This window comes from Crinia signifera, chromosome 1 (genome assembly GCF_055691185.1).
Source record: "Crinia signifera chromosome 1, ASM5569118v1, whole genome shotgun sequence".
Taxonomy (NCBI): domain Eukaryota; kingdom Metazoa; phylum Chordata; class Amphibia; order Anura; family Myobatrachidae; genus Crinia; species Crinia signifera.
Window position 1 is genome coordinate 9,764,967 of NC_139217.1, and position 144,179 is coordinate 9,909,145.

At 47.6% G+C, this 144,179-nt stretch overlaps 1 protein-coding gene and 1 non-coding gene across 3 annotated transcripts; both read right to left on the reverse strand.

Annotated features, from left to right (window-relative positions):
• Nucleotides 1-17,122: 17,122 nt before the first annotated feature.
• LOC146060786 (uncharacterized) lies at nucleotides 17,123-113,951 on the reverse strand. Of its 2 annotated transcripts, none has more exons than XM_083174417.1 (19): nucleotides 113,832-113,951; nucleotides 102,224-102,310; nucleotides 91,181-91,295; nucleotides 90,454-90,615; nucleotides 90,092-90,290; nucleotides 86,562-86,749; nucleotides 86,330-86,481; nucleotides 85,554-85,654; nucleotides 66,517-66,665; nucleotides 40,875-40,996; nucleotides 40,585-40,671; nucleotides 40,370-40,501; nucleotides 39,687-39,797; nucleotides 39,319-39,447; nucleotides 33,890-33,976; nucleotides 25,347-25,484; nucleotides 24,420-24,533; nucleotides 22,023-22,317; nucleotides 17,123-18,128 (listed from the first exon to the last, which is right to left on the reverse strand). In XM_083174417.1, the coding sequence occupies exons 1-19, from the start codon at nucleotides 113,832-113,834 to the stop codon at nucleotides 17,569-17,571; spliced, it is 2,931 nt and encodes a 976-aa protein (XP_083030543.1). In that variant the 5' UTR covers nucleotides 113,835-113,951; the 3' UTR covers nucleotides 17,123-17,568. The 2 variants fall into 2 exon arrangements, with proteins under 2 accessions (XP_083030543.1, XP_083030554.1); XM_083174428.1 differs by lacking the exon at nucleotides 113,832-113,951 and adding an exon at nucleotides 113,715-113,804.
• LOC146045563 (small nucleolar RNA SNORD57) lies at nucleotides 40,747-40,817 on the reverse strand. Its single transcript, XR_014465472.1, has one exon. It is a non-coding gene; the product is annotated as a small nucleolar RNA SNORD57 (small nucleolar RNA).
• Nucleotides 113,952-144,179: the final 30,228 nt, after the last annotated feature.

Here is a 144,179-nt window from a genome sequence, read left to right on the forward strand (position 1 = left end):
CCCCGTCGGAACCGGAAGGGCGGCACCCAAGTAAGCTTGTTTGATGACAGACCTTAGCCAGCGGGCAATGGTCTGCTTCGTAGCAGGCCAACCTCTTTTCTGAAATCCATAGAGGACAAAGAGAGAGTTAGATTTCCTAAGTGCTTTAGTACGGCGCACATAGATACGTAACGCCCGCACTACATCTAGGAATCGCTGATCAGGAGAAGCCTCCGGCCCCCGAAAGGTTGGGACCACTATCTCCTGATTAACGTGAAATTTGGACACCAACTTGGGAAGGTGTGAAGGGACTGTTCGAAGGACCGCCCCTGTCAGGGTGGAAAACCAGAAGAGGAGACTGACAGGACAGAGCCGATAAATCTGAAACTCTCCTGGCCGAAGCAATGGCCAGCAGAAAAACAGTTTTCCATGTAAGCCAAGATAGATCCACTGATCGCAATGGTTCAAAAGGGGGACCCTGTAGAGCCTTAAGAACCAGAGAAAGATCCCATGGAGCAAACGGTGGGACAAACGGAGGTTGGATTCGCAAAACCCCCTGCAAGAAAGTGCGGACGTCCTGCAACAACGCCAGCCTCCTTCGAAATAGAATAGACAATGCCGACACCTGTACCTTTAGTGAGGACAGACGATGTCACGGCTAAAGGGCTGGATGGAGTCGTGTGGTGCACAGGAACTGGAGACGGACCAGGAGGAGTAGGATTGAAACGTGCCGGTTTAATAACGGATTTCATAAATGATAAACTTCACTCAAATACTTCTTTAAGTGACAGTTGGATAACTTAAATAGAGTCCAGCACAATACTAATAACGGGCAGGTAAATCTGGAAACGTATACTTGATGAGCCAGAGTACATAGAGGAAGATCCGGAAAGAGGTTGATTTGATGATAGAAGAAATGGATCCGGATGACTGAAAGATGATGGAATGAATGAGTTGAATGAAGAAGGACAGCGGAAAGCTGAGCAGGGTAATTCTGGGACACAAGCAGGAACAAGCACTAGGTAGGACTTGCAGCATTGGTGTCAGGAGAAAACTTCCTTGTAGAAAGATGCAGGGAGCAAGGCACCAGAGTCAGGAGAGAAAGAGCCAGGATCCAGGAAACAGCTAGGAGTTGTGAATGACTCCAAAGACTCATTGCACTGACACTGAACAGCCTAGGCAGATCCCCTATATCCCCAGGGGGTGGCTGCCATTGGCTGTCAGCGCAGGAAGAGGAGGGAACCTCCACTCTGGGCCAATCTGTCTCCTGCCCTCAACCAAGATGGCGACGCCGGCCTCCCCTGCTGCCATCCCTACCTGGAGCTGCCCCTACTCGCACGCCGCAGCCTGGGACCTGCACACGCTAGCCGGCGGCGGGCGCGGACGGGTGAGTACTGTACCCGCCGCGCTCCGTCGCGGCTACGTGTGACAGTACCCCCCCTTTTCAGGGTGACCCCAGGGCGCCTATGGGCCTTGTGAGGATTTCTCTGAAGAAATTGCTTTATCAGCTTCGGAGCGTGAAGATCAATGGAATCCACCCAAGAGTTCTCTTCGGGACCAAACCCAACCCATTCCACCAGATACTGGGTACGAGATTTGCGACAGCGAGAGTCTATAATGCGTCTTACCTCGAATTCAGCCCCACTCTCGGAGTTAATCTTGGGCGGTTTGGGAATCCTATTTTGATAAGAGTTCAACCTTAAAGGCTTGAGGAGGGACACATGGAAGGAATTCGAAATCCTTAGGGAAGGAGGAAGTTGAAGTCTATAAGCGACCGGATTAATGACTTGGATGATAGGGTATGGCCCAATGAACCGAGGAGCCAGCTTCATAGAGGGCAGACGGAGGCGTATATGGCGGGTAGACAGCCATACCCGGTCTCCGACTTTCAATCGGGGCGCTGCCCTTCTTTTTCTGTCTGCCATCCTCTTGTATCGGGCGGAAGATTTAAGAAGAGCGGTGTGGACCTCTGACCAGATTTTAGCAAAGCGTTGTAATGAAGTGGTTGCTGCAGGAACTTCGGAAGAGGATAATTCTGAGAAATCCGGAGACCGTGGATGTTTGCCGAATACTGTAAAGAAGGGAGTGGTTCCGGAGGAAGAGTGATAGGAGTTGTTATGCATATATTCTGCCCACGGGAGAAGATCCACCCAGTCATCTTGGGAAGACGAGACAAACAGTCGGATAAAGGCCTCCAAGTCTTGATTCACCCGTTCTGTCTGGCCGTTGGTCTGGGGGTGAAAGGCAGTGGAAAACTTGAGTTTGACCTGTACCGCGGCACAGAGAGCTCTCCAGAACTTTGCAACGAACTGTACTCCGCGGTCGGATACAATCTCTTTGGGCAGTCCGTGGAGTTTAAAAATGGTTGAGATAAACAGCTGGGCCAGTACTGGAGCAGAGGGGAGACCTTTTAGTGGGAAAAAATGGACCATTTTAGAGAATCGGTCAACCACTACCCAGATTGCAGTATGACCTTTTGAGGGAGGTAGTTCACAAATGAAGTCCATTGACAGATGGGTCCATGGTTCTGTGGGAATGGTTAGAGGGCGGAGAGGACCAGCGGGAGTTGTTCTGGGCACCTTATGCTGAGCACATCTCACACAAGAGGCGACGAAGTTGGTTACGTCGTGGCGGATGGTTGGCCACCAATAAGAACGTGACAGGAACATCAAGGTCTTTTGTGCTCCTGCGTGCCCTGCAAAGCGGGAAGAATGTGCCCATGTCAATATTTTCTTGCGGAGTTCGGGGGGAACAAACGTTTTACCTGGAGGAGGAGATGGCTGTATGGTTACTTGGGCGAAGACCACCGGATCGAGGATTGGACGAGGAGGTGTCTCTAGGTCAGAAGTCGTCTCAAAGGAGCGGGATAGAGCGTCCGCCTTAGTATTCGTGGTTCCAGGTCGGAATTTAATTTGGAAATCAAAGCGTTCAAAAAACATCGCCCAACGGGCTTGGCGGGCAGTAAGGCACTGAGCCTGTTTAAGAAAGGACAGATTTTTGTGGTCTGAATACACGGTGATCTTATGCCGTGCCCCCTCCAGAAGGTATCGCCACTCCTCTAACGCAGCCTTGACTGCAAGCAACTCCTGTTCCCCGATGGGGTAATTCCTCTCTGCCGGGAGGAATTTTTTGGAGAGGAAGGCACAAGGGTGTAATTCTTGATCCTCACCTTTTTGTGACAAGATGGCCCCGATCCCTTCCGAGGATGCGTCCACCTCGAGAATGAAGGGCCTGTCGAGGTCTGGTTGGAGGAGGATTGGTGCCGTCACGAATGCTCTTTTTAACTGCTGGAAGGCAGAGGATGCTTCGGGCGACCATCGGCTTGGATCAGCTCCTTTGCAAGTGAGAGCAGTGAGGGGAGCAGCGATAGTAGAGAAGTTCCGGATAAATCGCCGGTAATAGTTTGAGAACCCTAGGAATCTCTGAATTCCTTTGAGCGTTGTGGGGACTGCCCAGTCTTGGATGGCTCTCACCTTCTCTGGGTCCATCTCTATCCCAGTGGCGGAGAGAATGTGACCCAAGAATGGAATGGACGTGACCTCAAAAACGCACTTCTCCAACTTACAGAACAGTTGATTTTGGCGAAGACGTCGTAGGACTTCGGACACTGTCTGTCTGTGAAGTTGAAGATTTGGAGAGAAGATGAGTATATCGTCTAGATAGACTACGATGGAGTGGTACAGCAAGTCCCGAAAGATATCATTTACAAACTGTTGGAAGACGGCGGGGGCGTTGCAAAGGCCGAAGGGCATCACCAGGTATTCATAGTGACCGTCGCGCGTATTAAAAGCCGTCTTCCACTCGTCACCTGGACGGATCCGGATCAAATTGTAGGCCCCTCGCAGGTCCAATTTAGTAAAGATTGCCGCCCCTCTGATCTTGTCGAATAGTTCTGCGATAAGGGGTAAGGGATAGCGGTTTTTAATGGTGATGTCGTTCAGACCCCTATAGTCGATACATGGCCGAAGACCGCCATCCTTCTTTTTCACAAAGAAAAACCCGGCCCCGGCCGGAGAAGTAGATGGTCGAATGAAACCTTTGTTTAAGTTCTCTTGAATGTATGAGGACATGGCCTCAGTCTCGGGTAGCGACAGAGGATAGATGCGGCCACGAGGAGGGAATTTCCCGGCCACCAGTTCTATCGGGCAGTCCCAAGGACGGTGAGGAGGCAGGGTGTCTGCACCTCCTTTACTGAAGACATCTGTAAATGAACGGTATGGTGCGGGTATAGGCAAGGGTGGAGCTGAAGAGGATGAAGGACAGTTATCCTCATGTTGTGGATGGGTCTGGTAGACCGGAAGGATCTGAGGAATGCAGGTAGACTGGCAATCTGTTCCCCAGGCCTTGACCTCCATATTGGTCCAATCGATGTGTGGGTTATGTTTAGAGAGCCAGGGAAGGCCCAGGACCATTGGATGTGAGGACTGTGGAAGAATGAAGAATTCGAGGGTCTCTTGATGTAGAGCTCCTATGAGCAGTGTCACCGGGGTGGTCTGATGGGTGATTTGTCCACTACGAATTCGACTCCCATCCACTGCAGTGAGGACCAGCGAATGATCCAGGGGTTGCACCGGCAAGGCATGTTGGGTGACAAAAGAAGACGAAAGGAAATTTCCCGCTGCCCCAGAGTCCAATAGGGCCTGAACTCTTTTTCTCCCTTGGGGACACACAAGGGTAACCGGAATGGTGGAATCAGAAGAAGAGGGAGATGGAAGCAAGACTCCTAATCGGACCTCCCTCGTGGAGATTAGGAGCGGTCGTTTCCCGGCCGCAGCGGGCAGGAAGCCAACAGGTGAGCTGAGGAGCCACAGTACATGCACAGATTCTCTCGCCGTCTTCGGGACTTCTCTTCGAGAGAAAGACGAGAGCGGTTGATTTGCATGGGCTCATCTGTTGACACCGCAGGAGGCGGGGTTGGTCTGGAAGCGGGTGCGACATTGGAAGGGAATCGAGGGCGAAGGCGATCAGAGCGATTCCTCTCAAGTTGGCGTTCTTGGAGTCGCAGATCGACCTTGTTACATAATGAAATGAGTTCAGCCAGGGTGGAAGGAGAATCGCGAGTTGCTAACTCGTCCTTGATGCGGCCGGCTAGGCCGTTCCAGAAGGCAGAGACGAGAGCCTCTTCGTTCCATCTGAGTTCGGAAGCCAGGGTTTGAAATTGCACAACATATTGTCCCACTGGGCGACTGCCCTGACGAATTCTTAGGATCTCCGTGGCTGCGGAGGACACTCTGCCAGGCTCGTCGAATATGCGACGGAAGGAAGCCACAAATTCTTCATAGTTGTTGAGGATGGGATCCGCACGCTCCCAGAGGGGGGACACCCACTCCAGGGCTGGGCCCGCCAGTAGGGACACGATGTAAGCCACTCGAGTCTTCGGAGAGGGGAAATTGGAAGGCTGGAGGGTAAAATGGACGTCACATTGATTCAGGAATCCTCGACACCCCCTTGGGGACCCGTCATATTTACTGGGGGTTGACAGCTGCAGATGGTGAGGAGCAGCTGGCCCCGGAGAAGCAGCAGAGGCCGAAGCTCCGGATGTAGGTGCTGCCGAAACTGAGGGAGCCGCCTGAGGTGGTGACAAGGTCTGGAGGAATTGAGCCACTTGACGCTGGGTAGCCTCTACTTGTTCCAAGCGAGCCATGATGCCTTGAAGAACATCCGTCATGGAGGCCTGTGCTTCACCCGATTCCATCGGGTCAGTGCAAACTGTCACGGCTAAAGGGCTGGATGGAGTCGTGTGGTGCACAGGAACTGGAGACGGACCAGGAGGAGTAGGATTGAAACGTGCCGGTTTAATAACGGATTTCATAAATGATAAACTTCACTCAAATACTTCTTTAAGTGACAGTTGGATAACTTAAATAGAGTCCAGCACAATACTAATAACGGGCAGGTAAATCTGGAAACGTATACTTGATGAGCCAGAGTACATAGAGGAAGATCCGGAAAGAGGTTGATTTGATGATAGAAGAAATGGATCCGGATGACTGAAAGATGATGGAATGAATGAGTTGAATGAAGAAGGACAGCGGAAAGCTGAGCAGGGTAATTCTGGGACACAAGCAGGAACAAGCACTAGGTAGGACTTGCAGCATTGGTGTCAGGAGAAAACTTCCTTGTAGAAAGATGCAGGGAGCAAGGCACCAGAGTCAGGAGAGAAAGAGCCAGGATCCAGGAAACAGCTAGGAGTTGTGAATGACTCCAAAGACTCATTGCACTGACACTGAACAGCCTAGGCAGATCCCCTATATCCCCAGGGGGTGGCTGCCATTGGCTGTCAGCGCAGGAAGAGGAGGGAACCTCCACTCTGGGCCAATCTGTCTCCTGCCCTCAACCAAGATGGCGACGCCGGCCTCCCCTGCTGCCATCCCTACCTGGAGCTGCCCCTACTCGCACGCCGCAGCCTGGGACCTGCACACGCTAGCCGGCGGCGGGCGCGGACGGGTGAGTACTGTACCCGCCGCGCTCCGTCGCGGCTACGTGTGACAGACGAAGGCTGGCCTCTAAACCCTTTTGCAGAAAGGACAGAATTCGAGACAACCGATAGGTTTTTGGATTAAACTGGCGTGAGCTACACCAGGAGAAGTAAGCTCGCCAAATGCGATGATAAGCACCGGCCGAAGAAGGCCTACGAGCTCTGAGCATAGTCAAAATCACCTGTGAATTAAAGCCTTTAGCTTTTAACAAGGCGGTCTCAACAGCCACCCCGTTAAAGACAGACGCTGCAGATCGGGATGGAGGCACGGCCCTTGCGAGAGCAGATCCGGCCACAGAGGTAGCCGGATTGGAGGGGCCACTGACAGGGCCTGCAGATCTGAGAACCAGATCCTCCGAGGCCAATGAGGGGCCACCAAGATCATCGTGCCCCCTTCTGCCTTCAATTTGCGAAGAACTCGGAGAAGGAGTGAAAATGGGGGAAAGGCATACATGAGAGTGAACGGCCACTGGGCTGACAGAGCGTCTACCATGCAAGCGTTCGGATCTCGAGACCTGGAACCGTACAGGGTGACCTGGTGATTGTGGCGTGAGGCCATCAGATCCACTTCCGGACTGCCCCACCGGTCTACCAACATCTGAAACGCTTTCGGATGTAGGGTCCATTCCGCCTCCCAATTGAGGAGTCCCGGGATGAAGATTGCCGATAATGCCGGGATCTTGTTCTCCGCCCAATGGAAGATACAAGAGGCCTCCGCCATAGCTGCTCGACTCCGATTGCCACCCTGGTGGTTGATATAAGCCACCGTTGTCCCATTGTCCGACTATACCTGCACCGGGTGACCTTGAAGCCAAGGCTCTGCCTGGCGGAGAGCCAGTAAGACAGCCCTTAGTTCGAGAGTGTTGATGGATAGCAAGGATTCCTGTGGAGTCCAAAGCCCCTGAAAGGATTTCTGACATGTGACTGCTCCCCAACCACGAAGACTGGCATCCGTGGTGAGGAGAGTCCACTTTTGGATCCAAAAGGCCTCCCTTCCATGAGGTTCTGATCTAGAAGCCACCATGATAGGGAACTCCGAGCTGCCGGTGATAAGACAACCAGGTGTGACCGTATGTTGGAGTATGACCCGACCATTTCCTAATGCAGCCCACACACGCGCCGATGCCGGCGGTGCGATGCTGTACGATGGGGTGCGCGCTCCCGCGGCACCTCATCGTACAGTACAAAAAGTATGTGCTGCACATACTTTTTGTACCTGCTTTTTCTAGCACAGCATCGCATCGCATGCACATCGTATGCACAAGGCATACGATGCGATGCTGTGTGTGCTAGTTAAGCCCACAATGCACGCTGAAATAGGTGCGTGTGTGGGCTGCATTAGAATTTCCCGTTGTAATGGGCGAGAGTGGAACTGTGCGTACTCTGCCATGTCGAAGGTCGAGACTATGGAGCCCAGCACCCTCATGCAGGCATGGATTGAGACACACCTGAGCGAGAGAAGATGTTGAACCCGGGACTGTAGGGCCTTGCGGCGTATCTCCGGCAAGTAAATCTGCTGATTTACTGTGTCCAACAGGGCCCCTAGGTGAATCATGGATTGAGTAGGGACTATGGATGACTTTGGCCAATTGATTATCCAGCCGTGGCGTTCCAGGACCGCCACGACCTTGGTCAAGTGTGCCTGGAGAACCTGGGGCGACTGAGCCAGGATCAACAGATCGTCCAGGTATGGGAGAATCCGAACACCCTGGTGGCGAAGAGCACTGCACATCACTGCCATGACCTTCGTAAACACGCGGGGAGCTGTAGCCAGGCCGAAAGGTAGTGCCTGAAATTGAAAGTGACGGTCCTGCAGCGCAAACCTGAGGAACCGCCAGTGTTCTTGTTTGATGGGTACATGCAGATACGCATCTTGTATGTCGAGGGATGCCATGTAGTCCCCTGGTTGCAACGCCAGCACAATGGACCGCAAGGTCTCCATCTTGAACTTTGGGACCCGGAGGAATTTGTTTAGTCTCTTTAGATTTAAAATGGGACGGAAGGTCCCATTGGGCTTCCGCACCAAGAAAAGACTGGCATAGAAACCTGTGCCTTGTTGCGACACTGGAACGGGGGCAATGACACCTGCTGACAGTAGTTTTTGTATGGCCTGTTCCAGGGCTACGCGCTTTTCCAAGTCCTTGGGAGAACTTGTTGAAAAGAACGAGCTTGGTGGTCGACGGCGAAAGGTTATAGAATAGCCTTTGAAGACTACGTCTCGAACCCAAGCATCTGTCGTGGACTCCAGCCACATGTGCGAAAACTGAAGCAGGCGACCCCCCACCCTGGGATCCCCCAGGTGGAGCGCCGGCCCATCATGCCGAGGGCTTAACCTCGGGTTTATGTTCAGCACGTCTTGTGGGCCAGGGACGTTTTCCCCTGGCCCTAGAGGGCTTTGCGGGTTGGGCCTGAGTCTTTGTGAATGACTGTCCCCTACCCCTGCCCTGGAAACGAAAGGACTGGAACGCCGGTCCAAGACGTGGAGCAGGAGTGGATGGCAGGAAAGCCGCCTTTGAGGCAGCCACCGTGGCCACGATTTTGTCTAGCTCTGATCCAAACAATAGAGAACCCGCAAAGGGTAATGCCTCTAGAGTTTGTTTGGACTCAGAATCCGCTTTCCAAGAGCGAAGCCACAGAGATCGTCGTGCCGCCACTGCCGAGGCAGATGCTCTTGAAGTAAGAGTGGCTGCATCTAATGCAGCCTCTCCCAAATATAGTGCAGCCTGATGCATGATGTCAAGAATAGGAAACATGTCATCTACACTATCTCCCTCAGTAATAATATTAGTGAGGAGAGAAATCCATTTGACCATGGCCTTCGCCACCCAGGCAGATGCCAGGGTAGGTCGTGCAACCGCCCCAGTTGTTGTAAAACTCAGCTTAAGAAAGTTCTCCAACTTTCTGTCAGCGGCATCTTTAAGAGAGGCGGTTGGAATGGGTAAAGTATTGGAACGCACAATCTTAGCAATATGTGCATCCACTTTGGGAGGAGTCTCCCAGCGAACTCTATCCTCTGGAGGGAGCGGGTACAGGGAATTAAACCGCTTAGGGAGCGGAAACTTCCTATTTGGTAACACCCAGGCCTCCCCAAGGACATCCTCTAGCTCAGAAGAGTTAGGGAACACTGCCCGCGTCTGCTTGTGACGTTTAAAAGATGGGCCCACAGACTGTACGGGTTCAGAGACCTGTAAATGTAACACATCTCTAACCGCAATTACCAGGGCTTCTACATCGACTCTTGCTGTTATGTCGCCTCTAGAGGTGTCATCAGCATCTGCGTCGACTGTGTCATCAACCAGCTGATACTCCTCCTCATCAGTATCATCTGCATCAGTATCCTGATGGGTGAGGGTAGAAGGAATCTCCCCACCCCGGGGCTTACGGGATTTACCCTTTAAAGAGGCACGGATGCCCTGAACTGAGTCTGCCAAAGCAGGCGCCCATGTTGGCTCCTCGGGGGGGGGGGGGGGGGGGGGGGCACATGGCCGAGACACGGATGGTCCCGGCTGCAGGGATGGTGCAGCAGAGAGCTTGTCTATTAACTGCGACATGACCTGGGTAAGCTGGGCCCAAGCAGGTTCCCGCGAGGGATCTGCCACAGGGGGCTGCGCATGTATTTTTATACATTGTAGGCATAACCCCTATACAAGCTGGGGTACGCCCGCTCTGCAACGCGTGCAGGACACCAATATAGGGGCCCATGTGTCGTCACCGCTTTCCTCTGACATTGTACAAGAGGCAGCTGACTAACATTTAACACAATATACTTTCTGACCGGCAGTGATAGTGTTAAGACAATATGAGACACAGCACACAAACAGAGCATACAATGCAAAATAAAAAACCTGGCACTGAGCTCCGCAAAGCACAAAGGCCGGCAGGAGCATAAATTACTGTAATCTGGTATCCTTGAAGGAGAGGTACAGGGGGGATTTGCCCAGATGGCCCGGCCGTGAAGAGATGGAACTCCAGACTGGCAGAGAGCTCTCTGTGTCCTTCCAACACGTGCAGCAGGCAGGCAGGAAGAGATCAGGGCTGGAAACCCCGTGGGTACATCCTAGCTCCTGTCTCCGGGGGAGGGGCTGTGAGAGGAGAGGCTCCCTCCCCCTACTAGCAAATGGCCACCGGGATTAAATGACTCATGTGGCGCCGGTAAAATGGCGGGGATCCGGCGCTTGCCGGGCGGCCCCGCGTACCGACGCCACTGCCCACACTCAACAGTCTCCCTGGTGGTCCAGCGGGACAGAGCGCTCGACACTACAAGAGGCGGCGGTTCTGCCGCTTGCTAGTGCAGCTCGGCAATCCCCCTCACCGGGCTGCTCAGCCGCAATTTAGACATGCGCGCGCGCTCCCAGCGGGGAGCGCGGTACCTGTAAGCAGTGCTCACCGCTGTCATCCCGGCTGTGCTCTCCAGTGCTTTAGAGCCAGCCGAACACCTCCGCTTGTGGAAACCACGTGGGTGGTGTTGGGCTGCCGGGTCCCGGGTGATGGAGCGCAGTGCAGGGGTCTAACAGACCCCCGGCGCTGCTGCTCTGTCACTGACTCCGATCAGTGTAAAAATAAGAATAATAATAAAAAAAAATTAAAAGTTTTATGCTGCTATTCTAGCAGCACCTTTCTAATGCGTGTTGGCTCCTGCCAGCACGATAAAAACTGACTAGCCTGGGAGGCGGGGTATAGGATGAGAGAGCCATGGGGCTGTCTCTGAGCAGCCCAGAAGTTTAACCTTTCTGGTGCTGGATTGGTCGTGACGTCACTCCTAGACCCAATGTTATCCTTGGGGCCCCTGACGTCTACCGCTGAAGAAATAGTGTTATATTTGTCCCTGACCCTCTTTTCCCCCTTTTCCCTCTCCCCTGTCTTTCCCCTTTGCCCCTCCCTTCTTCTTACTCTTCCTAATTCCTGTCTGCACCCTCCCTCATGGTTTCTTTTTTATTTGTTCTAGTTTTAATATGGAAAAAAAGAGAATGGTATATTCCTTGTATCTAATGTGACTATACTGTGTATTGATTCTCTTAGAAAATAAAGAATTAAAAAAAAAAATTGCCTCCGGTGAAGCACTGAAGGGTGTTGGTGTACAGGACCCAAGGTCCATCTGGGCTGCGTTCCAGCGTTTCCCCTGCTGCAGCACCGGTTGGCAAACCAGTAGAAATGAATGGTAGTCACTTTGGTCATCTAATGCTGCTTTCCCACTGCAGACCCGTTTTAAGTTACAGGTAATCTTAAACGGTATTTAGCATTCCCACTGCAGCAGATTACAGTTTTAAATGCCATTTAAGTACCATTCCCATTGCAGGTAAAACGTTTTTACAGCACAAATAAGTGCCTGTGACTTTAATGGGCTTTTCAGGGATAAAAAGGTGCACACCCACAGTTGTTTTTACATAATAAAAGGTGGGGGAGGGGCCAGTGGTGCGTACAAATCCGTAGCCGTCGACATTTGTGCTATGTGTCGGCTCAATTTAACCCATGGTGGACAGTAATATATACATTGCTGGCCAGTGCCAGCTATGTATATATTACTGCCTAATAACTAAATCATTGGTGCCTGCAATATATAGATTGCTGGCATGTGCCAGCAATCTATATATTACTGGCTTATGATTGTCATTGGTGCCCAGTGGTTCCAGAAATATATAGATTGCTGGCATGTGCCAGCAATCTATATATTACTGGCTTAGGATTGTCATTGGTGCCCAGTGGTTCCAGAAATATATAGATTGCTGGCATGTGCCAGCAATCTATATATTACTGGTTTAGGATTGTCATTGGTGCCCAGTGGTTCCAGAAATATATAGATTGCTGGCATGTGCCAGCAATCTATATATTACTGGTTTAGGATTGTCATTGGTGCCCAGTGGTTCCGGAATTACAAAATAAAACATTGGTGGCCAGTGCTGCTCCGTGTGGAGCAGGACGGAGGGAGGCGGGGCATGTGGCCGGACCAGCGTCGCTAACGGCATCCAGCCGCAGCAGCAGCCAGCCGGACACAGCGGGGCAGCGTGGACAAGTGAGTATAACAGGAGGGGGCAGCGGGGCGTACCGCCGGGCTGAAAGTGGTTAACCTTTCAGCCCGGCAGCGTACACACACGGAGATGATGGCTGAAAAAATCAGCCATCATCTCTACCGTTTAAGATGCATTCCCATTGCCTCTTAAACGGTAGATTACCGTGTAAAACTCTGCTTTGGAAACGGGTTGGAATACAGTTTAACTTTAAACGGTATTTCAACTCTGGCGCTTTCCCACTGCAGCCTTAAACGGTATTTTGCCCTCAAAAATCGGCAATATACCGTTTTAAGGCTGCAGTGGGAAAGGGGCATTAGTTACTTGCTCCACCCTATGGCCTTTCCCCTGGACCCAAAGATCTTAATTTTTCCTCTCTTATAAACTCTCTGTAGTAATGTGGGTTCTATTGGGTGGCGCAGGAGCAGAGGTTACCCGGACTGTAAGGACACCACCCACATTATATTATAATAATATCTCTTAGGCATAGGCATAACTGTCTATTGATTTATTATTCATTTAACATACATTACCTGATCTCTGATATTGGTGATATATTGCCAACTCTTTCCCTCCCCCTTCCCCGACAGAGATGTGGGGACTATATTCATGTATTTATGTATAAAATAAGGGGTTAAATATGAGAGTAATCACCAATATTTTATATACTTTTTCCTTTCTCTTTGGTCCAGTCCCGTTCTCTATTAATATATACCGCTGAGAAATTAGCGAGTAGAGCCTTTAATACTGTATATACGCTGCTTGCACATGGATTAATGTATCAACTATCAATATGATTATTCAATATGCACTGTAGAAAATAATTGGCAATAATGGTAATCCAGTATCATAGTAATTATTATTCCGTGACAATAAGACAGGAAGTGTTTGTTCGTTATCTATAAAGCTAGCTTTCAGGCAATGTATAGATTTTGTTTGATGTGAGCCAATAGCCAAGTATAAAATAGACAAAACATATATCATACATTTTCTTATATCCATATTTATGTCTATACTTTTGGGTTCTGTTTTACGGGTATATAATGAGAACTTTATGACAAACATCGGGACAATCACGATACTTCCTCTTTAAAACAATGAAGTAATAAAGTCCGCCAAGGCTATATTGCGATCATGTGATCTGTATGAACTATGTCATGTGAAACGCACAGACCCTGTGAAGGGATGACAACAAGGCTGGGGCCTGGAACGGAACTGTGAGGAAGTGCAAATCAGACCATGTGTCTGCAAAAGCCACCCCAAGTGGGAACCCAGCGGCTTCTTAATGGGAGCTGACAGACAGCAGATCTAACCTGATCTTTGCGAAAGCCGCTGAGATACGCATGTGGGGAAACACGTCCGATCATTACTATTTCCTGCCCACTGAAACGACTGCCGGCCGGCATTGCTGTAACCGATCCCTCCACGTATGGCAACTGGACGCATGCTGACCAGAGGGAACACCAAAACAGGTGCCCAGTGGATATTGGAGGAATCCAGTTTATTAAGAGCACAAGGGGCACTCCAGCCTGCGAGTTATTGGAGGAGACCATGCACCCCTGGGAGTGGTCAATATTCCTCCTCTGTGTTACATGAATAGTAACAAACTAACACTATCTTTAACGCTGGACTTTGCCACTAATTTACTACTAACACCATCAATGCTGGATACTCCTATTGATTAGTATTAGGCTTTATTGAACTAAACCACTGCAAGCACAATAGTAATGGCAGCATTAACATCTGCATAATACTTCTAACAAAGAGCAACTAACCCTTCATATGGACAGATGCAGATATTAGGATCATTACAGTTGTATCTATTTGTATGTATGTCTAATTATATGCAGCACTCCCAGCGCCGTCTAAACCTTTGTATCAGGTAATCTGTGCTTCCTTGGGAATGAGTAAATCCCGTGTAGAGAGCAGCTGCAGTAACCGCCCTTCAGCGCTTAGAAGAATTCTTTCATTCTTTCTTTGGTAGAAATCTTAATCTGACTCTTCATGAAAGACAATGGGGGGTATTCAAATCTTTGGCTTTGGGTATTTTTTTCCCCGCTTTCAGATGGGCGGCATAGACGTTGTTGATACAAACGGTCAGGTGCGCTATTCTTTTTTTTTTTTTTTACTTTGGTTGTCTTGTAGTATTATCATGCCCTTTTCCCATTCTTTATACCCTAACTTGAGCAATCAGGTTCTGTCACAAGCCTCCCGGATCTGCTGCCTCTCACTGGCGCTTTGCAGTCCCCGGACTCTGGCAGCAGCAGGGAGTCCGGCCAGTGGGAAAGGAGGGGCCAGCAGTGTGTCAGTGAGTTCAGCCAATCTCTGCTGTGCCCGCCTCCTCTGCAAGTGCATACTGTGCAGCAGCGTGCTGGGGGGGGGGGGGGTTGTGGCAGTGGTGCGGTCCCCCATTAGTGTCAGCGAAATGTGTGTGTCCCCCATCAGTAGTGGTGGTCCGGGTACTTCAGCTCATGCCTGGGATGTCCTCGATAGGAGGAACCCCTTTATTTTGTGGGGTCCGCACCTCTCTAAGAACTCCCGGCCTGGGCTGACTTATGCTTTGGCCATGGGACCCTGTCAAGTCCCCTGGCTGTTTACACCCCCTGCTAGTGGAGCCTGGTGCTGGTCCCTAAAATGCGGTGGACCTCACTCATTTTGTCCCCTGTATTTTGGGAACCAAGGCCAGCTCAAGAGCCCGGTGCTGGTCCTTAAAATATGGGGGACCCCCACTCATTTTATTCCTGTTAAAATGCAATGTGTGGACACAAGAAGCTGCAGGATATGATTATTAGATCAACCTTTTAATGTTGACATTCATTGGGTTGACCATTGAAGGTCAACACCTGAAATGTACTCTATAATCAAGGGGGATGTGTGCCTATACTCCATTGGTGGGCAGGATCTGTGCCTATACTCTATGGGGGATGTGTGCCTATACTCTATTGGTGGGCAGGATGTGTGCCTATACTCTATTGGTGGGCAGGATCTGTGCCTATACTCTATGGGGGATGTGTGCCTATACTCTATTGGTGGGGAGGATGTGTGCCTATACTCTATTGGTGGGCAGGATGTGTGCCTATACTCTATTGGTGGGCAGGATGTGTGCCTATACTCTATTGGTGGGCAGGATCTGTGCCTATACTCTATGGGGGATGTGTGCCTATACTCTATTGGTGGGCAGGATGTGTGCCTATACTCTATTGGTGGGCAGGATCTGTGCCTATACTCTATGGGGGATGTGTGCCTATACTCTATTGGTGGGGAGGATGTGTGCCTATACTCTATTGGTGGGCAGGATGTGTGCCTATACTCTATTGGTGGGCAGGATGTGTGCCTATACTCTATTGGTGGGCAGGATGTGTGCCTATACTCTATTGGTGGGCAGGATGTGTGCCTATACTCTATTGGTGGGCAGGATGTGTGCCTATACTCTATTGGTGGGCAGGATGTGTGCCTATACTCTATTGGTGGGCAGGATGTGTGCCTATACTCTATGGGGGGATGTGTGCCTATACTCTATTGGTGGGGAGGATGTGTGCCTATACTCTATGGGGGGATGTGTGCCTATACTCTATTGGTGGGGGAGGATGTGTGCCTATACTCTATTGGTGGGGGAGGATGTGTGCCTATACTCTATTGGTGGGCAGGATGTGTGCCTATACTCTATTGGTGGGCAGGATGTGTGCCTATACTCTATTGGTGGGCAGGATGTGTGCCTATACTCTATTGGTGGGCAGGATCTGTGCCTATACTCTATTGGTGGGCAGGATCTGTGCCTATACTCTATTGGTGGGCAGGATCTGTGCCTATACTCTATTGGTGGGCAGGATCTGTGCCTATACTCTATTGGTGGGCAGGATCTGTGCCTATACTCTATTGGTGGGGAGGATGTGTGCCTATACTCTATTGGTGGGGAGGATGTGTGCCTATACTCTATTGGTGGGGAGGATGTGTGCCTATACTCTATTGGTGGGGAGGATGTGTGCCTATACTCTATTGGTGGGGAGGATGTGTGCCTATTCTCTATTGGTGGGCAGGATCTGTGCCTATACTCTATTGGTGGGCAGGATCTGTGCCTATACTCTATTGGTGGGCAGGATCTGTGCCTATACTCTATTGGTGGGCAGGATCTGTGCCTATACTCTATTGGTGGGCAGGATCTGTGCCTATACTCTATTGGTGGGCAGGATCTGTGCCTATACTCTATTGGTGGGCAGGATCTGTGCCTATACTCTATTGGTGGGCAGGATCTGTGCCTATACTCTATTGGTGGGCAGGATCTGTGCCTATACTCTATTGGTGGGCAGGATCTGTGCCTATACTCTATGGGGGGATGTGTGCCTATACTCTATTGGTGGGGAGGATCTGTGCCTATACTCTATGGGGGGATGTGTGCCTATACTCTATTGGTGGGGAGAATGTGTGCCTATACTCTATGGGGGGATGTGTGCCTATACTCTATTGGTGGGGAGGATCTGTGCCAATACTCTATGGGGGTATGTGTGCCTATATTCTATTGGTGGGGAGGATCTGTGCCTATACTCTATTGTATTTAATTTGTTTTTTTTAAGTTTATTCTTAACCCCTTATAAAAAACACATTAATCTAGCTTAACTAAAAAAACTCACACTGACGCAATAAAGACACCAACACCAAAGCATTATATTTAAAGGTTATATATATATATTTTTTTTTTACGTGGTATGACCCCTCTTAAAGGGCTGGCAATAAGGTACCACGTAATGTCCAGCTCTAGTCACATCGCAATGGCAGCGACATAAATGCCCCAACTAATCAATATTAATATGGTGATGACCGAGACGTCCCAGTGGACTACAGCACAACCTAATGTTGGGATGGCTCACCACCCCTTGTCTGGCCGGTGTGGACACTCCCGTGAAGGAGACATATCCGCCGCCTTTTCCAGGGGCAGTGTCTCCCAATGCCCACTTATGCCACATGTGACTGCTGGACCGTGACGCTGTACTGCAAGAGGCCTTGAGAGGCTTTAAGAGACATCCTTGAGAGGCTTTAAGAGACATCCTTGAGAGGCTTTAAGAGCCAACGCATGCCACCCAATGAAGACCAATCTAATTGTCCACTAACCTAAACTACGCACGAAAAAATATCCCCCAAAAACACCCCTAAACCCAAAGTAGTCAAGTGGACACCATCGCTAGCATAATACGGTGGGCTGGCCCGCACCAGCAAAGGATGACGAATGGCCGAACCCCCTTCAGACAAAATGAACTTCGACACAGCACAGTTCACCTTCTTTCTGGTCTCATTGATCGCGGAGACTTGAACGCCCCCCTGCCAAACCATGCGGGGAAGAATATCTGACCAGACTAAATGGACCGAAGGCCAACGGCGAAATAGCTCAAGGAAGTCCGCCTTGATCGCCAAAATCATCTCAATGCTCTTCATCTGGCACAGATCGTCCCCCCCTAGATGAATCACCACTACCGCAGGGCGTCCCCATGCCCTCTCTTGTCTATCCAGGAGGGCCAGCAAACCGGACCACCTAAGGCCCCTGACTCCGAACCACCTAACTGTACGTCCACTGGACAACTCAAAAGCCCATCTAGCTGAAGGGTGCTGTTCGGCCCCAAAAACAAATGAGTTGCCGACTACCCACATCTGTCCCGGGGGTATTGAATGGGAAGCTGAAAGAAAAAAGGAGCACACGTCAGTAAAAATTAATACATTATTAGAATACAAGTATATTAGTCGGGTAAACAGCATTTTTGGGTCAGCGCAACAGGCGCATTACATCTAAATCTTACCTAATCTCATATACTTCTTAAATGCAGCGGACTTCCATCATCCCATTGCCTGAATGGAAGAGTCAGAAAGCCCGCTAGGCCTCCGCGCAGGTAGCAGCCCCAATGCGGAAAGAGTGTGTCCCGTACTCCTCCTCATCCAGACCTAAATGATGCAAGCAATGCTTAAACACCGCATTAAACTGATACTTGGTAAGCAGAGCCCAGTCTCCATGCAACCACCACTGGGGTCTGCCCTGTGGCCTAAAAGGAGCGTAGCTAGTGGCTATAGTCACAGGGCACAATGCCGGCTCCTCATGAGCCCACAGTGTGACAAACTTGCCATGGCCCTGCTGGTCTGTTTTTGACCGAGGTATCTCTGACATGAGTGAACCCTCTGCAAAAACCACGTCCGTGAACAGAAGGCCCATGGTTAATGACCCCTTGCTGGCCACCACCAGCTCGCTAATCCAGAATGCGCCAAAGAAAGCTAGAGAAAACTGCCAACTAAAAAAGCGTGGACACAAAAGGAAAGCCAGCAATGGCTGCTAGTTCCCCTATCAACTCCTGCAGCAGTCGCAGATCAATAGGCCTGCACGAATCGGCGGTGGAGGAGCGCTCCTTAGCCCATCCATGCAGAGCCTTACCCAGCACAAATGACCTAGTGGGATCATGGAAATCCCCCGCAGTCGCGCATGAAAAGCAATACCTGCCCAGGTGGCAACCATGGCCGCCTTGGCCCTGCCCCGGCAGTAATGATCCCAAATGAAAACCAGCAAGTAATATTCCTCCGACTTACCCTGAACCTCAAACCTAAGGCGATGCACCTCCCAATCCTGCCAGGCAGCTGAGTAGGCCCGGGGGCGTAGAAGGAGCCAAGGATTGTCGGGCTAAGTCAGTCATCCCTGTTCTATAATCTATAAATACAGAAGATGCTGCTGGCACCAACACCTGGAAACACCCAAAGTCAAAGCGGGAAAGCGCATCGGCTATGCAGTTGTCCACGCCCGGAACATGTGCTACAGAAAATCTATCTAGGACTGCAGGCATTTCAGCACTAAGTATTGCAGCAGCCGCAAGGCCTGCGGCTTGGACGCGCGCTGATTATTTATCAGTTGAACAACTCCCATTTTTGTTGCACCAAAAAACAAATTGTCCTGCCGGGTAACTGAGGCACCCACAACTCTACGGCAACTATAATGGGAAACCGCTCCAAGAGAAACAGAGGTACTCTTTACCTAGAAGGGCGCCCATCGCGGGCATCGCATGTACATCGCATGCCATTTGCGATGCGACCGATGCGATGCCCGCGATTACCCATTTAAACCCATGTTAAAATGTAAATCGCGTCGGTCGCATCACATGCAGCCAAAAAAACGCATGCGATGCGACCGACGCGATTACCGCGATTTAACATTAGGAACAATGTTAAATGGCCCACAGACCCCAAATAGCTACCCTGGGCACCCCCAATTGTTAACTCCACCCCACGATCAACGTGAACCCGAAGCGTGGCGAGCGCAGCGAGCACGCGAGGGGCGGTGGTACGCGTCCTCCGACCTTTTCATACCCCCCACTATCCACGTCGGCGTGGAGTTGAGAATAGATAGTGTGGCGAGCGCAGCGAGCCACCGAGCCCGGCGAGGGAACGCGGATACCTTCACAGGTAAACGCGTCCCTTCGCGGGCTTCACAGGTATCCGCGTGCGCTCGCCACGCTTCGGGCTCGCCACACTATCTATTCTCAACTCCACGCCGACGTGGATAGTGGGGGTATGAAAAGGTTGGAGGACGCGTACCGCTGTGCTCACCATGCTTCGGGTTCACGTTGATCGTGGGGTGGCGTTAACAATTGGGGGTGCCCAGGGTGGCTATTTGGGGTCTGTGGGCCATTTAACATTGTTCCCAATGTTAAATCGGGTCAATTGACCCATTTAACATTGTTCCCCATGTAAAATCGTGGTAATCGCGTCGATCGCATCGCATGCGATTTTTTGGCCGCATGCGATGCGATCGACGCAATTTTTTTACCTGCGATGCCCATGATCAAAATCGTGGGCGCCCTTCTAGGTAAAGAGTACCGAAACAGATTCCTTGTAAAACCGCAGGCGACTCAGGAGGTGGGCAAGGACCCAACGCACCACTCCCAGCAGAACCGGACGCATCTGTGTGCAATTGCAAACGGGTACTAGAATCGGGCCGTGACTCCAAAAAGGAGGACCACACACGGAGGTCACCCTTCATCTCCCCAGACAAGTGAATGGTTAGATGCAGGCTGGAAATCCCCACCGTAACCATCTCAAGCTTCCTGCAAAAAACCCACCCCATCGGGATGACAGGCAGGCAAAATATAGGGACCCTAACAGGGACTGCGCTTGGCGGAGCCTAACCCTGACTAACCCCAGACATTCCTCCAACTGTCCCTGAAGACGGGCAACTTTGTACACAGGGAGCCGGCAACAACCGACCACCGTGTCCACCTCTATACCGAGGTAATACAAGCAAGTGGATGGGCCCTCCATCTGGTCTTCCGCCACCGGGACCCTCAATTCCTTAAAGAGTGACCCCGCAAAACTAAGCAACTCCTGATAAGCAGAACCATCCCATGTGCCTACAAAAAGAAAATCGTCCAGATAGTGGTCAACGCCATCATGGCCATACCCTCCTTAATACACCAGTGTAAAAACATGCTAAATTTCTCAAAATAGGCACAAGAGATGGAACAACCCATGAGCAAGCAATGGTCAATATAAATATACCCTTCTAACCGGAAGCCCATGAACCCAAATGAATTGGGGTGGAGATGCAAGAGGCGGAAAGCAGATTCCACATCCAGTTTGGCCAAAAGGGCACCTTGACCAAAACCCTGGATTATGTCGTGGGGCGCATTGAAGAGCTGGTAACGGACACGGCAGAATTCAGCAGGAATTGCATCATTCACAGATCACCCGTGTGATTAAGACAGGTGCTAGATCATCCGAAACTTGCCCAACATCTTCTTGGGCACCACCCCTAGTGGGAAAATGCACAATTTGGGCAAAGGCTGTGAGTTAAAAGGTCCACACATGCTGCCCAAAGCTATCTCAGTGTCCACCTTTTGTCTCACCACATGGGGCAACTCCATAGCCGAACGCAAATTCCTGCGGAAAACATCAGTAACCTCCTCCCCAATGGGCAAATGAAACCCCAAACTAAAACCCTTGAGAAGGAATTCCACATCCTGCCTATTCGGGTACCGGGACAACCACCAAGACATCGGGGACTCTAATCGGGAGTGGGCCTGCGAGGGCACCAGAAGGGGCAGACTTGCACTCTTTGGCAGGGTAACCAGCTCCGAACACTCGAAAATGTGTCGGAACCGACAACTCGCACCTCTTGTGCACTTGGAGTCACTGTATGCAAAGCACTTTCCTTTCACCGAAGGGGGCGCTGCCCCCTTCTTAACAGGATAGGGATTCTTAACTAGTGACTCGGCAGTGGGGGTCTGGCTGGTGACCTCCAGTCAAATCTCCACATCCTTGAAACCGAGAGCATTACCCTCCAGACGAACCCCCTGTACTTCAAAAACATCTCATTTATCATGAAGATGTACCTTTCTACTAACCCTTTTACGCAGACCCCTAGTCACTGCGGTGTTTAAGCAATGCACATCTCCCCATGCAAAGAGGGTTCCTTTGGAGCTGCCGCCTTATTAGGCGCGTTAGCCTTCCTCGCGCGCAACTAGCTTTCTCGTAGCTCCTAGCGGAGCTGTCTATAGAGTACGACACTGAAGTGGAGACATGTGCAGTATTAAGCTCACCAGTTCCTGGCGCGGGACCCTCATCTGTAGGTCTGACGGAAGCCCCAGCTTCGGCTGCTCCAGCGGCCCCTGACACACCAGGGGAGGGAACGACAATGGGAGGACCAGACATTGGAACCAGAGCAGATGGACAATCCGACCAGACGTCATCCCTGGTTGCCCCAGGCACCACGGGAGGTACTGATAAGGGAGCAGGTTGAGCATCCTTAACGACAGGTGTAACTGCCACATTCGTATCCATTGCGGTCAGCTCTGGAGAATCAAAGGCTCCCACCGCCAACCTGGGTAAACCTTCCTGGGAAACAAAAGAAGATGTTACATTCATGGACGCAGTACCCGCATCCCCTGAGGCTGCACCGCAATCGACTGGAGCAGGAGTGGCACCACCGCCAGCCGACATGATATATGGCGGCAGCCACAGGGAGGGGGGGGGGGGGGGTAGGCATTAAATGCAGGCTGCACAGTCCTGAAAGGCTGCTGCCAACAATTGTGCTGCTGCCAAGGCGCCGCATGGCCGCCAAAGGGTTAACCCGAAAATGCCGGTGACTCAGGCACACTATGTGGGCATTAAAGGACCAAGTGGTCTGGGGCCCATGGGACAAGGGAAAACAGGTAGCAAGCAACGGGGCCAACAATGAGGTCATGGAGACAGGGAACGTCTGCTGCAGGGAGGTATAAGCCTGCCATGCCGAAATGCTGGGGTGGTACCAATTGCCTTGGCCATAGCCCGGACCTGCGAACGTGTACGAAACCGCAAATTGGGCAGATACCAGTTGCAACACCCCTGCCGGGGCTGCAGTAGGCGCCTGGTCCTACTCGAACCAGGCCCGGCAATGGCCCTTGAACCCATGTCCTGCAGTTGTAGACCCCCAGACCCTGCACAATGCCCGTGGTGCTAAAATCGGCAGGGTGAGGGCAACTCTTCAACCAGCCTGGACCCAAACCCACAGGGCAACGTTAGGCAGAGGTGTTGGTGCCAGTCCTATCGCTGACATCTGGGGACGCTGAAGGGGAGCCGGCGGCACCGCAATGGCGCCAACAGCAGTGACCCACCAAGCCTCCGGACCCACTGGGGTCTGTGGGGCGCGGGAAACCAGGAGGGAGAGGGCTGCCACAGGGCCAACCTGAGAGTATTGTTCTCAGGCCTGGATGTGGCCTGGGAGGGGCCCCCGACCACATCCGCCATGTAAGCCAGGGAGGGGGGCTGGGCCTCAAAAGAGCAGCCATGGGTGGCCATGTGACCTCATACCCAGCCATCTACAAAACAATGGAGGGGGGGAACCAGAACGGCGGGGACGGGACATTGTGCAAGGCGGTGGTGCGTGAATCTGCACAGCAAATTAATGGGCGTTGAGGGGATACAGACAGTACTTACCTAAGGCTGGTCTGGAGTTGCTGAAAGAACTTCTGCAAGAGGAAGTACTCTCTGTCAGGACCTGCCTATATACCTCTCTCCTAAGCTCACACCCATATGCTCAGCTACTGATACCAACTTTTAAACAACTAGCAGTCATTACCTATGCAGTCATTAACTCTGCAACCCCAAAAATGTAAGCCTCTTAAGTATGCTCTGGCTTAGGCAGCTCTCGCTTAATCTAAGTAAGACATTAATTTTTAAAAAATAAACATTATTTTTTAAATTTCACTTTTATCACCCCCCGACAACCAGGTGAAGAAAATGATGAGAAAATTACCAAGTTTAGAAAACTATTAGAAGGTGTGAAATTTATCACCAAACATTTGATGGGCAAGAATTGAATATCACGACTTATAAAAGTTATGAAAAAAGGGTAGTATTCCTCGCTGCTAGATTGCAGAGCCCAGCCACCAGGTGTACACCGCTCCGTCCTGCCCTGTGCGAGTCTATCCCTCAGTGACATCGCCTACATATTACAATGGTCGGCGACCATCGAGAGATTTCTCCAGCGCTTGCAGATCAGAGACACCTTTATGGTGTCTTTGATCTGCATGCACCCTGTGCGGGAAGCAGGCGGGCAGCTGACTCTTAAAAAGCTGACCTGTTTAGCCAGGACAGATGGACTAGACCATCATAGATAGTAACTATCCCAATTCCTAACTGCCACAGTGCTGAACTGGATCTACAATGCCCAGAGGCAACTTGGTATGGCACTTAGAAATGGCTGTCCGGAGTGCAGTAGGGCTGCCCGAAAGGCTTTTCCCACCAAGAAGACCAAAGCGCTCACCAGCCTCACTCTTCCTCATGGACAATTCCTCCCCCTCAGAAACAGCAGTGTCAGGAGCCAAAACCCACCCAGCGCTGTGACCAAAATGTGGGCCACGTACAATGTCCGTCAGATAGGACAGATTAGCATTCATTGCACTTTGGACCCCTAATGGGCTCCCTCACACATTCAGTCAGCAGGTGGTCTGACTCACCTCATTTGTGCCTCCATCAGAAGAGGTTGCACTGTCCTCATCCGGTAATCTCCTCTCCTTTCTCTCCATCTGGTCCTTCTTCTCCAAACCCTGATCCGATGTCACCTCTGAGGCCTATTGTACAGAGAAAGAGATTCTGGGATATGTCATAGAAAAAGATTATTACGTATTGCACATTTAATTGCATACATCTATTTAAGCTTCTAATCCAGGAGCCTCCAAGATCTAAGGCACTCATTAAATGACGTGGACATCATCAAGGACTGCCCTTGACCCATCTCTACGCAGTCCTCATCCCCCTGCTGTCACACTTCACGTTTCTTAATTTTATTGCGTTGTTACCAGTGATTCTTCAGGGGCAGATTTCTTCTTAATTTTCCTTGTGGGTGGACTCTGTTCCTCCTCTTCCTCTAACCCCATCTCCAATCCGCATACCTCCCAACTTTTGAAGTTGGGAGGTCGGGACGAAAAGGAGGCGCGGACTCGAGAAAAGGGGGCGTGGCCTCACGGGGTGACGCGAACTCCGGCCATGCCCCGTTTTCGCCGCTCGTCGGTGCTGAATAGACGCTGTGCGCATGCGCACAGCGTCTATTCTCGGCAAGCTGGGGGGGCTCCCAACTGTCCCCCCCACCGCGGGACAATGGCGGCCCCGGGCGGGACGCGGGAACGTCCCCGAATATTGGGACGTTCCCGCGGTAAGCGTGACAGTTGGGAAGTATGAATCCGTCACCCTGAGACTTTAGTTCCACCCTCTTCTTGCTTGGCCCTTCTCCCTGAGGAAAGAGGAATATCAGCTCTAGAGCACCACCTGGCATTAGCATTTCAGTGTAATGGATGAACAATCTAGTCAGCACACCGTGGTCCCCTAGGAAGCCTCTTCTCACACATTCAGCCAGCAGGTGGCGCCATGGTCATCCTCTGACTCACCTCATCCCTGCTTCTGTCAGGTGATGGCTCAGTGTCCTCCACCATTGCCATCGCCTCTTGTAGCTTCATCAATCGCTTCTGATTCTGAAATTGTCTTTTCTCCAATTTACGCCTTATCTTCTCCGGTACATTTGAGCTCTGATGGACAGAGAAAAGGATTCTCGGTCATACAAAAACAGAATTTTGGTACTTAAAGTTAAAGTACTTTCTCTAATTCCATAGGGGGCGCTGAAAGGCAGGTTTACATCGAGTATACACTGGTGATTAGGGGAGTCGGCACTTTATATAACTTGCAATGTGTATTAGTGAAAAATGAGCACTAAGGTATATGACTAGGTATAAGGGAGAAGTAAAGATGAAAGAAAGCGCAGTTTAGAAAGATAAAAAAGCACCTGTAGGGGAAAAAAAGGTTAATAATGCTTACACTCTTTAAGAGTTAAAAAGTCCCGGGTAACGTGCTAGCTCTGTCCCTACCTCTATTGAGACACTGCGGGCAGTGTGGGGAGCTGGCGGCGTCTGATATAGAAAAGCTGCTTCTTCTCCCGCTCCGTCTCCCTGCAGTGCTGCAGCGCGTGTGTGCGCTCGTAGATGGAATCTTCACTCTGCGGCTTCATCCGGGTGTTAGTGCAGGGGGTCCAGCACGTATCCACGGGCGAAAGGAGCTGATCAACGTGTTTCGTGAGTCTAGGCGCACTTTTTCAAGATAAATGCCTGCTTTACTTTCTGTCTTTTTATAGGACAAAATCTTTATTTGTAAAAACGGAAGTGGTCACCTAGAATGGTGGGAACCACATGTTAAAACCAGTGTGTGCTTTTGTTAAAGCAGTCTTCTGGAGAGAAAAAAGGGGCCGTGCAATAAAAAAATATTGCTAAAAAAAAAATAAAAGAAAATATTTATTAAAATATTTTTATATTGGTTGCAAAATATACAATATCATAAACAGGTGCTTTCTAGGGAAATTAGGAGTAGGAAAGAATGAAAAAGAGGAAGAAAGGAATTGTACTCATTAATGTAATTATTCAAGAATGGTTCCGTTTCTAGGAATGCATTTAACTCAATATCTATGTTCATGTCTCTTGGGTGGAGAGTTTGTAGGTCGAAAATCCACTTTGAATTATGAAATCTCCACCTCTCCAATGTTGTTTTACTTTTTGGATTCCAATAAAGGATAAACCTTTCGGGGGTTTTTCGTGGCAGGTTAAAAAATGATTTGAGGCGCTATGGGTGGTGAGGCCACTTTTATAGGTTATAAATGTGCCCGGAAAGCCTTATTGAGTTGTCTTTTTGTCTGGCCTACATATTGATGTCCGCATGGACATTGGAGTAGGTAGATTACCCCTTCAGATTCGCACGAAATGAAGTCTCTTATTTTATATTTATTTTTGTTGGTATTTGAAGAAAAACTTGTTGTTGGTTCCTTCATTTTTGCATGCTTCGCATTTCAAGCAAGAATGGAATCCTTCAATCTTCTCTCTTCTCTGTTCTCTATTGGGTTTGTGAAACTGGCTACTAATTATTGTTTAAGGTTTCGTGCTCTTTTGTAAATTATTCGTGGCCTTTCAGTAAGATGAAGTTTTAGATCATCATCTAATTGCAGATTTTTTTTTCACATGTTCTATGGTTGCTGTTAAACGGAGTGACAAAAGATAGTTCTTGTTTTTTGTTGTCTGTTGAGCGAGTCTTGTATTTTAGTGTATCTTTTCGTTCGATGTTTGAAACAGTCAGTAATTGCTCTCGTAGAATGTTTTCTTTGTACCCTCTATTCATGAAGTTATTTATCATAGTTTGGCTTTGTTCTAGAAAGGTGGTGGTATTTGTACGGTTACGATGTTCTTTTATACTGTCAGCGTGGGATGTTTTTCACCCGCAGCCGCCGAGTGAAGATTCCATCTACGAGCGCACACACGCGCCGCAGCACTGCAGGGAGACGGAGGGGGAGAAGAAGCGGCTTTTCTACATCAGTCGCCGCCAGCTCCCCACACCGCCCGCAGTGTCTCAATAGAGGTAGGGACAGAGTTAGCACGTTACCCGGGACTTTTTAATCAAACTCTTAAAAAAAAGGAGTGTAAGCATTATTAACCTTCTTTTCCCCTACAAGTGCTTTTTTATCTTTCTAAACTGCGCTTTCTTCCATCTTTACTTCTCCCTTAAAGTCATATACCTTAGCTCTCACCCCCCAGCTTTGATAATTTGTAATGTGTTGCAGGCTCCTCCCCCTCTAGACCCCTTCCCTTCACCAGGTACAAAACTGCACGAGCAGAGACGGTGAAGCCAACTGTAGAGGAGGATAGAATCCAGACCAAACAAAACCACACAAACACACAGAACATACAGTAAGGCAAAGATGCTGCAACAGCTGTCATGAAACTTAAACTACAGCAGAAAAACATAAACTAAATAGCGCAGGATGGGCGGCCAGCGTCCCCTATGGAATCAGAGAAAGGGATTTACCAGCAAGAACCCAAATCCTGTTTTTTCATCATCCAAAGGGGACGTCGCAAAGCTCCCATCCCGGTCAGGAGAGCTCTGTGTTCCATGCACAACATCTCAACCAAATTGCCCTTCTAAAGATGCAAAGGGATCAAACTTATTCAAATGAACAGATGTAGACCGGCAAGACCAACTAGAGGTCCATCATAGCTGCAAAACGTAAACCCCCCGGGAAGCCACCCAAGAAGATCTTACAGAAGGCGTGGAATGAGCAGAAACAGAGGAAGGACAAGACTGCAAAGCAGCAGCATACACCTGGGTAATGACCATCCGCATCCAACGGGCTATAGTCTATTTAGCCAATAAATCTTTTGTGCGTCAAAAAGAACAAACAATGAATCTGCCTTATGAAAAACTGCAGTCTGAACATAAATCCTTGGAGCACAGACCACATCCAAAGATCTAGCGCTTGGGAGAATCATCTTTAAGGACCGGTACCACAATATATTGATTTATATGGAAGGATGAAACGACCTTTGGCAAAAAACTTCCACATGTACACAGTTCCGCTTTGTCCTTGTGAAAAACAAGGTACTGTACATAGCAGTTTACAGGAGTGAGCTCTCAACTCCAAGATTCTCCTAGCAGAAGCCAAGGCTAAAGCATAACAGTCTTCAAGAACAAAAACTTCAAATCTGTGGACTCCAATTGACCGACAGGATTGCAAGAATCTCAAAACAAGATTATAATCTCAAAATCCTGTAGGAGCAATGAACTGCGGTTGAAGACGCAAAGCCCCCTGAAGCAATGTCTGAACCTGGGTCAGCAACGCACCCTGCATTGAAAAAAAATATGGAAAGGGCAGAGACCTGCACCTTTAACTAGCCAAGTTGTAAATCAGCATCCAGTCCCACCTGAAGAAAAATCAGGCCAACTAAAAAGAAGATGATGTTGGATAATGCTTTTGTTCACACCAATCAACATACGATTTTCATATCTGATGGTAATGCTTAGAAGGTACAGACTTATGGGCTTTCAGCATAGTAGGAGTCATTACTGAGGGGATGCCCTGCCTGCGGAGGAGTGCTCTCTCAACAGCCAACGTAGTCAAAAGCAGTCGCCATGTGTCTGGAAAGTGATATAGGCCTCACTGAAGCAGGCCCAGTCTCAGAGGTAGCGGCCAAGGGTCGTCAAAGAGGAGCGACAGAAGATCGACATACCACGACCTGTGAGGCCAGTCTGAAGCTATGAGTATGGTCGCCGCTGCTTCTCCTATCACCCTCTTTAGTAGACGAGGCAAGAGATGAAACGGATCAAAAAGATACATCAACTGGAAAGGCCAAAGGGTGGTCAGACTGTCCACCACCATGGTTCCACGATCCAGTGTCCTTGATGTCAAGCCTGAGGGTTGAGGCTTAGCCATCCACTAACACATGAAGGAGGGCCCCAAAGGCGTGAATTACTTTCAATGAGTATATACTGTATATTTCTCCACACAGGTACATTACAGTCACAAACACAATATGACTCCATAAACAGTGGTGGAGATGATGCATAGATGATAGAACATCGATGGTAGCAGTTCAGACATAGTAGTAGCAGTACTGACATGTATGAGTAGAATGGATGTTTGAAGGACAGTGGTATCGATGTTAGAACGGTGATACGGACAAATGAATGTTCATTGCCATGATGCGATGTGAACCATAGATAGAATATTAGAGACAACAATACTTGAAGAGGAAATGTTCATTAGCATGTTACGATGCGAACTATCGATTGGATATTGTCAGTGACTGCAGGAAAGAAGTAGAAGTTCACCAGATTACCATTACACAGGCACAGGCACCGGACAGAACACCGATGATAACAGTTGGTCGATGATTGAACACCAATGGTGGCTGTATAGATGATGTCTTTCTGAGAGGTGTCTGGTGGAAGCTTAATGGTACCGGGTAGATGAGCAGCAGTAGTAGATGAAGTGTAGAGGTTGCAGACAACAATGGAGAACCAGTAGTGAGCCAGTAGAGTTTTGGGTAGTCACTGTAGTGTAGACAGGAGTGCAAGCTGCCCGGGAGCAGCAGGAATGCAAGCTGCCCGGGAGCAGCAGGAGTGCAAGCTGCCCGGTAGCAGCAGGAGTGCAAGCTGCCCGGGAGCAGCAGGATTGCAAGCTGCCCGGGAGCAGCAGGAGTGCAAGCTCCCCGGGAGCAGCAGGAGAGCAAGCTGCCCGGGAGCAGCAGGAGTGCAAGCTGCCCGGGAGCAGCAGGAGTGCAAGCTGCCCGGGAGCAGCAGGAGTGCAAGCTGCCCGGGAGCAGCAGGAGTGCAAGCTGCCCGGGAGCAGCAGGAGTGCAAGCTGCCCGGGAGCAGCAGGAGTAGATGAAGTGTAGAGGTTGCAGACAACAATGGAGAACCGATAGTGAGCCAGTAGAGGTTTGGGTAGTCACTGTAGAGTAGACAGGAGCTGTAACCGCCCGGGAGCAGCAGGAGTGGAGGCCACCCGGGAGCAGCAGGAGTGGAGGCCGCCCGGGAGCAGCAGAAGTGGAGGCCGCCCGGGAGCAGCAAGAGTGCAAGCTGCCCGGGAGCAGCAGGAGTAGATGAAGTGTAGAGGTTGCAGACAATAATGGAGAACCGATAGTGAGCCAGTAGAGGTTTGGGTAGTCACTGTAGTGTAGACAGGAGCTGTAACCGCCCGGGAGCAGGAGGAGTGGAGGCCGCCCGGGAGCAGCAGGAGTGGAGGCCGCCCGGGAGCAGCAGGAGTGGAGGCCGCCCGGGAGCAGCAGGAGTGGAGGCCGCCCGGGAGCAGCAGGAGTGGAGGCCGCCCGGGAGCAGCAGGAGTGGAGGCCGCCCGGGAGCAGCAGGAGTGGAGGCCGCCCGGGAGAAGCAGGAGTAGATGAAGTGTAGAGGTTGCAAACAACAATGGAGAACCGATAGTGAGCCAGTAGAGGTTTGGGTAGTCACTGCAGTGTAGACAGGAGCTGTAACCGCCCGGGAGCAGCAGGAGTGGAGGCCACCCAGGAGCAGCAGTAGTGGAGGCCGCCTGGGAGCAGCAGGAGTGGAGGCCGTCCCGGGAGCAGCAGGAGTGGAGGCCGCCCGGGAGCAGCAGGAGTGGAGGCCGCCCGGGAGCAGCAGGAGTGGAGGCCGCCCGGGAGCAGCAAGAGTGGAGGCCGCCCGGGAGCAGCAAGAGTGGAGGCCGCCCGGGAGCAGCAAGAGTGGAGGCCGCCCGGGAGCAGCAAGAGTGGAGGCCGCCCGGGAGCAGCAAGAGTGGAGGCCGCCCGGGAGCAGCAAGAGTGGAGGCCGCCCGGGGGCAGCAGGAGTGGAAGCTGCCTGGGAGCAGCAGGAGTGCATGTAGTAGCACTACTAGAAGTCAGGCTGTGCTGGAGCTGGTAATACTGGGGGACAGGAACATCCAACTGGAGGATTGACAATTGAAGCAAAGAGTGCAGGAGTATTATTATACCTGCAGGTAGCAGGAGGAATCTGCAGTGGATTGGTTGGGAAAGTCCACGTGATACTGGCAAACATGGCTGCACCCATGTTGTCTGTGGAGGGAAAGTGCATTTGTTTGCCGCATGACTGAGACTTATAACAAAAGCAGTAATGAGGACAGATGCAGTGAGCTGGGGAATAGCATTAGGCAAGACTGTAGGATATCCTGCAGCATCAGGTGATCACTGGGGAGACTGCGGGATATGCTGCAGCATCATATGATCACTGGGGAGACTGCGGATATGCCGCACAGCTGCAGCACCAGGTGATCACTGGGGAGACTGTGGGATATGCTGCAGCATCATATGATCACTGGGGAGACTGCGGGATATGCCGCACAGCTGCAGCACCAGGTGATCACTGGGGAGACTGTGGGATATGCTGCAGCATCATATGATCACTGGGGAGAATGCGGGATATGCCGCACAGCTGCAGCACCAGGTGATCACTGGGGAGACTGTGGGATATGCTGCAGCATCATATGATCACTGGGGAGACTGCGGATATGCCGCACAGCTGCAGCATCATATGATCACTGGGGAGACTGCGGGATATGCAGCACAGCTGCAGCACCAGGTGATCACTGGAGAGACTGCGGGATATGCCGCACAGCTGCAGCATCAGGTGATCACTGGGGAGACTGCGGGATATGCAGCACAGCTGCAGCACCAGGTGATCACTGGAGAGACTGCGGGATATGCCGCACAGCTGCAGCATCATATGATCACTGGGGAGACTGCGGGATATGCAGCACAGCTGCAGCACCAGGTGATCACTGGAGAGACTGCGGGATATGCCGCACAGCTGCAACACCAGGTGATCATTGGGGAGACTGCGGGATATGCCGCAGCACCAGGTGATCACTGGGGAGACTGCGGGATATCCCGCACAGCAGCAGCATCAGGGGATCACTGGGGAGACTGCGGGATATGCCGCACAGCTGCAGCACCAGGTGATCACTGGGGAGACTGCGGGATATCCCGCACAGCAGCAGCATCAGGGGATCACTGGGGAGACTGCGGGATATGCCGCACAGCTGCAGCATCAGGTGATCACTGGGGAGACTGCGGGATATGCCGCACAACTGCGGGATATGCCGCACAGCTGCAGCATCAGGTGATCACTGGGGAGACTGCGGGATATGCCGCACAGCTGCAGCAACAGGTGATCACTGGGGAGACTGCGGGTTATGCCGCACAGCTGCAGTGCAGCATCAGGTGATCACTGGGGAGACTGCGGGATATGCTGCACAGCTGCAGCCTCAGGTGATCACTGGGGAGACTGCGGGATATGCCGCACAGCCGCAGCATCAGGTGATCACTGGGGAGACTGTGGGATATGCCGCACAGCCGCAGCATCAGGTGATCACTGGGGAGACTGCGGGTTATGCCGCACAGCTGCAGTGCAGCATCAGGTGATCACTGGGGAGACTGCGGGATATGCCGCACAGCCGCAGCATCAGGTGATCACTGGATAGACTGTGGGGGAATCTGTATATCCAGACCTGGAGCACAGTGAGAGTCAGGAGAGACACTTTAGAGGTAAAAAAAGTATTTGTTTTACCCGGGTCAGACACTTGAGACATAAATAGGAAGCTTCGCATTGTGCTTGGACAACATGAGATTCATGCTGGCAAGACTGCTAAAAACACCTGAGGATGCAGAGCCCATTCCCCTGGATAGAAATCCTGGCAACTGAGAAACTCTGCTTCCCCATTGTTGACTCCCGGGATAAAGACCGCTGAAATTACCAGTACATACCTTTCTTGAAGGATGAGAACCACCTGCCTCATTACCGCACGGCTGTGGGTTCCGCCTTGTTTGTTGGCATTTGCCGACTGGACCTGAACTGCGTGACCGTGGAGTAGATAAGAAATCTGACCCAACACTCAGAATATTGCTCAAAGCTCGAGAATGTTTGGTGGCAAAAGAGATTCTTGGTGAGACTGGCGACCCTGGAATTGATAATCTGTGGTCACTGCTGCCCAACCGTGCAGACGAACCCAATCCCACATGCCAAAGGAACCACCCACCAGGAGATGATCCTACCGCACCCACCACAGCAGAGATATCCTTGCCCAAGGTGAGAGACGAACCAACTGATGCAGAAACAGATGAGACCCCAACCACTTGGAAATCATAGTCTTTGACCAGGAGGCTGAACCTGAAGATAGTCCATGGCCTCTGGAACCTCTAGGTGCAGAGGTGGAAGCACCCATGGCTTTCCCCTGAAACCTGGACAGTGCCCAAAAGGACCGAAAGGATGGACTCAAATAAGCCACTCAACAAGGAGGAGGAGGAGCTGCGGAGGTCATAAACGTGGACTTACCACCTGTAGCCTGCAAGATCCATCAATCTAATGCTGGCCCAAAAAGAGAATCACCTGACTGGTTAGTAAGGCCAGGGCCTCCACATCACATTTCGATTTCATATCTGCCTGACATTGGCAAAGCCATAGTGCACGCTAAGCAGAGAGCGCCATCGTATAATAAAGTGCTGGCTCCCCCAATCGCCAATCTATACCCAATGTAAACCTGCCTTCCAGCGTCCCCAATGGATGATACAGAAAACGGTATTCCGTATTGCGTGCACTCATCATAGAGCAATCTGCTGGAGTATTCTGTTACCAATGCCTGCAGAGTCTTCTCGCGTTTCTCACTGAACAGTTCAAGACACTTTATTTTCTCCCGTATCCAAGTCTTCTTCGATGAGGCCTGAAACAAAGAAACATTTGTCATCTTGGTAGTTTCATGTTACCCCCATGTCTGCAGCCAAAGCCGTCCATAGATCAGGCTCATTACATCAGTGTTTGCCTCCAGCGGGCATGGCCAGGGAGGGGGCAATGCATCCTTTCACCCACTCCGGTGCTGCAGACATACTGACCCCCTGCTGCCCCTTGTTTATCACATCTAGGCCCTTCTCCGGAGATTCCCTGACTATGAAATCCCTGCGAAGCATGCACTGGCCATACCAGCTGTGGGCGGGCGCTTTCACTTTATTAACCCTTATGATTTGTCTATGATATTAATATATGTTCAGCGTTTCCGATCATTGTCCTGCTGAATAATTGTATGCAATACACTAACCACTGTGAGCCATATACTCCTCTCCTCCGCAGGATAGGAAGCAATATAGGAGGAACATAGCAGCTCATACACATACTGTTCTCCATATACTCCTCTCCTCCGCAGGATAGGAAGCAATACAGGAGGAACATAGCAACTCATACACATACTGATCTCCATATACTCCTCTCCTCCGCAGTATAGGAAGCATTGCAGGAGGAACATAGCAGCTCATACACATACTGATCTCCATATACTCCTCTCCTCCGCAGGATAGGAAGCACTACAGGAGGAACATAGCAGCTCATACACATACTGATCTCCATATACTGCTCTCCTACGCAGGATAGGAAGCATTACAGGAGGAACATAACAGCTCATACACATACTGATCTCCATATACTCCTCTCCTCCGCAGGATAGGAAGTAATATAGGAGGAACATAGCAGCTCATACACATACTGATCTCCATATACTCCTCTCCTCCGCAGGATAGGAAGTAATATAGGAGGAACATAACAGCTCATACACATACTGATCTCCGTATACTCCTCTCCTCCGCAGGATAGGAAGTACTACAGGAGGAACATAGCAGCTCATACAAATACTGATCTCCATATACTCCTCTCCTCCGCTGGGTAGGAAGCACTGCAGGAGGAACACAGCAGCTCATACACATACTGATCTCCATATACCCATCTCTTCCGCTGGATAGGAAGTAATATAGGAGGAACATAGCAGCTCATACACATTCTGATCTCCATATACTTCTCTCCTCCACAGGATAGGAAGTATTACAGGAGGAACATAGCAGCTCATACACATACTGATCTCCATATACCCCTCTCCTCCGCAGGATAGGAAGCACTACAGGAGGAACATAGCAGCTCATACACATACTGATCTCCATATACGCCTCTCCCCTGCAGGATAGAAGCATTACAGGAGGAAATAGCAGCTCATACACATACTGATCTCCATATACTCCTCTCCTCCGCAGGATAGGAAGCACTACAGGAGGAACATAGCAGCTCATACACATACTGATCTCTATATACTCCTCTCCTCCGCAGGATAGGAAGCATTGCAGGAGGAACATAGCAGTTCATACAAATATTGATCTCCAAATACCCCTCTCCTCCCCATGTTAGGAAGCATTGCAGGAGGAACATAGCAGCTCATACACATACTGCTCTCCATATACTCCTCTCCTCCGCAGGATAGGAAGTATTACAGGAGGAACATAGCAGCTCATACACATACTGCTCTCCATATACTCCTCTCCTCCGCAGGATAGGAAGCACTACTGGAGAAACATAGCAGCTCATACACATACTGATCTCCATATACTCCTCTCCTCCGCAGGATAGGAAGCATTGAAGGGGGAACATAGCAGCTCATACACATACTGATCTCCATATACTCCTCTCCTCCGCAGGATAGGAAGCACTACAGGAGGAACATAGCAGCTCATACACATACTGATCTCCATATACTGCTCTCCTACGCAGGATAGGAAGCATTACAGGAGGAACATAACAGCTCATACACATACTGATCTCCATATACTCCTCTCCTACGTAGGATAGGAAGTAATATAGGAGGAACATAACAGCTCATACACATACTGATCTCCGTATACTCCTCTCCTCCGCAGGATAGGAAGTACTACAGGAGGAACATAGCAGCTCATACAAATACTGATCTCCATATACTCCTCTCCTCCGCTGGGTAGGAAGCACTGCAGGAGGAACACAGCAGCTCATACACATACTGATCTCCATATACCCATCTCCTCCACAGGATAGGAAGTATTACAGGAGGAACATAGCAGCTCATACACATACTGATCTCCATATACCCCTCTCCTCCGCAGGATAGGAAGCACTACAGGAGGAACATAGCAGCTCATACACATACTGATCTCCATATACTCCTCTCCTCCGCAGGATAGGAAGCACTACAGGAGGAACATAGCAGCTCATACACATACTGATCTCCATATACGCCTCTCCCCTGCAGGATAGAAGCATTACAGGAGGAAATAGCAGCTCATACACATACTGATCTCCATATACTCCTCTCCTCCGCAGGATAGGAAGCACTACAGGAGGAACATAGCAGCTCATACACATACTGATCTCCATATACTCCTCTCCTCCGCAGGATAGGAAGCATTGCAGGAGGAACATAGCAGTTCATACAAATATTGATCTCCAAATACCCCTCTCCTCCCCATGTTAGGAAGCATTGCAGGAGGAACATAGCAGCTCATACACATACTGCTCTCCATATACTCCTCTCCTCCGCAGGATAGGAAGTATTACAGGAGGAACATAGCAGCTCATACACATACTGCTCTCCATATACTCCTCTCCTCCGCAGGATAGGAAGCACTACTGGAGAAACATAGCAGCTCATACACATACTGATCTCCATATACTCCTCTCCTCCGCAGGATAGGAAGCATTGCAGGGGGAACATAGCAGATCATACACATACTGATCTCCATATACTCCTCTCCTCCGCAGGATAGGAAGCATTGCAGGGGGAACATAGCAGCTCATACACATACTGATCTCCATTTACTCCTCTCCTCCACAGGACAGGAAGCACTACAGGAGGAACATAGCAGCTCATACACATACTGATCTCCATATACTCCTCTCCTCCGCAGGATAGGAAGCATTGCAGGAGGAACATAGCAGTTCATACACATACTGATCACCATATACTCCTCTCCTCCGCAGGATAGGAAGCATTACAGGAGGAACATAGCAGCTCATACACATACGGAAGCACTACAGGAGGAACATAGCAGCTCATACACATACTGATCTCCATATACTCCTCTCCTCCGCAGGATAGGAAGCATTGCAGGAGGAACATAGCAGCTCATACACATACTGATCTCCATATACTCCTCTCCTCCGCAGGATAGGAAGCATTGCAGGAGGAACATAGCAGTTCATACACATACTGATCTCCATATAATGAGCCCTTAATTTAAATGGATTCCTCAGATCCAGCCTGCGCTCAAAACCCGGTGGTCTAGTGGAGGCCCTGCCGCAAGCAGTAGTGTCCACCCCAGCTGCTGTCTCCCTCAGTGCGCAGCATGGCAGCGGTTTGCGCTCTCAGAGAGAGCATTACCGGCTCCTGTGCTCCGGCCATACTCTCCGGGGGAGAATGTCCGGCAGTGCTAGGCGCTGTGTCTCTCCGCCGCCGAGTACCCCTCTGACCCAGTTTGTGGGTCCCGGCCCCGGCACAGGTGAAGTGGCCACCGCGCCACCATCAATATATCTCTAACCTCATCTCCATTTATACACCCTCCCGCCCTCTACGGTCAGCTGACGACTGTCGTCTCTCCTCCACCCTGATCACTGCTTCCCATGCTAGAGTACAGGACTTTGCCCGTGCTGCACCCCTTCAGTGGAATGCACTCCCTCGCTCCATTAGACTCTCCCCGACCTTGCAAAGCTTCAAACGGGCACTGAAAACTCACCTATTCATCAAAGCGTACCCTTCCACTGCATAAACCAGCTGGTTCTCCGACCCCTTGCCTGTTTCCTGTTTACATCCTGCTATCTAACCACCACCCCCTCGCTTGCACCTCTTGTAATCTGTCTGTCTCCCCTTCCTACTAGATTGTAAGCTCCTCCGAGTAGGGCCCTCTTCCCTCCTGTTGTCAAAGCCCACTTCTCTTCACATTTCACTCACAGCTCTCCTTTACTCCAACACTCAGTGACCATCTTCATACTCATCTCCATCATTGGCCTCAAGCCTCTAGTTGTATGTTGATTGAGTCCTCACTACTTATATCCAAGCTGTAATGTGTATTGATCTGTGGTGCTCTTTATTTGTACTGTATTTTTGTTATTTATTCAATGTTATGGCAAGTTTTGTTTCCCTGTATTGTTCCTTTGTACGGCGCTGCAAAACACTTGTGGCGCCTTATAAATAAAATTATAATAATAATAATAATAATCAATATGACTGACAGCGCAGGCAGCCCAGCCACATCATGCGACTAAGTGTAAAAATAAAAAGCTTCTTATGGGGTTACCTCAGAATCTGAGGTAATCCCTGCTGAAAAAGACAGTGCTCCAGCTTCTTGCTGGCACCAAACAAAAACTGGGGAGTTGAGCATGGGGCAGGGTTATATGGGAAACTTCAAAAGCTTCGCTGATTGGTGCCACGGTCCTCTGGATCCTCCCTACAACCCCTATGTCACCCTGTGGGAACCATGGAACCTGAAGGCTGTTGGCAGGCATCAGTGTAGCGCAGCCCTGTGAAGGATAGCGGCAGGGGAATAGTGATGGGGGGGGGGGGGGGGGGGGGGGGGGGGGGGGGAGTCAGCGGTGGCACAGAATAAAAAAAAATGTTTAAAAGACTGGGCCCAAAGTTTATGGTTAGCAATACAGTAACGGTAGAGACTAGATCCCCTTCAGTTTTGATTACAGCTTGTGACGTTCGGTGAGGGTGGAAGTTGTTAAGATGCCCTCACAACGTTTTTTATTTTATCTGTGTAGGTTAATCTGTTTTATTTTAGCTGCATTGTACCCTCACGGGCTCGCTACGCTCACACGCTTCACTCCAGGTATATGTGGACCCAGAGCATGATGGGAAAATTGTCAAAACTGAAGGGTATCTAGACACTACCATATAGTAACCAGCTACTTGACAAAACTCAGGAGAACCAGTAATGTATCTTTCTGAGATACAATGCTGCATTAATGCTGCACAGTGTTCACCCTACATCCAATAACTGAATTATTCCATGCTCAGCCTCAAACATTGACCTCTAACTAATTGTTAATAAATCCTGACTTATCAGGATATTGGCTCCACTACAAGTGTTCACCCGTGGTGATTTATACGGGAGGCATTTATATCACAGGGTGACAGGGCAAGTCCCAAGTACAGTGGAACCCCCACAAAAGCTTCTCACACATGCAGCCAGCAGGTGGCGCACTGGTCAGCATCTGACTCACCTCATCTCTGTCAGGTGACGTCTCATCATCCTCCATTGTTACCATTTCCTGTAATCTCCTCTCCTCTTCTGTCTCCTGCCGATCTCTATTCTCCTGTCCCCTCAATATTTCCGCCATCAACCCTGAATCCTAATATACAGAGAAAAGCATTCTGGGACATGTCATAGAAAAAGGTTATTCCGTATTGCACATTCCCTTGTCATGGACATAGTGACGCTTCTAACCCAGGAGCCTCTGGTTCTGCCTGTACAGAATCTATATAAGATGTAAGACCCTTATATAATGTACTGAGCGGTGACCCGTCTCTATGCCGTCCTCCCCTCCCATTGTCGCACTTCACGTTACTTATATTTATTGGGTTCTGTTACCGGAGATTCTTCAGAGGCAGATTTCTTCCTCTTTTTGGACGGAATCGGTTCTTCCTGTAACCCGATCTGAAAGACACAGTCCACAGCCTTCTCCTGGCTTGGCTCTTCCTTCTGAGGAGAGATGAGATACGTCAGCTCTAGAGCGCCACCTGGCATTAGCATTTCAGTGTAAAACATAATGGATGAACAGTCTACTCATCATAAAAGTGCACTACAATAAGGGCACCAGCGCTGCGGTGCTCTGTGAGCCCTCTGATGTCTACAACAATAAAAGGAGGTCACGGGGTAACACTTTGTAGTGTAATACAGCTGAAAGGAACGCACAGGTGCTAGCGTACAGGAACTCCAGTGCTGCGGACACACGGAGAGAAGATCTTACAAGCAGTGTACAGTCCGTTCCTGACGATTCTCCCAGGCCGCTTGGAGAGACACTTTTTGCAAATACCCAGATATCCTCTCTCAAAACTGGACTTTTTACTGGACTATTTTAATGCACTTTTATAATAATTTTTCTAAGTTCTAGATGAACCTTTGAAAGGAATCCCAGCTGCTTACAGAACACGTGGTACAGAATCTTCACTTTCTCCGTATTAGTCTATTCGTCACACCGCAGACCAGCGTCACACCGCCATATCCTCACACATTCAGCCAGTAGGTGGCAGCCTGGCAAGTGCCCGACTCACCTCATCTCTGCTACTGTCAGACGACGGCTCACAGTCCTCCTCCGTTACCATCTCCTGTAATCTACTCTGCTCTTCTTCTTTCGTCTGTTCACACTCCTTCGGCTTTTGCTGTATCTCCACCGTATTTAAGCCCTGACAGAGGGAGAAAAGGATTCTGGGACACTCCACTTGGGGCATTTTACTGAGGACATGAATTGGGAGAATATTTAGGTTACCGTCGTCTGTGGGTTTTTCTTCATTTGGCTCCATTTCCAACTTTTTCCCTTTTCCATTATCTTCATCTTTGCTGTCTCATCTAATTTCTGAAACAGAAGTAAATATGTCTCATTCTGGTAGTTTCCAGGTTACCCGCGTATCCCGCAGTCTGAGTCCTTGTTGGATCAGACTCATTAAACCAGTGTTTGCCTCCAGTGGGCATTGTCAGGGAGGAATCGGTGCATCATTCCCAACCACTCCAGCGGTACGGTGCTACATGTCCGACCCAGCTTTCTGCACACTTACTGACCTCTAGCTGCGTCTCCTTCATCACAAGCTTTGTTTTGCGAGAAGCCTCTTCAGTCTCAAAGGCTAGAAGTCTTTTTTCCACCTGCTCCCGCAGATGATCACCATACACCCTGTTTGGGGTTTCTAAATACAAGAAAACACATTGGTCATTAATTCCATCCATGGTCCCTTTCAGGAAGAGGTTATTAGTCAAGATCTGAGCCTACAAGAACCTAAAAACTAGACTAGGTCCACAGGGGGGTATGTTTATACGTTAAACCATCCTTAGAAACATACATAAGGGAAGACATATATGAGAGCACGATGGAGTCGGTAGAATCGGTATGGGTAGAAATCACAGGTAATATTAAAGGGGCTAAAAAACTTATAGGAACATGTTAAAAACCACCCAACATGAATACGGAGGAGGAAAAAGACCTCTTACTACAGGTGGGAAAAGCGGCCAGCTTAGGGGACATTATTATTATGGGTGACTGTAACTACCCAGAAATACATTGGAAAGATACAGTAGGTCAAGTAGTACCGCTAAGGGAAATGTTATATTGGATGCCCTAAGTGACCACTATTTGTATCAATTTAATGAAATTCCAACCAGAAATAACTATATCCTGGATCTCTTGCTAAGCAACAACGGGACATAACCATAAGGGAGACATTGGGGAACAGTGATCACAATATGATCACATTTTATTTAGATTTTAACAAAGATAATTATATTGGAGCAACTAGGTCCTTAATTTTCAGAAAAACAAACTTTGGTAAGTTTGAGGAGTCCTTAAAGTATATAAACTGGACGGAATTATTTAGAGGTATGGATACTACTGAAAGGTGGCAAACTTTAAAAAAAAAAAAAATGTCAAAAGGAAACCTATGTGGCTTAACAGCAAAGTCAAATAGCTAAAAAAGGAGGCATTCAAAGTGTTAAAACAAGATGGGACACCCAAATCATTTGCCGCATATAAAGAATGTAATAAGAAATGTTAAAATACAATCAAGGTGGCTAAATTAGAGACTGAATGTAAAATAGCCGCAGATAGCAAATCTAATCCCCCAAAAATTCTACAGTTATATAAACGGGAAACGGTTACGGAAGGAAAATATCGGCCCACTAAACAATAAGCAGGGTACCCTGGTAATAGAAGGAAAAGAGAAAAATGAATTATTCAATGCATTTTTTGCTTCCGTATTTACGAGGGAAAATCTTCAGAAGATCTCCCACAGATTAAATGCTCGGCTCTTGATTGCTCCCAAACTGTATGTTTGAATTAGGAAATAGTCATAAATAGATTACAGAACCTAAATAGTAACAAATCTCCTGGCCTGGGCAAAATACACCCTAGGATACTAAAAGAATTGAGTTCTGTCATAGCACTACCGTTATACCTGATATTCAAGGAATCAATAAACTCAGGGATGGTACCAAGGGACTAGCGCATACATCCATTGTGGGGAAAATATTAGAAGGAATAATAAGAGATAGTATACAAAATTTCTTAGGACAGAAGAAAGTGATAAATAAGGCTCAGTATGGGTTTGGCAAAAATACATCATGTCAGACTAATTTAATTAGCCTCTATGAGGAAGTCAGTAGGGAGCTTGACTTCGGGAAATCTGTTGATGTAATACTGCTTGATTACGCTAAAGCTTTTGACACTTTGCCTCATAAAAGGTTATTAATGAAACTGTATAATTTAGGGTTAGGGCAGGGCTTGACAAATTTATTTAAAATCTAGGAGCCAGGATGAAAATTTAGGAGCCCGATAAAATAATAAGAGGGAAAGTTGCACGTGCCATAATGATCATTACACGTTCTACCAAACACTGGAATGCCAATTACATTTAATACCACACGCAGTAATGGTTATTACATATTATCCCACATATGTGGAGCTTACCTACATGCTCATTGCTATGGGTTTTGATGCTTGATGCCAGGGGTAACATGCTCTTTCCCATGGGTTGCATGCTGGAAGCCATTCAGCCCCCATAGTCCAGCAGCAAAAAGTGGTGGCACTGGTGGGGCTCAACGGTGCCCCGGACAAGTGGAGGTGTGGCTGCAGGGCCGGGGGAAAGGCCTGCATCCCGATGGGGGCTTTTGGCAGGTGGTGGAGGGGGCTAAGCCCCTGCACGAGAAGTAGGTAGCAATTAGTCTGACAGGAGGGGGAGACAGGGGTCAGGCACTGCGGGCCGCTGGTGTGACAGGAGGGGGAGACTGTGCTCGGCTGCGCTACCGCTGCTCTGACCGGATGGGGAGGAGGGGGTTAGGAAATGCCGGCTGCATAGTGTTCAATTTAGGATATTTTTAGAGCAGGGTGTTAACCCCCAAAGCAGGGCACATTATTCAAACACCCCCCCCCCCTTAATTATGGGCACACAGACATAAAATGTATCCTATACAATGGGCCACTATATATTTGGCTCGCTCACCAACATAGGAGACAGTCTCTCCCCAAGAGTCCTCAATGCTGTGGCTCCTGCCTTTGCCCTTTCCCTCGCCGCTGCATAAATAAAAGATGCATGCAGCTCCACTCGTGTTGTCGGCCATCGTCCTGCCCCAGTACACATTGCGCATGATGTAATATGCGGAGCGGCGTTTTGAGATCTCAGCTAGCCGATCATTACACATGCATAGGGGGAGGAGCTGCCTGCATTCATGGAGCAATACTGGAGGAGATACTCTGTCCGCAGACACATGTCGGACAGGCTGCTGCTTCTGCAAAAGAGGTGGAGACTGTACACGGCCGCGATAATGTTACAGGAGGGGGAAGCAGGGATCGGGCCCCACGCTGCCGCTGCTATGACAGAGGGGGAGGCGGGAGTCATGCACTGCGGGCGTGGAGACGGGTGTCGGTCACCACTGATCTGACCAGATTCCGCTTCCACCCTCCCTGCAAAATAATCTGGTCGCCAGGAAGCAGAATCTGGTCGCCGTGGCGACCTGGCGCCCGGGTTTTGTCGAGCCCTGGGTTAGGAGATAAAATTTGTAATTGGATTATAAACTGGTTGCACAATCAGAAACAATTGGTGGTAAATGGCATACATTCCAGCTGGGGTAAGGTCCAAAGTGGAGTCCCACAAGGTTCAATATTGGGACCCACCTTGTTTAATACATCCGTTAATGATATTGGAAGTGACATAGTGAGTAAAACTGCAATATTTGCGGACAACACAAAATTGAGTAAGGAAATTAACTCAGGAGAGGATGTGGAAACACTACAAAGTGACTTAATTAAACTGGAAAGGTGGAAAATGCAGTTTAATGTTGATAAATGTAAAGTAATTCATTATGGGAACAAAAATGAACAAGCTACTCATAGGCTAAATGGAGTTATTATATGGAATTCTGCTGTACAGAAGGACTTGGGGGTCATCATAGATGATTATTTGGGTAATAGTGCGCACTGCTCAAGTGCAATAGCAAAAGCAAACCGGACACTGGCATGTATTAAAACCAGAGAATGGATTCAAGGGATGCAAATATTATAGTAGCTCTTTACAAGGCATTGGTGAGACCACACTTGGAATATTGTGTTCAGTTTTGGCCCCGCACCTTATGAAAGGACATAAATGAATTGGAACAGGTACAGAGAAGGGCGACTAAGCTAGTAACAGGTCTGGAATCACTAGAATACAAAGATAGGTTAACCAGGCTGAATATGTTATCACTGGAGAAACGGAGGCTGAGAGGTGATAGGATTAGTATGTTCAAATACAGGATTGGGAATCGTATGGAACTGGGAGAGGATTGGTCACTAACAGGCCTATACTTAGGACACGCGGGCATGTACTGAGGCGCGGGGAAAGGAAATACTGTACTGAATTAAGAAGAGGATTCTTCACCATTAGAGCAGTAACATTCTGGAACTCATTGCCGGTGGGATGATTACAGCTACTACTGTTCATGAATTTACATCCAAACTGGATACATTATTGGCCACTAAGGGAATCCTAAAGATATGACTTAAGGTGCCCATAGACGCTCCGTTCTGCGCCGTCCTTTTCTGTACTATGAGATGCGCGCTCCCTCGCATCTCATTGTACGGTACAAAAAGTATGTGCTGCACATACTTTTTGTACTAGCTATACATCGCATCGCATGCACAATGCATGCGATGCGATGTGTACTAATTAAGTACCGAATGGATCCGACGAACGGACCGTATATGGGTACCTTCACTCAAGTCAGTAGCTACAAGTCAGATAGGTTGAACTCGATGGATTAATGTCTTTTTTTAGCCAATGTTAAAACATTTAGACATACGCTAGTCCCGGGAATATTCGGGTGCACATGAAAAATCCCAGGATTTTTGTGTATGTCTGAAAGGGGTATAACAACACTCTGGGTGCCGAAAAAGAATAGAGGAGGCCCAAGCAAAATGAGGAGAAAATCCACACCAAAGCAGGAAATCCCATAGACACCTCTACTCAGTCACAGGCTTTGTCAGTATCTAGAGAGAGAGAGAGAGACCGCCACCATCTCAGAGACATCAATTGGCATATGACCTACTTATTAGAGTACTAGCTGACCCGTCCGGCGTTGCCCGGGAAAACCTTGGGGTTTCTTTATTTCCAAAATTGCTGAAAAATGTCATCTTACAGTATGCTGTGCCAAAGACCTAAGATTGTAATTTGTTATAGATTCCACCATAATGTTAGAATGTGTTTGCATTGATACTCAATGACGGCAATGAGGTGTGGTGTTGTTGTTTGAAACACAACGCTCCTGAGTTGATAACTTGTATGTGTTGATGAATTCCACATCCACTCCTGAGATTTAGCACCTACTGTATGACATATCCTCCAACATCTGAGGGTCAGAAATCGGTACAAAATCAGAAAGGGACGTGGCCACACCTCCATTTCTATACTTTCAATGGTACAGTTTGTAGGGTGTGTAATTACAGGCGCTGAGTTCGTGGGGACTGGGGTGGGCGTTACTTACCGCGCCATAATTAATTAAAAATGTAATATAATGCACCACTGGGAATGGGTGCAATGGGTCAAATTCTTCCCTTAACCCGCCGGGCCAATCCACTGATCCAGCCATCACAATCATCAATGGATGCATTGATAAGGTTTGGAGTGTAAGAAGTTGAAGAATAAGACTGAGAAAAAGAATTGCCATGTTATAAAGTGTACAATTTACTCAATAAATCGTGAAAAAAAATGTAAGTGTACATACAGTAGAAGTACAATCAAGAAATGAAAGTAGGATTAAAAAATAAGTTCTGATTTAAACTAATAATTGTTTGGATGGGGTGGAACAAATCTATAGGTGGGGGTATGGATATTGTGGGCATAATTGGTGTTTGTTACACCTACAGGGGGCCCTCAATTGATGGGATTTTCACTACAGTGTCACGGTCACAGTGTCACCATCGGGGGATTCCCAATTGGGGTCCAGGTGGTTTTTTAGGGACCCTTTACAATCTTGTACGTCTCTTTTCCTTGAGCTTACGGTCTCCTTTAATGATAGTCAATCACTGAGGGAGACTGTAGGCTCCAGGAGAAGAGACCAACGGGATTGTAAAGGGGTCCCTAAAAGACCACCTGAACCCCAATTGGAAATCCCCCTACGGTGACACTGTAGTGAAAATTTCTCATCAACTGGGGACCCGCTGTAGGTGTACCAAACACCAATTATGCCCACAATATCCATACCCCCTCCACCTATAGATTTGTTTCGCAACCCACCGCCATCCAAACAATTATCAATTGAATAAGAATTTATTTTTTAACCCTACATTCATTTCTTGATTGTACTTCTATGTACACATATTTTTTTCACGATTTATTGAGTAAATTGTACACTATAACGTGACAAATCTTCATTTCAGTCTTATTCTTCATCTTCTTACACTCATAACATTCAAACAAATGCATGTAGCGCTCATGCCCATCGACCAAACATTATCTATGAACCAAAAGAGTCTGAGAAACCCTTAAGGCAGAGCAGTGCCTGATATCCAACTGACTAACAGGGTGAGTGCAGTGTACCCATGTTGTATTGATCAATGGGTGCATTGGCCAGGACAAAGATTTCTCAGTGCAACTGGCCGGGGAGCGCAGTGACAGGCTGGAGGACTGGAGAGACGGATATGGGGAACAAAGTAGAAACGGTACATTAGGTACAGTTTTTATTTGCCAGTACAGACTGTTAAATAAACGGCAAATTATTTTTTATGTGTTCTGTGTGTTTGTGTGTGTTGTACTGTTTTTGTTTGTGTGTTGTAGTGTATGTGGTTGTGTGTGTTGTAAGTATCTGTCCAATGCGTAAGTGTGTGAGGTGTGCTACGTATATACAGTATGTGTGTGTTGTGTCTTTGTGTATATGTGCAATGTTTAAGTGTGTGTTTTGTGTGTGTTGTACTGGTTTTTGGGTGTGTGTGGTGAATGTGGGTGTGTGTTGTGCTGTTAGAGGTATGTTATGTGTGTGTGTTGTGTGTATCTGCCCTATGTGTAAGTGCGTAAGGTGTGCTATGTATAAATCTGTGTGTGTGTAGCGTGCTGTGTGTATCTGTGCAATGTTTAAGTGTGTGTGTTCTGTGTATTGTACTGTTTTTGGGTGTGTGTTGTAGTGAATGTGTGTGTGTGTTGTACTGTGAGTGTTGTGTTGTGTGTATCTGCCGAATGTGTAAGTTTGTGAGGTGTGCTACGTATATATGTGTGTGTAGTGTGCTTTGCGTATCCTGGCAATGTTTAAGTGTGTGTTTGTTGTACTGTTTTTGGGTGTGTGTTGTAGTGTGCATGGATTTGTATTGTACTGCATGTGGTGTGTTGTGTGTATCTGTCCAATGTGTAAGTGTGTGAGGTGCTCTACGTATAAATGTGTGTGTTGTGTGCTATGTGTGCGTATGTGGTGTACTGTGTGTGCGTGTACAATGTGTATGTGTGTGTGTTATGTGTGGTCTATGTATATCCTCAATTATTTCCTAATTGTTTAAAGCCTTCACCATAATGTTAGAATGTGTCATTCATACTCAATGACAGCAATGAAATCAGGTGTGGAGTTGTTCCTTCGCAAACGGTTTCCCAGATCATCGATCTTTTCCCCAGAACATCAATGAAGGAAAATTAAAACTTGGTGTTTTTTAAATTTCTAAGTGACATTTCCCAAAAAGGGCTTCGAGGTGCACACCACCGGGTCCAGAGGTATCTTGTTGCTGAATTTGGTGTCTCTGAGTGCCACGGTGTGTCTGCAATGCTACGGACACGCACACACACACACACGCACACAGACTCTTCAACTTATTATATAGATAGGAGGTTGACTAAGCCTTGGCTGGCTATAGAAAGCTGGCTTTAGAAATTTTGTCAGAATTCAAAGTAGGAATATACAACTGCATACTGTCAGCCTAGACTTAGCCTGGACTTAAACTGGACAGAAACTGAAGGAAACTACAATCAACATAAGTGCAACTCTTAACTGCTAAAACTTTGGGTACTCTTTACCTAGAACGGCGCCCGCGATTGGCATCGCGGTCACCGCGATTTCCCATAGGGATCAATGTTAAAAGTGTGATTGGACGCGATTTTTGTGTTAAATGCCTCAATGCCCGCGATTTGTCCATAGGAAACAATGTTAAATGGGCCACAGAGCCCTAATAGTCCCCCTGAAGTCTGAAATGGCCCCCACAATTGTTAACACCACCCCACGATCAACGTGAACCCGAAGCGTGGCGAGCGCAGCGAGCCCGCGAGGGGCGGTGGTACGCGTCCTCCGACCTTTTCATACCCCCACTATCCACGTCGGCGTGGAGTTGAGAATAAAATAGCGTGGCGAGCGCAGCGAGCCCCGCGAGGGGACGCGGATACCTGTGAAGCCCGCGAAGGGACGCGTTTACCTGTGAAGGTGTCCGCGTCCCCTCGCGGGGCGCGCTGCGCTCGCCACGCTTCGGGCTCACCACACTATTCTATTCTCAACTCCACGCCGACGTGGATAGTGGGGGTATGAAAAGGTCGGAGGACGCGTACCACCGCCGCTCACCACGCTTCGGGTTCACGTTGATCGTGGGGTGACGTTAATAATTGTGGGGGCCATTTCAGACTTCAGGGGGACTATTTGGGCTCTGTGGCCCATTTAACATCGTTTCCTATGGAAAAATCGTGGGCATTGAGGCATTGAACAGTAAAATCGCGTCCAATCACACTTTTAACATTGATCCCTATGGGAAATCGCGGGCATCGCGTTGCACCCGTTTTTTTAGTGCATGCGATGGCCGCGATGCCCGCGATGGGCGCCGTGCTAGGTAAAGAGTACCAAACTTTGAATATTACTCTTTCTGCTTGCATATGCACTGTCTGTTTTAAAAATGCCCAGCTGTACCTCTAATGACTTCACGTCTCCTGCTCTTCCATGGATAATAGGTGTCCTCCAACATTTTATTCTTTTCCCTCTTCTTCTCTATCTCTACACGTCCTCTCTGGATGAGCTTATTTGCTCACTCGACTTCCACTATCACCTCCATGCTGATAATACTAAAATCTACCGCTCCTTTCCTGATCTCTCTCCCTCTGTCCTCACTCATATCTCCAACTGTCTCTCTGCTATCTACTCCTGGATGACCCAGCGCTTTTTTAGACTTAAAATATTAAAGACTAAGCTGACCTCTTCCCACCCTCCAGCCTAAAACCCGACCATCTCTCATCCTAACCTACTGTTTATGCCCACTTCTTTCCCTTCTGTGTCACCCCTGTCTGTCTAACCCTCCCCTTTAGAATGTAATCTCTCACGAGCAGGGCCCTCTCTCCTTATGTGCCTTTCTTAGAATATATAAACTTCTGCCACCCTGATGATTGCTTCAGTGTCCTGTCCCCTGGTGCAACTATCCGTATTAACCATGTACTTGTCCTAATCTGTCTTGTACTGTAATTTGTTATGTGTTTTTGATTATAACTATGCTCTGTACAGCGCTGCGGAATCTGTGTGCGCTATATAAGAAACTGTTAATAAATAATAAAATATGACAGAAGAGATAACCTATGATTTGGGGTAATGGTGTTACCAGGCATAACCCGCCTTGATCAGGGTGTACAACAGTATCAGGGATAGAATTAAGCCAGTCAAGTCAACAGATTTGCCAAAATCTTTACATCAATGAGCAGCAATGCCACTTGAGGAAAGGCAGCAACAAACCCGGACCTAAAGATAGAAGAAAGGGCACGTAACTAAGTCATCACTAGCATGGCCCTCCTATGAATTTAATGAGCCGTTAACTCCCAAAAATTCGTAATTACTCATTCACTCCACTTTTCCAAAGATAATAGCTTAACATGAGAATAAATAGTTAAAAAATAAGAAAATAAACCCAAAACATATTGTGTGAGTCCCCCGGGCTAAAACGAGATCAGAAACGCCCACAAAGGTACATCCATGATGCAGACACCATTCCAGCCATGATCCGGCCTCAGCAGGAGTATTGAAGAGGAGGAGGCCACTACCATCCACCGCCACATGAATATGAGAAGTATTGCAGAAGTTGTTGGTCACGAAGCTTGTGTTCAACTGGAAGAAATCTAGAGGGGCTCTTCTGCACATCCAAGGCAAAATCAGAACAGACGGTCGCCAAACCGCTGTCCAACTTGAGGGGACCATGCAGATGGCCTAATGTCACAGCATTGTGTAAGAAATAAACGCCTGGGGCTCTGCCACGGAAAGTGGTGGAATAGAGGAAAGGAGATTTGCCCGTAGAGGAAATGTTTCACTGCCAAACAGCTGCACCAGGCATTTTCTAAGGAACATCTTAAGGGGCGTACACCCGGTGCGACTGCCTTGCGAATCGATCGAGATTGATTCTGACTATATAGTACAGATCCGTACTATGTAGTCTTGTCTGCAAAGTCTATTTTTCTGTACAATTCAGGACCGAATGCAGCTTAACACTATTAGAATTTGGTTAGATTTTGACTATTTAGTCAAAATCGAAAGAAATTTTAGTGCCAATCGCACCGTGTGTACTAGATCCTTCAGCTCAATTCAGAAGGCCTAAAGGGCACAGGTTGTTTTTCCTAAGCCCACCCTCTAGGCCAGATCATTTTGAATAACACATGGCCATTTCAGCGGAGAGTGCTGCAATTTGCCCTGGCACAGACGCAGTGTGGTCCACCATGGCAGAGATCCGACGATCAGCCGACCCAACTCGCTCCTTTATCTTCAAATCAACCAAACACCCAGCTGCACCCCACCATGCTGTCTTTCCAAAGCAACAATGCCGTCTTTCCAAAGCAACAATGGCCTGAAGGATCTGATCAAAAGGAGGAATGGGGATCACCTGTGGGGGTCAGTTCAGAGCGAGTAGGCGGGGACGGAACCATCAGAGAGGTACCAGACGTGGCAGGGGGAGCAGGAGTACGAACAGCATTCTAGTTTAGAGACCGCCCCATAGGCATGGTCAGACTTCCATGTGGTAATACAGTCACAAAAGTTCAGGCAAAATGAATACAGGCCGAGTCTCCCTATCCGAAATATCCCAACCCCCCCACCACCCCTTTTTTTTATACTCACCAAGTCCCCCGGTGTCCTTCAGGATCTTACTCAGCGGTCCCAGGAGTGCACTGTGCGAGCAAACTCGCCCAATGCGCCCCTGGGTCCGCTGAAGAAGATCCCCAAGGCTGTCGTGGGACCAGGTAAGTATGTTAAAAAAATTATATTCCAAAAACCAGAAAATAATCAGATTCTTACCTGATAATATGTTTTCCTCTACTCCAACATGGCAGCCATCACCTGTGGGTTCTTTCCCTGATTGGGTAGCATTTGGAAAGGAAAAAAAGATGCCTCCTCCATAAAAGGCTCCTCCTCCTTCTCTCTTGTGTGTGTCTGTTTTCTAGCTCTCAAACACAAACAGCTAATTGCATAACAACATAATACCGGGTTGGGAACTATGCTGCCACGGTAGAGTAGAGGAAAACATATTAACAGGTAAGAATCTGATATTTCCTCTACCTCCCCCATGGCAGCCATCACCTGTGGGGGTCATACCCCAGCAGTTAAGTCACTGGGCTGGGAACCCGAACATAAACATTGCAACTTGCACTGTCCTAATTAACATGCCCTTTTTTTATCTTTTTTTTTTATAATACTGCAGACAATACCTTACGTCCAAACTTTGCATCTACTGACGCCATGACATCTAGTCTGTAGTGTCTGGCGAAGGTGTGTACCGAGGCCCATCCTGCAGCCTTGCACAGCTCAGTAATGGAAGCTGCACCCTTCTCTGCCCAAGAAGTTGCTACTGCCCTCGTCGAATGTGCCTTTAACTCTTTTGGAGGCGCTTGATTACTTGCTTTATAGGCTTCCACAATGCAACTTCTTATCCATCGGGCAATCGTTATCTTCGATGCTGCTTGCCCTTTGTCCTTGCCCTCTGTTAGTATAAATATTTCTTGATTAACATGAAAACTTGAAACCACTTTGGGCTAGAAATGGGGATTTGTGCGCAGCACTACTTTATCCTCAAACATATTCAAGAACGGCTCTTCCACCCATAATGCCTGCAGTTCCGATACCCTTCTGGCTGACGTTATTGCCACCAGGTGAGCATCTTAAGTGAACTTTCTTGCAAGGGCTCGAATGGCCCCTCTGTAAGTCCATTCAGCACCAGATTCAGGTCCCATGGTGCCAATGGTTGGTGAAACCAGGGTCTTATCTTCTTTGCTGCTTGAAGAAATCTCTGAATATAACGATTATCTGCTATATTACTGTCAAGCATGGCTGCCAGTGCTGACACTTGTACCTTCAGTGTACTGACTGCCAATCGTTTTTCTAAACCACACTGTAAAAAATCTAATATCGTCAATATTTGCTCGGGTCTTTTCTCTTTTTCTTTGCACCAAGAAACATATCTTAGCCAGACTTTATAATAAGTATTAGATGTGGTAGCTTTCCTAGCTTTAAGCAAGGTGTCCCCCACCTGTCTAGAAAAACCTCTGCTTAACAACATCTTGGTTTCAGTAGCCACGCCGTCAGATTCCAGGCCACCGGCTGATGCTGTTGTACTTTGCATGTCTGGCCTCTGCGGCAGCCTCCATGGCCCATCCACTGCAAGATGGAGTAGCTGAATAAACCAGGACCTCCTGGGCCAAAAAGGTAGCACCGCAATCACTGTCGCGTTTTCCCTTTGTACCTTTCTTAAGAACTTTGGAACTATTGGAAAGGGAGGGAACGCATAGACTAGCTGTCTCGGCCATACTGCTGTTAGTACATCCCATTGTTCTGCCTGTGGATCCTGGAACCTTGAAAAGTACCTGTGGACTTTCCTGTTCTGCCATGAGATCCACTTAAGGATTGCCCCATTTCTCTATCAGGTCCATCTCTGTTTAGGCCCCATTCTCCTGGTAGGCACTTAGTCCTGCTCAGACCATCTACAATACTGTTGTCCTTCCCTGCCCAAACCAGGAGCCCTTCTGCTTCCTGCATCATACTTGAACTCCGAGTGCCCCCTTGCTTGTTTATATATGATACAATAGCTTGATTGTCCGATCTGATGATCACTTCTTTGTACATCAGTTTTTCTCTGAAGGTTTTAAATAGAATCTAATCCGTGTTTTTTTATGCATTACATAAAAAACCCTCCGGATGAGCTCAACGGGATATTAAAGGTGTTCCAGTACAGTGGCAACCTAAAGAAAACAAAAACGAAGCATAGACTGTGCTGATATATAAACAAGAAGAGAGCGCAAGTTGGAATGCAAAAGAACACCGAGACTTCCGGGAATGACGTCTATTGGAACGCAAAACGTCATTCAGACTTCCGGCGGAAACCGGAAGTATCACGGAAATGAGCCAGACGATGTGCCGCGATTACTATCAGCTGTGACGGCTGGCAGAGTGCAAAATATGGACACAATGCCGGAAGGACACTGGGGGAAAGGTGGGAATTAGACAATAGGAACGATCTATGTCTGGAATTAGGCCGCCCCACATAGGGGTATAAATATAGGATCTATGCATTCACTCCATATGCCTTGACAAAGAGACCATTGTGGTCTGGAAACGCATTAGCGGTGGAGTAAGGGGAGAGAACTTTGGACTGTGCACCGGAAGAGGCTGCAGGGACGCCTGGTTTACATCTATTGCCTTGTTGTCTACATTTCAGTGTGGACATATCTACTCGGTGAGAGTCTGGAGTGTTGCACGCCGCCGTCCGGGAATCCCTGCACCCGGACGGACGGCGGGTGCAGCGTCATCGACGCGGCGGATGCCACGTCATCTGACGCGGCGGGGGACGTTGCCGGGCAGCGTCCCAAGCCTCACTCTGAGGCTAAGCGTCGGGGCATTGCTAGGCAACGTCCCCGAGCTTCCACCCGGCGGCCGGGAACGCGCGCTCCTGACGTCAGTCAGGCGGCGCAAATTTTGAATCAATAGCCGGCGTCTGCTGGGCACAGACGCTGGTTATAGTTAAGTCAGTATTTACTTACCTGGCTACTATTCCTCCGGTCTCCTAGGTCCTTTTGGCTCCTGGTATCGTGGCTGTGGTTTCCCACTGCAGTCTTCCTATTCTCCAGCCTTCCAGTCCGTTGTTCCCGTGGAATCGCTTCCTGTCATTACCAGGACTCCTCAGCTGTTTTCCATCTTCAGTCTGTGAGCCTGCATCGGACCCACTGTCTCCATCATCCGTGGGCCACGTGAGTGCTCCAGTTGAGCCCTGGTCCCTTTCTACATTGGTTCTCTGACCCTCCGTGGCGTGTCCCCTCCGTGGGATTATCTTTTGCATTCCGCTCTTTTTGCCTCTTTTCCCCTTCTTTCAGTATATGTTCCCTTTCCCCTGTCTGTCATCTAGTATACGGGTTAGGCAGGAGTATTGCCTTTTCCTCCATATTCCTGCTTTGGGAGTCACGGTCCCTCCGGTGTGTTTTATTGGGGACTCCCTGCCATCTGCTTGTGTCTGCGACTTGGTCGCACTCCCCGTCTTGACCAGGTGCCGGCAGACAGGGGCCCTTTTCCCAGTTAGGTCCATTAGTCAGCTTATCCTCTTGGGATACCCCGTGGCGATCACTTACCCCTTGTCATCACATAAGACCTGGCTGCATCGGGGTCAGAGCGGGCCTAACTCGCTCCTTCGGACGCGGCGGCCACAGGTGAAGCCTAGCTCCGCAGGGGTTTGCCATCTGTCACGGGGACTCAACAGAGTGAGTGTAGGACCCGCTGTGGCCGTCCTAACCGGCGGTCCCGGCTACGGGCTCACGCCTGATTACCTCGCCTCCGGGAACCCACTCTCGTTTCCAGCGCCCAGGCCAGGGCATCATAACATGGAGTTTTTAACCCTGTTGTATGTGTTTTTAATGTTTGTGAATAAAGCGGTATTACACCATACCAGCTTTCCTTTACTTTCATGAGCTACAAGCAGAGTGGATATTGAAGTGATCCAATGGTGATTTGACCGCTCCCTTAAAAGTGATTTTTGTCTACCCTTAAAAAGTAGACCAACTTAAACGGTACGAGTCCCCTCACTAAGGATGAATATGTACTGAATTCTGATTACTTTACATAACAGTATTACACTATTGTGGTTTTACTCTTTGTCCCTTGGGTACTGTGGATTCAAGTTGAGCCTCGCTCTAAGTGGGTGAAATCGTACGGTAATCTCGCCGCTCCTTCATAAAGCGATCTATGTCTACTTTAAAACAGTAGACCAACGCGAAGGGTACGAGTCCACTTATCAGAGATTGTCATCTATTGAATTTTGTCCATATTCATCCATCAAAAATTGTGTTACACTATTGTGGTGTTTTGTCTTTCATTTTTTGGGTATTGTTGTTCAAGAACTTGAGAGAGAATCCTTTCCAGATAGCGCCTAAAGGACTGTGTCGGTACCTTCTTCTTTTTTGCATGCCTGTAGAACCGCCCTAATTTCTCTGAGGTTGGAATGCATGATTCTCTCCTAATCTGTCCATCGTCCTTGGGCTGTCTGACCTTCGCATACTGCCCCCCAACTGGCCCTGCTGGCATCCGTGGTAACTACCACCTGATCTTCCCCAATCCAATCTGTCTCTGCTTGACCACCCCTATGTCTTCTTTCGCTTTTCTCGACAATATGATCTTCTGTGTCAGATCCTTGTTGTTGCCGTTCCATTGGGTTAAAAAACACCTCTGAAGTTTCCTTGTATGTAATCTCGCCCATTGTACAGTTTCCATGGCCGAAGCATTCAGCCCTAGCATCTTCATGCACACTTCCGTTGAGACTATTGACTTCTCCAACATAGAACTCATCAACTGGACCATCTTCTGTTGCCTCTCTGGTGTTAAGCTGACTTTTAGATACTGCATATCCAGTATTACCCACAGATACTTTAATCTGTTTGATGGTTCCAGTTGGCTTTTCTTTTTGTTTATAAGCCAGCCATGTTCTGACAGGTACTGTTGTACTTCTCTGGTGTGTTCTGCTGCCAACTCTCTGTATGGCCATACAACTATTCCTTTTCGTCTTAAGTTTGCAATTACCACAACCAACAACGTGGTAAATGTCCTGGGCGATGTGGCTAGACCGAATGGGAGTGCCGTAAATTGGTAACTCACCCCTTTGACAGAAAATCTTAGATACTTCTGGTGACTCAAGCATATGGGAACATGAAGATAGGCATCTTTGAGGTCGATAGAGGTCATGTATGCATTTTCTTTTAAGTCCGGTAACATACTTCTTACGGACTCCATTTTGAAGGACTTTACGTGCACAAACGGATTTAACTTCCGGAGATCTAATATCGTCCTGAAGCCCCCCGATGGTTTCTAATCCACGAAAAACCGGGAGTACCAACCGCCTCCTATTTGCGATTGTGGTGTTTTCACCACCACCTTCTGGTCTATCATGTCTTTTAAACTGGACAGTAATGGCTCCTTTTCCACCAGATCTCTTGGTATTGGAGACTCCGTGAAGAATGTCCCTGGAAGCTTTTTGAATTCTATCTTGTAACCGGTCTTTATAATTTCGAGGACCCACCTGTCTGTGGTGGACCTCTCCCAGGTGCTTCTGAATTTTAGCAACCTGGCCCCTACCGCCTGGGGCTCGGTGTCATTGCGGATTTTGTTTGGTGGCGAACCTATTCTCTCTACCCCTCTGGGTACAAAAATTTGCCATTGATAGCCAATTACCTCTTCTGTAGCCTCTACCTGAACGGCAACTTCTCGCTTCTCTAAACTCTTGAGGTTGGTATTTAAAAGTCCTGGTTCCCAGAATTTTCTTATTGGTTTTCTCCTGGGACAACCAGATGGATTTTCCCCCTAAAATTTTTGTGATAATTTGATCCAATTGAGTCCCGAATAAGTAATCTCCCTGAAAGGGAAGCGACAATAATTTATTTTTTGATTGTATGTCGGCCGACCACGGCTTAAGCCAGAGGGCCCGTCTAATTACCGCCGCCATCGCGCTGGCTCTTGCTGCCAGTCTCATTGAGTCTAAAGAAGCTTCACACAAAAACTCGACCGCTAATTGAACATTTCGAACCGTCTTAAGCAAGTCTGATCTTCTTATGCCATCCAGCATGTCCGCCTCTAATTGGTGGCATCATTCTCTCAGTACTCTAGATGTAATGGCCATTGAAGCCGCTGGTTTCAATGCTGCCCCAGTTGTAAGGTGTTGCTTCCTTAGTCCTAGTTCTATCCGTCGCTCCATAGGATCTTTAAATATATTGGCGTCCTCTAGTGGTAAGGTTGTTTTCTTAGAAATCCTCGCAATTGCTGCGTCCACTTTTGTTAACTCGTCCCATGTGGATATTTGATCCTTTTGAAAGGGATACATCTTATTCATCTTCGCTCGAACCGTAGCCCTTTTAATTGGGATGCTTCCATTCGTCTATCACCATATCTTTCAATGATTGGGACAGGGGAAAGGTTTTACCCTTCTTCTTCTTATCCCTAAAGAGTAATTCCTGTAGTTTTAACTCTTTTTGCGCATCCTCTATATTAAGAGACTTATGTATAAGAGAAAGTAAATTTTCCACCATATCTGCACTAAGGGCCTTATTTTGGTTCATTCTTTCTGACAAAATCCTTCTTAGATGGACAAAACCATGTGCACTGCAGGGGGGGCAGATGTAACATGTGCAGAGAGAATTAGATTTGGGTGAGTAATTTTGTTTCTGTGCAGGGTAAATACTGGCTGCTTTATTTTTACACTGCAATATAGATCTTACTTTGAAGTAAAACCCCACCCAAATCTAATTCTCTCTGCACAAGTAACATCTACCCCACCTGCAGTGCACATGGTTTTGCCCATCTAAGAAGGATTTTGTCAGAAAGAATGAACCAAAATAAGGCCCCAAATTCACTCTCTGCCTCGTCCGCTGCCTCCCCAGTCGAACCTCCTGCCTCGTCTCCAGAGTCTGCCGAGCCCTCGCTCATCCTGGAATGACTCCTTTTTCCTGTAATCTTCGCTAAGTCCTCCTTAGTCACAAACGTGCCAGCAAGAGCTGTTATAAGCATGTCTACCAACCCTGACATTTGTGTCAAGGGTATCTGCTGTGGAGCTTTACATGCATCGCAAACGCTACCCACATGCTTGTCTGGTAAAGACTTGTTTCACATTAAACACTTCGCTATGTGCAATTTCTTATGTCTGGCCTTCCCTTCGCCTTTCTCTTTACTGTTGTGCGACCTGCATAATAATACATGCGTTATAATGACTAAAAACCACTGTTCCACCAGAAACCAAAATCTTTAAGTAGTGGCTTACCCTGACTTTTGCGTGGTCTGCCTCTTTTCCTCCTCCATCTTAAAGGATAAGTAGTCTAATAAAACACATCATATGCTTAGTACCAGACATCACCATAATTCCAGGAAATAAAGAAGCCACATTTACCCCGCAACGTGGTACCGTGTGCTCCTACTTGCAGAAAAAAACTGCCCACTGCTTTGTATACTCTGCTCTGCAGATATTGCCAATGGTAACGGGAGCTCTGCGGTTATCTCCTTTACTCGTTGGTGGTATAGTGTGTGTGCAGCGTCTCCGCCGCGTCATATAGGAGCGCCGGCCACTTCCTCCAATCGTGGCCGGCCGCGTCATCATTGCTGGCTGTCTCCTGTGCCGCGTGCACCCTCTCTGCTGGCCGCATCCCCACTGACGCAGACCGCGTCATCATTCTGTCCCACACGACTCCTGCATACCTCACTCACGGCTGCACGTGTGTGCCAAGCCATCCTACCACGAGTGTAGACGTCCGCCCGGCTTCACAAGCTGATTCACCCGGACAGATGGCCGCTCCCGCTGACCACTTAGGACGCCACCGCCTGTAGCCTCCCACACCTGGGGACAGCATGCGGCTCACAGAGGCTATTTACCGGGGGTTACCCAGCAATCCATCCCCACCATCACGCCCAGGACGGCGGCGGGGATCAGACCAGTCTTCACAGGGGTAAGCCACCATCTTCTTGCTACCCGAAGGGAGAAGAAAAAAGACACAAGAGAGAAGGAGGAGGAGCCTTTTATGGAGGAGGCGTCTTTTTCCTTTCCAAATGCTACCCAATCAGGGAAAGAACCCACAGGTAATGGCTGCCATGGGGGAGGTAGAGGAAAATCCCTTATCCGAAATGCTCGCGGTCAACCTGTAGTAGTAGTACTATTAGTACAGTACTATCTGCGCTCACTACACGGACATGCGCTGTATTCCCTGTGCATTACTTTATATAGGCTTGTATACAGGTATATCAGGTTATGTCTTATACCCAGGGCCGGTGCAAGGTTTAGTGGCACTGTAGGCAGAACTTCAGCCTATTGCACCCCATCCTCCATTGTGCGCTACACCACCCTATTCCACGCATTATGCACCTGAACACATCCCCCACACTGTGTATTCCATCCCTTATCTCACCTACTGTGCCTCCAACGCCCTGTACTGTGCACCCCATCCCCCACACTGTGTATTCCATCCCTTATCTCACCTACTGTGCCTCCAACGCCCCGTACTGTGCACCCCATCCTCCACACTGTGTATTCCATCCCTTATCTCACCTACTGTGCCTCCAACGCCCCATACTGTGCACCCCATCCCCCACACTGTGTATCCCATCCCTTATCTCACCTACTGTGCCTCCAACGCCCCGTACTGTGCACCTGAACACATCCCCCACACTGTGTATCCCATCCCTTATCTCACCTTTGAGGTCGATAGAGGTCATGTATGCATTTTCTTTTAAGTCCGGTAACATACTTCTTACGGACTCCATTTTGAAGGACTTTACGTGCACAAACGGATTTAACTTCCGGAGATCTAATATCGTCCTGAAGCCCCCCGATGGTTTCTAATCCACGAAAAACCGGGAGTACCAACCGCCTCCTATTTGCGATTGTGGTGTTTTCACCACCACCTTCTGGTCTATCATGTCTTTTAAACTGGACAGTAATGGCTCCTTTTCCACCAGATCTCTTGGTATTGGAGACTCCGTGAAGAATGTCCCTGGAAGCTTTTTGAATTCTATCTTGTAATCGGTCTTTATAATTTCGAGGACCCACCTGTCTGTGGTGGACCTCTCCCAGGTGCTTCTGAATTTTAGCAACCTGGCCCCTACCGCCTGGGGCTCGGTGTCATTGCGGATTTTGTTTGGTGGCGAACCTATTCTCTCTACCCCTCTGGGTACAAAAATTTGCCCTTGATAGCCAATTACCTCTTCTGTAGCCTCTACCTGAACGGCAACTTCTAGCTTCTCTAAACTCTTGAGGTTGGTATTTAAAAGTCCTGGTTCCCAGAATTTTCTTATTGGTTTTCTCCTGGGACAACCAGATGGATTTTCCCCCTAAAATTTTTGTGATAATTTGATCCAATTGAGTCCCGAATAAGTAATCTCCCTGAAAGGGAAGCGACAATAATTTATTTTTTGATTGTATGTCGGCCGACCACGGCTTAAGCCAGAGGGCCCGTCTAATTACCGCCGCCATCGCGCTGGCTCTTGCTGCCAGTCTCATTGAGTCTAAAGAAGCTTCACACAAAAACTCGACCGCTAATTGAACATTTCGAACCGTCTTAAGCAAGTCTGATCTTCTTATGCCATCCAGCATGTCCGCCTCTAATTGGTGGCATCATTCTCTCAGTACTCTAGATGTAATGGCCATTGAAGCCGCTGGTTTCAATGCTGCCCCAGTTGTAAGGTGTTGCTTCCTTAGTCCTAGTTCTATCCGTCGCTCCATAGGATCTTTAAATATATTGGCGTCCTCTAGTGGTAAGGTTGTTTTCTTAGAAATCCTCGCAATTGCTGCGTCCACTTTTGTTAACTCGTCCCATGTGGATATTTGATCCTTTTGAAAGGGATACATCTTATTCATCTTCGCTCGAACCGTAGCCCTTTTAATTGGGATGCTTCCATTCGTCTATCACCATATCTTTCAATGATTGGGACAGGGGAAAGGTTTTACCCTTCTTCTTCTTATCCCTAAAGAGTAATTCCTGTAGTTTTAACTCTTTTTGCGCATCCTCTATATTAAGAGACTTATGTATAAGAGAAAGTAAATTTTCCACCATATCTGCACTAAGGGCCTTATTTTGGTTCATTCTTTCTGTCAAAATCCTTCTTAGATGGACAAAACCATGTGCACTGCAGGGGGGGCAGATGTAACATGTGCAGAGAGAATTAGATTTGGGTGAGTAATTTTGTTTCTGTGCAGGGTAAATACTGGCTGCTTTATTTTTACACTGCAATATAGATCTTACTTTGAAGTAAAACCCCACCCAAATCTAATTCTCTCTGCACAAGTAACATCTACCCCACCTGCAGTGCACATGGTTTTGCCCATCTAAGAAGGATTTTGTCAGAAAGAATGAACCAAAATAAGGCCCCAAATTCACTCTCTGCCTCGTCCGCTGCCTCCCCAGTCGAACCTCCTGCCTCGTCTCCAGAGTCTGCCGAGCCCTCGCTCATCCTGGAATGACTCCTTTTTCCTGTAATCTTCGCTAAGTCCTCCTTAGTCACAAACGTGCCAGCAAGAGCTGTTATAAGCATGTCTACCAACCCTGACATTTGTGTCAAGGGTATCTGCTGTGGAGCTTTACATGCATCGCAAACGCTACCCACATGCTTGTCTGGTAAAGACTTGTTTCACATTAAACACTTCGCTATGTGCAATTTCTTATGTCTGGCCTTCCCTTCCCCTTTCTCTTTACTGTTGTGCGACCTGCATAATAATACATGCGTTATAATGACTAAAAACCACTGTTCCACCAGAAACCAAAATCTTTAAGTAGTGGCTTACCCTGACTTTTGCGTGGTCTGCCTCTTTTCCTCCTCCATCTTAAAGGATAAGTAGTCTAATAAAACACATCATATGCTTAGTACCAGACATCACCATAATTCCAGGAAATAAAGAAGCCACATTTACCCCGCAAAGTGGTACCGTGTGCTCCTACTTGCAGAAAAAACTGCCCACTGCTTTGTATACTCTGCTCTGCAGATATTGCCAATGGTAACGGGAGCTCTGCGGTTATCTCCTTTACTCGTTGGTGGTATAGTGTGTGTGCAGCGTCTCCACCGCGTCATGTAGGAATGCCGGCAACTTCCTCCAATCGTGGCCGGCCGCGTCATCATTGCTGGCTGTCTCCTGTGCCGGGTGCACCCTCTCTGCTGGCCGCATCCCCACTGACGCAGACCGCGTCATCATTCTGAGCCACGCACGCTTCCCGCACGACTCCTGCATAACTCACTCGCGGCTGCACGTGTGTGCCAAGCCATCCTACCACGAGTGTAGACGTCCGCCCGGCTTCACAAGCTGATTCACCCGGACAGATGGCCTCTCCCGCTTACCACCTAGGATGCCACCGCCTGTAGCCTCCCACACCTGGGGACAGCATGCGGCTCACAGAGGCTATTTACCGGGGGTTACCCAGCAATCCATCCCCACCATCACGCCCAGGACGGCGGCGGGGATCAGACCAGTCTTCACAGGGGTAAGCCACCATCTTCTTGCTACCCGAAGGGAGAAGAAAAAAGACACAAGAGAGAAGGAGGAGGAGCCTTTTATGGAGGAGGCGTCTTTTTCCTTTCCAAATGCTACCCAATCAGGGAAAGAACCCACAGGTAATGGCTGCCATGGGGGAGGTAGAGGAAAATCCCTTATCCGAAATGCTCGCGGTCAACCTGTAGTAGTAGTACTATTAGTACAGTACTATCTGCGCTCGCTACATGGACATGCGCTGTATTCCCTGTGCATTACTTTATATAGGCTTGTATACAGGTATATCAGGTTATGTCTTATACCCAGGGCCGGTGCAAGGTTTTTAATGGCACTGTAGGCAGAACTTCAGCCTATTGCACCCCATCCTCCATTGTGCGCTACACCACCCTATTCCGCACACTGTGCACCTGAACACATCCCCCACACTGTGCATCCCATCCCTTATCTCACCTATTGTGCCTCCAACGCCCCGTACTGTGCACCTGAACACATCCCCCACACTGTGTATTCCATTACTTATCTCACCTACTGTGCCTCCAACGCCCCGTACTGTGCACCCCATCCCCCACACTGTGTATTCCATCCCTTATCTCACCTACTGTGCCTCCAACGCCCCGTACTGTGCACCCCATCCCCACACTGTGTATTCCATCCCTTATCTCACCTGCTGTGCCTCCAATGCCCCGTACTGTGCACCCCATCCCCCACACTGTGTATCCCATCCCTTATCTCACCTACTGTGCCTCCAACGCCCCATACTGTGCACCCCATCCCCCCACACTGTGTATCCCATCCCTTATCTCACCTACTGTGCCTCCAACGCCCCGTACTGTGCACCCCATCCCCCACACTGTGTATCCTATCCCTTATCTCACCTGCTGTGCCTCCAACGCCCCGTACTGTGCACCCCATCCCCCCACTGTGTATTCCATCCCTTATCTCACCTACTGTGCCTCCAATGCCCCGTACTGTGCACCCCATCCCCCACACTGTGTATTCCATCCCTTATCTCACCTACTGTGCCTTCAACGCCCCGTACTGTGCACCCCATCCCCCACACTGTGTATCCCATCCCTTATCTCACCTACTGTGCCTCCAACGCCCCATACTGTGCACCCCATCCCCCACACTGTGTATTCCATCCCTTATCTCACCTACTGTGCCTCCAACGCCCCGTACTGTGCACCCCATCCCTCACACTGTGTATCCCATCCCTTATCTCACCTACTGTGCCTCCAACGCCCCGTACTGTGCACCCCATCCCCCACACTGTGTATTCCATCCCTTATCTCACCTACTGTGCCTCCAACGCCCCGTACTGTGCACCTGAACACATCCCCCACACTGTGTATCCCATCCCTTATCTCACCTACTGTGCCTCCAACGCCCCGTACTGTGCACCCCATCCCCCACACTGTGTATTCCATCCCTTATCTCACCTACTGTGCCTCCAACGCCCCGTACTGTGCACCCCATCCCTCACACTGTGTATTCCATCCCTTATCTCACCTACTGTGCCTCCAACGCCCCGTACTGTGCACCTGAACACATCCCCCACACTGTGTATCCCATCCATTATCTCACCTACTGTGCCTCCAACGCCCCGTACTGTGCACCTGAACACATCCCCCACACTGTGTATCCCATCCCTTATCTCACCTACTGTACCTCCAACGCCCCGTACTGTGCACCTGAACACATCCCCCACACTGTGTATCCCATCCCTTATCTCACCTGCTGTGCCTCCAACGCCCCGTACTGTGCACCCCATCCCCCACACTGTGTATTCCATCCCTTATCTCACCTACTGTGCCTCCAATGCCCCGTACTGTGCACCCCATCCCCCACACTGTGTATTCCATCCCTTATCTCACCTACTGTGCCTCCAACGCCCCGTACTGTGCACCCCATCCACCACACTGTGTATTCCATCCCTTATCTCACCTACTGTGCCTCCAACGCCCCGTACTGTGCACCCCATCCCCCACACTGTGTATCCCATCCCTTATCTCACCTACTGTGCCTCCAACGCCCCGTACTGTGCACCCCATCCCCCACACTGTGTATTCCATCCCTTATCTCACCTACTGTGCCTCCAATGCCCCGTACTGTGCACCCCATCCCCCACACTGTGAATTCCATCCCTTATCTCACCTACTGTGCCTCCAACGCCCCGTACTGTGCACCCCATCCCCCACACTGTGTATTCCATCCCTTATCTCACCTACTGTGCCTCCAATGCCCCGTACTGTGCACCCCATCCCCCACACTGTGTATCCCATCCCTTATCTCACCTACTGTGCCTCCAACGCCCCGTACTGTGCACCCCATCCCCAACACTGTGTATTCCATCCCTTATCTCACCTACTGTGCCTCCAATGCCCCGTACTGTGCACCCCATCCCCCCACTGTGTATTCCATCCCTTATCTCACCTACTGTGCCTTCAACGCCCCGTACTGTGCACCTGAACACATCCCCCACACTGTGTATCCCATCCCTTATCTCACCTGCTGTGCCTCCAACGCCCCGTACTGTGCACCCCATCCCCCACACTGTGTATTCCATCCCTTATCTCACCTACTGTGCCTCCAACGCCCCGTACTGTGCACCCCATCCCTCACACTGTGTATTCCATCCCTTATCTCACCTACTGTGCCTCCAATGCCCCGTACTGTGCACCCCATCCCCCACACTGTGTATTCCATCCCTTATCTCACCTACTGTGCCTCCAACGCCCCGTACTGTGCACCCCATCCCCCACACTGTGTATCCCATCCCTTATCTCACCTACTGTGCCTCCAACGCCCCATACTGTGCACCCCATCCCCCACACTGTGTATTCCATCCCTTATCTCACCTACTGTGCCTCCAACGCCCCGTACTGTGCACCCCATCCCTCACACTGTGTATCCCATCCCTTATCTCACCTACTGTGCCTCCAACGCCCCGTACTGTGCACCCCATCCCCCACACTGTGTATTCCATCCCTTATCTCACCTACTGTGCCTCCAACGCCCCGTACTGTGCACCTGAACACATCCCCCACACTGTGTATCCCATCCCTTATCTCACCTACTGTGCCTCCAACGCCCCGTACTGTGCACCCCATCCCCCACACTGTGTATTCCATCCCTTATCTCACCTACTGTGCCTCCAACGCCCCATACTGTGCACCCCATCCCCCACACTGTGTATTCCATCCCTTATCTCACCTACTGTGCCTCCAACACCCCATACTGTGCACCCCAACTCTCATCCACCATGCTGTGCATCCCACCTCCCATCCCCCACACTGTGCATCCCAACTCCCATCCCCCACACTGTGATCCATCCCTTATCTCACCTACTGTGCCCCCCATCCCCCACACTGTGCATCCCATCCCTTATCTCACCTACTGTGCCTCCAACACCCCACACTGTGCATCCCACCTCCCATCCCCCACACTGTGCATCCCAACTCCCATGGGGAGCAGGTTTATTATGGACAGCCTATATGTAACATTGTATTGATATAATGTATTAGTCCCCGTCTACATGTTATGTTTGTATTACTGTATATATGTATACATATTGCTATTTTGTGGTAATTTGTGTATTATTTGACAAATAATTATATTTGGGCTATGCTATGACGTCATCTCTCCAGGATCCGCCCTTCTTACTGGAAATGGGTGTGATTGATTTGCCTATGTGAGGCGTTGAAACGTTGCTACAAAGCTACCCATTTGGGTGCCGCGGCCCAAACTAGCCACTGGCCCCGGGACGCTCACCTGAGAAGTAGTCCATCCGGGCAGCCAGCATGCACTGCGTGGCCAGGAAGCGGGAGAGCTGGAGCTCGTACTTTGCAGGCGCCCCTTCCAGAAGAGGCGAGTGGAAGATCAGACCCTTGTGCCTTTTATTTCCTTTGGCCTTCTCGTCACTGTGAAGTAATTACCGAGACTGTAATTAGAGACCTGTGATATCGGCCACAGAGATTATTCACTATGGGCGTTACATAAGATAAGGGCGATCTGACGGATAACTCACCCTCCAATAATTACCCCGAGTAACACTTACCTGTTATAGCAATAGCCTGATGCTCACTGAATTTACCCCTCTAGTACCTGCCCCTCACTAAACCTTCTCTGATTCTCCCCCTCACTAGCCTATTACTGACCTGCCCCCTCCCCTAGCTGGCCTATTACTGACCTGCCCCCTCCCCTAGCTGGCCTATCACTGACCCGCCCCCTCCCCTAGCTGGCCGATACTGACCTGTCCCCTCACTAGCCTGTTACAGACCTGCCTCCTCACTAACCTGTTACATACCTGCCCCCTCCCCTATTACTGACCTGCCCCTCCCCTAGCTGGCCGATTACTGACCTGCCTCCTCCCCTAGCTGGCCTATCACTGACCTGCCCCCTCCGCTAGCTGGCCTATCACTGACCTGCCCCCTCCCCTAGCTGGCCTATCACTGACCTGCCTCCTCCCCTAGCTGGCCGATTACTGACCTGCCCCTTCCCCTAGCTGGCCTACTACTGACCTGCCTCCTCCCCTAGCTGGCCGATTACTGACCTGTCCCCTCACTAGCCTGTTACAGACCTGCCTCCTCACTAGACTGTTACAGACCTGCCCCCTCCACTATTACTGACCTGCCCCTCCCCTAGCTGGCCTATCACTGACCTGCCCCCTCCCCTAGCTGGCCTATCACTGACCTGCCCCCTCCCCTAGCTGGCCTATCACTGACCTGCCCCCTCCCCTAACTGGCCTATCACTGACCTGCCCCCTCCCCTAGCTGGCCTATCACTGACCTGCCCCCTCCCCTAGCTGGCCTATCACTGACCTGCCCCCTCTCCTAGCTGGCCTTTCACTGACCTGCCTCCTCCCCTAGCTGGCCTATCACTGACCTGCCTCCTCCCCTAGCTGGCCGATTACTGACCTGCCCCCTCCCCTAGCTGGCCTATCACTGACCTGCCCCCTCCCCTAGCTGGCCTATCACTGACCTGCCCCCTCCCCTAGCTGGCCTATCACTGACCTGCCCCCTCCCCTAGCTGGCCTATCACTGACCTGCCCCCTCCCCTAACTGGCCTATCACTGACCTGCCCCCTCCCCTAACTGGCCTATCACTGACCTGCCCCCTCCCCTAGCTGGCCTATCACTGACCTGCCCCCTCCCCTAGCTGGCCTATCACTGACCTGCCCCCTCTCCTAGCTGGCCTTTCACTGACCTGCCTCCTCCCCTAGCTGGCCTATCACTGACCTGCCTCCTCCCCTAGCTGGCCTATCACTGACCTGCCCCTTCCCCTAGCTGGCCGATTACTGACCTGCCCCCTCACTAGCCTGTTACGGACCTGCCCCCTCACTAGCCTGTTACGGACCTGCCCCCTCACTAGCCTGTTACGGACCTGCCCCCTCACTAGCCTGTTGCGGACCTGCCCCCTCACTAGCTTGTTACGGACCTGCCCCCTCACTAGCCTGTTACTGCCCTGCCCCTTACCATTCCATTACTGTCCCCCCCCCCCTCCCCACATACACTAATCTATTAACCCCCCTCCCCCAATAGCCTATTAGAGTCCTGTAAAAATATCTATCATAATATATATATATAGACTTGGTGTTTGGACACAGAAGAGAACACCTCTAGGAGCTAAAAGGTCTTTATCCCTTTATTATAGACCACATTTATACTCCTGTGTTCTTCAAGGAGATCGCATTTTGGAAATTTGAGTTTATCCCTGATTATATTTTAAGGGTACTACACTTCAATATTTTAAAACCGATCATCGATTTAGAGCTAATTACCTCACCTTACAGTTTATTATTAGGTATTAAAATACCCGAATGTATCCAATAGAAGTTCTACAAATCCCAAATTGGGCACTGCCCATTGCCCAAAGATTTTGTCCTTATTAAAGATAATCCATTATACGTCAAGGAGATCGCTTATAAGAAATTGGAGTTTATCCCTGATTATATTATAAGGGGACCACACTTCAATACTTAAAATCTTACCATCGATTTAGAGCTAATTATCTCAATTAACGGTATTGTTATATCCAAATTATTCAATAGAAGTTCTACAAATCCCATATCGGGCCCCGCTTATTGCCCTAAGATCATTTTTCAAACTAAAGAGATTTGGGTTTAATTTCACTACAGCTTAAAAGCTTGAACTTATACTACCAATAAACAATTGTATTGGTATTAAGGGACCTAATAAGTTGACTATTTGAGTCTATAACCGGACCATCCACCACTACAATTGTACAAAACTGTTGATTAGAGACCTAAGAAGATATACTACAATACCTTTTTCAATCCTGATGAAGTCTCATAAAGAGACGAAACGCGTTGGGTAACCATTGACTACTATTGTGATCCATAAACCAAGAAATACACCTGTATTAGAAAAACCTTCCATAAAATGTTATGAGGTTTCTGTTTTAAATAAATGTTTTCTACTTTAAAATTGTTTATGGTCCATCTAATATTATAAGGGAAAGACAGGAAATATCCTGACTAATATACAGGGCGCTATATAACACTTTTGGTTTGGATATTGGCTTTTCGATCTCTCTAGTAGGGGATCAAGTGTTATCAAGCGACCGACACAGCATAGCGCAAATTCTGGAGATATTGTAATATATATATATATATATATATATATATATATATATACACACAGCAACAAATAAGTGGCACTCGGAGGCTTGTGTAGAAGGTGAAAGAACAGGAATATTTATTCCTAGTGCAGGGAAAACGTTTCGGAGCACGGAGGCCCCGTCGTCAGTTCAGGTAATGCACAGTGAAACAAACATATACAAAGTGTTATATAGGCAACTTACCCGCCCCCAGAGCGTCCCGTTTGTGTCTTCCTCCTGTGGCTTCCGGGTTGGCGCCGTTTCTGTGACGTCACTGGCGCAGGTCCGATGGTCGCGATGGTCGCGATGGTTTCCTGCGCAACGTCACTGATGCAGGAAAACCATCGCGACCATCGGACCTGCGCCAGTGACGTCACAGAAACGGCGCCAACCCGGAAGCCACAGGAGGAAGACACGAACGGGACGCTCTGGGGGCGGGTAAGTTGCCTATATAACACTTTGTATATGTTTGTTTCACTGTGCATTACCTGAACTGACGACGGGGCCTCCGTGCTCCGAAACGTTTTCCCTGCACTAGGAATAAATATTCCTGTTCTTTCACCTTCTACACAAGCCTCCGAGTGCCACTTATTTGTTGCTGCATATCACCTAAGGACACCCCTTCCAAAAGAGGGCACCGGAGCAAGCAACAGGCATCCACTTGCAGACCTGAGTGCCGGCCTCATCGCTGTATATATATATATATATATATATATATATATATATATATATATATAAAAGCAGTTGCGGCCCGGCACTCCAACCAATGATACAATGGACCTCGGTGCCTTCTGGATCAGGATTGTAGAAATAATGAGACAGGCAGCAGCACTCGTAGGAAATTTTCAAAGTGTATTCAAAAACGTGACCAAACCAACGTTTCGGGGACTAGCCCCTTTGTCAAGGTGTAGGTAGAACAATGTGAAAACAATATAAACCAACTTAAATAGGTGAATAAAAACGGTCTTACCGAATCACGGAGCCCTGGGACGCCGGGAGCTGTCAGCCGGAAGTACGTCAAACAGGAAATTACGTTATCAGTGACGCGTATGTGTTAGCCGGGGTGTTACAAATGTATAGGGTGCACGACATGCCAACACATGTTAACATGTGTGCATCCCAGAGATGGCAGGACTTTTCCGATCAGACATGTGCTGACATGTACCTCAACACAAGTGATATATGTTATCCAGTGTCCGTGTAATCTCCTATATGTAGGAAAGACGGTGAGAACATTGAGGACAAGAATGGCACTACACAGGTCAGCGATAGGTAAGGCATTGGCAGGCAAAGAAAATGAACAGCCTGTTGCCAAGCATTTTGCAGCCAAGTCACACAAGCTATCAGACCTGAAACATACAATAGTAGACCACATCCCTGAGACCCTTAGGAGAGGAGACAGAGATGGAAACCTTCTAAAGAGAGAGGCATGGTGGATACACCAGTTGAACAGCACCAAACCATCAGGCCTGAATGACAAACTACCTCTCAGTGTCTTTCTATAGAGCCCTTTGGACCAACAACTGTTTCCTCAGGATAGGATCAAACAAGCTCCAAGATAAGAGCCATCCGTCAACCATTGAACATTCATTGATGGACTATCACACATGGAGTCGGTGCCGCATCAAGATGGACTTTGATCACTATTATTAGTCCAACATCATACATGAGCCTTAACAGGCTTAACCCCTTCCTGACAGAGCTAGTTTTTGCGTTCCTGACAGAGCCATTTTTTTCAAATCTGACATGTCTCACTTAAGTGGGGATAACTTTTTTTTGCTTTTACTTATCCCAGTGATTTTGAGATTGTTTTTTCGTGACACATTGTACTTCAAATTAGTGGTAAATTTGGGTCGATACAGTCTGTGTTTTTTTGTGAAAAATACCAAAATGTCGTGAAAAAATGGAAAATTTAGCGATTTGCAAAATGTTAAATTTTCTGCTTGTGAGACAAATAATCATACCACTCAAAATAGTTAATAACTAACATAGACCATATGTCTACTTTATGTTGCCATCATTATTTCAACTTCCTTTTCATTTTTTTGGACACTAGGAGGCGTAAAATATGAATAGCAAATTCTCAAATTTTCAAGAAAATTTCAAACACTGATTTTTTTAGGGACCAGTTCAGTTCTGATGTGACTTTGAGGGACTTGTATGTGAGACACCCCCATAAATGATGCCATTTCAAAAACTGCACCCCTCACAGTATTCAAAACAGCATTTTGGAAGTTTGTTAACCCTTTAGGTGTTTCACAGGAATTAAAACAAAGTGTAGGTGAAATTTCAAAATTTCATTTTTTTTGCAGAGTTTCAATTTTAATACATTTTTCTAACGAATACAGTAGATTTTACTAGAGAAATGTGACTAAAAATTGATTCCCCCAATTCTTTTGTTTTCATAAATATCCTATATGTGGCCCTAGTGTGCACGGTGACCAAACCACAGGCTTCATAATAGAAGGAGCACCTACTTGATTTTGGAGCCTCCTTTTTATGAGATTATTTTTTAGGCACCATGTAGGTTTCTAGGCACCATAAGATGCTAAAAGTTAGGAACCCCCCCACAAGTGACCCCATTTTGCAAACTACACCCTTCAGGGAATTCATCTAGGGGTATAGTGTACATTTCAAACCCCCAGGGGTTTCACCAATTGTGGTACAACTGGGCAGTGAAAATAAAAAAAAATAATTTTTCATTTTCACAGCTCAGTTGTATCAAAATTGGTGAAACCCCTGGGGGTTTGAAATGTACACTATACCCCTTGATGAATTCCCTGAAGGGTGTAGTTTGCAAAATGGGGTGACTTGTGGGGGGGTTCCACTGTATTGGTGCAACATAGCACCCACCATTCATTCCACCAAAATCTGTGCTGCAAAATCCAAAAATCACTCCTTCCCTTCTGAGTCCTGCCATGCACCCAACTGGTATTTTTTGGTCACATGTGAGGCATTGCCGTACTCGGGAGAAATTGGGGCACAGATTTTGGGGTGCTTTGTCTCCTTCATTCCTTGTGAAAATGAAAAATTTTGAGCCAGAACTGCATTTTTCTGTAAAAAATTACATTTTTTTACACAAAAATGCAGATCTGGCTCAAAATTTTTCATTTTCACAAGGAATGAAGGATACAAAGCACCCCAAAATCTGTGCCCCAATTTCTCCCGAGTACGGCAATGCCTCACATGTGACCAAAAAATACCAGTTGGGTGCATGGCAGGACTCAGAAGGGAAGGAGTGATTTTTGGTGGTGGAATGAATGGTGGGTGCTATGTCGCATTAGCAAGACCCCCGAAGCACCAATACAGTGGAACCCCCCCACAAGTGACCCCATTTTGGTCACCAGCTTTGGGAGGGGGGCTGGCGCTGCGGCTGGCGGGGGGGTGGGAGGGGTGCTGGCGCTGCGGCAGCCGGGTGGGTGGGAGTGAGGGGGGCTGCCGGGTGGGAGGGGGGGGGGGGGCTGGCGATCGGTGGTGATCGGTGCTGTTCTTAACAGCACCGATCACCACCGATCACTGTGTTACCGAGCGGCTTAGCCGCCGGTAACACAGAAAACGCTGCAATTGGCTGTTCACATTTGAACAGCCAATCGCAGCGATCGCCGACCGGGGCTCAGGGACAGCAGACATCTCCAAACTGTCACCGCGTCTATAGACGCGGTGACAGTTTAAATCCATGACGTACATTTATGCCATGTGTCGGGAAGTACTTCCCGACCATGACGTAAATGTACGTCCAATGTCGGGAAGGGGTTAACAGTGTGCTATAGTTTCCTCTTCTTCTTATCTTTCTATCCTTTCATTATTCTTCCCTTGTGATTAATATGCAACAAACTTCAGCCTATACAGGCTCATTTCGGTGTGCTTTAGCTTCCTCTCCATCTCCTCTTTCTATCCTTACAATTTTCTTCCAGTGTAATGTTAACTATGACTCCCAGGCCCAATAGGCCGATCGCGGTGTGCTTTTGTTTCCTCTCCAGCTTATCTCTCTATCCTTCTATTATTCTTCTATTGTTGATAATCTGTATCTGGTACCATCCAAGAGGCCTCTCAGGCCGATCGCGAGTGTGCTTTTGTTTCTTCTCCGTCTCATCTTTCTATCCCTTTTTATTATTCTTCTGAAGATATACTATTGTGGATAAAGATTAAATTTCCAGTGTCATCTAAGTGTCGACACAGCTTATTGGCTCCGTGATGTCGACGGCACCAATTGATGAGATAGACAAACCATTGATAATATGATCTCTCAAGGAGAACAGCCTAAACGGAGGCATAAGAACCTAACCCAAGCCAATCGTTGTTTGCTTTTTTCTTCTTCTTAATCTTTCTCTCTATCCTTTAGATTTCTTCTTGCGTGAATAACATGTATATGAGACGTTCATGGAGTGAACTCATATGTAACATTATAACACATGCACTGCATGGATGAGAATTACGCACCCGCAGCTTCATAGAACATTACACGCCTGTTGTAAAATTAATTGCTACCAATATGCCGACACATAAAGAGCATACCGTATGGTAACAGAAAGGTGACACACATATGTACACCAAGACCAGGTGGGACCTTCCCCTAAACATAGGGAACACATAGACGCTGATGTAGTGGCATGGTCTTTTTAATACATGTAATTTTATACAGCTGAATAACACTTATATATTTTTCTAATTGGCACCAGTGAACCCATAATCACACACAAAGGGCTATTCACACATTTACACTGGAGTATCCACAGTATCACGCTCTGTTTGAATACCAAAGATTATGTTTTGGTTTGTTTTAATATGCTTCTTTAACCTATCTGACACGCTGTATAATTTGTACAGATCACTAATTTTGTATTGTAATGCATTTTACAGTCCCCGATGAATGGAGACCCAGCGACCAACCGGGTTAAGCGCCAGCCTGCAGGCTCACTATAGCAACTGGGGAAGCTTGCGTTCCAACTTGCGCTTCAACTTCCTTCCAGCCGGCTAACACATACGCGTCACTGATAACGTCATTTCCTGTTTGACGCACTTCCGGCTGACAGCTCCCGGCGTCCCAGGGCTCCGTGATTCGGTAAGGCCGTTCTTATTCACCTATTTAAGTCGGTTTGTATTGTTTTCACATTGTTCTACCTACACCTTGACAAAGGGGCTAAGCAGTTTGCAGATAAGCTTCATTTATTTTTATATCTTGTACGGACAACTTTTGTCTTTTGTTCTCCCTCTTTGTTTTTTCCCTGTGTCCTTTGAGGGTACATTACTGTTGACTTTTGGACTGAGGAGGCTCTCTATACTTGCTGAGTGTGGCTTGGGAGTGACGACAGAACGTGATATACGACGTGGTTGGATACCACCATTAATGGTACACCTTCACGATTTGGGGTGTTGCATGATTGGTGGAAGTGTCATTTTGAACACATTAATTACTACACTAGGAGGTGCTTTTTTCACCCTTTTTTTCTCTCTCTTTTATATATATATATATATATATATATATATATATATATATATATATATATATATATTTTATATATATTTTATATATATATGGGGTATACAGGGCAGGTATATATATGTGGGGCTGGCGATTCTGTCGCCAGCCCCCGCAAGCAGCCGGCTCCCGCCAGGGGTGCGTGCGCACGAGACATCTGTGCGCCCCGTGGAATGGAGCTTGCGCTCCCCGTGGCAATGCAATGTGGGACGCGTTATGTATCTTCTCAACCTTTTCATACCCCCACTATCCACGTTGGCGTGGAGTTGATTTTATAAAGTGTGGCGAGCGCGAGGGGATGCGGATGACCTTACATGTAATCCGCGTCCGCTCGCCACGCTTCGGGCTCGGTGGCTCGCTGCACTCGCCACACTATACAGGGATCCTTGCAGACTACCTGTCTCCAAAGCCACAGGGGGGTCTCCATATGGCTCTGAGACACGTTCTAAGAGCAGGATTGAAAACCTACCAATCAGGGCACTCTACGAGGTCACCAGGTGAGAAGAGCATCCTGGGAGTTTCGGCAGTTTTCAAGAGGTCTCGCACAAGGTTTTGGGAGTTGGTTGAGTTTGAGAAACTGCAGAGGACAGGCGGCTGCCAGGAACCAAGAGCCTGTCCGCCTGGTGCTGGTAGATGGGAACGCAGCCAAGCGTATTGCCCCCACAAGAGCAATCACAGGTGCCTGGCTTAAGTGTGCCAGCTGGAGCTGGGTGACTTTTCCAGGGTGCCCTACTCCCAGGAGTAGTGATTGGCGCAGGATGACATCATTATCATCATCATCATCGCCCTCCCAGCGACCAACATCCAGCAGACGCAAGTATTCCCTGAGGTGGATATTCCCGGTATAGGGGCAGGGGTTCTTGTTTTGTGTGGTTCTAGTCATATTGGTCTATCCATAACTGTGTTCTATGTTAATGCTACCTGTATATATATATATGTACATAGTGTGGTTCTAGTCATATTGGTCTATCCATAACTGTGTTCTATGTTAATGCTACCTGTATATATATATGTACATAGTGTGGTTCTAGTCATATTGGTCTATCCATAACTGTGTTCTATGTTAATGCTTCCTGTGTATATATATGTACATAGTGTGGTTCTAGTCATATTGGTCTATCCATAACTGTGTTCTATGTTAATGCTTCCTGTGTATATATATGTACATAGTGTGGTTCTAGTCATATTGGTCTATCCATAACTGTGTTCTATGTTAATGCTTCCTGTATATATGTACATAGTGTGGTTCTAGTCATATTGGTCTATCCATAACTGTGTTCTATGTTAATGCTTCCTGTGTATATATGTACATAGTGTGGTTCTAGTCATATTGATCTATCCATAACTGTGTTCTATGTTAATGCTTCCTGTGTATATATGTACATAGTGTGGTTCTAGTCATATTGGTCTATCCATAACTGTGTTCTATGTTAATGCTACCTGTATATATATGTACATAGTGTGGTTCTAGTCATATTGGTCTATCCATAACTGTGTTCTATGTTAATGCTTCCTGTATATATATGTACATAGTGTGGTTCTAGTCATATTGGTCTATCCATAACTGTGTTCTATGTTAATGCTACCTGTATATATATGTACATAGTGTGGTTCTAGTCATATTGGTCTATCCATAACTGTGTTCTATGTTAATGCTTCCTGTGTATATATGTACATAGTGTGGTTCTAGTCATATTGGTCTATCCATAACTGTGTTCTATGTTAATGCTTCCTGTGTATATATGTACATAGTGTGGTTCTAGTCATATTGGTCTATCCATAACTGTGTTCTATGTTAATGCTTCCTGTGTATATATGTACATAGTGTGGTTCTAGTCATATTGGTCTATCCATAACTGTGTTCTATGTTAATGCTTCCTGTATATATATGTACATAGTGTGGTTCTAGTCATATTGGTCTATCCATAACTGTGTTCTATGTTAATGCTTCCTGTGTATATATATGTACATAGTGTGGTTCTAGTCATATTGGTCTATCCATAACTGTGTTCTATGTTAATGCTTCCTGTATATATATATATATATATGTACATAGTGTGGTTCTAGTCATATTGGTCTATCCATAACTGTGTTCTATGTTAATGCTTCCTGTATATATATATATGTACATAGTGTGGTTCTAGTCATATTGGTCTATCCATAACTGTGTTCTATGTTAATGCTACCTGTATATATATATGTACATAGTGTGGTTCTAGTCATATTGGTCTATCCATAACTGTGTTCTATGTTAATGCTTCCTGTATATATATGTACATAGTGTGGTTCTAGTCATATTGGTCTATCCATAACTGTGTTCTATGTTAATGCTTCCTGTATATATATGTACATAGTGTGGTTCTAGTCATATTGGTCTATCCATAACTGTGTTCTATGTTAATGCTTCCTGTATATATATGTACATAGTGTGGTTCTATTCATATTGGTCTATCCATAACTGTGTTCTATGTTAATGCTTCCTGTATATATATGTACATAGTGTGGTTCTAGTCATATTGGTCTATCCATAACTGTGTTCTATGTTAATGATTCCTGTATATATATATGTACATAGTGTGGTTCTAGTCATATTGGTCTATCCATAACTGTGTTCTATGTTAATGCTACCTGTATATATATATGTACATAGTGTGGTTCTAGTCATATTGGTCTATCCATAACTGTGTTCTATGTTAATGCTTCCTGTATATATATATGTACATAGTGTGGTTCTAGTCATATTGGTCTATCCATAACGGTGTTCTATGTTAATGCTTCCTGTATATATATATGTACATAGTGTGGTTCTAGTCATATTGGTCTATCCATAACTGTGTTCTATGTTAATGCTTCCTGTGTATATATGTACATAGTGTGGTTCTAGTCATATTGGTCTATCCATAACTGTGTTCTATGTTAATGCTTCCTGTGTATATATGTACATAGTGTGGTTCTAGTCATATTGGTCTATCCATAACTGTGTTCTATGTTAATGCTTCCTGTGTATATATGTACATAGTGTGGTTCTAGTCATATTGGTCTATCCATAACTGTGTTCTATGTTAATGCTTCCTGTATATATATGTACATAGTGTGGTTCTAGTCATATTGGTCTATCCATAACTGTGTTCTATGTTAATGCTTCCTGTGTATATATATGTACATAGTGTGGTTCTAGTCATATTGGTCTATCCATAACTGTGTTCTATGTTAATGCTTCCTGTATATATATGTACATAGTGTGGTTCTAGTCATATTGATCTATCCATAACTGTGTTCTATGTTAATGCTTCCTGTATATATATATGTACATAGTGTGGTTCTAGTCATATTGGTCTATACATAACTGTGTTCTATGTTAATGCTACCTGTATATATATGTACATAGTGTGGTTCTAGTCATATTGGTCTATCCATAACGGTGTTCTATGTTAATGCTACCTGTATATATATGTACATAGTGTGGTTCTAGTCATATTGGTCTATCCATAACTGTGTTCTATGTTAATGCTACCTGTATATATATAGGTACATAGCGTGGTTCTAGTCATATTGGTCTATCCATAACTGTGTTCTATGTTAATGCTTCCTGTATATATATGTACATAGCGTGGTTCTAGTCATATTGGTCTATCCATAACGGTGTTCTATGTTAATGCTTCCTGTATATATATGTACATAGTGTGGTTCTAGTCATATTGGTCTATCCATAACTGTGTTCTATGTTAATGCTTCCTGTATATATATGTACATAGTGTGGTTCTATTCATATTGGTCTATCCATAACTGTGTTCTATGTTAATGCTTCCTGTATATATATATATATATATATGTACATAGTGTGGTTCTAGTCATATTGGTCTATCCATAACTGTGTTCTATGTTAATGCTTCCTGTATATATATATATATGTACAGTGTGGTTCTAGTCATATTGGTCTATCCATAACTGTGTTCTATGTTAATGCTTCCTGTATATATATATGTACATAGTGTGGTTCTAGTCATATTGGTCTATCCATAACTGTGTTCTATGTTAATGCTTCCTGTATATATATATGTACATAGTGTGGTTCTAGTCATATTGGTCTATCCATAACTGTGTTCTATGTTAATGCTTCCTGTATATATATGTACATAGTGTGGTTCTAGTCATATTGGTCTATCCATAACTGTGTTCTATGTTAATGCTTCCTGTGTATATATGTACATAGTGTGGTTCTAGTCATATTGGTCTATCCATAACTGTGTTCTATGTTAATGCTTCCTGTGTATATATGTACATAGTGTGGTTCTAGTCATATTGGTCTATCCATAACTGTGTTCTATGTTAATGCTTCCTGTATATATATGTACATAGTGTGGTTCTAGTCATATTGATCTATCCATAACTGTGTTCTATGTTAATGCTACCTGTATATATATGTACATAGTGTGGTTCTAGTCATATTGGTCTATCCATAACTGTGTTCTATGTTAATGCTTCCTGTGTATATATGTACATAGTGTGGTTCTAGTCATATTGGTCTATCCATAACTGTGTTCTATGTTAATGCTTCCTGTATATATATGTACATAGTGTGGTTCTAGTCATATTGGTCTATCCATAACTGTGTTCTATGTTAATGCTTCCTGTATATATATGTACATAGTGTGGTTCTAGTCATATTGGTCTATCCATAACTGTGTTCTATGTTAATGCTTCCTGTATATATATATATGTACATAGTGTGGTTCTAGTCATATTGGTCTATCCATAACTGTGTTCTATGTTAATGCTTCCTGTATATATATGTACATAGTGTGGTTCTAGTCATATTGGTCTATCCATAACTGTGTTCTATGTTAATGCTACCTGTATATATATATGTACATAGTGTGGTTCTAGTCATATTGGTCTATCCATAACTGTGTTCTATGTTAATGCTTCCTGTATGTATATATATATATATATATATATATATATATGTACATAGTGTGGTTCTAGTCATATTGGTCTATATCCATAACTGTGTTCTATGTTAATGCTTCCTGTATATATATATATATATATGTACATAGTGTGGTTCTAGTCATATTGGTCTATCCATAACTGTGTTCTATGTTAATGCTTCCTGTATATATATATATATATATATATATATATATGTACATAGTGTGGTTCTAGTCATATTGGTCTATCCATAACTGTGTTCTATGTTAATGCTTCCTGTGTATATATGTACATAGTGTGGTTCTAGTCATATTGGTCTATCCATAACTGTGTTCTATGTTAATGCTTCCTGTATATATATGTACATAGTGTGGTTCTATTCATATTGGTCTATCCATAACTGTGTTCTATGTTAATGCTACCTGTATATATATATGTACATAGTGTGGTTCTAGTCATATTGGTCTATCCATAACTGTGTTCTATGTTAATGCTTCCTGTATATATTTGTACATAGTGTGGTTCTAGTCATATTGATCTATCCATAACTGTGTTCTATGTTAATGCTTCCTGTATATATATATGTACATAGTGTGGTTCTAGTCATATTGGTCTATCCATAACTGTGTTCTATGTTAATGCTACCTGTATATATATGTACATAGTGTGGTTCTAGTCATATTGGTCTATCCATAACTGTGTTCTATGTTAATGCTTCCTGTATATATATATGTACATAGTGTGGTTCTAGTCATATTGATCTATCCATAACTGTGTTCTATGTTAATGCTTCCTGTATATATATATATATGTACATAGTGTGGTTCTAGTCATATTGGTCTATCCATAACTGTGTTCTATGTTAATGCTTCCTGTATATATATATATATATATGTACATAGCGTGGTTCTAGTCATATTGGTCTATCCATAACTGTGTTCTATGTTAATGCTTCCTGTATATATATGTACATAGTGTGGTTACGGTTTACATGTTTGATTTAGTCTTTATGTAATAAAGGTTCCGTTGTACCTTGCTATTGTGGTCTTTCTGTGCGATCTTTGGTACTCGGGAGGGAATTGGGGCCCATGCGGGAAGCATAAGTCGCTCGGTGCAGCTGCATGACCCCGGGATCCTCACACAGTTGCTCCCTAGGGATTTAGGGAGGCTGTCCAGAGCAAACCAGTGTCTAGCTAGCCACAGCTGAAGACTCCTGGCTCATTCCTGCTCCCTTGCCTGTTAGTCCTTGTCGATCCTGGAATCTTCTTATCCAATCACAGCCTCTCCAGTCCAGACCTGTCAGCGTTCCCGGCCCAGCCTATCCACCTGCTGAGTGTCGCCAGTACCTCGCAGTGGTCCGCCACCACTCCGCCAGCTGGGTCAATCGGGCCCCTGTACCATCCTCATCCACTCTTTGCAGCCATCACCTCAGTCACACTTCATCTCAATTAGGGGCAGATGTATCATAGCAGCGCTTATCGCGCCGCTATAATACTTCCTGCTTCGCCTCATTAGCAAGGAGGGGAGACCGACAAGAGGTATTAACATCTTGTCTGCCGAAGCGGAGGAGCGCCAACTCCCCCCTCCGGCGATGTCCCCTCCTGGAGATAGCTCATCAGTTTACACTGATGCGCTGTCTCCTGTCCCCCAGCCGGCTGCACTGGGCATGCGCGGGATCTCGCTACTCACGCGAGATCCCCAGCGCAGCTGACAGCAGGGACAGCGCTGTCCCTGCTGTTTAGATAGGGCTTCGCCAGCCTGATGCTGGCGAAGATAGCAGCGCCGATATGTCCTGTACCACACGCTGGCTGCTTCATACATGGGGGAGAAGCGGTATCAGTGCACATAACGTGCGCTGATACCCCTTCTCCCCCATAACGACCCTTCATACATCTGCCCCTTTGTTTCTTCCGTTTAGTCTTCAGTCCTACCGTCATCTCAACTTCCTTACAGTAACCTGTCCGTCCTGCCACAAGTACTGTCTCTACCAGCATCTCTCCACCTACTTCCCAGAGACTCCTCCCTAACTATACGCCCAGGGGCGTGGTCTTCAGTTATAAGACTCTCAGTTTATCTTCGGCTCTAAGAGGTATTCGAGCACTATTGCTTTGCCAGTTTGTTTCTTAAAGGGACGCTACCTTATTTGTGTTTTCTTATGAAACCTTTTATCATTAAACCAGCAGGATGTAACCTTACCTCTGTGAGTCCTAGAGTGGTTCCTGAGCAACCCTCCCAGTCCTCCATCCGTGACATAAGGCAGCCATGGGGCTACACTATTAGCGTAGCTTCAAACGAAGCGTATGCTGCCGCCATGAAACTACACAAGTACCCAATATTTTAACAAACTGGTTGATAATTTTTTGTGATAGCGCTCCACTTTTTCTTTTTCTCTTGTATATATTATTTGAGGAATTGACTATTCCTTTGTGTGAGCTGCTTAACACCTACATCCCCCACCTCCGGCACCTATACCCCCCACCTCCGGCACCTAACATTCACCAGCTTTTCTCTGCTCCTCCACTACCCTGTTACTGCCCTGCCCCCCCCCCACTAGCCTGTTACTGCCCTGCCCCCCCCACTAGCCTGTTACTGCCCTGCCCCCCCCCCCCTAGCCTGTTACTGCCCTGCCCCCCCCCCCCACTAGCCTGTTACTGACCTGCCCCCCCCCCCAACAAGCCTGTTACTGACCTGCCCCCCCCCCCCACTAGCCTGTTACTGCCCTGCTCCCCCCACTACCCTGTTACTGCCCTGCCCCCCCCCCCCACTAGCCTGTTACTGCCCTGCACCCCCCACTAGCCTGTTACTGCCCTGCCCCCCCCCCCCCACTAGCCTGTTACTGCCCTGCACCCCCCACTAGCCTGTTACTGTCCTGCTCCCCCCCACTAGCCTGTTACTGACCTGCCCCCCCCCCACTAGCCTGTTACTGCCCTGCTCCCCCCACTACCCTGTTACTGCCCTGCCCCCCCCCCCCCACTAGCCTGTTACTGCCCTGCACCCCCCACTAGCCTGTTACTGTCCTGCTCCCCCACTAGCCTGTTACTGCCCTGCCCCCCCACTAGCCTGTTACTGACCTGCCCCCCCCCCCCCCACTAGCCTGTTACTGACCTGCCCCCCCCCCCCCCCACTAGCCTGTTACTGACCTGCCCCCCCCCCACTAGCCTGTTACTGCCCTGCTCCCCCCACTACCCTGTTACTGCCCTGCCCCCCCCAACTAGCCTGTTACTGACCTGCCCCCCCCCCCCCCAATACCCTTTTACTGACCTGCCCCCCCACTAGCCTGTTACTGCCTTGCACCCCCCACTAGCCTGTTACTGTCCTGCTCCCCCACTAGCCTGTTACTGTCCTTCTCCTCCACTAGCCTGTTACTGCCCTGCTCCCCACTACCCTGTTAGTGCCCTGCCCCCCCTTTACTAGCTTGTTACTAACCTCCCCCCCCCCACTACCCCGTTACTGCCCTGCCCCCCCCCCCACTACCCTGTTACTGCCCTGCCCCCCCCACTACCCTGTTACTGCCCACCCCCCCCCCACTACCCTGTTACTGCCCACCCCACCCCCCCCCTAGCCTGTTACTGACCTGCCCCCCCACTAGCCTGTTACTGTCCTGCTCCCCCACTCAGAGCCGGCCCTAGCCTAAATGATGCCCTAGGCTAGATTTTGGCCTGTGCTCCCTAGCACCACCACTAGTTCCGCCTCTGACCCTGCTCCCCTTTCTCAGCACCCCTCATCATAGCGGTCATCATGTTGGTGCTCCTACCCGCAATATTTTAAATAGAAACCGTGCACACATTCGGTGCGCAGCACAAACAGGGGTGTGTTCTTGCTGGGAAGGGGCATGGCCACACAATAGCCCCCCCAATTCAAATTATGCCACACAGTAGTGCAACTTTATTCACATTATATCATGCGATGGTGTCCCTTATTCACGTTTCATCACACAGTGTAGTACCACTTTACCTTATGTACATTACTCCTCACATTATTCACATTATACCCTTAGAAAAAAATCCTGAGAAAATATTGTATTTTAAGCACCCTCCATGGCCACACTGCTACCCAGCACAAAGCAGTGTGTGCTGGGCAGAGGAGAGAGCTGCAGCTGCTGCTGTCATTTAAGGGGAGGGGGCCCAGGGCCCCTACTGGGCCCTTCCATCAGACTTTGGCCTGAGTAATTTGGACCTCCTACCCCTTTCTCTCGGTACCCCTGATAATACCACACAGTAATGCCCCTTACACATGATACACATTATTAATGTCCATAATGCCCCTTACACATTATGCCAACCTTTTTTAATGCCCTTCATACACATAATGACACACATAATGCCCCTTACACATATGTTGCACATTATTAATGCCCTTATACACATGACACACATAATGCCCCTTACACATACTGTATTGTTGCACATTATTAATGCCCTTATACACATGACACACATAATGCCCCTTACACATATGTTGAACACTATTAATACCCTTATACACATGACACACATAATGCATGTTACACATATTTCGCACATTATTAATGCATTTATACATGACACACATAATGCCCCTTACACATATGTTGCACATTATTAATGCCCTTATACACATGACACACATAATGCCCCTTACACATATGTTGCACATTATTAATGCCCTTATACACATGACACACATAATGCCTGTTACACATGTCGCACATTATTAATGCCCTTATACACATGACACACATAATGCCTGTTACACATGTCGCACATTATTAATGCATTTATACATGACAAACATAATGCCTGTTACACATATGTCGCACATTATTAATGCCCTTATACACATGACACACATAATGCCTGTTACACATATGTCGCACATTATTAATGCTTTATACATGACACACATAATGCCCCTTACACATATGCTGAACAGTATTGCACAACCAACCTTCCCGCAGACAGCACTTGCACAGCCGCTAACACTGGGACCTCTGCTTGGATACAGATGTTTCCTCATACATCTTGCCTCAATAAGCCATGCAGCTCCTGGCCAGTTCTGCTAATGTTGGGCACACACAAGGAACTTCCGATGATCAAAATGATATGTGGCATGCCTATATTCTGTGTGCGACTGTGGCTGTACCTGCATACAGAATGCTATGTTACAGTGATTTCCATTAATACACTATTGCATATGCAGATACAGCCTCACTAACACACAGAATTATAGGCATGCTGCATATTATTTTAATCAGCAGAAGCTGCTGGTGCCCCTAGGCAATTGCCTAGTTTGCCTATGGCCAGCTTTGCCCCCACTAGCCGGTTACTGGCCTGCCCCTCACACACAATAGTCTACTAACCCCCCTAATAGCCTAGTCGAGTCCTGCCCCCCCCCCCCCCTCTATTAATGACCTGCCCTCTATGCCTCCCCATTTTCCCATACTACCCTATAATTGTCCTGGTACCTCTTTCATTAGTATATTATGCCCCCCACTAGCCTATTTCTGTCCTGCTCCCCCCCCCAACCTTTTACAGTCCTATGATTGGCCTGCCTTCTACGCCTCCTCATCACTGCGCTATTACTGTACTGATCTCTCCCTAACAACCGGACGCCTCTATTTCTCACTATCCAATCACTAACTGAACATGCCCCATAGCCTCACACTGCTGCCCCGCCACACTCTATGGCCACAGCAGTGAAATCGGACCAGAGTTCAGACTCATGAAATAGCCAGGAGATGCCACTTGCAGAAGACCAGCACCCTGTCACCTGCTATCACTACAAATACCCAGCCAGTGTACCTGAAGAGGGACTTCCTTGCTCCGAAGATCTGGATGGTAGCAGCCGTCATCATTGCGAGTTCTCTCAAGCTTCCTGCATTACAAATAAGACGGGCACCAATCTGTGGATGGAAGGACAGTGATCAGTGGACAAGTACACCTGGATGGGCCACGCAGATGGCACAGATCAGCAGTGGAAGGCTCTCAGCAGCTGTCTCAGAGGATTGACAGATTTACTGATACATCAGGTCTGTGAGGGGCCACAAGGTGGCGCTCCAGCAATGTAAGCACAGAGCAAATCAGCAGATCACAGATTCTCTCCATTTACAACATACAGTAGATCGGAGGTGGGAAACTGTGGTATTGTCGACCACACTTAGTCGACAGGCAACAAGGTCGACAGGTGTCTAGGTCGACATGGATGAAGGTCGACAAGAGTCTAGATCGACATGGTTCTAGGCCGACATGTTTTTTTACTGTTTTTTGAGCCGACATGTGCCGACAGGCGGTATTTCATGCCCTGCCATCCACTAGGGCGTGGAGGGAGAATAAAATAGTAGGCACCTTGCCTGAAGCATTGTGAGCAAAGCGAGCGTTGCGAGGGGCTGCGGTTGACTTCCAACAGCGTCCATGTCGACTTCCAACTGCGTCCATGTTGACCTTGCAATCTAACTCTTGTCGACCTAGACCCATGTCGACCTTGTCCCATGTCGACCCAACAGAGTCGACCTAATGACTGTTGACCTAAGTGGGGTCGACAATACGATCCACACCCATCGGGGGGAGGGGGAACATACCACTTCTCCAATGAGTGCAGTCAGGCAGGGGGCCCCTTGGCTCATCTGTGAGTGCAGATTTTCCTGCACTCTCTTCCGCTTCCTGTACAATGAGATGGTTTGCCCGGCGAAGCTCTTAGTTTGGTGGAGGTTATTGAGCCTTAGGTTCATGCCTGGACAAGAAGGGGAACAGCAAGTAAGAGGCCAATGCCGTATAAGCAGAGACAGCGCTCATCACTGAAGATGTACATACCACGAGATGCTCGAGAGGCGTCCAGGATTTCCTGGGCCTTGGCACGATCCAAGAGAATCTCCTCCATGTCTCCCAGATTCTCCTCAGACAGCTCCTTGCGGTTCCCGATGAACTTCACCATACAGCAGTACGTGTAGTTGTCGGACACAATATCTTTAAGCTCTGGGAAGTGTTGCCCGTAACCCCCTCTGTAGGAGGGAGAGAAGAGGACGGCATTCTCAGATCTCATATGGGGGAGCACGAGAGCTACAGGTGGGTTGCTCAGGGGAAACAAATGAACCGGCACTTATTATACAAATGGACGGATTAAGAGTAACTTCAACCTTAACTTAAAATCTCCAGTAAAGACCTCACTTTATTCATTGAGATCTAGTGGGCAAATATCTAGAATATATGGTGAAGCCACTATCCTGAACATCTTTTTGTAGGAACATCCCCTACAAAAAGGGAATTCTTAGGGTATCTTCAGTAATATCCAAAACTTCAGGACTATAAATGCTGCCGTTATCATAGACTTGTTGGATGATCAAACCATAGGAGAAGGGAGAGATGTTCAGCATGTTCAGGATAGTGGCTTCACCATATATGCAATCGTATTAATCTGCAGCTGTTTGACCCACTTAAAAGCAAATGGGAATTAAATCTGGGGGATATTTCTATAGGACAATGGTCTCAAATATTGAGCTCTACGAAATATACTACTCCTTGTGCCCGGTATCAGCAGATACATTTTTATGTTGCACACAGGGTTTATCGTACCCCTATATTTCTATATAAGGAAAAATTAAAACCGCACTCCTCCTGTGCTAAATGTGGACGGAAGGAGCTGATTTTTGGCACATGCTATGGATATGCCCACCAATATATGCATTTTGGTCGAAGGTATGGAGAGATATAATATCTACAGAATTAACCCTACCTAAAATGACAGCCAGGTTATGCATATTTGGGTTAGATTTGGAAGAGTCACACTCTTCAGCAGTCTATCAATATGTTCTCTGTCTGACAACCCTGGCTAAAGTTCTCATAGCCAGGAAATGGATGGCCTCTGAATCTCCAAATATCTATCATTGGACGGCGTTGGTCAACGAGGTATCAGGACACGGGAGGGTTATGTACAAGAGCAGAGGCTCATATCAGAGTTATGTAAAAAAAATGGGACAGATGGAATAAGGTCGATGATCGGATTAGATCTTCCTACCACTGAATTATAAGACTAGATAGTATGAAACTCTGAAAATAAAATCCCATTAAATTAGAATAAATTAGAATAAGTGGGATGACTTCTGAATAAATGGGGGAAATAAGAAGAAACCATATAGACTGAGAGGTAGGAATAGAACATACAATTATAGAGGGGGCACTCCGTTTCCTTTTTCATTAAATCTGATCTTTTTATCTTTGCAGTTGCAGAGCGGGTAATGAAGCGGGGTTGTGCTTCATTACTTGCTCTGCATCTTGTGTAATTGGGGACGGTGTGCCCCTTTGTTTATGTTGTGGCGGGTAGCACCTTTTTCCTTTTCATATATTGCGCTCATACCTCCATAGAATCTGTTGTTCTAAAATATTTCTTGAAGTTGATAGACCAATAATGTGGGAGCCATTTGATAGAAAGTGGTGAATAAAATAAAGAAAAGAATACAAATGTTCTAGACAAATTTGCATTAAAGAAAACAAATGTAGACGTATGATGATAAGCCTTAGGGGAGATTTCATTTATTAATTTAATTAGAATTGTATTAAATTATTTTATTATTATTATTATTATTATGTATCTATGTATGTATTATGAGTGTATTATGTGTGATTTATATTTTTGATCTGATTAGATCCTATTGCATGTCTACTCCTGTTGAAGTGGCATCAATTCCGTTTAGAGACTAACGAAGAGATATATGAACAGAGAGGGGAAGGACAAGAGGGAACGGTAAATCCTAGAAGAATTAAGGAGACTATGGTAAACTTACACAGCTTTCACTTACATAAAGTATAAAATGTGAAATAACCATGCACAAGAATCTCACTAGAACTAAGAGAGAGACACCTTTTTATTTTATTTTTTTCTCTTTTTCCACTATTTTTGACCTTAACAAATCACACATATATAATAAACAGGCTTAAATTCACTTTACATTTTATTTTATTTTTTCTTTATCCTTAGTTCACAAACACAAGATATGTTGTCAATATAATCAAATAAGACTCATATAAAGTCCCTATTAAACACAATGCACACCACAAATAAAATAGATCACATAATCACACATGCACAAGTTTACAAAAGGGAATGAGTAAATTAATACTAACCAAACCCTTAAGGATAAGGTTAAATTATATGAAAGATGTCTCTGTCTAGAGTTGGTGCCACTGGGTAAATATTTCAATGAAATATTATAAATTTGAGCATGTAATATTATCTATTCTGTATAAATGTCTGCATGTTAAAGAAACAATAAAAAAATGATTGAATTAAAAAAAAAAAAGGAGTAGCTTCAATCCCTGATCATTAGTACAACTTCAAAAACACCCTAAACCAAAAAGGTGACCAATATAGTTAATACAATCACTAAACAAAAACTGGAGGGGGAGGGTGGGAACACAAGGTACTGTGGGCCACATGAAATAAGAGAACCTGTTTTCTCTTTCTTCAAACAAGGAAATACCGGACCATGGGACAGTCAAAAGCTGTAAACCGGTTAACCAAACCTTCCATCCAAAATTAGCATCATTTGATGCAAAAAAAAGAGAAACTAGCTAAATTTGGTGAAGAGGTGAACAGAGGAAAAGGCCCACGTGGCCGCACATCTGCTCCACAGACGCCCCATGATAACACAGCAGGGGAAGCACTCACCGCCCTTGTAGAGTGTGCTCTAGAGTCGGTCATCCAACACTGAAGGAAGTCAGGGGGATAACAGAGCGAATACACCAACCTACAGGCATGGTCAGTGTGAGAACACTGGCATACAGATGCAGCCAGGCTCATCTGTCCTACATATGGCTGTTGGCGTGTCGCAGAGTGGCGAAGCGTCGCACAACCCGGCTAGTGTGGCGCATGGTGTTGCCAGGGAGTGTATATCCACTAGATGTCGATTTTGAAAATCACTGCCTGAGGTCTCCAATGAAATACAGTACTGTTATATAGTCCAAGCACTACTGTACCGGTTTGCCTCTTCTCCTCTGGCTCACTTCTCCTCCCTTATCACTGCTTCAAACATCTGCCCCTGAGACAGCCATGTGCAGCCACCCACAAGGATACTACAAGGTACTGAATTCCAAACGGGTGAAAATGGGTAAAATGTTCTGCCCAGCAAACCATGGGTTGGTTAACATCGGGAAGGTTTGTGGAGCTGTGTTGTGGATGGAGATATCACTACTCTACCTTCTATATAGACAGCAGGAAGGACAACACTGGCTGTGGTAAGCAACGGAAGGATGGGAAACTGGCTGACCAGTGGTCTGGTTATGAGATTAGGTTGGTCTCAGGGACTGTGGTCCACCATCACTACAATCACCTATGGAAATGTCCTCACCTCAGCTTTATGGATAAAGTATTTATTTCATTGTCCAACATGTCCAGACAACGGATAGACCGTTTGATCAAGAGGTCATTTTGGTTCATATTGACATGGACTTTGGCTATGCTGGAACTGTGGCCTGAACCAGGATTTGCGTTCCAGGTTGACTGAGCAGTGACTTCATTCTCCAGGTTGCGATAGTATAACCAGATTCCTGTACAGAAAGAAAACTACGGTAATTGAGGTAATGTGGGGTTCAGAATACAAAACATACCAACCATCAGTATCACGGAGCCCCAGACCTTCTCAACCCCATATAGAAACCACGAGAACCAGAGTAGTCTGGCACTATCCCAGCTATGTGCCCGGTAACCCACCTTTCATGAGCTTGGCCACCAAACCGCCCGTCTGGCATGCAATATTCAGCTCCTCCTGGATGGCATCTCCGATCTTACTGTGATTCACACCAAGCAGAGCCTTCTGCCTCTCAGCTGGCATGTTGGTTTCCAGGAACAGCTTCAGGTCCTTATGAAGGACACCTGTGGAAGACACATCGATATACATACGCAAGTCAAAGTACATACAAAGAACAGAAGACAACTGCAAGTCCACACATCATATGTACTGATAGAGTCCATCCGTACCAGTGCCTGTTATTCTAGAGGTTATAGTACAGAGGGCCCAGCAATCATCACCCCCAGGATTGAGATGGCCCTGGAATTAACTACTGTATACTCTAATCTGGGGTGTCCACGGAACAATATTCTATTTTAAGAGCCAGTTTCACTGAATATCAGTAATAGGTGTCCAGAATCTCTATGGAGACACCAAAGGGCAGATTTAGGAAGTATAACTGTATGGTACAGAGACTATAGCTCATTGTATGGCGGCACAGCCTGTAGAGGGGGCAGAGTTTGAGAACCAGACAGGTTATACAGTATATACTGTAGGTCACATGAATGCCCCACACAGGCACCCAGACAAAGTCTGGGGAGGGGATGCACAGGGCTCAGTAATCAGGGTGACATCACACAGCTCAGGGGATTGACAGATCATTAGACATCACTGCATGCCCCACGTGTAACGCTAATCACCTGACATTACCTTCAGAGATGGCGTTTAAATTCTCCAACGCGCTCTGGGTGGACTTGAATGGAGAGAATGCCGCAAGATTCACAGCGCTGCTGAACTTCCCAATATTCTGCAGAGACTCCTCCACCTGCAGGCAGGACATGGAATTACAGGATCAGGCTCCACTACATGTTATCCCTTTACCATTGGGTATATGCACTTTAAGACTTTACACATGAATTAGGAGTATTAGCGCTAATATACACCCATGAGCCAGAACATTACAAGATCTGATAATGCAGCGTATGTCCCCTCATGATGCCGCGTATGTCCCCTCATGACGCCAAAACAGCTCTGACCCATCGGGATCTTGTATGAAAATACAATAAAGCGCTAGTATCAAGAATGATTGTTCAATGTATTAAACAAATAATACATATAAAAATCTAGTGGCCACAATATATTACATATACATAGAATACCAGTCCGCTGAAACTAAAAGCTTGGAGATAACGCTGTTATTATCACCACGTAAGTCTGTGTCCCGCTAATAATAGTTTCCATAACAAGGTGAGGAAGTCTGTTCGCTACAAAGACAGATGAAACTCTCCCTGTTCCAACCGACGCGTTTCCCTGCCCTGACTGGCAGTTTCACCAGAGACATTTAATAAAGCTGCCAGTCAGGGCAGTGAAACGCGTCAGTGGTTTAATGTATTGGACCCTCATCGCCATACTTACCCTGGACTACACTCCGTATCTGCAAGGGAGGAGGAGGTTCATCTGTTGTGGTATTGGACTCTATATACCTGGAGAACTGCAGCATCCAACTGATCGCCTAATACATACCAAAGCGGGATCACTCAGACCCCACCGCCATAGTGGAACCGGATTATCTTTATCTGTCTTTATACAAGATCCTTGTGTTTTTTAATGTATTTAGGGGATTGACTACCCCCACCATAAGCAGCTGCTGATTATTGGAGGGACACACATAGCGAGTGCTCATTAGTAACCTCGGTTCTACTTTCCAGCAGTTTGTGACCCATTGAGACATGGACTCCACGCGGCCTCGGAAGGTGCCCTCTAGTTAGCAGTAGTTCCTGTGAGTGGTTAGCAGTAGATACTGTGAGTGGTTAGCAGTAGATCCTGTGAGTGGTTAGCAGTAGATCCTGTGAGCTCAGAAGATGTGTTCTTAGCAAATCCCACAGATGATCCATCGGAGGCCAAGTCAACACCTTTAAACTCGATCATGTTCCTCAAACATTGCTGACCAAATGTTGCAGGGTAGCCGACCACATCATCCTGCTCAGAGACACCACGGTCACCATGGGTGTACCAGGTCTGCAACAATGGTTAGGTAGGGGGGGGCGTGGCTTGGCCGAGCATGTGAGAGGTAGCAGACTCTCTGAGCTCTCCGTCCATCCGTTGGAAAATCCTTATTCCTGCACTACAATCTGCACCAGCACCTGCCTACAGCCTGCCTGAACCTCCCCTGCTGCCAGCCGTCCGTGTTCTGGCCGAACCACCCACGTACCTGCCCCTGGACCGCTGCGGAGACCTGGGCACGATCCGGGGCTGAAGAGGACCCGCCGCCATTTTGGGGACCTGGGAGCGCGGGCTGGCTGGCTTCTGCGGCTCCCGTACGGTCCGGCCGTCACCCGATCCTCCACTGCAGCAGCACCCGACACGGAAGGTGAGCTCCGTTGCGCGGCGCAGAGCTGGACTCCGGCACCCGTCCCCCCGCTCACGTGTGACTGGAGCGGCTGGCTGGACGCGGGGTACTCGCGCCTTCCACCCGACCATCCAGCGGGAGGCAGCGATCCCCCACTGGCTGTAATCACCTGCCTGGAGAGCCTGCCCGCCGCGCACGGGGCCTCCGGATCAGATAGCGGGGTGAGCGCGCTGGGACCTGGCTGCTGTGACTGCTGCCACCCTCTCCCCCTGCCTCAGGCCTCCACTTCAATATATTAGACTATACTATCCTGACTAGTCTGCTCACATCAGGGCTCCCCCTGCAAGTGCCCCGCAGCCAGCTCATAGATCCAGAGCGTCCCCCCCCCCCCCTCAGCATATCAGCATCTCCTTGTAGCCTGGGACTCTCTGAAGCTACTCCTAAGCTGGTCTACCTGCCCTTGGTCCCTCCTGCAACTCACATCAGGCCTGGGATTTGCCTTGGTGAAGGACAAGGCTTTTCAGTATGGGGAAAACGAATGCAGCGTCTGCTGCAGCTAAGCTGGAAAAGTTTGCACGTGGATCCCAGCCTTCATCCTCCACGCAGTCCTCCCAGACCTCTCCCTCCCCTTCGCCCCCTCAGTCAGAGGCCGACGCACCTGACGCTGAAAGCTCAATTCAGTCTACTCAACAGATCCTCTTAGCTATAACTGCGTCCGAACAGAGAGTCACTGGTGAGATCGGCCAGGTGCGATCAGATATTTCCCTGCTTCGACATGATATGCAAAAAATAAGAGAGAGGGTGGGAGAGGCGGAACACCGTATATCCGACTTGGAGGACACAACTAATCCCCTTAAGTCTGCAGTTGCCGACCTTACCACCCAGATGTCAGAGGTCAAATCTAAATTGTCGGATATGGAGGGGCGCCTGCGTCGGAACAACGTCCGTTTTGTGGGCCTTCCTGAGCGGGCGGAGGGATCCTCCCCAGAGAAGTTCCTGGAGGGATGGCTCCTAAATCTGTTTCCTGCTGGTGAATTCAGCCAGCATTTTGCTGTGGAAAGGGCCCATCGCATCCCTGCTAGGGCTCCCCCACCGGGTGCCCCCCCGCGTACATTTATCGCCCGCTTTCTTCACTATAGAGACAGAGACGCTGTCCTCCGCCTGGCCCGTCTACAGGGCCCTCTGAAGTGTGACAACCAAGTTGTGGCAGCATATCCAGATTTTGCAGCGGACGTTCAAAAAACTCGTGCCCAATTTCTCCAGATCAAAAGAAAACTTCGAGAGCAGCAAATCCAGTATTCAATGCTCTTCCCGGCACGGCTGAGGGTGGTGTTTGACGGCAACTCCCACTTCTTCAACACCCCTCGGGAGGCTGAACAATGGCTAGATCGCAGGCCGCGGGGCCCACCCTGATACTACCCACGTGAGCATGATGGTTTTGCTGTTGCATCCAGTGAGATATTTGGCCCTTTGGCAAAATGTTGTTTCTCTTGTTTATTTCCCTTAGGTCCGGGGGTAATCCATGCGTTTTTTTTCAGGTTGCAGTGTATATGTACAATTTATTTTGCAGGAAATGTGTTTCTGAATGGAGCTCAATGCTGGGAAATAGTTATCTGTCTATAGGTGACTACTGGTCTATACCTCTGGGTATACAAAGTTTAGCTATAGTTGGGTAACCCCTTCTTTCTTTTGTTTGGTTGTTCGGGATCCAAAGTATATCTAATGTTAGATAGGTATACCGGGTGGGGGGTAATGTTGCGGGTTTTTCTTTTTTATTCTCTAATTATGTTTTTGTTCAAAGTTAAACTGGTGCTGACTGTGTTTTTAGACAGGAACGACTATATTATAAAGTGCAAACTTACCTACTGTACTAGCGTAGAGCCAATTCCCCGCAGGCTGCTGCTGCCAGGTCCCACCTCATTGGGGAACAGATTTCATGTACCCACATATGTCTTCCTTCCCTATGTAATCTCCTCTCTCGCCTCTGATCTACCTCTGTCCATCTCTATGCCCTTCTCTATCGGCTCCAACTATGGCTCATACCCATAACCTAGCTGGGCTCCGCATACTCGGCTGGAATGTCCGTGGTCTCAATGACCATGTTAAGCGCTCCCTGGTCCTTGCAGAGATTAAAATGAATAGGGCGGATATAGCATGCCTCTCAGAGACTCACCTGGTTGGCACAAGAACTATGTCACTTAAGAATCCTTGGGTGGGCCACATGTTTCATTCCACCTTTTCTAATAACGCTAGGGGAGTGGCGATTCTAATTAAAAAAACCATAGGCTTTCACCTCACGCATCACCAAATAGATCAACACGGCAGATATGTTTTTCTGAGGGCTCACGTTAACCACGTTCTCCTCAACATACTTGCCATCTACGTTCCCCCCCCCTATAGCAACGACGTACTTAGAAGGGCAGTATCCTTCCTGGCTTCCTTCCCGTCTGTACCGACTGTCTGTATTGGGGACTTCAATAATATTTTAGATAATACCCTGGACAGATGGACGGGCGCAACTAATCCCACCCCTTCACCTATTCCCTCTCCCACGCCATTTGCTAAACTGATCAACGAACTTAACTTAATAGACATTTGGCGACTTAGACATCCACATCAGAAGCAGTTCTCCTGCTACTCTGCTGGCCATCGTTCTTTCTCCAGAATAGATCTTACGCTGATCTCTCCAGACCTTATACACAAAACTAACCTAGTTGACTATCTACAGAGAGGGATATCTGATCATTCCCCCATGGTGATAGATTTGGACCTGATGCCCTCCAGGGGTGCCAGTACTTGGAAGCTAAACCCCTTCTGGCTCACCTTGATGGCTGACAGTGATGCGCTGCTCGGGGAGTGGTCAGATTTTCAGGAACATAATGCCTCATGCACAGACCCCCACATCCGCCACGACACGTTCAAGACTGTTATCAGGGGTTCCCTTTTAAAACGCATAGCTAACATTAAAAAAACCAGCAGAGAGGAGGAGTCAAGATTAGAACTTGAGTGCTCTCAACACGAGGCCACATACCTGAGCTCAGGTCTGTTGGAGGATAAGGTGAGATGGGATGAAGCGCGCAGGCTCTGGACGGATTACCTACTTGACAAGTCTAAGCGTGGGCTCCTGTTCTCTGCACATGCTAGATATGCCCAGTCAGATGCGGGGGGGCGGCTACTTGGCGTATCTCGCCCGAGACGAAAGATCAACTAACTCTGTCCAAAAGATGTGTGGCTCTGGGGGAGTGGAATACCATACCACCCCTGAAATTGCTCAGACCTTCTTATCATTCTACTCCTCGTTGTACACGTCCCGGGCGACTTACACCTCTGGCCAACTGGAGCAGTATCTATCAAAGATAAACATACCCACTCTCTCCCGACAGTCTGTAGACCTCTTGGAAGCAGACATCACAACCTTAGAGATCGAGACCGCAATTGCCTCCTTCCCTAACAAAAAAGCCCCCGGTAGCGATGGCATACCGATTGAGGTGTATAAAAAAGCATAAAGATTATTTTGTCCCTTATCTACTCCAGCTTTACACTGACCTCAGAAGGGTTGGGGGCCTCCCCCCCTCCATGTCAGAGGCAGTTATAGTTGTAATTCCAAAGCCTGGAAAGGACCCCTCCCTCCCAGACTCGTATCGCCCCATCTCGCTCCTCTCAACTAATGTTAAAATACTAGCAAAAATTCTTGCTACCAGACTGAATGCAGTGGTCACTTCCGTTATACACGAGGACCAGTCGGGCTTTATGCCTGGCCGCTCCACTACCCGTAACCTCAGGCGACTCTTCTGTCATTTACAGCGAGATACAAACTGTGGGTCGGGGGCAGTGGTAGTGTCGCTTGACGCTGCCAAGGCCTTCGACTCCGTGGAATGGAGCTACCTATGGGAGGTCCTACGCTCCTTCGCCTTTGGCCCTAATTTTATCAGTTGGATACGGTTATTATACTCCTCCCCGATGGCCCGTATATCAGTCAATGGCTATGTGACCCATGCATTCCCACTCGGCAGAGGGACTAGACAGGGGTGCCCCCTCTCCCCTGCCCTATTCGCCCTGGCGATAGAGCCTTTGGCTATTGTTCTCCGCACCACCCCGGCTGTCCGCGGTGTCTCTCTCGGTAACAGGGAGGATGTCGTCGCTCTTTATGCTGACGACACTCTCCTTTTCCTTAACGACGCCGGAGCTTCCCTCGGGGCAGTCCTGCGAATTGTTGAGACATTTGGCTCATTCTCTGGCCTTCTCATAAACTGGGGTAAGTCAAGCATTATGCCTCTCTCAGGTGTAATCCCGAGTGAATTGATACCCTCCTCCCCTCTGCAATGGGTCCTCAAATTTAAATACTTGGGAGTATGGATAACCCCTAAAGTGACTGAGTTTGTACCACTCAACATAGACATCGTCACTACTCAGTTTAAGGGGAGGGTTCGCCAGTGGAAGAAACTTCCTCTTATTGTCATGGGCCGTGTCAATTTAATAAAAATGACGATACTTCCCAAGTACCTGTATCTGTTCCAGCACTCCCCAGTATACATGTCTTTATGGCCATAAATAGTTTAATATCATCCTTTATATGGGGGAACAAGCCGCCTAGAATAGCCCTTAGGACACTGGCCAAGCCCAGAGTTGATGGGGGACTGGGTCTTCCCAACCTCCAGGCCTACTATCTAGCAGCCCAACTGATGCACCTATCAGATTGGATCTTGGGACGCTGCGGTTCCACCTTTGAGTGCTCCTATGCTGAGTGTGTGGGGTCCCGCCTTTCCCCTATTCAATTTCTCCTCTCCTTCCCTTTCAGCCCTACTCTTTCTCCTCTCTTCAGACAGGCGCTGTTGGTGTGGCGTCAAACCCATAAATTATGGAATTGGAGGGGCATGGACTCGGAGACCCCCCTATGGTACAATAAGACATTCCCAGAGTTTAGGCAGCTATCCAGGGACGGTTTTTGGTCTAGTGTGGGTCTTACATCAGTCTCCCAGCTATTCCTGGCTGGGTCCCTTAAGTCATTCCAGCAGCTGGCAGAGGAGCTTCCGCTGTCAAACAAGCTCTTCTACCGATTTCTACAACTCCGACACGCAGCCCGGGCTCAATTTCCTAGCTCCCCTCCCTCCACTTCTGACTCTCCGATTAAAACACTACTCCAAAATCTAAACACGAAGGGTCAGATATCTACTATATATAATAATCTTAGCAGACAGATAGATATTGATAGTCTGGACTCCCTCAGGGGTAAATGGGAGCCTAACATTGGAGCCTTAGATGCAGAGCAGTGGAGTCAGATTCTGGAATCAGTCAAGTACACCACCCCATGTCTTAAATACCAGCAGATCTCTCTCTATATTCTGCATAGAGCCTATCGCTCTCCGGTCTCCATGCACAGAGCGGGACTCAGACCAGACGACAGTTGCCCCAGATGTGCCTCACCTAATGCAGACTTCTGGCACATGCTATGGCTTTGTCCGCAGGTGTATAGCTTTTGGGAGGCCGTTTGGATTGATATAACCACTACTGAACCATCAGTCCCTCCCATTGCTCCTAAATATTGCATGTTTGCTCTTGACCTAGAGGAATCACTCTCACCTTCAATCTATAAATATGTCCTATGCTTAACAACTCTGGCCAAGGTTCTCATTGCCAGGAAGTGGTTTGACCCTACATTCCCAAATATATACAACTGGAGGGCTCTCGTGAATGAGGTCTCGGGGCATGAGAGATTCACCTTTAAAGCCAGGGGTTCACTCACCCCCTACTATAACAAATGGAGCAGATGGACCTCCTCTAGATTTGCCACAGCCGTCGACATCAGGCCCAACATCCCTAATCTTTGATTCCAGCTATGGGGAAGCCTATATTTATATATACTTATGTTTATATGTATATCTGCAAATGTACTTATCTCTGTATGTCGTGATACATGTAGATCATCCGCATCTACCTAATAGTCTTGGCCTCACCACCACAATAGGGTCGCTCCTAAACACTAACGCTATATGCCTTCGTCTCAGACAGTACCATGAACTGAACTAAGTCCATTATTGTCTCAATTTTATGTTTTTTTTTTTTTTTTTCTCTTCTTTTTCTTTATTTTATAGGGGGGCGGGGGGTGGGTGTAGTGTTAAGTTAGTTAGTTAAGTTTATGTAAAAATGAAAAATTTCTATATGTGTGCTGTTACATCTGTATAAAGCATAAATGTATACACACTTGTACCCAGATATATATCTGGTTTCCAAGGACTGACAGTGACTTCACCAACTTCTGTACAAGAATGCTTTATTGTCTTTATTATTTATCTGCCTTGAAAAACACTTGTAAACACTGTTAATATGGTATAATGTCATTGTACATGTTGTATGCTTTCTAACACTCTGTACAATAAAAACTACTCAATTTAAAAAAAAAAAAAAAAAACAATGGTTAGGTAGGTGATACGTGTCAATAACACCCACATGAAACCTTGGGGAACTGCTGGGAAACCTTGGATGCTGTATCTAAGGTTTCCCAGCACAACATTGCCCAGAGCACCGCACTGCCTCCACTGGCTAGCCTTCTTCCCCAAGCACATCCTGGTGCCAGGTAAATGATGCACATGCCCCCGGCAATCCACACAATGTGACGGAAAATTTGCATCCTCAGACCAGGCCATCTCCTTCCATTGCTCCCTGGTCCAGTTCCAATGCTCAGTTTCCCACTGTAAATACTTCCAACGTTGGACAGGGGTCAGTACCGGCACTGGAAGTGCCTAATGCTCTGTGTATTCTGCCACCTTTCTATCATAGCCAGCATTTTGTACTAGAGTAGGACCGGAAGGGCAAGCCTTTCACTCCCCATGCGCATCATTGAGCCTTCCTATTACTGGTTCACCAGTTGTCCATCCTCACACATCTGTTGGCAGGTACTAGCCCCTACATATCGGGAACACCCAAGAAAGTCTCCCACTGTGGAAACGCTCCGACCCAGACATCTTACCATAACAACTTGTCAAAGCCGCTCAGATACTTTTGCTTCCAACACATCAACTTCAAGAAGTGAGTTGTTCACTTTCTGCTAGAAATACCCTTATTCTGTGCTTCTTATAGATAGTAATCAAAGGGAGAAGGGGGGGGGGGGGCAATGAGCTTCCTGTTAAATAGACTCAACATACAACATTAGAAATAAAATAAAGAGGGTGCTCAACAACTGTAATAGTTTAAAAATTGGGGTTAATACCCAACTCTTAAGCTTGCGGTTCAAATTGTAAATGTATTCTCATAACACAAAGTAGATTAAACAATACGATATTTAAAAAAATATATTAAAAAGTAGAAATATGCCCACAAATGTTTCCCCCCGTATTATTTAGAATAGAATAGAATCAACTTTATTGGCCATGTGTGCTTGCGCACACTAGGAATTTTTTGTGGATTACACTGCAGCATCAAGCAGGGATGAAAAGGGGGGGAGGGAGACATTACAAATATTACATAAACACATTACAAGCATTTAATTTCTAGCTACGACTAGGGTGGTCAGGTCGCCAAGTAGGGACACGTTGTTTGGCTGTTGATATTGGGATTGCATTCGCTTTGATTGGATTGTTCAGGTGATGGACGGCTAACGGAAAGAAGCTTCTTGCGGATCTGGACGTTTTGACGGGGATGGACCTGAACCGTCTTCTGGATGGTAGGATGTCGAACAGGTTGTGACCAGGATGCAGCTTGTCGTTTGCGATCTTCTCAGCACGTTTCCTTACCCTGGATGAGAACAGATCCCTTATCGGGGGGAGGTCGGTCCCTATGATCCTTTCCGCAGTCTTCACTACCCTCTGCAGTTTTTGTTTGTCGTTCTCGCTTGCGCCACCGTACCAGATTGTGATCGAGGAAAATAAGACAGACTCCACGATGGCGGTGTAGAATACGCACAGCAGCTCCTGTGGGATGTTGAATTTCCTGAGTTGCCTCAGGAAGAACAGGCGCTGTTGGACCTTTTCGATGTTTGTGGTTATGTTTAATCCCCATCTTAGGTCACTGGACATGGTTGTCCCTAGGAATTTGAAGGAATCAACCCGCGACACCACTGCGTTGGCTATTGTTAGCGGGGCTAGTGCATTTGTTTTTTTCCTGTAGTCGACCACCATCTCAACTGTTTTGGTGGGGTTTAGATCGAGGTTGTTGCTGCTGCACCACTGTGTCAGCTTCTCCACTGCATGCCTCTACGCGGTCTTGTCACCATCCTTGATTAGGCCGATGATAGTGGTGTCATCTGCGAATTTGATGATTTTCACTGACTGCTCAGCTGAGGTGCAGTCATTCGTGTAGAGAGAGAAGAGCAGAGGGGAGAGGACGCATCCTTGGGGGGCTCCAGTACTGATTGTTTGTGTGCTGGACGAGAAGGCGCCGGCTTTGACCACCTGTTCCCTTGCTGTTAGAAAGTCCACTATTCATGAACATGTTGATCCTGGGACTCCTAAGGAGAGGAGTTTTGGCTGCAGGATGCCGGGAACGATAGTATTAAATGCTGTGCTGAAGTCCACGAATAGGATTCTTGCATAGGTGCCTTGGTGGTCGAGGTGTTGTAAAATATGGTGCAGCCCGAGGTTGACCGCATCCTCTACACTTCTGTTCGCCCGGTAGGCAAACTGCATGGGGTCAAGGTGAGCGTTTGTCACTTCTCTCAGGTGCTTCAATACTAGTCTTTCAAATGCTTTCATGGCCACTGAGGTTAGTGCAATTGGCCTGAAGTCATTTAGGTCCTTCGTGGGTGTTTTCTTAGGGACCGGGATGATGATAGAGCATTTGAAGCAGACAGGAACCTTGCACAAGTCCAGGGAGGAGTTGAATATCGTTGTGAAGATGGGGGCGAGCTGAGCTGCACAGGTCCTAAGGCTGGATGGCGACACACCATCCGGTCCTGCAGCCTTCTTAGGTTTTATTCTTTTGAGTACTGCTTCTACCTCGCCTTGGTCCACGTGGAGGGCCTGGGTGTGGTGGTCTTTGGGATGGAGTTGGGGAGGTACGGCCTGCTCAAATCTGCAGTAGAACTTGTTCAGGTCTTCTGAAAGTTCATGGCTGGTTTCAGACTGTGTTTGGGCTTTCTTGTAATTTGTGATGTTTTGCATGCCCTTCCATACTGCCGCAGGGTCCTTTGCTGTGAGGTTGTGTGTCAGCTTGTTTGTTTAATCCATGTTGTTGTGTTACGAGAATATACTTACAGTTTGAGCCACAAGTTTACTTTCCAATCCAGAAGTGTCAAGCCTCTGTATTCTTTCAAAACTATCACTGTTGTTGAGCACCCTCTTTTTTAAGAGAGAGGGTGCTCAACAACTCATGGCCCACTGTCATGCACATTGCACTTTAAATTGATTTGGTGAGATGGATTAAAGAACTGTTTATTCAAAAAGACCTGTGAGTATCACCGCATAGTATACCTCAGTAAGCAGCATGTCAATCTCCACATCCTTCACTTTGTATAGCGCATAGCCGATGAAATCCTCAAACAGCAGGTGCAGCACAACCTGGTGAAGGACAAAGAGTCAGTGGGGTGGGCTGTGGCTCAATGGCAGGTCAGTTGGGGTTCTAGTGTGGTCAGTAGCTAGTGATGAGGCTGTATGGATGGTGTAATGGTTAGAGTTCTGAGCGCTGAGGTCATGGGTTCCATTCACACCATGGCAACTGTGTGGAGTTTGTATATTCTCCCTGTGCTTGCGTGGGTTTCCTCCGGGTATTCCGGTTTCCTCCCACATTCCAAAAATATACTGGTAGATTAATTGGCTCCCAAAAAACTTAACCCTAGAATGTCTGTGTGTGCATGTACATGTGGTAGGGAATATAGATTGTAAGCTCCACTGGGGCAGGGACTGATGTGAGTGTGCAAATATTCACTGAACAGCGCTGCTGAATATGTGTGCGCTATATAATAACTGGTGATAATAGTCTCTGTACAGCGCTGCGGAATATGTGTGCGCTATATAATAACTGGTAATAATATTCTCTGTACAGTGCTGCAGAATATGTGTGCGCTATATAATAACTGGTAATAATAGTCTCTGTACAGCGCTGCAGAATATGTGTGCGCTATATAAATAACTGGTAATAATATATGTGGAATATGTGTGCGCTATATAATAACTGGTAATAATATTCTCTGTACAGTGCTGCGGAATATGTGTGTACTATATTATAACTGGTAATAATAGTCTCTGTACAGCGCTGAGGAATATGTGTGCGCTATATATCAACTGGTAATAATCTCTGTACAGCGCTGCGGAATATGTGTGCGCTATATAATAACTGGTAATAATATTCTCTGTACAGAGCTGCGGAATATGTGTGCGCTATATAATAACTGGTAATAATATTCTCAGTACAGCGCTGCGGAATATGTGTGCGCTATATAATAACTGGTGATAATAGTCTCTGTACAGCGCTGCGGAATATGTGTGTGCTATATAATAACTGGTGATAATATTCTCTGTACAGCGCTGCAGAATATGTGTGCACTATATAATAACTGGTAATAATAGTCTCTATACAGCGCTGCGGAATATGTGTGCACTATATAAATAACTGGTAATAATAGTCTCTGTACAGCGCTACGGAATATGTGTGCACTATATAATAACTGGTAATAATAGTCTCTGTACAGCACTGCGGAATATGTGTGCGCTATATAAATAACTGGTAATAATAGTCTCTGTACAGCGCTGCTGAATATGAATGCGCTATATAATAACTGGTGATAATAGTCTCTGTACAGCGCTGGGGAATATGTTTGCGCTATATAATAACTGGTAATAATCTCTGTACAGCGCTGCGTAATATGTGTGCGCTATATAATAGCTGGTAATAATATTCTCTGTACAGCGCTGCGGAATATGTGTGCACTATATAATAACTGGTAATAATCTCTGTATACCGCTGTGGAATATGTGTGCGCTATATAATAACTGGTGATAATAGTCTCTGTACAGCGCTGTGGAATATGTGTGTGCTATATAATAACTGGTAATAATATTCTCTGTACAGCACTGTGGAATGTGTGTGTGCTATATAATAATCATAGGCGTGCGCACGGGGGGTGCCCAGGCACCTCCTAATGATCGGCACCCCCCACATGATGCAGCTGCTATGGGGCTTGGGGGGCCGAAGTTTTAGAAGGCAATACTCAGTCTCTGCACCATCCGGAACTTTATATGCCCTCCCCCATTTCCCCATCAGCGACGTAGTTTGAGACCAGTGCAGTGCTACTGGTCTCCAACTCCTCCCCTATGCTTCCCACCTGACCTGTTGGCCGCGGGCGTGAATGAATAGGAGAGAAGACTGAGCGCTGATGAAAGGAGCCTGGCTTCCGAGGCCAGGGTACAGCCGATCCGAACAGCGCAGCCGCAGCCTACAAGGAGAGCGGAGCCTGCGGGGCTCAGCGACAGCCAGTATAAACAAACAGCCTGCCTGGGCACAGTGCATCATTTGACAGCGCAGACCAGAAGAGTCTGCAAGGGCACGGAGTTAAGCACACAATGTTAAGCACAGCGCTGTCAATGAGGGGAGATAACTAAACTTAGATTACAGTGGGGAACAGGTTATGAAGGTACCAGTGGGGGAGGGGGTTTAGCGTGGTTCACATGGGGGAGGTGAGATTTAGTGAGGTACACAGTGGAAAAGAGGGCTTAGCGAGGTACATAGTGGGGGAATGGGGATTTAGGTACACAGTGAGGGAGGGGGGACTTAGTGAGGTATACAGTGTGGTACACAGTGGGGGATGGGGGAATTAGTGAGGTACACAGTGGGGGAGGTGGACTTAGCTATCCCACTTGTCTCTAACCTGCTGTCTCTCTCTCTCCTTCTCGCTCCTCCTCTCTTCCCTGCTATCTATTTCTCCTGTTTTTTTCTCTTTTGGGTCCCGCATTTATCAATATATTGCGATGCCGGCGCAGTGGCATCGCCGGACATAGCATTGCGGTGTTGAAGTACACCGCCTGAATGTATGAGTAAAAGGGCGCAGGGACAGGGCTCCAAAAGGATCCCGTTCCTGCGAAGCCCTGACCCGGAAGCCGGGGGGTCTGCGCATGCGCGGTTATGCGCTGACCCCCGCCGACCCCTGTGACCGCACTGCCCCACTCGGCAGTGCGATCCCGCAGCCATAGGCAACAATGGGCTATGGCCATATCAGAATGGCGATAGCCCAGGGATGCGAAGCCGGGCTGCCCAATGTTGATACATCGGGCAGCTTCGCATCCCCCATAGAAACCTATGGGGGATGCGGCCGGCGGCGCTGCAGGGGGGATCGCAGCAGGGATCGGAGATCCCTGCTGCGGTCCCCATTTGATACATTTAGGAGATACTTAGGAGATACATTTAGGAGATACTTAGTATTTGCGGCTAAACCCCGAAAACGGGTGTTTTGGGGGATTTAGCCGCAAATATGATTTGATAAATGGGCCCCTATGTCCTCTCTGCACACCTTGCATCCTTCCCCATTCCCTCTTCTGTCATTTTCTGTCTCTCTTTGGGCCTTATTTTGGTTCACTCTTTCTGACAAAATCCTTCTTAGATGGACAAAACCATGTGCACTGCAGGTGGGCAGATGTAACATGTGCAGAGAGAACTAGATTTGGGTGAGTTATTTTGTTTCTGTGCAGGGAAAATACTGACTGCTTTATTTTTACACTGCAATATAGATCTCACTTTGAAGTAAAACCCCACCCAAATCTAATTCTTTCTGCACAAATAACATCTGCCCCCTGCAGTGCACATGGTTTTGCCCATCTAAGAAGGATTTTGTCAGAAAGAATGACTCTCCCTCCTTTTCTCTCTCCATTGCTTTCTTTCCCCCTCTTTCTCTCAACCCTTTCTCGCACTTCTCCTCCATTTCTGTCACACCTCTCTTAATCCCTCTCGCCACACCTAATCTCTCTCCTCTGCTCTCTGTGTGTTGGGGGTGCTAGAGGGAACTAACCAAAAGTTTGCCTAAGGCATCAATTTGTCTAGGGCTGGCTCTGCTCAGTCTATCACTGTGAGAGGACTGGCGCATGCACAGAAGCTACTGAAGGAGGCTCGGGCTGCACCGGGAGCCATTTAAATTTACATGTCCAGCCAGTCCCAATCCGCTTCTCCAATAAATCAATGGCAAGTGCAGTGCTACAGTGATCCAGGCTCCAGCCCTGTGTGTGCTGTCCCAGAGTCCTCCTGAGCCCTCCGAGCATGTAATCCCTTATGGCATCGAGCATGAAGGCCTTAGCATTAAGCATGAAAGCCGTGGCATCAAGCATGAAACCCCTAGCAATTAACATGTAGGTAAGTGATACTTATTTGGCATCATATGTAATAGCCGTTATGGTGTGTGGTATAATATGTAGTGAGCATTACGGCATGTGGCAAAATGTGTAATGGGCATCACGTTTGTCAAAAAATGTGTAATGGGCATCACAGTGTGTGGCATAATGTGTAATGGGCATCACGGTGTTAGGTGTAATGGGCATCATGGTGTGAGGAGCAATGGGCATCACAGTCTGAGGCATAATGTATAAGGGGCATCACGGTGTGAGGAGTAATGTGTAATGGGCATTATGGTATGTGGCGTAATGTTTAATGGGCATTATGGTGTGTGGTGTTATGGGCATTACAGTGTGTGGCATAATGTGTAATGGGCATTACAGAGTTTGGTATAATGTGTATTGGGCATAACGGTGTGTAGCATAACGTGTAATAGGCATTATGGCATGTGGTATACCATGCAATCGGTGTGTGACGTGTAATAGGCATTACGGTGTCACTTTTTGGCACACTGTCAGTGTGTCCCCATTTTGTAAAAAATTGTCAAACCCTGCCATGTGTAATGGGCATAAAGTTGTGTGGCATTATGTGGAATGAGCATTACTGTGTGTGGCATTATGTGTGATGGGCATTATATTGTGTGGTATTATGGGCATTACTGTGTGTGGCATTATGTGTGATGCCCATTATGGTGTGTGGCATTATGTGTAATGGGCATTACAGTGTGTGGCATTATGTGGAATGGGTATTACAGTGTAAATTTCTGTACCGGTTTCTAGTATGTGTGGGGGAAATGATTCATTCTGAAGTGCATACACATAAATAAGTCACCTTCTATTTAGTTTGCATTGTTGCCACGTAGGATGTTATGGACACACCCAGTAGGCTGTGATGGACACGCCCAGTAGGCTGTGATGGACACGCCCAGGCCAGTAGGCTGTGGTGGACATGCCCCTCCAATGGTGCACCCCCTAAGAAAATGGGCTGCGCACGCCTATGATAATAATTGATAACAATATTCTCTGTACAGCGCTGTGGAATATGTGAGCGCTATATAATATAACTGGTAATAATACTCTCTGTACAGCGCTGTGGAATATGTGTGCACTATATAAATAACTGGTAATAATAGTCTCTATACAGCACTGCGGAATATGTGTGCGCTATATAATAACTGGTAATAATAATCTCTGTATAGCGCTGTGGAATATGTGTGCACTATATAATAACTGGTAATAATAGTCTCTGTATAGCGCTGTGGAATATGTGTGCACTATATAATAACTGGTAATAATAGTCTCTATACAGCGCTGCGGAATATGTGTGCTATATAATAACTGGTAATAATAATCTCTGTACAGCGCTGCAGAATATGTGTGCACTATATAATAACTGGTAATAATAGTCTCTGTACAGCGCTGCGGAATATGTGTGCTATATAATAACTGGTAATAATAATCTCTGTACAGCGCTGCAGAATATGTGTGCGCTATATAATAACTGGTAATAATAATCTCTGTACAGCGCTGCGGAATATGTGCGCTATAAAATAACTGGTAATAATCTCTGTATAGCGCTGCGGAATATGTGTGCACTATATAATAACTGGTAATAATAGTCTCTGTACAGCGCTGCGGAATATGTGTGCTATATAATAACTGGTAATAATAATCTCTGTACAGCGCTGCAGAATATGTGTGCGCTATATAATAACTGGTAATAATAATCTCTGTACAGCGCTGCGGAATATGTGTGCGCTATAAAATAACTGGTAATCTCTGTATAGCGCTGCGGAATATGTGTGCGCTATATAATAACTGGTAATAATCTCTGTATAGCGCTGTATAAGCAGGTTATTTGGGGTATAGCAGGGTCAGTGGGGGCTGTAATGGGGTCAGTAGATGGTGAAATAGGGAGGGATGTGATGGTTTATAAACAGGTTATTGGGGGTATAGCAGGGTCAGTTAGGAATGTAATGGGGTCAGTAGATGGTGCAGTAAGGAGGGGTGTGATGGTGTATAAGCAGGTTATTGGGGGTATAGCAGGGTCAGTATGGGATATATGGGGTTAGTAAGGGGTATAGCAGGTCAGTATGGGATATATGGGGTCAGTAAGGGGGGTGTCACGGGTTGTTATGGGGTATATGGGGTCAGTAAGGGGATGTAGCAGATCAGTATGGGAGACATGGGGTCAGTAAGGGGGAGTAGCGGGTCAGTATGGGATATATGGGGTCAGTTAGGGGGTGTAGCAGATCAGTATAGGATACATGGGGTCAGTAAGTTGCAAGTATAGTCAGAAAACTGAGGGAGAGACAAGTGCATTTACAGAGGAGAAGGTCCTCACAGAACTCTCAAAACTGAAAGTGGATAAATCAATGGGGCTAGATGGGATACATCCAAGGATACTAAAAGAGCTTAAAGGGGAGCTGGTAAAACCAATAACAGAATTATTCAAGCAGTCACTAGCTACTGGAGTAATCCCAGAGGACTGGATAACAGCGTATGTAGTCCCACTGCACAAAAGTGGAAACAAGGAAGAGGTAAGCAACTATCGACCAGTGAGCCTTACATCAGTAGTAGGGAAATTGATGGAAACACTCTTAAAACAAAGAATTGTAGAATATCTCAAAACCAGCAAATTACAGGATCCAAAACAGCATGGGTTTACTGGGCGAAGACCATGTCAAACAAATCTTATTGACTTTTTTTGACTGGGTGACTAAAGTAACAGATCAAGGTGGGGCTGTAGATGTAGCTTATCTAGACTTTAGTAAGGCTTTTGACACTGTCCCACATCGCAGACTGTTAAATAAACTTGAAAGCTTGGGATTTTGGGATTGGATTTTAAGATATTTGAACGGATAATTGCGTGGTTGCAGGACAGAAAACAGAGAGTTGTAGTAAACGGAGTACAATCAAAGGAGGGAAAGGTTACAAGTGGAGTACCCCAGGGATCTGTATTTGGACCGGTGCTTTTTAATATCTTTTTTTGGTGATATTGCAAATGGAATTAAGGGTAAAATGTGCCTTTTTGCAGATGACACAAAGGTATGCAACAGGGTAGACACACCAGGAGGGGTAAAACAAATTATTTATGATCTAGGTGGATTAGAGGAATGGTCAAGAGCATGGCAACTACAGTTTAATGCCAAAAAATGCAAAATCATGCACTTGGGTCTCAGAAATCCAAAGACTAAATATAGTATAAATGGCACTATAATGGAAACTACTGAGGAAGAGAGGGATCTAGGTGTCACTATTTCAGGGGACGTAAAGGCAGATAGGCAATGTAACAAAGCAATGAGGAAGGCAAGTCAGATGCTTGGTTGCATAGGGAGAGGTATCAGCAGTAGGAAGAAGTAATAATGCCACTGTATAGGTCATTGGTACGACCTCATCTAGAGGATTGTGTTCTGTTCTGGAGGCCATATCTCCAGAAGGATATAAATACATTAGAGCAGGCATGTCCAAAATCAGGCCTGGGGGCCAATTGTGGCCCGTGCCATCATTTCAAGTGGCCCGCAGCATCCAGCCAGAAGTGGGCGGAGCAACAGATGCAGGATGCACAGCACAGGACCGTAAGATGGGGTCCCGGTGAGCATGCCTTTAGCTTGCTATCTGCAGCAGTGAGGAGGTGCCGGCCGCCACAGTGAGATGTGTTTGGTGGCTTTCGGCCTTGCTCCTCCCCCTGGGCGTGGAAGGTCCTTTAGCACACTACAATTTAGCATCTACCGTGTCCCGGCACTTTGGAGAGGAAAAAAAAAAACAAGACATTGTTTTGCTGATCCATCGACGGAGGGAAACCATCTGTTTCTCCCAAATCGAATGGCAAGAGTATTCGACATCGGCCATGAACCATCGATGATTCCGAATCATCGATGGCCATCCGTAGTATAGGATATATGGGGTCAGTCAGTGGGTGTAGCGGGTCAGTATGGGGTGTAGTGGGTCAGTATAGGATATATGGGGTCAGTAAGGTGGTGTAGCGGGTCAGTATGGGGTGAAGTGGGTCAGTATAGGATATATGGGGTCAGTAAGGGGGTGTAGCGGGTCAGTATGGGGGTGTAGTGGGTCAGTATAGGCTATATGGGGTCAATAAGGGGTTGTAGCAGGTCAGTATGGGGGTGTAGAGGGTCAGTATAGGATATATGGGGTCAGTAAGCAGGTCAGTATGGGCTGTAGAGGGTCAGTATAGGATATATGGGGTCAGTAAGGGGGTATAGCGGGTCAGAATGGGGTGTAGCGGGTCAGTATAGGATATATGGGTCAGGACGGGGGATAGCGGGTCAGTATGGGGTGTAGAGGGTCCGTATAGGATATATGGAGTCAGTAAGGGGGGTAGCGGGTCCGTATGGGATATATGGGGTCAGTACGGGGTGTAGTGGGTCAGTATGGGATATATGGGGTCAGTATGGGATATATGGGGTCAGTATGGGATATATGGGGTCAGTAATGGGGTGTAGCGGGTCAGTATAGGATACATGGGGTCAGTAAGGGGTGTAGTTGGTCAGTATAGGATAGATGGGGTCAGTACGGGGGGTAGGGGGTCAGTATGGGATATATGGGGTCAGTAAGAGGGTGTAGCGGTTCAGTATGGGGGTGTAGTGGGTCAGTATACGATATATGGGGTCAGTATGGGGGTGTAGAGGGTCAGTATGGGGTGTAGTGGGTCAGTATAGGATATAAGGGGTCAGTAAGGGGGTGTAGCGGTTCAGAATGGGGTGAAGTGGGTCAGTATGGGATATATGGGGTCAGTATGGGATATATGGGGTCAGTATGGGATATATGGGGTCAGTATGGGATATATGGGGTCAGTAAGAGGGTGAAGCGGTTCAGTATGGGGGTGTAGTGGGTCAGTATACGATATATGGGGTCAGTATGGGGGTGTAGAGGGTCAGTATGGGGTGTAGTGGGTCAGTATAGGATATAAGGGGTCAGTAAGGGGGTGTAGCGGTTCAGTATGGGGTGTAGTGGGTCAGTATAGGATATATGGGGTCAATATGGGATATATGGGGTCAGAATGGGATATATGGGGTCAGAATGGGATATATGGGGTCAGTAAGGGGGTGTAGTGGGTCAGTATAGGATATATGGGGTCAGTAAGGGGTGTAGTTGGTCAGTATAGGATAGATGGGGCCAGTACGGGGGGTAGGGGGTCAGTATGGGATATATGGGGTCAGTAAGAGGGTGTAGCGGTTCAGTATGGGGGTGTAGTGGGTCAGTATACGATATATGGGGTCAGTATGGGGGTGTAGAGGGTCAGTATGGGGTGTAGTGGGTCAGTATAGGATATAAGGGGTCAGTAAGGGGGTGTAGCGGTTCAGTATGGGGTGTAGTGGGTCAGTATAGGATATATGGGGTCAGTATGGGGTGTAGAGGGTCAGTATAGGATATATGGGGTCAGTAAGGGGGTGTAGCGGGTCAGTATGGGGTGGAGTGGGTCAGTATAGGATATATGGGGTCAGTAAGGAGTGTAGTTGGTCAGTATAGGATAGATGGGGTCAGTATGGGATATATGGGGTCAGTATGGGGGTGTAGTGGGTCAGTATACGATATATGGGGTCAGTATGGGGGTGTAGCGGTTCAGTATGGGGTGTAGTGGGTCAGTATAGGATATAAGGGGTCTGTATGGGGGTGTAGAGGGTCAGTATAGGATATATGGGGTCAGTATGGGGGTGTAGAGGGTCAGTGTAGGATATATGGGGTCAGTACGGGGGGTAGCGGGTCAGTATGGGGGTGTAGAGGGTCAGTATAGGATATATGAGGTCAGTATAGGATATATGCGGTCAGTAAGGGGGTGTAGAGGGTCAGTATAGGATATATGGGGTCAGTAAGGGGGTGTAGAGGGTCAGTGTAGGATATATGGGGTCAGTAAGGGGGTGTAGAGGGTCAGTGTAGGATATATGGGGTCAGTACGGGGGGTAGCGGGTCAGTATAGGATATATGCGGTCAGTATGGGGGTGTAGAGGGTCAGTATAGGATATATGGGGTCAGTACGGGGGGTAGCGGGTCAGTATAGGATATATGAGGTCAGTATGGGGGTGTAGAGGGTCAGTATAGGATATATGGGGTCAGTATAGAATATATGGGGTCAGTACGTGTGGTAGCGGGTCAGTATGGGGGTGAAGAGGGTCAGTATAGAATATATGGGGTCAGTACGGCGGGTAGCGGGTCAGTATGGGGGTGGAGAGGGTTAGTATAGGATATATGCAGTCAGTAAGGGGGTGTAGTGGGTCAGTACGGCGGGTTGCGGGTCAGTATGGGGGTGTAGAGGGTCAGTATAGGATATATGGGGTCAGTATAGGATATATGCGGTCAGTAAGGGGGTGTAGAGGGTCAGTATAGGATATATGGGGTCAGTAAGGGGGTGTAGAGGGTCAGTGTAGGATATATGGGGTCAGTACGGGGGTAGCGGGTCAGTATAGGATATATGCGGTCAGTATGGGGGTGTAGAGGGTCAGTATAGGATATATGGGGTCAGTATAGGATATATGCGGTCAGTATGGGGGTGTAGAGGGTCAGTATAGGATATATGGGGTCAGTACAGGGGGTAGTGGGTCAGTACGGGGGGTAGCGGGTCAGTATAGGATATATGGGGTCAGTATGGGGGTGTAGAGGGTCAGTATATGATATATGGGGTCAGTATAGGATATATGGGGTCAGTATAGGATATATGGGGTCAGTAAGCGGGTGTAGTGGGTCAGTATAGGATATATGGGGTCAGTAAGGGGGTGTAGAGGGTCAGTATAGGATATATGGGGTCAGTAAGGGGGTGTAGAGGGTCAGTATAGGATATATGGGGTCAGTATGGGGGTGTAGAGGGTCAGTATAGGATATATGGGGTCAGTATAGGATATATGCGGTCAGTATGGGGGTGTAGAGGGTCAGTATAGGATATATGGGGTCAGTATAGGGGTGTAGAGGGTCAGTATAGGATATATGGGGTCAGTATAGGGGTGTAGAGGGTCAGTATAGGATATATGGGGTCAGTATGGGGGTGTAGAGGGTCAGTATAGGATATATGGGGTCAGTAAGGGGGTGTAGAGGGTCAGTATAGGATATATGGGGTCAGTATGGGGGTGTAGATGGTCAGTATAGGGGTGTAGAGGGTCAGTATATGATAAATGGGGTCAGTATAGGATATATGGGGTCAGTATAGGGGTGTAGAGGGTCAGTATAGGATATATGCGGTCAGTAAGGGGGTGTATAGGGTCAGTATAGGATATATGGGGTCAGTAAGGGGGTGTAGTGGGTCAGTATAGGATATATGGGGTCAGTATAGGGGTGTAGTGGGTCAGTATAGGATATATGGGGTCAGTATGGGGGTGTAGAGGGTCAGTATATGATATATGGGGTCAGTATAGGGGTGTAGAGGGTCAGTATAGGATATATGGGGTCAGTATGGGGGTGTAGAGGGTCAGTATAGGATATATGAGGTCAGTAAGGGGGTGGTGTAGTGGGTCAGTATAGGATATATGGGGTCAGTATAGGGGTGTAGTGGGTCAGTATAGGATATATGGGGTCAGTATGGGGGTGTAGAGGGTCAGTATAGGATATATGGGGTCAGTATGGGGGTGTAGAGGGTCACTACGGGATACAGGAAGGGAGAGGAATGGCTGCAGGCAGTTATACCGGAAGTATTACACACAGTGCATTAATAACGGAGACCCGGAGCCGTGCGGTGTGACCCTGCTGCTGCCGGCATACAGAGAACACATCCTCCCGGCGGCTTCCCCTCACACACTACCCGGTTGCCAGCACTTACCATGGCGCCCTCGTTGTCTCCTCTCCTCACTGCGCAGCCGATCACATGGGCGGCACCAACCTGAGAAGACGCTCACCTTAGCCAATCATACAGCAGAACTCTCCTGAGTGACAGTTAACGCTACCAATCACACAATGAGAGATGAACCTATAGCTCTGTTGCAACCACTATTCTACTCTCTATGATCACAAAGACTGGAGGACCGTAGATATATACCTGACCTACATATCTATATATATATAGACCTCATCCTCATGTGATTATACTATATATATATATATATATATATATATATATATATATATATATATATATATATATATATATATATATATATATATATATATATATATATATATAGGCTATTTTTCGATTTAAAAAAAAGAGGTGAATTTAAGTAAGACAAAAATAATAGATGTGGGTGGGGGGTGGATTGCCCTCTCCAGGAGGAACACAATGCTCTGCTCCTGCACTTCTGTCTCATGTAGGATTACCATCACCTGTGTTGAACAGGTTAATTGGTGAGATAGGTGTTTCACCACAGGTGATGGCAATCATACATCAAGAGGGAAGTGCAGGAGCAGAGCATTGTGTCCTCCTGGAGAGGGGCATGCTGGGAGGTATGGATAATGTATGATTGCCAGCACCTGTGGGGAGCTTGGTAACTGATAAGAAAGGTGTCACCACAGGTGCTGCCAATCATACATTACCAGGGAAGCTCAGGAACAGAGCACTGTGTCCTCGTGGAGAAGGGGCATGCTGGGAGGTATGGATAATGTATGATTGCCAGCACCTGTGGGGAGCTAGGTAACTGACAAGAAAGGTGTCACCACAGGTGCTGGCAATCCTACATTACCAGGGAAGCTCAGGAACAGAGCACTGTGTCCTCGTGGAGAAGGGGCATGCTGGGAGGTATGGATAATGTATGATTGCCAGCACCTGTGGGGAGCTAGGTAACTGATAAGAAAGGTGTCACCACAGGTGTTGGCAATCCTACATTACCAGGAAAGCCCAGGAACAGAGCATTGTGTCCTCCTGGAGAGGGGCATGCTGGGAGATATGTTATTATGAATTGTTCTGACATTTATGTCGTTGGGTTGAGCGAGCTGCTTGGATTTCCGAATACTCTATAAATGTCTCCTTTCTGTGGGGCTGGTCTACTATCAATAAATGGGCCCCATGTTTTATAAAAACGAGATGTAGGAACGGTGACATTTTTGAGGGTGTCCTACCTATTGTAAAACATGTATTTTAACAATAAGGTTTCAACTTCCGTCACTGTGGGGAGGTGTGGTTTTATCCAGGCGTTTAGAATGACTATTTTTGCCGCAGTGACCACCGGAGCATACAGGAGAGAAATGCCTTTGGCAAAAGCAAAGGATGGGATGATACAATAATTAAACCCACTGATAAGGGAGGGGGGGGGGGGGGGGTTGTACTGTGGTCTCGAGAAATACACCAAAGAGCTACAGCAACAATTGGGAGAACGGTCCTGTTACAAAAAATGGTACTTCTGTAGTTTCACGGTGCCAGTATGTGAAACTACTGCGGGGCTCGCTTCGCTCGCCCACGCTGCGGGCTCGCTACGCTCGCCACGCTATTTAAAATCAACTCCATGCCAACATGGATAGTGGGGGTATGAACTATCCATGTTGGCATGGAGTTAAGTTACTTTTTTTTACATATTTCATGGCGAGCGTAGAACCCGGAAGTAGCACGGCGCCATGCTGGCGCCGTGAAACTACAGAAGTACCCAAAGAATTGATTTTCAATCCCAACAATGACTGCATGGAAATATACCAAGAGATGCTAAATGAAGCGGTAAAAGGACGGCACCATTACCAAGACACACTGTGAATGTTTGGAGGTTAAGACCGTGTCAAAATCGACATATACCTATTAACAAAAGTTCACAAATGTGAGAAGAATCCCCCTGGGAGGCCCATTGTCTCATGGATGGGGGTCTCACTGAGAAAACAAGCAAATTTGTGGATTTCTATCTAAGAAAATACATCATCATTTTACCATCATATTTCTGGATTCTGGTACCATGGATGTACTCAACAAAAATCAGGACATCATTCTGAATAACAACTCATGGCTCATCACATGCGACATTGAGAATCTTGTAAAGTGGGTGGTGAATACTCAGTAGATGGACCCTCCTCTTTTTAGAACAAACAAAGTGGAAGATTCTTAATAATAAACAAATGTTAATAATACTCTCCTTGTGTCGTCTGTTTATTATCCCTGGATGGGTTTTTTTGAATCCCCACGCTTGTATCAGTTCGATGTAGTCACGTACAGCATATGTGATTTAAACACAAGGGGGGTATACAACAATGGGTGAATCTGCATTAATATGTAAATTTATATTAGGTGAAATCTTGGCAAAGAGAGATTTGTACCAAACTCACATGAGTAATGCTATGATTACACACAAAATGGTATCTTTTATAAAGATGATAATGCTGGTGTACCAGTACTCACCATTTCTCTTAATCTCTTTGATCTTTTCCAAGTACTTGGTCTAGCTGCTTCCTGTATCAAGTCGGGTTTGATATGTTGGTACTTTGGGTTTTGAGGAATTCTTTTTGGTACTTATGTATTATCTGGACTCCCATGTTAAATGCACCCCATTTTTTCATACCCCTACTATCCAACTACGCATGGAGTTGATTTTATATAGTGTGGCGAGCCCCGCGAGGGGACGCGGTCTCATAAGAAAAACGGGAGTCCAGATATTACATAAGTACCTTCTTTTTTTTAGAATCTCCGGGTCCCAGACACCTGTGTCCCAGCTACAGTTACTCCGTGCCTCCAAGCATCCATTTCCTGTGTACAGCCTTTGTTACCTGCATCCCATTCTGTTACCTGTCTCCAGCACCTGTTGCCGGGATACAGCTTTCAACATTCCCGCTAGCTTTCCAAAAGACTATTACAGACTTTGTGTCATCCTCTGTGCCAGTTTCCCATTGTACAATAAACATAATTCATCTTATCCACACGCCTTCAGTCTCAGTTTCCATTGGTAGTCAGCTAACCACCAAGGTCACACCTGGGTCCCAATCCCCAGTCGTGACAGAATGCACAAGCCCATGGACTTGGCTAGTGACTTTAAAGTGGTTATGCAAAATCTGACATCAATACCAATGGGAACCTACCACCACTCACTTATTCAGCTACAAGAACTCTTGGCAAAAAAAATTCCCATAATTTCTACGTTACTAAGTTACACTCCTGAGGTTGTGAAGCCCACCAGTTACAGTGCCGGTGAAATCTGAAAGGCCTTCCAACCTTCAGAGTGAAATCCCTGTCCAGGGCAAGCGGAGGTCCCAGCCTTCAGAATCTGAATGCCAAAGACGCAGGTTACTCAATTTATGTTTCTACTGAGGTAATCCAGACCACTTCATTGAGAATTGTTCCCTCCGCAAGCCCAAGAACAAAGTAGCTTCAAGTAGCCCCAGGTAGGGGTCTTCCGTCTCCAGCCCCGAGTGGGGGTCTTCCGTCTCCAGCCCCGAGTGGGGGTCTTCCGTCTCCAGCCCCGAGTGGGGGTCCAGAGCCCCGAGTGGGGGTCCGCAGTCTTCAGCCCCGAGTGGGGGTCCGCAGTCTTCAGCCCCAATAGGTGGTCCGCAGTCTTCAGCCCCAAGAGGGGGTCCGCAGTCCTGAGTCCACTCCGGTTCCAGACGTTCAAGTACCTCCAATGATCCGGTTCCTGCCATCCGTCAGGAGGTTCGTTTGCTCCCAGCCGATTCCGACACCTCTGGACCTCATCCGGTCTCAACCGTCAGTCCAGAGTCCACTCTGGTACCAGCCGGTTCAAGTATCTCCATTGATGATCCAGTTCCAGCCGTCAGTCAGGAGGCTCATTCGGTTCCAGCCGATTCTGACATCTCTGGACCTCATCCGGTCTCAACCATCGGTCCAGAGTCCATGCCAGTCCAAGCATCTTCAGTGATCATCCGGTCCCATCCGTCAATCCAGAGACCCTGCCGGTCCCAGCCGGTTCAAGTACCACCAGATGTCCTCCGGTTCCAGCCGGTCCAAGTTTGTCTACTTCCAAGTCAATACCATCCTGCCCAGAGACTTTTACAAACCTGCCTGATCCTGATAATTCCAGACAGTCTTCTATTGTCCCTCACTCTGTTGAACAAACAGTTGGCACTCCAGAGACTCTTACTTTGATGGAGATTTAGTTCAGCTACGCATTATCGTACGTCAACTCCTCTCTGAAATGGAGTCAATTCCATCAACAAATTATACTTCTAGTAATGCAGTCCGACATCTCCTTTGTTTTTTCAGAGACAAAGCCTTGGATTGGCTTAGTCCCATTATAGAAGCCAACGATTCCATCTTGTATGATCTTCCTGCATTTCTAAAATTAGTTAAACAAGAATTTGCTACAAAACAAGCTGGTTCACAGTCTTCCCAAAAGTCTAAATTTATGGAACTAAATTATATGGCTCTGTCTTCTTCCAAAGATTCCTCAAAGTTTTCTGCTGAATATCCCAATTCTTCAAGGTCTGTACCCATGAGCTTAGGAGTTGGCTGTGTTTCATTGGGCCTTATTCTAGTTCACTCTTTCTGACAAAATCCTTCTTAGATGGACAAAACCATGTGCACTGCAGGTGGGGCAGATGTAACTTGTGCAGAGAGAATTAGATTTGGGTGCGGTTTTACTTCAAAGTGAGATCTATATTGCAGTGTAAAAATAAAGCAGCCAGTATTTACCCTGCACAGAAACAAAATAACTCACCCAAATCGGTACTTATGTATTATCTGGGCTTCCGATTTTTTCATTGCATGCCACTACTTAAGGCATGCAATGCAATGCGATTTTTCATTGTAAAGACCTACTTTTTAATTGTATAGTCAACCATGGGTGATTTCATACCCCCACTATCCAACTACGAATGGAATTGATTTTATATAGTGTGGCGAGTGCAGCGAGCCACCGAGCCCGAAGCGTGGCGAGTGGACGTGGATAACTTTACATGTATTCTGCGTCCGCTCGCCACGCTTCGGGCTCGGTGGCTCGCTGCACTCGCCACACTATATAAAATCAATTCCATTCGTAGTTGGATAGTGGGGGTATGAAATCACCCATGGTTGACTATACAATTAAAAATTGGGTCTTTACAATGAAAAATCGCATTGCATTGTATTGTATGCCACTATATTGCATGCGATACAATGAAAAAATCGGGCGCCCAGATAATACATAAGTACCCCCAAATCTAATTCTCTCTGCACATTTTACATCTGCCCCCCTGCAGTGCACATGGTTTTGTCCATCTAAGAAGGATTTTGTCAGAACGAGTGAACTAGAATAAAGCCCATTGTCTCATCCTCAAGTGGAACCTTCTGCGCTACCTTGTCCCAGCAAATCTTCAGAAACTTCCAACCAAAGTAAAGACATGGATTCTGATTCCGAGTATGATGAGGATTATGACTCTACCCCTTTCCTTGAAAATCCTGTTTCATCTTGCCATGTCTTACCTCTGAGAAAAATTCAGTTGGATGCTACAGATGGCTATCCGAAAGCCCCTGGCTATCGTACAAGATGTAACTTGAGCCTTAGTGGAACCCTAGCCTCAATGGCCCGATCTTCCCGTCTCTCAGTTCCAGTCAAACATACTTTAGTGAACCACGATGAATATGATTCCACATCTTTCTCTAATGGTCCTCTTCGACCTAGTCAAGTCATCCTCATTATCATGTCCGAGGGAACGGGAATTCCATTTACATCGATGATGAATGGTCCACTTGTTGTGACGATGAGGCAGAATTGTGACTTTTCTTCAGTTTCCAAAAGGGGGGGGTAATGTCACAATCCTGCCAGAACTCTGTGCATTTGTCCTGTCAGTCTTGTGTATCTCAGCCTGCTGCAGCAAGACTACCATGTGATCTGAGCCTGTGCTAGTAATGAGCACCTGGGTGAGTTCTGAATCAGCCATTAACTCTGTAATTACCTGTTGAATGGAATCATGCAAGTTCCCTGTTAGCCTCATCCAGAGACTGTTCCAGGTGTTGCCCTTCCCAATCACCCGGCTGCCCAATCAGTGCTGCTCTGAGGGGATATCCTCTCAGCTCTGCATGGACACCTTGCTTGTGCATCGTGGCTTCGAAGCTCCATGCTGAAGGAGCTCTCCCTGAACAGGCTTCCAAGTTCTGAACTACCCTGGCTGCAGCTCCTGTGCTTCCAAGTACCTGCACCAGCGTTCACCTGCACCTGTGTGCTTCCAAGTACCTGCACCAGCGTTCACCTGCACCTGCGTGCTTCCAAGTACCTGCACCAGCGTTCATCTGCACCTGCGTGCTTCCAAGTACCTGCACCAGCATTCACCTGCACCTGCGTGCTTCCAAGTACCTGCATCAGCGTTCACCTGCACCTGTGTGCTTCCAAGTACCTGCATCAGCGTTCACCTGCGTGCTTCCAAGTACCTGCACCAGCGTTCACCTGCACCTGCGTGCTTCCAAGTACCTGCATCAGCGTTCACCTGCACCTGCGTGCTTCCAAGTACCTGCACCAGCGTTCACCTGCACCTGCGTGCTTCCAAGTACCTGCACCAGCGTTCACCTGCACCTGCGTGCTTCCAAGTACCTGCACCAGCGTTCACCTGCACCTGCGTGCTTCCAAGTACCTGCACCAGCGTTCACCTGCACCTGCGTGCTTCCAAGTACCTGCATCAGCGTTCACCTGCACCTGCGTGCTTCCAAGTACCTGCACCAGCGTTCACCTGCACCTGCGTGCTTCCAAGTACCTGCACCAGCGTTCACCTGCACCTGTGTGCTTCCAAGTACCTGCACCAGCGTTCATCTGCACCTGTGTGCTTCCAAGTACCTGCACCAGCGTTCACCTGCACCTGTGTGCATTAGTTCCTGCACCTGTGACCACCTGCACCTGCCTGCTCCAGTTCCTGCACCTGTGACCACCTGCACGCTCCAGTTCCTGCACCTGTGACCACCTGCACCTGCCTGCTCCAGTTCCTGCACCTGTGACCACTTGCACGTGCGTGCTCCAGTTCCTGCACCTGTGACCACCTGCACGTGCGTGTTCCAGTTCCTGCACCTGTGACCACTTGCACGTGCCTGCTCCAGTTCCTGCACCTGTGACCACCTGCACGTGCGTGTTCCAGTCCCTGCACCTGTACCACCTGCACCTGCGTGCTCCAGTTCCTGCACCTGTGACCACCTGCACGTGGGTGCTCCAGTTCCTGCACCTGTGACCACTTGCACGTGCGTGCTCCAGTTCCTGCACCTGTGACCACTTGCACCTGCGTGCTCAAGTCCCTGCACCTGTGACCACCTGCATCTGCGTGCCTCAGTGTCTGCACCTGTGACTACCTGCACCTGTGATCACCTTCACTGCTGCAGATCCCAGCTATCCGCACCTGTGCACCGGTTGCTGTCATCCCGTGCTTCCAGGCACCAGTGCACAAGCTGTTCCTGCTACGTGCTTCAGACACCTGTGCTCTTGTGGTCTCTACTCCGTGTTTCCAGACACCTGTGCTCCCGTGGTCTCTACTCCGTGTTTCCAGACACCTGTGCTTCTGTGGTCCCTACTCCGTGTTTCCAGACACCTGTGCTCCCGTGGTCTCTACTCCGTGTTTCCAGACACCTGTGCTCCCATGGTCTCTACTCCGTGTTTCCAGACACCTGTGCTCCTGTGGTCTCTACTCCATGTTTCCAGACACCTGTGCTCCCGTGGTCTCTACTCCGTGTTTCCAGACACCGGTGTCCCAGCTACAGTGCCTCCAAGCATTCATTACCTGTGTACAGCTCTTGTTACCTGCATCCCATTCTGTTACCTGTCTCCAGCACCTGCTGCCGGGATACAGCTTTCAACATTCCTGGTAGCTTTTCCAAAAACTATTACAGACTTTGTGTAATCCTCTGTGCCAGTTTCCTTTTGTACAATAAACATAATTCATCTTATCCACTCGCCTTCAGTCTCAGTTTCCATTGGTAGTCAGCTAACCACCAAGGTCACACCTGGGTCCCAATCCCCAGTCGTGACACAAATATGGTGAAAACTCAAATACCATACATTTCCCTGCTGATCTCTAACTAATATATACGATTTTAAACAAGCATTAACAAGGTCCATAACGAGGACACCATCATACTCTCAATAAAGACTATACCTACACAAATATACAAACCCATGTTTTAGCCACATATCACTTTGACCCAAAACAGTGACAACAGCACCGTCCGGGATGAGTATCCTCTCACCAATTTACATCACACTTTCTTTCTCCTTCCCCATGTTACTTTGCCACTAAAACTACTAAAAAACTATACAGGAAAAACTTCACCTTCCTAAGGAGAACTACAATTACCAGTCATCCACACCAACAATTTTATGATCTTTTATTTTATCACGTTTTCCACCCAAACACCTTTATTTTATCAAATTTTTTTGTTTTCACTGTGCACATTGTTGGTGGTTTTTGTCACCACAAATAAATATGAGATTGTTTTTACAGTTACATCTTTATACACTGTGGAAGTCGAGTTGCACACACGCCATTTTAGGATAGTATGGCCGCCATTTTGGTTCGCCGAGTTGCGCAAATAAAGTTTCCATACCCGAGTATGTGTGACAAAGTGGACCAGAAGAGTAGCCATACTATCACACATAAATTCATAATAACACACTCACACTAAATGAAATATAGTTAAAGGTTTAGAACGCCACACATAGCTTAGTTAGCCCTACACACATCTGTCTGTATCATATTTAGTACCGTTCCGTTCCGTTCATTATGCGAAGTATTCCGGTCATTGCGAATATTTCGCAATATACACGGCTCGATAGTTATGGACATAATCCATATTCCAGAGACAGTTTCTGTTGAAAGTATGTAACAAAGGAATCTAGATGAAACCGGTTCTTATCACTGCTGACGCCGAAACCATCAAACAAAGGACTCTTAAAGTTCACTCCCCTGGACCTAGCCAAACCAGGTGTATCATCTTACCCCCCAATCACAGCTGACCTGACATACGACCTCTGACCAATGAGAACGGCCTTTGACCTCCCCTTTCTGACCCTATAAGACAGGCGACCCAGAGCATACACGGTCACTTCGGCACATCTACCTTTCCCTGACTTTCTACCGGGCTATAGTTCATCCCTGAATGATAGCGAGCTCTGACCGGACTGCGCTTCGCATATTTGATGAGACGGTAAACGGTTGCATTTACGGTATTTATTCTTATTATATTGTTGGCTGATTGTGTCTTGTATCTGTATTCTTTCCCCCTAGCAGAGCCTGTTTAGTATTCATTGTTAGTATATTGTATCACTTGTTATACCTGCATTTTCTTATTTCTGTAACCCCCTTTGTCCATTAGGGACTTAAATACAACCTTTTTACGGAGTTCTTATCTCCTTATTTCTATACAGTGGTCGTGTCTGTTTATTCGCATAATAGCGATAAGGTATATTACGGACACTGTCCTTTAAGGTATATTCGCAGATTAGAGACAAAGTACTGCGAAGGAATCTCTTATTAAGGTATTGGTTCTTGGTGTATAAAATACAATAAAAGGTACGCTACGCTGCGCTACGGTTTGTTCGCACGTAGTTAGGTAAAAAAGGGTACTCAGGTTGCGGACTTATTACGTAACCTGCGCTTTTCACTTATTGTCTCTCTGGTCATATTTAATCGCCATTAACAACACACTACAGTATCTCCCAATTATACACATAGTATAAGAAGTTTTGGGTACTTATGTAATATCTGGGCTCCCGTTTTTCTTATGACACCACGTCCGCTCGCCACGCTTCGGGCACGGTGGCTCGCTGCGCTCACCACACTATATAAATTCAACTCCATGCGTAGTTGGATAGTAGCGGTATGAAAAAAATAGGAATTTAATACCTACCGGTAATTCCTTTTCACGTAGTCCTTATGGGATACTGGGGTCTTAAGACATTGGGTATTAGAGGGTATCCGTAGGAGACAGGCACATCTATAACTTTGAAGCTGGGTGTACTGGCTCCTCCCCTCTGATTCCCCACCCAGGAACCAGTTAATGGAAAAACTGTGCCCGAAGGAGAATGTACATATGAGAGGAATAACTTATATGTCACCTATGTAAACATAAGTGTGAATAGTGTGGTGAGATTCATGCCAGCACACCCGCATTCATCAAAATAAAAAATAACTATAATACCACCAACTGGGTGGATTTTCTTTAACAAAGGTCACTGAACTAGACCCTAGAACCAGAAGACAATAAGTTAACTTCTGAACTTTATAAGCAGAATAAAGCTGCAGCCAGACCCCCGCACAGGGCGGGCGCCCAGTATCCCATAAGGACTACGTGAAAAGGAATTACCGGTAGGTATTAAATTCCTATTTTCACTAACGTCCTTGATGGGATACTGGGAATGGTCTTAAGACATTGGGGATGTCCCAAAGCTTCCAGAACGGGAGGGTACGTGCGGAGACTGCTGCAGTACTGCCTGCCCAAACTGGGTATCTTCTTTGGCCAAGGCATCAAACTTGTAAAATTTTACAAAGGTGTGTTGCCCCGACCATGTAGCAGCTCTACAGAGCTGCAGAGCTGACACACCCCGAGCAGCCGCCCAGGATGCGCCCACCGATCTGGTGGAATGAGCCTTTAAAACCGGAGGTGTCGGCATGCCTGCCGTCACATAGGCTTGTTGGATTGTAGTCCTAATCCATCTAGCAATGGATTGCTTAGATGCAGGGTGTCCTTTCTTTTGTGCGTCATACAGAATGAATAGACAATCTGTCTTCCTGATTCTTGACGTCCTCTGGACATACACACGCAAGGCACGCACCACATCCAGGGATACCGGAATATCCGGTGAACTAGACGCAGACGGGACTACAATTGGCTGATTAAGGTGAAAGGAAGAGATCACCTTAGGAAGAAATCGCGGGTTTGTTCTCAACTCCGCTCTGTCAGAGTGAAAAATTAGATAGGGGCTCTTACAGGAAAGGGCTCCCAATTCGGACACTCTTCTAGCCGAGGCTAGGGCCAAAAGGACCACCGCCTTCCAGGTGATATACCGCAAATCTATCGACTCCAACGGTTCAAACCAGGAGGATTGAAGAAAATTAAGAACAACGTCCAAACTCCAAGGAGGTGTAGGAGGTACAAAGGGAGGCTGGATGTGAAGCACTCCCTGAAGGAATGTTTGTACTTCCGGGATGGTAGCCAATTTCCTTTGGAAGAATATGGACAGGGCCGAAATCTGGACCTTTAGTGAGCCCAGATGGAGACCCAAATCCAATCCCGCTTGTAAGAAGCACAATAACCTGTTCAGGTTAAACTTCGCTGGGGGGACCTTCTGCTCCTCACACCAACCCACGTACTTTCTCCAGATCTTGTAGTAGTGGGTGTTTGTTACCGGCTTTCTGGCCTGAATCATCGTGGTGATAACTGATGAATGCAGACCCTTCTGAGCTAAGATTTTCCGCTCAGCCTCCACGCCGACAAACGTAGCCGCCCTAAATCTTGGAAGACGCAAGGGCCCTGTGTGAGTAGATCTCTCCTTAGAGGCAGGGGCCAAGGATCCTCGATCAGCAGGCTCTGTAGATCCGAGAACCAAGCCCTTCTCGGCCAGTCCGGAGCCACCAGAATGGCTTCCACTCCCTGACTTCGAACCCTTTTTAGTACTCTTGTCAGTAGTGGTATGGGTGGAAACAGGTACACCAAGGGAAACACCCATGGAATTGTCAGGGCGTCTATTGCCACTGCGCAGGGATCCCTGGTCCTTGTGCAGTACATGGGGACCTTGTGGTTTAACCGGGATGCCATCAGATCTATCGATGGCTGGTCCCAACGGTCCACAATTGCTGCAAACACCTGTGAATTCAGGCTCCATTCCCCGGGGTGGAGGGCGTGACGGCTCAGAAAGTCCGCCTCCCAATTGTCCACACCCGGGATAAAGATGGCCGACAGAGCCACCACGTACATTTCCGCCCAGGTCAGGATCTTGGAAGCCTCCTTCATGCAAGTCCTGCTTTTCGTGCCTCCCTAGCGATTTATGTAGGCCACAGTTGTGGCGTTGTCGGACTGTATCTGGAGCGCCCGACCTTGGAGAAGATCCTGGGCCTGCAATACTGCATAGTATACAGCTCTCAGCTCCAGGATATTGATGTGGAGTCTCGCTTCCCACCGAGTCCACTGACCCTGAAAGGTTCTGTCCATGGTCACAGCACCCCATCCCAGCAGACTCGCATCTGTCGTGAGTCGCACCCAATCCTGGATGCCAAATCTCCGACCTGCCAGCAGGTTCGACTCCTGAGTCCACCATAGAAGGGACTGGCGGGACTGATGCGACAGAGAAATCCTCTTGTACATCAGAAGATGGGAGCCCGACCATTTTGACAACAGATCCAGTTGGAACACCCTGGTGTGAAAGCGTCCGAACTGAATGGCCTCGAAGGTGGCCACCATTCTGCCCAATAACTGGATGCATTGGTGAACCGTCACCTGAGGTTTTGCCAAAATCACCATCACCAGGGATTGTATGGCTTCCATCTTCTCCCGGGGGAGGAAAATCCTTTTCACCTCTGTGTCCAGGAACATTCCCAGAAAGAGGATACGCCGCGACGGCGTCAGAGAGGACTTGGGGATATTCAGGATCCACCCATGCTCGGATAAAACCTGTCTGGTTCGTGCTATATCCTGTAGCAGGACCTGTTCCGACCTTGCTTTGATCAGCAAGTCGTCCAGGTAGGGGATAATATTGACCCCCCGACCTCCTGAGCAGTACCATCATTTCTGCCATCACCTTCGTGAACACACGCGGCGCAGATGACAGGCCGAATGGCAGCGCTCTGAACTGAAAGTGTAACTCTTTCAGCGCAAACCTCAGGAAAGCCTGATGTGGACCCCAAATTGGTATGTGGAGATAGGCGTCTTTCACATCCAACGATGCTAAGAACTCTCCTTCCTCCAGGGTTGCTATTACTGCCCTGAGGGACTCCATTTTGAACTTGTGAAACCTTAAAAAAGGGTTTAGTGACTTTAAATTTAAAATGGGGCGGACCGAGTCGTCCGGCTTCGGCACGAGGAACAGATTGGAGTAGTAACCCCTTCCTTGTTCCTCCAATGGGACAGGTGTGATAACCCGTGACGTCAGTAGGCATTGTATTGCCTGTTGCAGGTTCACCCGGTCTGCCTGTAGGGCCGGGAGACCTGATTTGAAGAACCTGTGAGGAGGAGGTATTTCGAATTCCAGCCTGTAGCCGTTGGTAATAAGATCTCTCACCCAGGAATCCAGGTGAGAGACTGACCACACGTGGCTGAAAGCTGACAGGCGACCCCCCACCTCGCAAGTGACTCCAGGGTCGGAACCCGAGTCATGCTGCAGGCTTAGAGGCGGTGGCATTAGCGGCACGATCCTGAGATCCTGTGCTGGCGGGCTTTCTGAACCTACCACGGCCCCCTCTGGCGGCCGAGCTGGAGCCTCTCGCCCTCTGCCTGGGCCTGGAAGGCCGAAAGGACTGAGACGCCTGAAAGGACTGGGACGTATGCCCCTGAAAGGGACGTTTAACGTGAGTGGAAGCTGTCGGCAGAAAAGTCGACTTGCCGGCTGTAGCCTTGGATATAAGGTCGTCAAGTTCACTACCAAACAACTTTTCTCCCTTAAAAGGCAAACTTTCCACACTACGCTTTGACTCTGGATCAGCTACCCACTGTCTTAACCAGAGGGCCCTGCGGCCCGAAACTGCCATTGCGGAGGAGCGAGCATTTATAGCTCCAAGCTCCTTTTGAGTGTCACACAGGATCTTTGCAGTGTCCTGGATATGGCGAAGTCTCTCTCCAACTTGCGCCAGTGACATATCGGCCAGCATGCCTTCCTGGATCTGAGAAGCCCATGTATAAATGGACTTTGCCATCCAACAACTGGCGAGGACAGGTCTCTGAGACGCCCCACTCGCAGTGTACATGGACTTAAGGGTAGTATCCAGTTTCTTGTCTGTACTATCCTTCAGTGTTGCAGCCCCTGGAACAGGGAGAACCACCTTCTTGGACAGTCTGGACACTGATGCATCCACAACCGGAGGCTCTTCCCACACCTCTCTAGTGGCGGGATCAAAGGGAAAGTTGGACTTAAACCTTTTAGATAGTTGGAAACGCTTTTCAGGTTGTTTCCAAGCCTCCTTAAACGTCTCATCAAGGTCAACTTGTTCAGGATAAACAATTTGCTGTTTCCTTTGGGACCCAAAAAACGGGTCACCTTCCTGCATGTCTGCTAAGGGAAGGTCTAAAACTTCTCTTATTGCTATAATAAGAGGTTCCGGGCCCCTAAGAGATGACTGTGAATCAGGGATCAGAGCCCCATCATCCACGTTATCATCCATGTCGTCACCCGCCTGCAGATCATCATCTGAATCAGGCAACATGGCGGCCGCAGCACGCTTCCGTGACTGGCCCGTGGTGGTGTTCATATTATCCACCCGTGCGGCCAGAACTGTTAAGTCCTGCTGCACCTGTTTGGTCTGCATTGTATTTGCAGCCAATTGCACTGACACTGCCTGCAGCATGGTTTTAATGCCTGCAGCCCACTCAGGCTCTTGTGAGTCTGATTGGGGAGTACCACTGATCTGGGGTGAAACCCCTGTCTGAGTGGTCATACATTCCTCACAGGTAATCTGTGAGGTGGACTTAGGCACAAACTTGCTGTTGCAAATGAGACAGGTTAACTTCCTCACCATGTTGAAGGAAAGAGTAACCTTTAATCCACAAACACACCACAATCACAATGAAATAAAGATATATAAAATCAATGTGCAGTGTATAGCAGCTATATATGTGTGAGCTCTATCACTGGAAGTGTGTAGCTTAACAAGCACGTGGGGGAGCGCTCAGATTACACTGAGGAGACCAGCACACCCTGTACAACCTGAACTCCTATTTAGGAGTTGGTACAACGCACAAACACAGTACAGTTAGTGATCAATTAAGCGATTTTAGCGCTATAATACACTTGCTGTTTTCTGCAGATTTCCTCTGTCCAACACCTCACCGCTGAGGAGTGATCTGGAGGCAGTAATGGCGCCCAGGGAGAAGCAGGAAGTAGTGAATGCGCGCTCAGAGCTCTGGCCTCGCTCCGCTGAAGCCCCGCCCCCCTGTGATGGCGCAGGGGCTTCACTGATCTTTATACTGGCGCTGGCTGTCAGTTTTAATGGTGCCCTTACACTGAACAGCGTTTTATTGTGGGATCTGCCCTGGTAGCCCAGGGACTGTCACCCGCAGCCAGTTTGTGACAGGGGGTCTGCGCAGCCCCTGTGCAGGGTACCGCGTCTGCCGCCGCCGCCATCTTGCCGCACAATGAGCCGGGGTACCCCACTGTGGGGACCCCGGTTTCTACTCACCACAGACGTCTTCGGACTGTGTCAGGAGTGTGCGGCATGCTGGGGGTGAGTATCACTGCAGCGCAATGCCCGTGAGTACAAACACCCTCTCAGGACAGTGGTCCTGCAGCAGGGACAGCTCGGTACCTTAAGAGGCCTGCAGCTGAACCCTCCTCAACTGACTCCCTCGAAGCAGGGATACTGTGAAGTCCAACACAGTAACCCCAAAATAATAAAAGAAAATAAACTGAAGACAAACTCTCTGGAGCTCCAGCAGTGTGCATCCTCTCCTGAGGGCACATTTTTCTAAACTGGTTCCTGGGAGGGGAATCAGAGGGGAGGAGCCAGTACACCCAGCTTCAAAGTTATAGATGTGCCTGTCTCCTGCGGATACCCTCTAATACCCAATGTCTTAAGACCATTCCCAGTATCCCATCAAGGACGTTAGTGAAATGGGGTGCATTTAACATGGGAGTCCAGATAATACATAAGTACCAATTTTTGTATTAACATTGATAAAGAAGGATTTTCCTTCTATACAATGATCACTGCCCCAATCACAAAGCAGAAATTCCCCTATCATATGATATGAGAACAATGAAGCTCGGATAAAGCGACCCATACAGGCACTTTTCATTAACACATGATATACAAATAATTATATCACGTTATCTGTTTCCAACATATATTTTATTTATTATATTTAATATTCTTTATCTTTATTACCAGAGCCTTGTCCATGCGTCCAAACATGCATATACACTGTTACAATAAACAGAATGAGAATATGTATCTTTATATATTTACATTATGAATCCCAATAAGTCTCCATACATAAAAGTGTAACAATACAGGGATTCTCTAAGGAGACTGACGAGAATAGGAATCACTGGGGACACACCTCTGCCCTCGTGAATATTAATGAGGTGATGGTACATTAACAGCTTCCGGGTGCCGGCCCAGTTGGCCCTGAGAAAGCTCACTGCGAAACATGCGTCAGCATTCTGCTGTTGCACTACCCCTAACAGCCCAAAAGCACCCACTGACCAAGTGGAGTAAGCTCGGACCCCAGCAGGAGATGGGAGAGAGGAGTCAAGATGTGCATGCTGAATGACAGAGCAAAGCCAATGAGCAATGGTCTGCTTCATCAGAGGCCAACCACATTTTTGAAAAACGTACAGGACAAAGAGAGCGTCCGTCTTTATAATATCCTTAGTACATTTCACATAGCTTCTAAGAGCCCTGATCACCAAGGATCCATGAAAGGCTGGGGTGATCCAGCCTTGTCCTAAGAACCACACTATACAGGTGACAGATCGAAAAGAATGGATCAGCAGAAGAGGGCAGACAAGTTCATTAAGGAGACTGTCATGGACCCACCAGTCGCCTGCTCCGATACGTCAATCTGAGCAGCTCCGGCCGTGACTGGGGTTCATTTAGGACACTCGGGTCCTTTCTTTGAGGTACACTGCCACCAGCCAAAACCTGATTTTAGCGCTTGAAACTGCGCAAGGGGCGGCTTGGCTCGCACCTGACCACACAATGCAGTATAACAATGGTAACATTTTTAGCGTTTCTCTTCTGAGGCTAATGAGTCTTAAGAACACAGAACCAGGACTGAGAATATATATTATTTATTCCTAGGAATACTACAGAGCTTTAAAAAATGGTTACAAGATATTCCAATGATTTTAAAAGTACACACAAGATTAAATCCAATTTCAGAAATAAAAAGGGATAAAAAGAAATGACAGAACTGTATCTTACACGTGAGTACGCATCCTGACATGGGGGGGTCTCCACAAGTAATCTCGGTACTTATGTAATATCTGGGCTCCCGTTTTTCTTATGAGGCCGCGTCCCCTCGCAGGGCTCGCTGCGCTCGTCACGCTTTGGGCACGGTGGCTCGCTGCGCTCGCCACACTATATAACATCAACTCCATGCATATTTGGATAGTAGGGGTATGAAAAAATGGGGTGCATTTAACATGGGAGCCCAGATAATACATAAGTACCGAAATCTCTGGTCGCTTACAGCCTGTTTGCTGCACCCCCGGGTAGTGACACTGACCATAAGGAGAAGGGTCTTAATTATACCTTGCAGACTCCCTCATCCCTCCCACCCTTGGGATTTGACTCTTTCCATGCTGAAGGAATGTGGAAGGTAAATAGATTAGCGAGAAGGATTGGCACTGGTTTGACGTAATCAATTGAAATTTATTATACATAAATAATCGAAAAAACCAACATAATTACTGCTTGTTAGAAAAGATTTTTGCAGTGTTAGGTTGGTGGTGCTCCCAAAAGGATGTTCAGTGATTAGACTGAAAAAAAGGGGGGGGGGTCACGAAGATGACCACAAGGGAACATACGTGAGGTTTTTGGGTCACACTTGAAAAGATAATGATAACGAGTGATTGATGTGATGAATAATGAGTGTAATAAAGCTTAACTTTTATTAGGATTGATACTAAAAAGGGGAGACACTATAAATATACGATATGGATGTATAAATCCAAAGGCTAATTGCCAAACAAGGGTCCTTGATACAATTCGCAAAGTCAGCGCAATGTTAGGATAGATATACAATGTACCTGTAAAGTCAACGCTTATCAATGGATATGATTTAATTAATTTACACCGATGTGTGGAATGGTTGATACAGGTATGAATTTAAGGATGCTTAACACACTTCATGAACAATGATGATTCAAATACACTTAGATACTACCTCCGTCGTATTCAAGTATTGGTTGGTCACAGCATGAAATATGGGGGAGTGCAAAAGAGTTGAAAGTTTGAAGAGTGTAGAGAATAAAGAATATAGAAAGCTTGGGCTGGGTCCAGAAGGTGATCCCCTGTTTGCCTGATAATTACAACACCAGGTATTCCCAGTGAGTCTTCCCACAGATACTAACCGGGCCCATCACTGCTTAGCTACTGAGATCGGGATGGGTTCAGGCGATCCAGTGAGGAATGGTAGTAATATTGGCAGGATAAAGGGGCACCAGCATTGTAGCCCAAGTGAAATAGGGTGCTTCTGCTTTCAGTGGCGTCATCAGTGGCCCACCCTGTTGCTAACCTGCATTGCAGGGGGGACAGATTTAATGCGACTGATGAGAGAGCACTGAAATGAAGGTTTAGCATCAAAGAGGGGTTGGTGTCAATAATGCGGACCCTAACTTCTGCTGTCCACCATCTACTGATGGTATCAAATGATGGATGAGAGAGTAAGGGAGCGCTGACCCTTCCCTGGAAAAAAAAGAGGATGACTGGGGTAGAGCAACACGCAATGTCGCCAGAGGTGTGATATAGATTAACTTTAAGTGGCAGGAGTTTGTTATCCGAAAAATGATGTTTTGTATCCTCATTGGTGGTGCACGTTAATCACCATTGGTGTCAGTATTTGATAATTCCGACTGGGGCTATTGTGACACCTTGAGGAAGTTTTTGCTGAATTGTCCAGTCTGTATACTTCACAGACAGATTTGGGGATTTATAACTGCCGTTTAAATCAGAAATTAGTGACCAGACAGACTGAGCATTGGAAGCTGTGAAGATGTAGACAGAATATACAAGACATATAATACAACAGTTCCAGATGTAACTTGTGCAGTATTGGTTGATCAATATCGTAAGTAGGCTGGTAGGTATGATCAAGATCGATGCTCTGTAAATCAGCCTCTGAAACTGTGATTAACAAATGGTAATTCTTGACTGGCGATAGTATTGCACTGCCTGGTCAGGTGAATTTAATTAACACAATGCAGTTGCTAAGCAATAGTGACGACCGTTAATGTGTTGTCAGGTAATTACCTAGTTGCTATATAATAAAGTAATAATCAATGCAGTTACTCACTACAGGAATCATGCAGCAGGCTAATAAGTGATTTTTAGGGCATAATAATATGATCAGCGCACCATGCCGAATGACAGGAGCCTTTCAGGAATAAATACAAGTATCCTGTAGGGAGATGATACAGCACTCTGATAGCGAGTGTTTGGCAGGGTATGGCAGGTTAGATAAGAAATGCGGTGCACAATGCACGTTAACAAGAGCCGTATACACAGTAAAATTGCGGTGTTGAGCTTAGAGAATCGGCGGCCTGAATGCAGTGGCAGAGGCCGCTTGCACAGAAGACTGCAGGTGTAGGTTAATGTAATACACAAACCAGCTGCTGGTGAATCAAATGTGCGGCGCTAGGTTCTGTGATGCGGCGCCTGATGCCAGGTGGCAGGAGCCGTTTCAACAAAGGGGTATAAATAATACAGAAAATAATACAGATGGCAGGTCCGACAATAGGCTCCCCAGCTGCTGCTAAATCAAAGTGCAATACTTAGCTCTGAGGAGTGGCGCCCGGCGCCATATAGCGGGAGCTGCTGCTTGAAGTGATGGCTGTGACCGGCGTGAGAGACGGAGGAAGTAGGTGTGTCAGAGGCGTACCTCACACGTGTTTCGCCGAAGCTTTTTCAAAGGACGCTGTCAGGAGGATAAAACAGCCGGTATTAATGTCCTACTCTGGCCTATAAGAGCCAGGGGGAGGATCAGTATGACGGGGATGGATTGACAAGCCGTGTTGGCTGATGAACGCCGGGAGGCGGGTAATTGTCACAGTAATTAGGCTATGAGGGTATTAGATACGTAGAGCTAGCTAATGATGGACAAAAAAATTAGATCACGGGGGCGTGGCCTGGCTAACCATCGGGACGGACGTGCCTAAAACAAGCTCCTGTCCGAGATCAACCTAAAATACCCTTTCCACCCCTCTAACCCCCAATCCCACCGTCACCCCTCACCCCATTCTATCTCCCCCGTGCCCCAGATACATGGGACCGTTGCTGCGGAGCCGGGGAGTGCCTATCGGCGCTCTCGCGGGTTGCGGCCTGTTCCCTGTGCAGGAGCCGGGACCTCAATTCCTGCGCCGCGGGACTTCCGTTCCCGACTGAAGGACGGCCTGGAGATCCTGTTGCGGACCCGGCGAGGCGATACCCCCCTGCCGACCTCCACCAACACAGCCCGGACACAGAGAGACCGGGAGGGACCATCCCCGCCGCCGAGTCCTACCACGCTGCTGGAGCCGCCTGAGGTAAGCCGCACTAACTGCGCCCTCTACCCAACACCACACAGCGCCCCTCGCAGCCTGCGGGGGCCGGGGGAAGGAGGGTAGGAGGCTTCCTACACACCACCTCACATCAGTGGTGGAGCCTGGCCGCCATCTTTGTTTCGCCCCCCCCAGCCTTCCATAAGTAGCTGAAAGCCCTAATTCAGCTCCCCTGGGGCTCACAACACGAAACAACCCATGTTGTACTGCCCTCACCATACTAAGGGGCATCAATTCTGAAAACCAACCCAATCTGTCCTGCACTTGTTGCGGGCAGCTTCCCTTTGTGTTACTGCAAAATCATATACTCAGCCACACAGTGGAAACTCGGGTAGCCCCACACTGAGGCTACATCCCCAGCTGAAGACACACCTGAGTGAAGCCCTTTCTTATCCCCTCGGAACCACCAGGAGCAACTCTTCATATTATCAACGCACCTGTTGTGAATAAGCCTAGACATACAGATCCCTTACCCCCCTCACCCCTGCAGTGCAGCCTAACCACACCAGGAATACCAAGATATAAATCCGCCTACCGATAAGAGCTCCGCTGGTCAGGCTCTCCCTCCCACCCTAAGGCTCCGCACTCAAGAACAACTGAATCTGTAACTGCACATCAGGTCCCACCAGTTTACTCCCCACGTCCCTACGAGGCCGACGCTCCTCTCTAGCCTCCGAGTCTATAATCGCCCTTCTGAGATACTTCACAGCCAAGGCGTGGCTTAATTAGAAGCACATTCTCGACTACGGCTCCTTTGTCTCAACCAACAACTTTACTCAGCCACCTAAATAACAACTCACAATGTCGAATTAAAACCTGTCCTCCACTTCCCCTGGGTGCTTTTGACTACCCTTCCCCAAACTCCAGAACCTCCGGTCGCTGAACCCCTTCATCTCAAGCCCTTCATACCTCGCACCCCGCAAGCAGACCTTGCTGAAGAACTACTTATACCTATACTCCTGCCCAGGTTTTCTTCACATGCGGAGATTGGCTGCTAAAACACCTAAAAAAGGAGGCTCAGACCTTTCTCACCACTTCACCAGAGCTAATAAATTGAACCATCAGGAAGATCCCTCTTCCCCCATCGCTAAAAACATGGATAAGAAGTGTCCACCAACCCCATCCCCGTCTAAGACATCTTGGCCCTCCGCTCCCTCATCACTGACCTCAAAGACTCGCTAGAAATTAAACTAGATAAAGCGGTTGCCTCCATTAAATCAGACATATCCTCTCTAGCCGCCAGAACCTCCAAACTTGAGTCCCATCAAGACGGCCTTCAAAAGTCTATGAACGACACGGGCAGAGACATAGACCATATCATCTCTGAATTAAACGACCTCCGCACCAAAAACGAAGATCTCGAAAACAGGGAGCGTAGAAACAATATCCGCATACGAAACATTCCCGAATCCATCTCCCAAGATGCTCTAGAACCTTACCTTCACAATCTCTTCTCCTTCCTCTCCCCGGATATTGGCACTCGGAAACTATCTCTGGAGAGAGCTCACCATGCGCTCCGACCAAAACCCAGAGACAACGACCCACCCCGTGACGTAGTAATCCGGTTCCTAAGCTTCAAGGAACTCATCCTCTCAGCCACCAGGGGGAAAAAATCTGTAGTATTCGAAACCTCCAAACTCCAATTCTATCAAGACCTTGCTCCCCTCACCCTTGCGAAAAGAAGAGACTTCCGTGACCTCACAGTGGCCCTTCGAGAAAAAGGCATTCGCTACCGATGGGGATTTCCTTTTAAACTCATGGTGGACCTCAATGGTAAGACTGTTCTTATCAGAGACATACGAGAATGTAAAGACTTACTCTCCCACCTGGAGGAGTCCAACCCCACCCCAGACGGAGTTCCTCTACTACATTAATAATTGACACCCCCTTACAATTCAGTCTTGGTTTGTTCCATTGAACCTTAGCTATGTTTAAATCTACCCCCATATATCCCCTCTACTAGTGGAACTCCGCAATTTGTCACTATATTTGGTTAAACTCTTCATGTAGATAACCTGTTATGCTACTAACTGCTTAAGATAACCTTGATTTGCCTAAAGTTTGTGGGGGGCCCCCGGGGCGGTTGGGGTAGGTGGGGGTGTGGTCCCGATGCCCCTGAGCAGTGGAAATCCCCGATAACATCCCATCTAATCTCATAGCCAACTTTGGCGATGATGGGTGTCGTGGCAGCCCCCCTGGCCCCTGCCCCCCATATAGGGTCTCTACCACCTTCCAATGTTATAACTGTTAAATGTTTCAGCTTTTGATGTTTAACTATGTTTTTACCCATATGCACCCAGGGGCAGTGATCCCCTACTCACTCATCCTCCTAACTCCTCCCCCACATTTTCTATTATTTTTTTTTTCTTCCTCTTCCCCTCCCTGAGGTGATCCCCTTCACAAGGCTTATCACCTCTCTGGACATTCCCGTCCCAACCTCTGAGTACCTCCTCTCTCTGTTGAGGATTCGTACCCAGTCCTATCTTCCTCCACCCCCTAACGCATCTGACCCCACCCCACCCCACAACACCCATTACTCCATTACCGAACTACCCACACACTCCCCGGTACTTTTGTACCCTCCCCCTACCTTTTTTATACCCCCCACCCCCCCTAAACGCCTCACTCAACTATTTCTATTCCCTCCCTTCATTCCCCTGTTCCCCCTCCTTAATCAAAAATGCCACTAACCATTGCCTCCATGAATGTAAGGGGCCTAAACACCCCTCAAAAACGGTCTCTCTTATTCCGCACCATTAAATCCTTGAAAGCGGATGTAATATTAATACAACAATCCCACTTCAAGGAGCCAGGCCATCCCACTCTTCGCTCCAGACACTTCTCCACTGTGTTATACTCCTCCAGCACGACCAAACACAACGGCGTTGCCGTCCTAGTCCACAACAGACTGCCCTTTACACTGCAGTCTGTGTTTAAGGACACGGACGGCAGATATATCATCGTGACTGGTCGACTGGGTCCCACGGAAGTTACCTTCGCCAACGTCTATGCCCCAAACACTGGCCAACAACGTTTCTTCAAAAAATTCTTTAACTTCCTACACAAAAAGAAAAAAGGCCATTTGTTCTTAGGCGGTGACTTCAACTGCATTCTAGACTCAAATCTAGACAAATTCTCCCCCCAACACCCCACTAGACCGGACCCCCTAGCCCATGCACTGGCAAAGCATGTAAAAGAAACAAATCTCATTGACACCTGGCGCGCTGTAAACCCCTCCGCCAGTGACTACACCTTCTTCTCCCCGCTTCACCACTCACACTCAAGAATAGATTTTATCTTTTGCTGCCCAATGGCCTCAACCCACTTGACAGACTCTCACATCACCCCCAACTCCTGGTCAGATCACTCCTTCCTCACCTCAACCTTCAACCTGATGGACACACCGGCATCCAAACCTTCCTGGCGCATTAATGAGACCCTCCTGAAAATTCCAAACTTTCAAAACAAGATAAATGAAGCCTTACTTGACTACTTCACTCTTAACGCTGACGCTCAGGGTTGCACTCCACTAGTCTGGGAAGCACACAAAGCAGTAATCCGCGGCCATATTATTAGCTACGCCTCACATAGAAATAAAGAGCAGAAACAAACACTTCAATCCCTTCTAGAACAAGTCTCCCCACTAGACGCCCGTCATAAGCGATCCCCGACCGATGAAAATTACAAGCAACTTACCAAGGCTAAAACCTCCCTTAATGCAATCCTCTCAGAGAAAATCGAAAGGACGCTCCGCTGGAGGAATCAGCGCTTCTACGAAAAAGGTAACAAAGTGGATGCACTCCTAGCCAATCAACTAAAAGCCCGTAAAGTTCGATCGGCCATCCCATCCCTCAAAAACCCTTCAAACACTACTTGCTACCACCCCACCGATATTAATAATATATTTAAGGATTTCTGCAAACAACTATATAACTCCCCCACTCCCGCTTCCTCCTCCCCCACGTCGTCTTCACCATCTGACTACCTGTCCTCCAGTTCTCTCCCCGAGATTGACCCCGACACCTCTGCCACACTATGCTGCCCCATATCCCCAGACGAGATCATGACTGCTCTCAAATCACAAAAACACTCCAAAGCTCCAGGCCCCAATGGATTCACCTTCTCATATTACAAAACTTTCCAACAAACCCTCATCCCTCACCTCTCCTCTACCTTCAACCGTATTCTAAATGGGGAATATTTCCACCCAGACAACCAGAGCTGTGATTACGGTTATACCAAAACCTGGCAAAGACCCCCAACTAGTCTCAAATTACAGGCCAATTTCTCTCCTAAACACAGACCTGAAACTCTTTGCAAAAATACTCGCAAACAGGCTCAACCCCATCCTCCCCTCCCTTATTCACCCCGACCAAGTAGGCTTTGTCCCAACGAGGCAAGCCCTCGACAACACCAGAAGAACCATTAACCTGATCCACCATGCTAACTCTCTAAAACTCCCCTCCCTACTGCTGGCCCTAGACGCAGAAAAGGCATTCGACCGGGTCTCATGGTCCTTTCTCACTCACACCCTTCGTAGGTTTGGCTTTCAGGGACAACTTCTACAGGCTATTCAAGCCCTGTACTACAATCCTTCCACATCAGTCTCTGCAGGAGGTATAACCTCTGACTCATTTAGCATGGGACTAGACAGGGCTGCCCATTATCCCCACTTATTTTTGCACTAATCATAGAACCCCTGGCCAGCCGGATTAGATCCAACCCCAATATCTCAGGAATCATGGTAGGAGACGCAGATTATAAAATCTCTCTCTTCGCCGATGACGTCCTCCTCACACTAACAAACCCCTCAATATCCCTCCCCAACCTGTTCCAAGAACTCTCCTTATATGGCCACTTCTCTGGTTACAAAATCAATCACGACAAATCTGAAGCACTCCCACTTCACATCCCCAAACCTTCTCTTGACCTCCTTCAATCTAACTTCACCTTTTCCTGGCGTAGAGACTCCATTAAATACTTGGGCATACATCTGACAAAAACTTATGCTAACCTCTATAAATTTAACTACCCCCCTCTCTTTCGGGCTATCACACAAGACCTTGACAGGTGGAGTAAACTTTTCATATCCTGGACAGGACGTATAAACGTCATCAAAATGTCTGTGCTCCCAAAGCTTCTTTACCTCTTCCAGACTCTCCCCATCGCTGTCCCCAAACGAACTCTCGCCACTCTCCAAACCACTTATTGTAAATTTGTCTGGAACCACAAGAAACCCCGCATACGCAGAGACATACTTGCCAAGAATCCTACCTCCGGCGGTTTGGGCCTCCCCCTTCTCTCCAAATACTATTACGCGTCCAGACTCAGTCAACTAGTCGCTTGGCATTCCCCCCGCGATATGAAAAGATGGGTCGACATGGAATCCGACCTCGCAAAGACACTCTCTGTTTCCTATTTACCTTGGGTCCCATGTCGACTTAGACCTTCTTCAGCCTTAGCCATACCCACAATATCCCTCACCCTCTCAGTCTGGGACTCACTCACCACCAAGCTCTCACTCACTACACATCCCTCCCCCATGACTCCTCTCTGGCAAAATCCATCCTTTCCCCCCGGTCAATCCCTACACATGGCCTCCACGTGGTCCTCAGCAGGTATAACACGCTTGCGACACGTCCACGACAAAAATACGCTGCTATCCTTTGCCGATCTCCAGGAAAAACATCACCTACCACACTCCCTCTTTTACCAGTTCCTCCAAATCCGGAGCTTTATTAATTCCTCCCTCTCTGGGACGGGCTCTCTTAGAAATCCTACCCCCATAGAAAGTCTTTGCTCCCAAATACCTATGGATAAAGGCATCATTTCATACCTATACCACTATGTTCTCACGCCAGACAGCCCTCCTCTAGAAACTCACGAAATTGCCTGGGAAACGGACCTGGAGAACTCCCTAGGAGAAGACTCTTGGAAAGAGATCTGCCTAGCAATCTCTAAATGCTCCATAAGTGTAGCTATTAAAGAAACATCATACAAAATTTACACCCGATGGTACCTTGTACCTACACGCCTCCATGCTATTTATCCGTCTGTCCCCAACGCATGCTGGCGACAATGTGGATGCGAAGGAACTTTCTTTCACATCTGGTGGACCTGCCCACGCATCAGGCCATTCTGGAACACGGTACAATCGGTTATAAACTCAACCATCCCAACTTGCCCTCCACTCACACCTACCACAATGCTTCTGTGTGCCCCAGTCGACCGGTTAACCCCCCCTTCTAATAAATTAATCCTACACATCACCTGCGCCGCTAAACTCCAGATCGGCAAGGCCTGGAAAAACCCTACTCCCCCAACCTACCAAGAATTACTAAACCGAATCTGGTTTGTCTCCAAAATGGAATACATAACCAGCCTCCAAAACAACACAGTGGAGAAGTACCATAACGTATGGGAGCCCTGGTACGCCTCAAAAAACCTCCCCCTCCCGGGATTGTCTTGATTGCCATCGCATCCATGTCTTCTGCCCCTAGCAGCCCGACCAACCCCCCCTTAGTTTACGCGCTCTTCCAGTAACTTCACTCTGATCTCACCCAGCTCCTCCCCCCATCATTACCTGACCCCCCCCCCACAAACCTCAACGCCTTCCCTCCATATCCTCTCTTCTCTCTCCCCACTTCCCTCCCCCCTCCCCTCCTCGTCCAACACTCCCACTTCCCCACCCATCTCTCGATCCTCTAACCCCGCACCTATTCACCCTCCCCCTCCCCACCCCCCTTATTAGTTCTTCTAGGTACATCCTCTCTCAGGGAACGTATTGCTCAGTGACCCTGTTGCACTTCCCCCTATCGGTCACCGGCTCCCTTGTTAACTATGTAACCAATGTACCTAAATTTGTTATGCTTGTCTTTTCTCTTCAATAAAAATATTTGAACATAAAAAAAATGAGATCACTAGTATAAAAATGTACGGGGACATGTATGAACCTGTGATTAGTAAATACAGAAGTGATTATGACAGTTGCCAATTAATATATGGCCAGAGATGTTTGCCCTTGGAAAAAATCCGAATGGCTGGGATGATTACTGATGTCAGACTGGCGGTGTGAAAAACGTATTAAGGATAGTGGGAATTGCTGGGGGATTAATTAAATGAGACTGGCGGTTGAGACAGCATGAGAAAAGTAAAAAGTGAAAAATACATGCAGATACTAAATGAAGTTATAATTTATTAGGGCATAATTGTAGCTCCATTTAGAAGGACTATGGGAGCACTATGAGAGCACAGATGCTAAAGCAAGTTAATTAGCATTGGGTAAATGAGTTTATTGGGTGGTGAATGATAAATGGTAAAAAAAACCACAATAATATAAATGGAATATACACATAAACGAGCCTATTCTGGGAGAGTACAGCAGAATGAACTGGAATATTAATTAGAGAGTTAATTAGTTGTGGTTGATTGTCAAAAAATATGCCTATTGGATGCTGAACGATAGGTGACAAAAAGAAAGAGAGATATATAGATGAATGGACGTATACACGAATAAACGTTTGAGAGATTGTGACATAATGAACTAAATTATTGTCTACAATGGAAAAAAGGAGGAACCATGGAAAAAAAACGTGTACTGAGGGATATTCAATGATGTTTACCCATGTATTAAGAATGTGACAGGTGACGAGAGGGACGGGTGATATTAAAGGAAAGCACTATAGTTAATGCCCTCATTGAGGCCTCTGGGAGTCAGGGATCCAAGATGAAAAATCCACCAACTTTCCTTGCGGAGGAGTGACTGGTTAATGTCCCCTCCTCTTCGTCCTAAATGAATTTGTTCTAGACCACAGAATTTGAGATCATTGGTGTTTGCGGCATGTTTTTTCAGGAAATGCCGTGCTACCGACGTGATGGTTTTCATTTTCGATTGGTTCGCTGGCGGCGTTTCTAATATTCCCAAGGTGTTCCAGGATCCTCTGTTTAAGAGGCCTGGATGTCATGCCAATGTATCTCAGTTGGCACGGACATATGATACAATAGATGACATTTGGGGTCTTGCAATTGAAATGTGCCCTGATCTTGATGGAAGTCCCAAATTTGTCGTCTATGGGCTTAATGTTGTTGACATGCCCACATGCTTTACAGTTGCCGCAGGGGTAAGTCCCTGTGTTCTGTGGTTTCTTTGTTTGGGTTGCAGTGAAATGACTGTGCACCAGATTATCTCTCAAATTTGGTGCCCTACGCCAGCTCATGTCCACTCGTGGGTTTAGATTCGCGGCAAGATCATCATCAGATAGTAAAATAGACCAATGCCATTGGACGATGTTTTAAATTTCTTTCCATTCCTGGCAGAAATTCCCTACCAGTCTAATGGTGTTCGATGCAGTCTCTTTGGGTGTCTGGAAGAGAATCTTGTCCCGGGAGGTGGTAAGTATCGCCTTCTTCGATTTCTTGATGAGCCTCTTTGAATAACCACGTTCCTGAAGTCTTTGGGATAAGTCTCTGCATTTTTCCTCATATACCATATCGTCCGAACAGTTCCGTCGGAGTCGCAAAAATTCACCTTTAGGTAGGTTATCGATAGTTGGAGGGAAGTGCGAACTCGTGCTATGTAGCAAACTGTTGGTGGAAGTGGACTTGCGATATAATTCGGTAGAGAGCATGTTGTTGGTGTCCCTATAAATTCTCAGATCCAGAAAGTTGATGCTATTGCTGTCTCATTCGAAAGTGAACTTTTAAATTCAGGTCATTAGTGTTAAGTCGTTCGATGAATCTAGTAAGGTGGATTTTGGAGCCTTTCCAAATAACGAGAATATCATCAATGTACCTCATCCAGCTTTGGATGCATTCGGTGTCAGAGTCATTCTGGAACACCACCTCCCTCTCCCACCACCCCAGGAAGAGGTTTGCGTACGTTGGAGCACATGCCGCTCCCATTGCAGTACCTCTTCCCTGGATGTAGTAGTGGTTTTCAAAGATGAAGTAGTTCTTCCGGAGTGCGAAGTCCAGAAGTTCCAGTAAAAATTCATGAAAGGGGGGTGATGTGGAAGGTCCCTGGCAATGTATCTTCTACAGTCTGCTGTTTTCAAAGTGATTGATCCTCCTTCCTTATCCAGTGAGATGCATAGCAGACAGGCTTCACTGATAAGAAATCTGAAGGAAGGGGACAAACTCTAAAGGCCCCCATACACTGTACGATTTGGGCCCGATTTCACCCGATTCGGATGGATCGGGCAGAGAAATCGGCCCAAATCGTATGTGCAGACATGCCATCCGACCCGATGCGCGGTCCCGTGCGCATCGGGTCGGGAGGTCGGACGGGCTGCACATAAGATTTGGTAAATCTTATGTGCAGCCTGGAGGCGGGCGGGGGACGCGGCATATGGGGAGCTGAGCGGGGTGGGCTGATGCAAGGGAAGGCGCACTGACCTGGGCGAGTGGGCGGTGATCGCCGCAAGCAGCGCCGGAGCAGTGAACGCGGTGATGGGTACCAGAGACCCTGTACTGTAGCGTGGGGGAAGCCGGACAGCAGCGGGCACACATAGAAATGAATGGACAGTCAGTGATTGGCTGAGAGGTCTCTCAGTCAGAGAGATCCCAGCCAATCACTGGCTTTCCATTCATTTGTGTGTGTTTTATTACTATGTGCGCCTGCTGCTGCCCGGTCCGGCTTCCCCTACGCTACCCGGCAATCTGGTCCCCTCACAGTGCAGTAAGTAAACTCACTGCCTCTTGCTCTGAGCTTGCAGCCCGCGCCCCCCCCCCCCTCCCGGCTCCCTCTGACAGCAGCTCCCCGGGGACTGCATGTGATGAATCGCAAGCGATTCATCACATGCAAAACTTGGCACATCAAGTGCAAAATCGTATGTGACCCCCCCCGGGGAGTTGTCAGTAGATTAGGTCCGACTTGTCCTTCGGACAAGTCGGCC

What these genes read in the sequence shown, in the direction of transcription:
- LOC146060786 (XM_083174417.1), bottom strand. An exon ending in TTGACATGCTGCTTACTGAG is followed by an intron (nt 91,296 to 102,223) that starts GTATACTATGCG and finishes TCCTGCCTGCAG; the next exon opens with GTGGAGGAGTCTCTGCAGAA. An exon ending in CCGGATGGACTACTTCTCAG is followed by an intron (nt 40,997 to 66,516) that starts GTGAGCGTCCCG and finishes TCTTGTATTTAG; the next exon opens with AAACCCCAAACAGGGTGTAT.